The 144,179-nt window shown below is 39.7% G+C and overlaps 1 protein-coding gene and 1 long non-coding RNA gene across 2 annotated transcripts; one reads left to right on the top strand and one right to left on the bottom strand.

The window, feature by feature from the left end:
* Positions 1–43,032: 43,032 nt before the first annotated feature.
* Positions 43,033–84,966, bottom strand: rtn4r (reticulon 4 receptor). Its single transcript, XM_044027190.1, has 2 exons — positions 84,419–84,966; positions 43,033–45,096 (listed from the first exon to the last, which is right to left on the bottom strand). Exons 1-2 carry the CDS (start codon positions 84,438–84,440, stop codon positions 43,715–43,717), a joined length of 1,404 nt encoding a protein of 467 aa, XP_043883125.1. The 5' UTR covers positions 84,441–84,966; the 3' UTR covers positions 43,033–43,714.
* A 13,089-nt stretch (positions 84,967–98,055) lies between these two features.
* Positions 98,056–101,598, top strand: LOC122770081. The gene is made up of 3 exons (XR_006360493.1): positions 98,056–98,104; positions 98,194–98,297; positions 100,233–101,598. It is a non-coding gene; the product is annotated as an uncharacterized LOC122770081 (long non-coding RNA).
* Positions 101,599–144,179: the final 42,581 nt, after the last annotated feature.

The following is a 144,179-nucleotide window of genomic DNA, read 5'->3' as shown; positions in this document are numbered from 1 at the left end:
TGGCACAAATTGATTGTACGTCACAGCTAGTACCTTTAGCATTAGACCCTCTAACATTAGCCCGGACAAGTGGTCAAGATCAGATCTGAGAAGTTAAAGATGAGCATGTGTGTTCACATACAGTGTTTAGGTGCCCTGCATTGTGCCCTTTTCAAACGTTACCGATTTAAATTAGGTCTGATAATACTGCTGCAATAGATTTGGATAAATAGCAATAAAACCGCCAACACCACTTTGGGACCTCCACCCAAAGGTATTTCAATATTAAGACAATCCACGTTTGAATGTTAGACTGTTCATTGCATCAGAATACAAATGTTTATGTGTTTGATATTTGATTCCTTAGATTTGGGAAATATCTCCTACCCTGCCATTTGAAGTGTGCCCCTGAAAACTCTCCTCCGGAGGGGCTCAGTGAGCAAGTATAAGGGTTTTCAATTCCAAACCATAACATACTGTACCAAATCAAAACGTACCATGATGGAAATACAGCATTATACTTTAAAAGGACCAGTGCATAGGATTATGGTTGTCAACTTGCAAATAATGAATGAGTCCTTGATATACAGAGGAACGTCTTCTCCCTATGAGCCCAGCAAGTAGCACCACCATTCTCCAATAGCTGGGAATGGACAAAGATATGTGGTTTATTGTGGCGTATTATGGAAATAAAATTGAGTAATGTGTTGCTAAATCTGCCATACTTAATATGCTTGTGTTTTTGATTGCGGCAACTAATATCCGAATGTAAACTGCACACAGAAAGAGAGTAAAGTGGCACAATTGATTCCTCTCTCCACTGCTGCTTACATAAAAAGGGCAGTTACATCACACAGCTTCAAGCGTAACATAGCTGGTGCATTATGGGAGATATTCTCAGTTCTTTTACACCTTGGACCTGTGAGAAAGGGGAGTCACTTCCTGCAAGACATACTGTCGCCTGTCCCTGGAGGACCAATTATTCTCTATGTTTGCCCTAAAGTTTCACCATGAAACAAATAGAGGGTTTGAATAAAATATCAGCTGAGAGAGAAAATATGGTTCACACCATTGATGGCTTAACAGTTGCATCAGCCTTTAGGCCAATTGATTGTGCAACAGCACTGCTTATTTTAAGCAAATGCAAACGATGGCAGCATTTTGAAAGATGGTAAACAGATGAAAAGACCCTTAGTTTAAAGTTATCCTTTGTTTTCTTATTGGAAACACATCCCACAAAAATATTAAAGCCAATAATGCATGGGCTAGTTTCTCAAAACTGAGACACATGCAGTGGCAAACAAACTCCATTTTTTTTTGTATGTAAAGGCAGGTGTGCATTAGCTAAGAGTGAAATGCGTCGGTAAACCCCTGGAGTCAGAGCTGTCTGGCAAGTGGCAACCTCATAGCCTTGAAGGTCAGCTTCTCAAAGTCGTCTGATACTCCTGACTGCAGCTCTTTTTGCTCATCATCCATTTTGGCAAATGGCAAGACTGAGCTGATCAATCAAGTGCCGTCAAAAGGCCAAACAAGGGAGGGGAAAAGAGCTAAACAGAAGCCCTGATCTGCTGTATTGACTGCTTGGATTACAGAGGATCACCCTCTAGGCTGTCTGTGTGATTTGACCATAACTCCAATAAGTGCTAACTCCAGAAGTCAAAAAAAAAAATGCATCAGTCTTCATACTTGATCGATCTGTCTGAAAAAAATCATGCATCTGTTCTTTATTCTAGCTGCAGAAATTGCCTGGTTTTTGAAAGCTATGTTGTTGAGAAAGCTACTCTGTACACACACAGTGTGTGAAAGTGGTCTGAGGCTTTTTGACCGCGCTATATACCCTCTATATTCCAATAATTTCCTCTCCTCACACAGAGCTGTAGCATAAGCACTTAGTCATGCTTTCAATAATGGCCAATTTGTCACAGCTACATTTTGAAATCAAATCATGTGCATCTACCTGCTAATCTATTTCATCCTTCCACCCAGTGGAGATACAAATATATTGATGCGGTAAACATTTCATATGACTTTGTGTACATACAGAACGTTTTATTCAGACACACATATTGCTTAAAATAAACAGGGCTGTTGCACAATCAATTGGCCTAAAGGCTGATGCAACTGTGAAGCCATCAATGGTGTGAACTATGTGTCTGTGGCAGCAAGGACATTTACTTATGTTTTGTGCATAAAACACTGTTTTAAAGTATTTTTATTTTGTGTTTCTACTCCACATGTTGGAAGGGAATACTGTGCATTTCACTGCATGGTATTTCTTTGATGGCTTTAATACATTTCAGAATAAAGTGGAACTTTAATTAGTCTCCTGCAGACTGCTTTAAGAAGTACTGAGTCTGTAACCACTCATGGCCCCATTTTAATGAGCTTGCCAATGTTATATTTGTATATGCTGTTGTACTCTAGCTTGTGCACACGGATGCACATGTACACACACACACCAACACACACACTCTGCCAACTCGTCTCATTGATCTGAACGTCAATGTAGTACTTTTAAGTTGATAAGCCAAACATATTGACATAAGCTGACTTCAGAGTTGCAAATATTGGTCTTGTTGACCTATCCACAGTCCAGTGATGTTTCTCTAGTGTGGATAGATTATGTTATTCATCCCCAAAGAGGGAATTGTGGCGTGATGTAAAATACATCACGAGAATGACGAGGTAAAGACACAATACAAAAAAACCAAAAAAACAGTATTGTTACAAACAGATCCCAACCCTCCACATGTCTATGGTTAAAAACACATCTATTTGTAATGTAATGTACATTGGCAGTGCACATATACCATTATACATGAAGATAAGAGAAGCTTTAGTTTGATGCTTTTCCACTGGTGGCATAATACTACCAAAAGTCTTCTATGATGAGAAAAGCAGGCAGCTAGGCAACAGCAAAGCAAATGTTTTGCGGACAGAAATGCTACTCAGGCATCAAGGATCGATGTAATCCACAGGGCACCTTTAATGCTTCCTGTCATCACAAGCCAAGTATCAATGGTCTCTACAGAACACCAAAACAAAGTTAAAAATAGATAATAGTAGCATTTAAATGGACACTCATATATGCGCTGATCCAACAATTGCTTTAGTGCTTATGTATAGTTCAGCAAAAATAAATCCACTCCTGCCCTACCATTATTCTTTGTTTTCTCAACTCACTAAAAGGCACTGTAACTGAAATTACAACACTTGATTATAATTTAATAAGAACCTGACTCCATTGTGAACGACTTAACAGTTGATAATGTGTCATAGGATTCCACAGTCAGTGGGCAAAAAATGCTCACATGTCAAAAAAACGTAGCTCCACCATTGGAGTGTCTGTCTTCTGAGGATCTATCAGCTTTTTTTGTGTAAGAGCTTTATGATCAATGCACTCAAGAGTTTTCCATGAAAAAAAAGAAATAGCTGTTTCACAAAATGACATAATGGATCAAAGTACAGTCAACATGTCAGATTGTCTCAAAAAAAAAACACTGCATTCATTCTGGTGACAGTTAATGCATCTCATGGAGCTGACATTTACAGGCAATTGGAGGGCCACAAATGTGTAGGAAAAGAAATGATCAGAAAAAGTGCTGCAGGTTACTACAGGCTGACACATCAAATCAGCTTATTCTCTAGCAGTAATGCATACTGCATATATGTTGAAGATATGATATGGATCTGGTGTTTTTGTTTGGTTGGCAGGTGTATGTAAGGAACAGGAGATGATTGGCCAACTGATGTCCAGACTCAGCAGAAGTCAGTTGGTGGAGTGTTTTCCAGCCTCAGCAGGTTATGATTAGCTGTGATGGAGTGCACCTGCTGCAGAATAAAAAAGATGGTGGCAGAGGGCTCCTCTCATCTCCCTCCTCCCCCAACTGGTCACCTTTTTTCAAGTTCGTTATTGATTTGGTTTATTTGTTTAGAGCTGTAGTGTATTGCCAGTTTGCTTTGGCTATACCTCACAGTTATTTTGTTTTTCATCCACGCTGAAGAGTAGCACTATATTTTGATTTATCATCCTTCATTGCATTCATTGTTATGAAACTATTTTGCATGAATAATTTACTTTAATTTTGAAAACCTTGATACCCCAGTTTGTGGTCGCATAGGACCTGTGGGAAGTGGAGGTTCTTTTGCAAAGACATGCAGATTGGGGTTTGATTATTTAAAGACTGAAATTGAAATTTAATTGAAAACTAAATATCAAGTCAAAATGGAGTTATTTTGTATGCTTTTTTAAAAAGGACTATAGAGAGTCAGTTTCAGTTTCAACCGGTTCAGTTAAAGAGCACTATAGTGTAGTATATGGCAGTATACTTTTAACATCAACTGGGGAAAAAAGCAATTGTAACACATCCCTTTCCCTTGTAAAGTTGTTTGTAGCCCTTTTGAGCAAATACACGAAAGTATTGTACACACATATGTGCATATCCACCAGCTCACCAGCTACATAAAAGCAACATACAGTATGTCATATGCAAAAAAGATAGTTAACATTGTCAACGTACGTATGTTCATTTGTGCTATCATTTCTACATACCGTGCAACTGTATTCCTAAATACTTCGATATTGAGAAGTCATCACAGTCTTGACTCATAAACTGAACAGTTGGTAGGACTACATTATTCATGTACTATCCCTAAGACACGCGCCTCACTGTTTGACTCAAGGCCCTCACCCCTATCACCCCCCCCACCTGTTTTCTGATAATGAGGTTGTGTTGAAGTATCATATTGAACCAAATGTTGGCTATGAATAGGTTGTTTGTGTAATGAAGAACTCCATCCACTGACATGCCATTTTCCTCCATCAACTGAACACTGATACACTAACTGCGCAGCTCTGCGTTTGCTTGGCATTTGCCAAGTTTTGACTCTGCCTCTTCTCGGCAAATGCACAATCAATTTTACTTCCTTGTCTCCCGTTTCTAATACCCAGACTACTGGAGTTCCTTTGCTTGAAACTGTTAGTTTGGTACACTCACCCCTACTTGATGGTTTTTGCCCTATCAGGTGCCGTGAGGATTGAATGTCAACACTGTCGGCAGTTTGTTTCTCTGAGACAGTGAGAGACAGATACATGTCTCCCACTGTCTCTCATTAGACTTATCTCTGTCTCACATCCCCTGATTGCTGCCCTACTTTTGTTCTGTGCCCTGGAATTAATTGAAATTATAGTAATTGCAAACAAATCAATTTCCAAAGACTTAATCATGCATTAAACGGCCTTATTACATCATTTTTTTACTCTTTATCAGATGACTGCAAAAGCCTATTAGAGGCCTTAGTCCTTTTATGATTAATCAAAAGCACTTAAGGGTGAAAGCTTTATATCAGATACATTTGAACAATTTCACACAGATTAGAGTTATTCATTTTGATTGCTACAGTGAAATATCTTATCCATTCACCTCTTAAGATTCTGTCCCTCTTGTCTGTTTCAGTTAAAGCTGTGATAAGCCTACAATAAAGGCATTTTAGAGTGAGGAGTCAGGGTCTGGAAAATCATATTGTACAGTCTGAATAAATACAGCTTCGTCAATCATTGCCTCGCTGGCATGTTGTAAAATGCCTCATTAATGGCTTAATGAATCACAAAAGGTGTTGCCACCTCTGCCGCCTGACTATAGCTATATGTGAATGTCACTTTTATTGATCTGGGCCTGTATGTGTTGATGTATAGCCGCAATTTAATTGCACTCAGTGAAGGTTTTTATAGGTGTTTGCTGGGAAGGACATTTATATAGGGTTGCTTGAGCTCACCTCCAGTCATGTGATTTTGTCATCAGGTTTCCGGGGACAACACTGAATCTCTCCCTTCCCGGTGATTATTTTTAATCACTGGTCAGGGAGGACATTGGGAAAATGAAAGGAGCAATGAATGTTTTATTAATAAATAAATCCTGCAACAATTGCCTCATGGCTGCAAAAGATGATGGAGAGAACAGCCTTAGACCATATATATATGAGACATTTTGGAGTTTAAGACAAAAAGGACTAACATCTTTGCAGCATGATCCCTGCAAATGGTAATGAAGCAAACCAAGGGGTTTACTTATTTCCATTAGTTTTTTCTGTTTCCATGGCTATGGCCTGGGTGACTAAGAACCTTCATAGACATTGGTGGCTTTGATCTAAATTCAGCCAAATCATTGGCTTGTGATTAATGATGGTGAGATGAAGCCTCACGAGGCATTGAACCACTTGAGCCAATTGGTTCGAGAAAGGGTTCATTTCTCGAAGCTTCATGTGCACACGAAACCACCTACTGGCCATGTGTATTATCACAGGCAGCTGTATCTGAACCACATAATGTGTGATGCATAGCATTTGTGTGTCTGTTATGTCTGTTAGAAATGACTATGAATTACACAAATATGTATGACTAAATCATTTCTGTACATATGTGTTTAATACATTTTTTGAATGTGTTCAGTGTGTGTAAATCTTCCCAAAATGGTAATATCATAATATGGCAGGTTGTGCAATGTTTTTTTGAAAATGGCATGGGCGTAATCAGGCAGAGGACAGTGAAAGTGCTTGTGGAACCAGGAAAAGGGCACAGATTATGCTTGTGTAACTTGGACAATGATGAGCCTTGTTGGCTCCATCCTATATCACCTATCTACAAACTATCTCCAAACTTTATAAACGCTATCCAAACTCTAGTATCAAACTCTCCAAACTATCCAAATTCTATCCAAACTCTCTACTGACCGCATCGCTCCTTCAAAAACCCACATTTTGAATGGAGCAGTCACGTGGTACAGCTGGGCAGCGAGGCTTCGGACGTCATCATTTTTGGCTCCTCCCCTAAATGAAGCAAGCCTCGATACGCGCATCGCGGAAACGCCCCCTCCCCTTCTCGGCACACGCTTCGAAGCCTCGATATGGAACGTCACATCACTACTTGTGATCATACTATTTTCCATGCATGCTGTGAGTGAATATGGCCAGAAAACACGCTAACATCGAACCATGAAAGCTGTAAAAAAATTATTGATTTTGATAAATTCCATTCCCCACCAAGAAACAAGGAAGAGACAAGAAGACAGACAGCCTGACAGAGGGGGCAAAGCAAGAGTAACATGCAGCAACTTTTGGTCTCCTGCATGGTTTTGTTTGTCAGGGCGCTTCTGAATCGTGTTGCCCAAGTTTAATTTTTATTTGTATAGATTTTTTGATTCATCTGGCAAGAGTTTACATATGGTTTGGTATGGTACATGTTTTGTGTTTCCCTTAGGAATAGTACCAAAATAACCTGCCCCAACCTTCCCTTGAGGTACCAGAGTAATGGTGCAGTGGAGCTAGAACCATGACAGTTAGCTGATTGGACGACAGTTAAGCGTCACTCCCTTGCACCCGGTGTTTCTCCAATGCCCGCGGTCTATCCTCGCACAAAGCTTGACGTCTTGTTGAGACAAACAGCCACAAACCGAGTATGAAAAAAACGAGCTACTTCTTTGTGTGTTTGTTTGTGTCGTGTTCGATGTTGTTGTTCGTTGTCAGCGCACCGGTACAATGTCACGGTACGTCTTTTCGTGTCACAGACAGACACAGCGCACACCTCGCCTACCAAGTAATAGTACTGTTTTCAGTCAAATGCAAGCTTGAGCAAGGGCTTTACCATTCCAAACGATGCCGTACCACAAAAAACAATATATATAGAGGAAAATCCGAAGGCTTCTGCTCACAATTGCTACAGAATCTCCGGGTTATCCATAAAATAATACCATGCTGTCTTCAGGTACAATAATGCTCTCTACAGAAATAAGACAATTGCTAAAGACTATGTGTTAACAGCCATTAACACACAATTGTTCCTAAGTTTACAAGCCCCTAATTACAGTCACTTTTCAATAATCTGAAAAACACCATATAGTACATCATTGTGAGTGTAGCAGCAGAAAGATTAAGCCCTAAAAAGTAATGGGCAATTTACCCTTTTTTATTGCTTTGTAATTAGTCCAGTGGGGATACATTTTGTGTGCATCAGTTTCAAATGTCTTGATGCGGGCCTCCTTTATGGTCACCTTTTCTTTGGTGAAAGCAAAAGAGAAGCACAACTTGTTGTGGTACATAATAACTTTCACATTAATGAATAACGACAGTAACATTACATTAATAAAGGGTTCTGTGACTGACATAACGCAAAGAACACAAGCATATACATACAGTATATATATATATATACACATATATACATATATATATTTATTTTATTTTATTTTTTTAATCCTTCTATTTTAAGGATTTCAATACAGCATATAGTATAGACTCAGGCTGCAAGTTTCTGAGAACCCCGGGGATAACTAAATGACATTCTGGTTTCTATTATGACTGCATTGGTGTTTCACAAAGTCAAGGTGTCAAATGATGCCAGACAAATTTACAATCTCCTACAGAAGGAAACCAATTACAAACCCCTGGAACCTAAGAGGCAACACAATGACAACAGAGATGCGTCTATATCAGCTTTTGTATACGTTCAACATGGCGACCACCGAAGAGCAGCTGTCCTTCAATTCAGCTATTCCATTTAAAGCAACTTGCTCCATTGAACTCCTCCACCATCACTCTTAAACACAAGTTTGTTGACTAATTGGTCTGATTGGTTGTAAATCCATCCAGTAGCAGACAGAGGCACTTGAATTTTTGTCCATTGGTCATGCCTCTTGAAAGTGGCAGGTGACTCCACCCTTTCCAAACTCCTACTTGATAGTTGATTGAGGTGGAGTCTATGGCCAGGCTAGTGATTCAGACACCTCATGAGCAAACGTCACATCTTGACAACCTCAAAAAATTCACAGATAGCCATTTGGCAGTGTGTCCTGCCTGAGTGAGCCGTTATTTTGCGACTTACGTAATGCTGTCCTTTTGGAGCGTTAACGAGGTAATGTATCTATTGTGCCTCCTCACTCTGCCTCCTTTTTTAAGTTGGCATTTCTTCTATATTGCCACTGATACCTCATTCTAAACTAATGCAAATTTAAATTGCAGCAGCTCATGTTTGGTGAGGTGCCAAATTACCAACCAACAAATCCTTCAGTAATCAGGAATCACTCAGGAAATGTGGCATAAAGTGCACCATGAGAAGTGGGTTTCTTTCAGTTCAGTCCATACAATCATGGTGGCGGGAGATATGCAGGGCACTTAAAATAGATCACAACATTAAATCTAGATTCAAGCATCCTCTCTCCCCTATCTCTGCCCATCTCTTGTTTCCTCCAGGGATGAGTAGGAGGCTGCCTCTGCCATACAGTGAGCTGACTCATAACACACTCTTCTTAATGTTGTTCCATCATTTCATAACATGTTGTGAAACCAGTCCATCACACAAATACTGACCAGCTAATACTTACCTCTTTTCAGGTTTGTGTGGCGTCCAACACAAAGGAAGTGAGAAAGCTACATAACAGATGCATTTAGCTTTTGAAGCTCCTTCTTAGATGAGGTGATTTAGGTCTAAACAAATGGTTCTCAAACTGTGGTACATGTAGCATCTGAAATTCTTATCTACTGTATATACCAGGGTAAGTAAGCTATTCAAATACACATAACTATACCAGTGTCTGAAAGATATGTGAGGAAGAGGATGAATGTTTTTAACGTCACTTTGACAGCTTTCTCAGGTGGTACTTGGTATAAAAAAGTTTGAGAACCTACTTTTTAATCATTCATTTTTGTAATACCCAATGTTTGACCCTGTACCGTCTCCAACTGTCTACCATTTAAAAGTCCAGTGTGTAAAGGTTTGGTGAACTTATTTCCATTTGGCAGAAATGGAATATGATGGGAATTAATTATAATCCACCATGTATTAAATGGACAACCTAAACACCTTATGGTTTTTAAATGATAACTGAAGGCTATCGTATGTTCGACTACATGCTGGAAGGGAAGGGTGAGGTGAGAAATGTTCAGCTGCAACATGCACAGCTTCACAAATAGATGTTGCTAAATCCTACACACTGTACAATTAAAATCTTAGCCCTGCAGAACTGACAAACACTGAACCCAAAGACCGACGGCAGACACAAACCCCCTTAGCACCATTTGCACATATTGTGACTTATTATGACCTTAATGTGATATTAGCCTCCTCTCCTGTGCCTGGCAGTGATCCTCCAAGAAAATTCACAATACACCTACGTATTATGTTATTCCTCATGACTGGGGTCACTGCATGGCTGATATTCAGATATTAGGGCAACATGTTACCTGCACTCTCTAGATTAGTCTGACCTATGTCTTTTCATGTCCAGTCGGTTAATACATCTACTGTAATCGTAAATAGACCGAGGACCTGCATTGACAGAATGGGACCCAAACTGAAGCCGACTGAGTCTATACAACGTGGATTTGAACTCTTCAGATCTCGGGGCATATGGTTCAGACGGACCTGTAAAGAGTTTGTTTTCCTGTCCACCAAGTCACAGCTGCATATGTGTGGGAAGACTATTTATCAAAGGAAAGGACAGATGTTTTTTTCTTGGGTCCCAGAGGGCTAGCAGCATTTCATATATGCTTCTATTACAAATTACAACGTTGCAGTATGGGATAATTTCAGATTAACTATGAAATGTTTTACTGTCATTGTCTATGCTGTATAGACTACATATATATATATATATATATATATATATATATATATATATATATATATATATATATATATATATATATACATATACATATAATTATCATAAAGGGTTATTAAACTGTCATAAATTGTAATAATACAAGAATCAAAATATTGTATGAGTTGTGTCAAAGATGTTTCTCCACAACTGTAAACATCCTTGACCTCATTACATTGCATATGCTTTGTAATTAGCTGATTCGCTACCGTCACAGGTCTAGAGCATACCCCCAATAGAATTTGATGAAAAAGAGAATCACATGGAAAAAAGTCTCTGGTTCTGTTTCTAGCCAGTTTCCAATCAGTGGCAGTAAACATGACTGGTGAGCTACCAAGGTGTTGGAGATGTTCTTTTTTGTCACTGAAATGTGCACGCGTTAGAATCTCAAGTGGCACAGAGGAAATAATTAACACCTTTTGATGAAACATTTAATATTTTGTCTTCATCATCCAATTATTTATACAAGGATAAAATAAAATGGTGCATGGCTCCCCACCAACACTGGTCTCCACTTAATGCCTGTGCTTAGTGGTTTCCTATAGAAATCACTCAGTTGCTTTTTAAATGAATCTATAAAGTGTTAATAAAATGTAATAATCTGAAAAAAAATAAATCCCATAATTTTGCAGGCAGAGCTAAATAAAACAGGGCATTTTTGTCACATCACTTGAGTGTGTTGGAGGAACAATGTGTGAGCTTGGTTGTCACATGTTTTTTTATAGTTTGAGTGTGGAAAATGTGACAACAACATGACTTGTCAATCCCTTGGAGCATATTGCACAAACCCAGAACACTCAATAAAAAAAAATGGTGGTAAGTTGTAAAGTGGTACAGACTTGCACTTGCACCTTTTTTAATCTGTGAACTAAAAGATGTTTCACACAGCAACCTTATAATAGTTTAAATAGTCTAGTCTTGATGACTAGAAAAGTATACATAAACAACTTATATGTATATATATACTTATACAACTTTACATATATATATATATATATATACTCAGCGCTTTCAGAGCTTTAAAAGTGCTGTATAAATTAAATGTATTATTATCATTGTGTTACATGTTATTATTGTGTTACATTACTGCAGTCTGTGTATGAAAGGTGCTATGCAAATAAAGCTTATTATTATTATTGTTATTATTATTGTTATGACCATTCAAACCTGCTTTATGGTTGTGTTATTTAACCATTCACACCCATAAAGCACAGTTTTTTCCCCACTTTTTACACATGTCAGCCAGCAGGAGCAACATGGTCTTTCCCAGGGACTAGACAGTAGAGAAGCCAGGAACTGAACCCTCAACCTCTTTTGTTTGAAAAACAAAAACAATTTCAAGATGAATCAAAGATTCTGTAGTTACATAAGATTAGGCTTCATTGGCCCTTAAGGACAGGAAGCCTTTATAGTATGTGAGATAGACAACATTATTTGCAGGATAACATTTGCATCGTTGTGATGGATGACTTTAATTTGTCAGACATCTCATTTGCTGAAAAAAACCATAACATTTCGGAACTTTCTTCCTAGTTTCAGGAATTTAATAATGAACATTAGAAGGAAAAGGCAGCAAGGGTAGTGGATGGTGAAAGGATGTGTATTTAGTGTTATGAGAGACTGCAGGCAAAGAACTCATTGAGATAAAGTCCTAAATAAAACTATATTAGCTGTAGGCCCAGTTTCTTCAACAGGGAGATCCGGGAGGTTCAGATATAATAGATCAGGTTGGACCTGGATATTGATATAAATTCAACAGCTTTTCCCATCCATCTAAGATTAATGCCAACCTCACTTAATGATTCATGTGACATCAAAGTGTGAATGAACTGCAGAGGTGAACCTTACAGGGACTCCCCACTGGCAGCCTTTTAAATAAATAGTGAAACCTTTTTCCCTACCAAACAGCAGTTTATGATGAAACACTTGCAAAACACATTGAAAGTGTTTGGTTGGGAAAAATGTGGTCCATATATAATATGATCTTTTGGATCATGTGGTTATAAAACAGAGTGCACATTCAGAACACTCTTGAAATGCAGAGATGTTGAAGCATAAGGCGCGGCCACGTCGGTTTTGCCCACTTACAAACCATGTATTTTCAGAAGCTTAAGTTGGCCCAAATCAGATTTGTTGTTGATAAAGTTAAAAAACATGAGATCTTTTTCCAAAGCTGATTCAAATCACATACGGAGGTGGTTTTGCATGCAATTCTGATCAGATTTTTACAGATCCGTTTCAATCTAAACATCTCGGTCGCTCAGATAGGATTTCAAAGTGTCTTCCCCCTGGGATTCCACCAAATGCATCAGGGCATTGGAAGTGAGATCCTCTTAATGTGCCAGCTTCCACCGACTCTGTGTGTGTTGTGTACCGGCGCTGTCAATACACAAGTGTTCTATTTTTTGCCAGCAGACGGAACACAAGGCTTCAGTTCAGCGGAATTCAGCAGTCTGGATGGACTAGACTAGATCTAGACTAGAGTAGAATATCAATATGGACACATGCATTTGGTTTCTGATCAGCCTGAAATATATAATGTGAACAGTCGGGTTATGAAGATCAGATTCTGATCAGATATTCTTACAGGCAGCACTTAGTAATCACATGAGGATAAATGATTCAATTAAAAGTGTGGCCAAAGCATATGCAATTGTTCCCTTCAGTATCACATGGGAACTTTCTGTATGTTGTTTGGTTGGTTGCAGAAACTCAGAATAACATTAACATTTAAGAATTGTTTTTTTTTTCTGGAAAAAACACCATAACATTTTGGCAGGACAATGTAACTTGGGGAAACTATGAAGAATGTGACCATATCCAAATTGGCTCTCTGTAAGACTGGAGTTTAAAAGAAGTGCTTCAATCCAATTAAAAATGTTGGACTGTGTTGGACCTCCCATTCCTCCCAGAGACTTGAGGTTGCCAGGTGTTTTGAGGATCCAATCTTGCACAAACCAGAAGATGGATCAACACAGCTGTACTTATATAGAGATACAGATATACCCTTATCCTACCCTACCACAAGATGAATAAAAGCAGAATTTTCAGGCTGTAATTAAAATTAAAATTGATAAACCTGATTGTACATCTGCTATCATTAAAACTTGTATTTCAGCTTAACATGATTCCTTAATCTCTTATGACATATAATGGTCACTTTGGAAACTTGTTACAGCCAATTTCGTGCACGTTCATACAAATTGTTTACGCACAAACTGGACCGTATACATCCTGTGACATCCTTAATGGAAGTTTCAATCTGTTTTAGAGATGCCCTCTAACACGTAGTGCTTAAGTGAAGGGGGGAACTATGGAGGTCAAACATCTACTAAGAAGATTGTTTGATACTGATATGATGATATAATGTATACGATATAACACAAAGATTGTGATCCTCAGTCTGTGTGAAGAAAGATCTATAGATGATAAACTCACATTCACAGTCTCATGACATTATCATCACTTCCTGTTGTGGCGTAAGAGAGTAAATCAGCTCACAAACGGAGGCACCTTGTAATGCTTATCTCGGTCAAATAATAACGGCAAAAGGGCAGAATTTGCATCGGAAAAAGGATTTTCAGTAACACACTTGTGTTCCTGATTCAGGACAATTTGGTGTGTAGGTATTTATGCAGTGTGTCATCCAACAACCTCATTCTGTCAGAGGGAACCATTTAGCTGGCTTGAATTTCTTTTGAATGCCTCCATCCTCTGTGGTGTGACACCTTTTTTTCCTGTGCTCCTCATTGCACTTGCCCTCCCAGTAGCACATTTGATTAAAAACGCTTTCCAAATTCTGTGAAGCCCTCAGTGGTATAATGTCAAATGGATTTGTCAACCGGAAATCCAATGAAACTGGGACACTTAACTTGACAAAACAAATTTATCATTACTCGTTAAATGCTTTACTACATCTATGAAGCAACTGGTGGCTTCTGTTGGTTAATGTAGAGAAAAAAGAAAAGAAAAACAGAAACATTTTCTTGAAGAGTTTATGTTTATGTTTTTGTAAATCATGGTCCATTTAGAGTCAAAAAGGCCATACATCAGGGTATCTCTTAAAATAAGTCTATGGTGCGATTGACTGTGAATGTCACCACCCCTGCCTCACAAACCTTTATTACACAGCTAAACTGCTTTCACAAATTATGATTTTGAAGGAAATGTGTTTCCCTCACAGATAGGTTTGCTTGGTGGACCTATAATAATAGGGACATAGTTCATAATTGAGGGGTTGGCAGTGTCAAGGAGTGAGGGACAGCAAGGTGTCAACAGTTTGAGATCAGGTTGAGATCAAATACTGTGCCTGTTGCTGTGTGTTCATAAACACATGAACATAAAAAAAAAAAAACATGATCGGATCCTACCCAGGTACCGTTTGTACTTCAATTTAATCTTAATCTAACCAGGAAATGGTTTTGATCACTCTCATTTGCCCATTTCTGCCAAAAGTACCGAAATGCAATTAAAATTATGTCAAAGTAATCCGAAGTGTTTCCGAAAATAGTTATGTGGGAACCTAGTTTTTAAAGAGACTGCACTGATGTCACACACGTCGCGCTCACAGTAAGAGCCGGGTGCCTTCAGGACGGCACCGGACAAGCTGCAAACACAAGGTTTCAAAAGAGAAGTTGACAAACCAGTTGGTGACAGTGTGTCGCGTTCGATATTATTGTCTTGCCTTTATTGTGAAGACAACCCAACACTACACTTCTTTGGACCCCTGACATCAACGCGACCCTGGTTATCTGTATACGAGCAGATGCACTGCAAACATACTTTGCTGAGTAAATGTAACATTGCCTTTTAAAATGTATACATCTGACAACATCAGTGGGTTTTTAATTGTTCCTTTCCTTGACTGTGCAGCATGTATCTTTCTTAATGTTACCAGCAGATGGAGTGTATTAATCATGTGTGATGTGGTTACTTAACAGAGATGTATACTGTGGCAGAGATCTGACATATATCCCAGCAAAGACCTGGTATGACAAAGGTATAACATAAGTTCATTGGTTTGACAAAGATGTGAAACAGGCTCTGATTATCTCCCATGAGCTTTCTTTCTTTAGTGTTGCGTATATTTCCTCACACAAATGCCAGAGGGGGAGAGAGACAGCTTCATCGAAGTGAAAGGTGATCAATGTTGTCAAGTGATGGATTCAAAAACATGCTTTGGCACATTTATGCTCACAGGGGGACATGGCTAATGCCCTGTAGCATATGGACAATTTTTTCTTATAGCATTGATCACTGCCTAATCAGAATAGTTCTCCTTATGGCTGCCATGCTTCTTTCAACCACTTGCAGAGGCGTTACAGGAGAATGATGTTCATCTGCAAAAAGCCCGAGCTTGAGAGTTTAATACGACTTCTGCAAAATCATAAGTCTTGTTTATGTTTTCACTGCCCTTTAATTGACAAATAACCATTGACGAAAGCAAAAGTATACTCTAAATCAATGCATGTCTGATTTTGAATTGCATTTTTATAACAATAATCTCAGCATGGACAATTTACACTCAGCTATCTGCTCACGTCAGCGATTCCCTTTTGCACAAAGCAAGCACGTAAACACACCTACCCATTTTCACATCCTGCTGACATTCACATAATTCTCTTTGTGTGCTCACAGAACTCTGGGTAAAAATGATCAATTAAAAGAGACGCAACCATCACTTACCCCAATTATTGTGTATATTTGTCATTTTTCCTTCAAGAGCAAATGTTGTAAGATCATCAATCACAGATACACAAAATATTCCTTGATTAGATTGTTATACCATTGTGAATATAAATAGATAAATAAAGAGTGCTTATGTATAAGCTGAGCAACTACAACAGTGTTTATTGCCTAATGTTCTTTATTTCATGTAAATCTGTGTAATTCAATAGTTAGCTTAATGTTATACCAATAATTGTGTATATTAGGAAACAGGAAAAAACAAAACTGAAATATAATTTGGGACATGAAGCATTATATTTAATTAATGATTTATAGATAGAAAGCGTGACAAAGATTAAATACTAACTGTTGAAATGCATCAAACATGAAGTGACCCGGTGACAAACACGCGGTTCATTAAATTGCTGCTTTTCCACACGTCACATGATGATGAGATTCCAAAATGCACTGAGAAAAACAAAATTAAAACAAACAACACACAGCTCTGTCTTGGCTGGGAGGCAACTACACTCTTGGGCTAATTCACTTCATTAGCTTGATAGTAAATAAGAGAAATCAAAGTCTTGCATCAGGTCGAGTTGTTGGCTCTGTTGCAGATGAGGTAAGCAGCTTATCTGTCTTGCAATTACAGGGATTTTGTTTTTGCTGGGCCACGTTACTTTGTGCGGTTAATAACCAACTTTCCGGTGCCTCTGGAGGAGAGATTAATACTAATTTATGAAAGTTGCAGAGCAGAAACAACTTTATTTATTTCGTGAAATATTAATGTAATGAGCGCTGATTGTTGATTGAATCAACCCATCTTCTGCCTCCAAACCTCACCACCCGCCCCAAATCAATACTAGTCTCATTCAACAAGTTAAAAACCCTGTTAAAATATTTAGTGTGTCATAAAACAGGTACGTCCTGGCAGCTGCTTGTGTGTTGACTTGCACTCTAATGAATCCCAGGAATACAGCAGAAGGGCAAGGCATTTACCCTGGCTGCAAGGCACCTGCCATCCAACCTGCTAACAGCTTTGTAGCCACACTGAAGCCCCAGTAATGAGCTGACAGGTGCAATGCTTACACTCCAATTGCCACTCAAGTTTGAGGGCCTGACTCTTGGTTTACTCTTTTGACATTAATGATGCCAGCCAAAATGGCTCCTCTTTCCACTGATTGTCACAGTTTCAGGAACCTTCTGATTCTTCAGTTTAGACGTATGAAACCCAAAATACGGTTCCTGCTTTTGTTTTGTTCAGAAGGATGTTTGTTGCTGTGCCTGGCAAGATTTCCAACAGAACAGTTCCCACTAACTGTCACATTTTTGCATTATTTGTTCTACTAATGGAGGCAGATGAGCCACTGTGGCGACTCTAAAAGGGAAAAGCTGAAAGAAGACGTTTGGCGTTCGTACACTTTTCACATTATGACGTGAAATGTAACATGTTTTTACTAAAAAACTACCACGAAACATATTACATCTTTATAATAAACTATTGTGTTTTTACAAACTTGTCACACAATTGCGTGTATTATTCTATGTAAGCACCCTATCTTTTACATTTTTGGTGTAAAGTTTAATATGGGATGTTCTGTTAGAAGGGTGCAAGTGGATCTGGGGGACTTCTAACTGGAATGTTGGTGGTTTGATTCCTATAGTATACATGCTGCATGGGCCACAGTCGCAAATAACTTTGAGTATATATAAATAAATGAGGAACCTTTATACTTTATAAGATCTTTACAAGATTATGATTTATATCTCCCCTTATCTGAGATTCTGCGGGCAACACTTAGTTGTTGTTTTGAGCAGGAGTTTGTTGCCTACAGCTATTACCTTCTTACAGACTTCTGTATTTTATCTGTCTTTATTTACGTTCTGTAAACGGTGTGTGAGGAATGGAAGTTCTGGTCTTGGCATGGATATCTGCTCTCTAATACCGGGGGCTGCAAAATATTGGCTGCTTCCCCCAGAGGCTCATTTGCCATGACATGCTAGTCAATGGACTCTGCACCAGCATCTCCATTGGTGAAGGCAAAGCTTACACACTTACCTTAAACAATGAGCCAACTGTGCAGTCTCCTTATGCCTTTGTAGTGTCTTATCATTGTGCCAAGGGTGCAGTGATTTTTTTTTTCTGACAGAATATTCACACACACACTCAGCACAGTCAACAGCCACTTAACAATTTGCACCATTGCTCCAGACATTAAGCTGAATAACATAACTGCTTTAAAACACTGTCATTATCCATTTTGCCTTTTCAGAGGTTAGCTGTGTCTGTGGTAAACCCACAGGAAGAAATCACCCCGAAAAAGATCCCTTTCTCAAGGCACCTTAGCTGCAGCCACCACTTGTTTGTGTGCCACAAAGTGGTTCTCTGTGGCTGGTGAGTTAGCTAATGCTCCTCATTAGGCAGGTGACCTTTCCGGAAATTGCCATTGCACACTCCTCACCACCCTCTGATTACCTCTGTTACTGTGGCTACAATCAAATACACTACACGTCAGGGAAACAGATTTCATCAGTGCTTCTTTCGGTAGGCTTAGTGGAAAGAAGAGGTAGAGGAATGGCTTGGACGTTATAACGATACGCGTTTCCAAAGAAAAGCTAGTGTTCATGGGTAATGACATGTGGACATTTGAGTTGACCTTACAGAATAGTGAGCGTAAACGTTGCAAGCATATGAAAACTTGTTTTCTGCATTTTATAAGAAAGCATATTCTTGTATTCTTTTCCAATTTAAGGTGATTGTCAAGCCTTGGTGAAGATATTCCCTTGCTAAACATTTCTCTTTTTTTCATCTTGTTTAATGGCTTTAAACAATGGCTATGTTTTTAATGTCAGTTTCAGGTACATTTCATCCAAAACAGGGGGAAGAAAGACATTGGATTTTGTGTGCAGTTAAGCTGTGGACCAAGAAATTGCCTCTGGGTTCTTCTCTAAAAAACGTTGTGCTTCTGGTGTGTGAAAAGTCGTCTGTCCCAAGAGGCTACTAATCTATTAGGTTATCATGTCCCTGCCTTTGTTCACTGCTTTATTTAATTTGAATTGAAAACATATACAGATAACACTAAGTTATCACTAACATCTACATTTATTGCCACCATTACATACATCTTAATGCTGCTGGGGATGCTTGTATCAGTGACCTGCATTTCACTCTGGATTGAAATCAAAACAGAATCTGTGACTGCTGAGAGTAATTCTGGTAGTAAAAGCAGACACTTGTCAATATGTGGAGATATGGGAGTTGCTTGTACTCAGCCTTTGGAGGTGAGACTCTATAAGCAGAATTTTCTTTTTTTTCTTTGCCATTTGAACTTTTTTTAGCTGTTTTTCTTGTATTTCCTTAGATGGGTGACATTTTAGGTTACAGCAAGAAGACCCGGGTTCGCGACCCACCTGTGTCTCCTCCCATAATACAGAAACATGCAGATTTAGGAATTAGGCAAATTGGACACTAAATTGACCGTAGGTGTGCGTGCAAGGGTGAATGGTTGTTTGTCTCTATGTGACCCTGTGATGGATTGGCGACCTCTCCAGGGTGTATTATTGGAAAACAAAGGAGCAGACAATGAGTGATGCAGGATTGAAAAAAACACCACAGGGCAGATTATTCATTGGCAATGGAAATGGTGTTTATCACCTTTTTAGTGTTATTTTAGAGTGAATATTTGTTGTGTGTTCTGAACTGCTGTGTCATGCAGAGAATGAAGGCCGTCATACAATTTAAACTAAGCTTTTCAATTTTTCATGACTAAATACTGCTATTATTTTTCACACATTTTAGTTAAATACATGCATGTGTGATGATAATGCGAGCAACAGTGTCATATAACATTTGAAGTAGTGTAATCTTAGAGCTTTCAGTTGCCTCATCAAATTATCCAGAAAAATGCAAATGCATAAATCAAGGGAGACTTTTTAGTTTCAAACCAAGGAGACTGTGTTGCAGAGTTGCTTGACGACACCCCTTTTGAATGTGGCATGAAATGAGATTTCATAACAATATGCTGAGGGAGATGGTAGCTGCAGTACCTGGCAGCTCTCACAGCTGTCTTCATAATCGCACAAGGCTCCCTGTTCCAGGTGGCATTGCTGGCATCACATACTGAATTCCTGGATGAGCCAAAACCAAAAACACAATGTTAAACTTTCCTGCTGTTATAAGAATGGCCTTTTACCACACAAAACACATATGTTCTCTGTGAATACCCAAAACAAGCGTGGAACTTTGTTATTAGGTAATGATCTGTTATAAAAGCCTCTTAATGGTTTCTAATGGTTTCAACTACACAGAGCAGCAGATCTGTTATTCTGCCTGACATCACTGGGGGTTAACAGAAAAGAGGCTTTCATTAGGCCTCTTCCAGAAGTCACCTGGAGCCGTCAGGATCCTGCTCGTCTATGTGGCAGTAATGAGGATACATCATAAATGCTGAGTGATTCCAAAACTGGGAGAGTGTGTGAGATGGTAACAAACAACCAGCTGGAAATGTAAATGTAAAAGCAGCCAAGATGATATTAAGGTAAATGGAGCATCAGCGCTTTTCTTTAGAAATGGCAAAAAGTAAAAAAAAAAGTGTTGTTATTTAGCTGTATGTGTGTGTGTGTGTGTGTGGTTTTTGAACTTACAAACAGGATATTGACAATCTTAAAATGCATTTCAAGACTTTTGGTCAATGTTGGTCCTGCATGCAGCACAAGCAACATGCATTAAAATGCAATAATTCAAGCATCTTCTACCTGAAATTATAAACTCACTGTAACACATATTAGGAATATATTTGCACTAAAAGAATCACTATATGCTGCAGCCAATGACCTCTGTTAATGACCTTATTTTGCCTTCTATTTATTTTTGTTGTTTATTTATTCAAATGTCCTCTATTAATATGTATCACAACTTACTTTAAACGTATGTATTATTTTGTCTTCTTTGTTGTTGGTGATTTTCCTTCTTTTTTTTTATCTGTCATCACATTTGTTTGGCTATGCTGCCTGGTTGGTTTTACTGTCCCTGAGCTTCCTGCCCAATCTCTGCTTATGCTTTGTTTTATTGCTTTTGCTTTGTTGTGGAAGCACTTTTGTAATCTCTGTTTTAAAATTGCTATATAAATAAAGTTGTTATTATTCCTGCAATGTTTAAAAACCTATATTCAGAATATTTTGATGCCTCTCCGTTTGTATGTGTTATGCATTTGAATTGAAGCAATGAAGCACTTGTATCAATTGAATTTAATCAGTCACCTGTCTTTATGGAGCTGTGTAATAACAAATATTCAAAACATGCAAATTTTGAAGGTAAATGCGCCACAGATTGTCTTCAGCTCTGTTTTTTTTTAACTAATTTCAATGGTTTAAGAAATGCTGAAGAAAAAGTATAGAGTACATTTTGGTTCCTTTTACCTCAATAAGATATTGATAGGAAACATGGGGAGAGGAGGAGGATGACATGCTGGTTTGCCAGCTGGGGGTTGAGCAAGAACCTGCTGCTTAAGATCAAAACAACCACAAAAAAGACACCAATGGAGCAGGAGGTGGTCTTGTTTCCCAAACAACTGTGGAGTGGTGTAATTTGACTTAAATAGCCCCAAGATTTATATTGCATTCTGGGATGCTGGTAGTATTGCTAACATCTCACAATGAATTGAGGTCAAAGAGCAACTACACTCCTTCCTCTTGCCTCTGCCGTAACTGTGCATGACTGTAGTCTTTTGATTCACAACTAAACAAAGAAAACTGAATCATAAGAAAACAAAGGAAAAATGCCTAATTTTATAGCTGACTCTGACCAGAGCACAGTATAGGTGTGAAAATGCTGTTGCATACTGCAATATAGTCTGAAAACAGCAGCTCCCTGTGGGAACTCATCCCCCTTTGACATGTGATTCTATTACAAGAAAGGGTTTGTTGGGTGAATGCCTCGTGAATGACCTTCCAAAGCTGAGGAATTCCTTTACACTCACACACACACACACACACACACAGCTGTACAAGACTGTGCACCAATAACACAATGTTGATTTCTCTCTCTTAAGTAATGAGTTGGAGATTTCCATCCTGATTAGTATGAGTGTTATAAGGGGCTAAATGATGTTTCCTATACGGGAACAACAGCAAAACTTGTGTTCTTGTGGATTTTACAGAACAATGTTAGGCTCTGTGCTTTGGTCAAGAGCCAGTTAAAAGAATAACATAACATACACACATATCCTCGGTGTTAAAATAATGAAAGACACAATAGATAGAAGATGTACGCTAGTCTCGTCATTGTTTCCAGTACTGAATAATGCCTTTCCATTTGTGCCATGCATTGCTAAAAATTCTGTCTTAGTGGCCAAGGGAAAGCAATGCTTATAGAGAAACAATAAAGTATATCCATATATATGCAGACATAGAGACATTTGGTGAAGATATTGACATATTAGTCATCCATAGGGGACACAGATGGTGTTGTTTTTCAATCATATTACACAAACAGGAAAGTATATTGCAAAACACTGACTATCTTAGATCTAACCCACCTGTTCCACCTCTGCCACAAGCAGACATTTGGAGATAATATGGTTATAAATGGGAACGTTGTCACATAATTATCAGGCTTTTCCATCACCCTTTTCCATCCAGCATGTTCAAAATGTGCATAAATATATTCGTATGGAAAAAGAAACACCGTTGGAAGCTTCTGCGATATATATGCTGCAGTAAGTTATTCACAGCGAGAACATAGTACTGTCACATGGTGTTAAAGTTACACACGGATCCACATGGTTTGTTTCTCTCTGTGTAGCGATGTGGTAGATGTAGCTTGGCAATGTGTGATGAAACTCCCGCGGCTCCCCTCATCCCAGCAGTTGAGATGTGCCCGATGCTGTTAATAATGACATTTTGTTCACAAGTGGATTGATCAACAGCTGCAACAGATAATAGACGTGCTTCAGTAAAATGAGGGAGGACGAGAGGAATGGCTTGTGTTGCACAATGCACTCATTGATTCAACATAGATCTGGCAGTATAGCTTAGGAGGAAGATCGTGAAGGCCAGAACAAGAAAGAATTTGCTCATACTGTTCGTATAGTTAGAATATTTTCCAAATACGACACAGTTTATACATGTGAATGTGTTTTATTTTGGTAAAACATTACAGCAAATTGTAATACATTATCAATCAATTTTTTATTTATTTTTTTAAATGAAAGGGACTCAATTGCTCTGTTCATACACTCTCCTCAATGTCTCAGATTATTGCACTGGTATGCAAAATAAATTCTTCAAGAGTGTGCACTCCTCTTCCGGATGAGTCACAGCACCGCAACGTGCGCTGTCCCAATTGTCACATAAATTGCCGGCTCCTTTGAATGTTTCCCATATTCTTCAGATGTGACCAAAATCCTGCAAAACCTACACCATTGTTTTCCATGTCCCTGGACCTGTAACTGTAAACCACCCAGAACCTTGTGTTCATGCCATCTTCATTAACACAAATATTGATATATTAATGTTAATAGCAGTTGATGTTGTCTGTGTCTTTTTTCCCTGTACAAGGGTTTTCCTCACTCGACGTGAAGTCAAAGGATCGTGGTCGATCCTTTGACCTTCGTAGCCTAAATTGCATTTGTAATGTTGGGCTATATGAAAACAAATACTTCACTTGACAAGAAGAAGAAGCCTTTTTTTGTGAACATTTATGACAACAAACACAAAAACAGACTGTGGAGGGTCCATGAAAACGAATAAATTATCACAAAAGTAATACAACTGGTACAACACAACACTATAACTGACTGAAAACATTCACTAACTATACAATATTTATATTATAACTATTATTTCTACAGCTAAAATGTCAGATATGCTTAAACCAGCAGCCAGGCATCAAGAATCAGAAAGAACTGTTTCAATATTTCAAACTGGAGAGGGTGGCATTAACCTCCCGTTGTGCAACCTGCCAGAATTTATTAGGAGAAGAAGAAGGGGAATAACCAAGAGTTGTGTGACATCGACACAGTGCCTGACTTCCGTCTCCTCCAGTTGAGGGAGTCCTCTCCTTCATCAGCTGCATACTCCTGAGGATCCAGACTATGAATTGAGACAAAGATATTAGTGGGTCCTCCTCCAGAGACGGCCATGTTGCACTGCATTTTTTTTTTTTTTACTGTAGCCCCATTAGGACAAACCACTGACAAAACCTCACACCACCTCAATGTTGTCAACAGCAAATGACTACAAGGATCAAAGTGTAAGATAGCTTGTGTTTTTATCATCATCCACAGTGAAAAGTAAATCAATCAGGAAGAACAAGATTAGCGAGCTAGATCTGATTATGAAACCTTACCTGTACCAGCTGTGAGTGCAGTTGTTTCTATGGTTACCACAAATGGAGCTCTGGGTTCTCTTTTTCAATTACTTACATGGGATGTAATGAAAACAGAGTTTAGGTTTAGGCAGCACCGCAAATACTGTTTCTGTGACCAGTTTGTATTTTGCTTGGTAACAGTGATAAACACCTTGTTCATTAGCTTATAACTGATTTCAGAAAGTTTAAAGTTTGTAAAAAAAAAAAAAAAATGTAACTCATGCTTTTTTACACACCAGTACTGGACACACACAAGTTGGGCACAGGAGCAGTGGGCAGCACTTATCTTTGCCCGGGGAGCAATCAGAGTGGGCGCCCCAGCCCTTGACCTGTCCCGGTATTTGTATCGACCAGGTTACAAACCCAGTTCCTTTCCTGTTGGCCATGGGAGGATCAGGGAAAGTTGTTGGCTCCGTTCAGTTTATGTAAGTCAGAACATTTTACATCAACTTAAATGAACCAACAAGGACCTTGGAAGTGAGGGAGCTAAATGAAGCTGGGATTTCCCCACTGCAACTTGTCAAAATGGCTGCTGTGCAAAGAGCCCATACTCACAAAACTTAATTTAATCCTACAATAGCCTCTTGTAGGAAAAAGCAGGACATAAGTAGGCATTATGTAGTCACTGACCTTCTTCACTGACCTTTTTAGAAACCAGATGCCAGAAATTCTCAGCACATAGTGTACTTGTTGGCAATAACATCAACATTGACAGAGTCCCCTTTAACATAGTGCATTTCATGAATATTTGGTGCTGACATTATTCTCTCAAATGCAGCCTCAGAAGTTGGGTTAGCTAAATTGGTGGACTGCATAGTATGAAGAGCAGTTCACCACCCGGCAAATGTGCTTTTAATTAACCCGTCAACTTTTACTTCATGATGAAATAAAGAGACAATGACGCTTGTGATGTTTTATGCACAATTGCATTTTTTTTTTATATTTCCGTCACTGTATGATGTCAGCTGTCAATAATGTCATGATAAAAGGCAGTAAAATGACAGCTGACGGATCCTTACAAACTATTCTATCATTCCTTTTATCAAAACAGGACTCAAGACTTAAGACCATGTTTGTCATGTACGTAGACCGCAATATCAAAAGAAGGTTGAGGTTTTATTAGGCATATTATGTGCGTATTATAATGCAAATCTTTTAATGTAGAAGATTGCTGGTACAATTGTTGCATCTTACTATATTCCCAACATAAGGGAAATGATTTAGGTCAAAATAAGTCAAGTTATGAGTGGAGACTCTTGAGGTTCATCTTATGGCAAATTTACATTTTCCTTGACTGCAAGTCCACTGAGGACGTAAATGTCGCCCTCTATCTATGTCTGTGATGGTACATATGGACCCTATGCACATGTTCCATTCAGCCTAAGAATGTGTGACCACAAGGACCATACATTTTGAATACTACTGGTATGACAATTTAATGTAATGCAAAAGAATGTGGCATTCCGTAGGTATGTACCCGCGGCATGTCAATGTGACTATGTGTTCATTTTTGTATGGAACCGTGGACATGAGATTCTCTGCGGACACAGACGGCAAAAAGTATTGAAAATGATTCTTATCCTCATCCAAATCTACTGGCACGTTTCCACCGTTATTTTGCGATGCCACTAGCGATAGTAGATAGTTTTAGATAGTTTTTAGTAGCGAGCTGAGGCGATACTATGCGTGTCGTCAACAGACTGCCGGCCACTGATTGGTCAGAGTGCCGCCATAGAAAGAGGCACGAGCAAGACGTCCGACGCAAGAATCAAGCCGCACAATTATCCGAATTGTAGATCACTTAAAAAGACTTAAAGCCCACATAGACCGGAAGCTCCAGTGAACGCTGCGTTTGTGTGTGTATCTGCGTCATTACCTCGTTTATGAAACCCTAAAGTTTCACAACAAACAGTTCAGCCACTGCTGAGAAAATAGTGTTGTATTGTTTTCCTGGCCTCTGCCTCTTCCTTAATTTGATGTCGTCATCAAAAATCCTCACCACTCCTCTCACCACCGTAGCGCCTCCTGGTGCGGGCACTAGTCCGGGCACATCCGGTTGCGTACATTCAACCACAGAAGAAGAAGAACTACTCTCGTTGTAGCTGCTGAGATGCAGAGCATCCACCGTGCCAGAGGGGGAGCTGTGTATCTGAGAGCTGGCCTATCTATTACGTTACTTCCAGGTACCTGGCCAGTCACAGGACAATGGGAAAGCTCTCGTTGGCTGGCCAATCACAACACAGTCCACATTCTAGGGGTGTGGTTTTGGACTGAAACAGTGCGGCTGACGAGAGCGTCAGTGAGGAGATATTTTGATCGGCTCGTTTGCAGCGATTAGGAGGTTTTTAATTACGAAAACAAGTTCATATATGTAAGTAGACCTCCATAACTAACATATATGTGTGATACAAGCATTCTATGTCACCTTTAACAATCCTAAAAATGTGGGTTAATCTCCAACAATTATGTCTAAAATCTCAATATTTAACAGAGCAGTCTGGTGAATTTAGCGACAGCACTGTTGATCGGGATTGCGAACTGCGGGCCGCATCACAAACACTGCCACTGTAGACACTGAGACTCATGGGAGTGGGTTCTTGTGTGTGATAAAACTGTTGTTGTTGTTGGATGTGTTTCAGTTTGGTGTTTAGTGTGCATCTTCTGAGTGTGTTGTTGTGCCCTGCTGTGTTCTGGGGATGTTTGTGTTAAACAGAGTGATTTTTGTGTTGTGTCACCATGACTGAGTGTGGTGGGGCGGGTGATGATGTTCATCAAATGCTTATGTCTCAGGTTTTTAATAAAATTACTGATTAGCTCGCTGCTGCATGAATGGTGCGAGAGCCGTTATTAAACTGAAATCTGTCTCGTGAGACTTTCTTACGCTTGAGCTCGCCACAATATGTAACTGCTTCTTATGATTCATAACCTTGAAAACAACTGCTTTACAAGTCACTCCGCCCATGTTGAATAGGTACTATTTTATGGAATTAGATTTGTGTCAGTATTTTCACAATTTTCACCAAGCAAACGACACTTTTTAAGAAGCAAATAAAATATCAATTGAATCATTAAAAAATATTGAATTTTATTGTTTGAAAAGACACTTGTTCTTTGCATTCTCTGATTTGTTTGTGAGATTATGAACGTTAGATACTTACAATTATTTTGTCCGATGTTGACGGGGAACGAGTTCCAGACGGACAGCGACTCCAGGCCTGTGACAATTTCCGGTCCATTGAGCTGTCACTCCAAAAGTCAGTAGCCAATCAGCAGGCAGCTTCCTAAGGCCCGCCCACGAACAAAAAACCATGCCGCAAAGAACAAATCCCGGAGTGCAAGTGTATTATGTATACCAGTGGAATACATTACTTTTGAATGATTAAAAACAGTGTTTGCGTCATGAAAATTGTTGTTTTAAAATACTGACACAATTCTAATTCCATACTATTTTGTAGTGGGAAACCAACCTAAACTGTGCCGTGCTGAGGCGAGCTGGGACCATGGGTGGAAAAGGGGCTTAATAGAATTCCCCTAAAGGCCTCTTGACCTCTGATTTCAACCACCACCAGGACATAATTTAGGGGAATAAAATACACCAAAGATCAATTAAAGGATAGCAACATTAACTGACACTAAGTATCTTGTAAAAAAAATTATTCTCAATGCGTATACTTCACTTGCAAAAATAAATCCACTCATATAACATGTATTGCTGCTAAATCCCTCTGATTTTAAAGAAGCTTATAGTGCCATGGCTTTCTGTGCGTAATAGGTTGAGCTAATATATACAGTACATGCCTCCAAAACAATCACTGTTGTTTATCCCGACCTTTTGAACCTCCTGGATCCGAAAGTTTTTGCAATGAATTCTGATTTTGGCTAAATCCCTATTCAATAAATTGCCTCAACTCTACACAAACATCAACACACAGTCTCTCCCCTTTTTTGTGCCACCAGCTGTTAGATGTGGGTGAAAATAACAGGAAGAACGAGACACGGAGGATTCACAGTTTGATTAATAATATCCCTTTCTTTCCCACCCTGTCTCAGTCTCACTCCCCTTCATTTCCCCTCTCCTTACAAACATTTGCATCTGCACTGCAGTGCTTGCTACCTGGAAGTGAACAGGAACATTTTGATCCAGACTTTACAGGGAGTCTTCAGAAAGTCTTCAGAGTCTACAGGAAGGAGGATTCTATGGTAAAGTTTCTAGCCAGACTCATGAGTTATATTTAGTGTGAGTCTAATTCTGTTTCCTAAATGGTATAGTTAAAAGGAGACGTTTGTATTGCAGGTGTTGATTGAAGTACACTCACTTGGCCAGAGTCACAGCAACACATAAACTTGCATTTTATGGCGCATCTGTCCTTTTTTCAGCCTTAATGAAAGCAAATGGAATATATAATTAAATCAGTCAGATTTAGTACTCAGGTAGTGATTAATTGCTCAAAGCCACAGTTTCTGTTTGGACATCTGCACACTTGTCATTGTGTCTAATTAAAATTATACACCATTGCAAATGCAAATATTCATCCCTGTAGATAGTGGGGGCAGCACACACATGCTTTTCTGGACATGTAGCTGGACTGACTCATTGGACTTGGGGTCCTGTGTGGCACAGACCTAGCCCCAGAGTCAAATCAATGCAGAAACATTTGAGTATGAAATCAGCCACACAGTTAACATGTCATGTTGTTAGCAGAGTAATACAACATGTGTAGTAAAGTTAATAAAGCTGCATAAAGTATTTTTTGCATCAATTTTCCCATGTGGTCAGCTGGGATTTGCACCAGCGCCCCTCGCGACCCTCATGTGGAGGATAAAGCTGCAGAAGATGAGAGAGTGAGCTTTTCATGCGCCTCATGTCCTGGCATCATTCATTGCAGTAAGCACACTGGATATTGTTTGCAACCCCTGCTGAATGTGGTCAGAATGTGGTATAATTGTATAATTTTCTATCATATGACAGAAGTTAACTTTCAATGAGTTTGTTCAGATGGAACTTTCAGCTAACCGTACTCAGATTGAGTATTATTTTGACTCGAGACTTGATTTGCACTATATCCCTGAAGATGACTACTGTATATCCATCTCCTTGTCAGCTACTGAGTCCAAGGCAACCAATCCACAAATCAGATGTCTGTCGCACTCACTAAAACATGCACACAACACACAGCTCTCCATGAATCCCCTGCTTAGGTTAGTTTAACAGGCCTGCACAGTCCCACTGTCACACAAACACCAGACAGTCTTGTTGTTGCATCAATTTGCAACCAATGAATGGATGAACAAGCACGGGGAAGGAGGATCAAGTTAATGAACAGGATTTCTTTTGGTGGTGAAAGACTAGAAATTTCTAGATTAGCACGTCATTCTTCATATACAGTAGGTTTCTTCATTGTAACATCCTGGGGCATATTTCTCATCTGGTTTTTTCTTCACTAATACTCGGGCACGCCAGCAAACTAAAGAAAGACTGCAGCTATAAGAGGAGAGATCCTGGCTGTGAAGTGATACGGTGCATATCAGTCCATACAAACCACTCAGATTACACTTTTCAATCACATATCCACACCAGCAGGGCATTAAGTGGTGGATCTCATTGCAATGACAAAGCATTAAGAGTTCAGTTTTGTGTGATATTCCATCACTGAATTCCCCCAGAGCTGCCCAGAGGTCCTCTCTGCTGCCGAGTTTATCATAACAGCTTGGGAGTAGATGACCTGCCAGATGTTTGTAATCTCCCACCGATAGGCTTGTGACTGGGGTCACAATCAGATAAGAGAACATAGGAGGGGATTAAAAATGTTGACAGTGGGGAAAAGGCTATAGAGTCTGCTATAATCAGTGATAGATGGCAGATGTCCCAGCACAGAATCTGATAAATGTGCCCATTTATGTAAAAAAAACAAACACCTCTTATGTTGATGCAGCTCACACACAAGGTGCAAGCTCATTTCTTTTACTAGTTTGTAAGGCCCCATTGAGAGTGTATGGTTGTGTGGGCAGGTTAATGATATCGGCTTTGGAGTGGATTTTAATCACAAACAGACAAATGAGACAGGTTGGGCTGGAGTTGCTCCAGGAATATACAGTGCCTCGTCCCCCTCCCTTGCTCCTTTATGCACTTCCTCACTCCATTTCTCGCCTGCTCTATTTTTCTTCCTGCTTTCTTCTCCGTCTAAACCAAATAATGAAGAGATTTAGGAGAAGCAGAGCGACCAATAAGAACACAATGGTCCAGATTAAAAGGAATCACTCATATTTACAGGATTGAACAGCAGGACATATTCCCCTCTTGTGAGGCACTATAGGAGGTAATTGGCAGTGGAGGAGCAGAATTGAAAGCCTGTCCTGATGACAAGTAGAAAATAAAATACAATGCCAAGAGGTCTTTGTTTACGTCTTTGGAAAAATGTTAAATGTGGTGATGGCAATAACAGGATTTAAGAGTGCAAAGTACATGTCTGTTCCCTAAAAGAACATCGTCATTTATTCATAGAATTATTCACGGTAAATCAACAGAGGAAAATTCACTGATATTTTGCTGCGATTCTACAGCCCTTTAGTGCTGCAGGAAATTGGAGCTCCTTTTTTCTGAACACCTTAGTACTGAGGCATGCTTCACTCCATTAGAGAGCGAAAGCTAGAGCCATGGAAGTGTAAAGAATTGGACATCAGTCCTCCTAAGCCCCCGAGGTACATCAAGAAATGTTGGCTTGCCCAGCTCCCCCAGTAAAGAGCATGTTCTGCCTGTGAAGATGACTTTGCAGTAGAGCGTATATTAACATCCATGCCTGCATGCCTGGGCCTGTGGTTCATTTTCTTCCAGCAACTTAGAGATTTGAAATGATGGCTGGTTGTTAGGAAAAGACATTCCAGTTTAAAGTAATACACTATTGCATTTATTTCTACTATTCTTTGTTTTATTATTAGTTAATGTTCAGTAATTATACCTGAGTACAGTATATTGTTAATATTGTGTCCAGCAGTGGTGAGCAACACAAAAAATTAACAGAAGAACTGGGTTTAATTCACAATACCACAAATCTTCCTAATTAAAAACTTTGGTTGCTCATTCCTACTCATGGATATGATCAGGTACACACCAATGTGTCTAAAACCATCATCCAGACTATCATCATAGAAACAATAATAACCATGAAGGCTGTAGAATATGAAAACATAGATTTCCATTCTTAAATATTCTGCTCATATAAAGTCTGGAAAAGTCAACATGTATATTATGTGATGAGAAAAAAACCCACTATTCCATTTATATCAATATGTTGACCTGTTGGTTGCGTCAGCTAATACCAATATTATTATATATTTTTTTCATAAATTCATTATCATTCTACATGTATTCCAATTGGCTTGTGTTTGTTTGTCACAGTGGATTAGCTGCTGTGCTGGTGGGGCTTTTCTTTTTCGAGGGTACATGTGGTGTGACTCATGTGGACATTTAGTTTGGAGCAGATGGGACTGTGTGTGCTGTTGGCTTTATGAGGAAGACAACACATCAGCACAGATCACCACATGACCTGGATAGTGTGAAGCACTGTGTATGCCTTTGGTCCTGTTTGGACCTCACACCTTGACATGTGCCTTGGGTGATTAAATCACAGGTGGACAGCTCTAAATATGTCATCTCATACCTAGCGTTGGAATTAGACTAACCACTTGTGACTGAACGTCACATCCCTGCTGTAAATGCAAATAACAACATATGTCATTACTGTTTACAAAGAAAAAAGCATATATGAAGCTAATAGGTTATTTTTAACCAAAAGTCAACGTATTTGTGCATGAAAGATGTAGTTCAGTTTCTGTCAATCAACCTTTGAGATTTGATTTTGAAGAGTTATGCATTTAACTGAGTTGGTTAATGTGTGGTCAAGACAAAATCCATTATGGCTGAGTGTCCTCCACAATTTAGAGTGCCATGTTCGTGTGTGTTTGCATGTCTATTTGTGTGTGTCTGCTCTATAATCATATTAAGTTGGATTATTAGATGGACCCATTTGCACAGTGCTTTCATGAGGTGTATGGCACCAAATCCTATTGGAAATCATCCTAATCTACGGCAAAAGCTCTGTACCTGCAGTTGCGCCATTAGTGGGGATGGTGTGTCCCTAAGTGCTAGCCTGGATATGGACATTTGTGCAGCATTAATTTGGCCCGAATTAGGATTGAAAACAAATTGCCACTCTACATTTCCAAATCCAGGGATGATTCAGAAATAATGAGAGGCTCAGCCCATATGAACGGTTCATAAGATTATCCCCCTACAGCTCAACCCCTTGGTAAGAAAACCCAACACTTTCATAACAGACTAATAACAAAACTAATCATGGACAAAACAAGCCTACACTGGTGTGAGTCAGATAGGGACATCTTTATCTGGCAAAGCTCCTCCTGTTGATGTCAGTCTTAAATATTCCAGTTTCTAATAAATCCGGGCACATTTGGAGATGGTTTTCTAATCGTGTATCAGTGTATCACACATTTCACATCATTTTCAGTGTTCAGATATTGTAATAGCACTGATATAGACTTTGACCTTCTTCGTATCGAGAATGTTTCACTCTCCATCTGAACTTCTTCAAGATGATCCCATAGCAGCATTCCATGCTATGATAGCACTAATGGCAAAACGAGACTCATGATCCTAATCATTTAAAAGAGGATCAGGGAGGACGGTCTTGCTGAAATGACCTTTGGATTGGGCCCAGGGACACAAAAAAAAATAAAAAATAAATACTGTGGCAATTCTGGCAATGGCTGAAGAGGATTCTGAAATTGAAAGTCACCATAGAAGCATTCACAATACAAAAAAGGAGCAGCCAAATGTAATTTAGAGCTGAGCTGAGAGAGGGGCCCAGGAGAAAGTCTGAGTTTGTTAGTTTACATCAATGACAATTTCCCCATGTCACGAGCTTGCTGCCAAAAGGTTCATAATTCTCAATGCATGAACCATGAAATGCACTTATGCTTCAGAGACCCAAAAAAAGAAAGTGACAGCAAGAGGAGGGGAATAAATTGATTCTAAATGACTTATTATGCCAATTTGTAGCAGCAAGTCAATTACATGTGATCAACAGCTTGCTCATAAGAAAACAGCTTCTAGCTGAATTTACACGAATGACAAATATTACTGAAATTGCTGTAAATGTGGGGGTGAAGTCTGAAGCTGCGCTCACACAGAGCGAGGACAATTTCAGATGTAGTGTGTCAGAGATGCAAGTCAAGGACAACCCATGTGCTTGGAATTAAACCTTTGTTTGTGTACTGAAATGGTTTAAACTTGAGTAAATAAAAGGTATTTAAAAAAAGAAATAAAAAAAAGATCATTTCGTAAGATGCTCTCTAGTTGTAAGATCAGCTAGAGGCTGGTCTGTCACACAGCTGTGAACTCGCTATTAAGTTTCTAACAAGCTTCCAGCTAATATCTGTACGGTTATTGGCTCCCTGGGTCAAATAAACAGACGATGTTATAGGTCCAGCCATGTATATCATGTGATAAATAAGATGTGTACTGTCTGAATAGTAAATAAAAGTGGAACTATGCAGGATCTTTTACCTAATTTAACAACTTCACAGTCATTGTGATGGTTCATTTGTTTGTTGTGGGGAAACTGGGGGCTAGCTCCTCTCCCCCTACCATGTGTTAGCAGAAAACCAGGTGCTGGCTGTGACGTCAAGGCAGCGAGAGCATCGCCGTTGCAGACCTGGTGAAAAAGAAGCCGAATAAAACATTGTTGGAGGAAATGCTTTGTCCGAATGGTGAGAACTGAAAGACACCGAAGCATGTGAAACAGATGCCCTCTTGGTGTTTTCTTTATGTCTACTTGCACTTCCTCTACATCGACTTGCTGGTTTGGTTTGGGTGGTTGTCTGTTCTTCCATTGGCATGGACAAGCCTCCACGACTTGGGTTCGCCAGCACTGTTGAAAACAAACACGGAGGATAACGCAGTAGACACAAGAGGGCGCTCCAGAGAGAAAAAGCTAAAAATCTGACCAGACAAAGTTCCGCCTCAATATTAAATGTGCAGGGGAGTCTTTACATTAGCTTTACATGGGTTATCTTTTTATGTAAATCAGCACGAACACGTTTTTAAACATCATTGACGGGCGACGGTAGTTGACTGGCAGAGGGAGTCGTCTTTCAACGAGGGTCGTGGGTATGATTCCCAGCTCCGCTAGTATACTGAATGGGTGAATGGCACTGAATGAGTGAATGGCAGAACTGTAGGAAAGCGCTATATAAATACAGATCATTGACTGATACTAGGACTTCATATTTTTAACTTCATTTATTGTTTTTCTTATTGATTACAGAATACAACTTGTTTTTGTCTCCGTGGTTATTTTGTAGGTACAGTGTTATATACAAGTGATGAACACCTCTCTGAACGGCTGATCCTTTATTGAAAGAGATTTTCCTCCTTTATTCAAAGCAATATTCCAAGCTTGACTGTGCTGGTGGCAATAGGTGAGTAGAAGGGCAAAAGAGGAGAGAGTGACGTAAGTAAATAGAGAGAGAGAGAGAGTGAGAAGGAACTGGGGTGAGATTTGATAGTGAGAGGGCTTGATACTGTCACAGTATTTAGTATGCAGAAGGCACTTTTAGCCCTCTGTCGTAGTCTGGGAGTCCTCTGCAATGAGCAGCCTCAACTTTCTCACATAAGCCTTCGCCTCGAGCCATGAACTCAAATATTTTAGTCACATTCACTGAGGCAAAAAAAAAAAAAAAGCCTTATTATGATCAAAGGTTGGTGTTTCCTCAAGGAAACATAGAGTGTCTGTTAGAATTTGCATTGAGTTGAAGGCGGGTCATTTTCTACAGAGAGACATGCAGAAACAACTGGAGATTTGTTGTTTTTCCCGCTTTGAATCTCTTCCTTTGAAGAAAGTTTAAACAGTGCTACATTTATTGAGTATTAACAATTGTGAATTTTATATATTCCTTGTTGTCATATCAATAAAGCAGTAGGACCATGGTTTAATTAAATTAAACATTTTTAAATTGTATTAGTATGTGCCCTTTGTGTTGTCATTTACAGGTGTTTCACACCGGCATCCTTGTGAATGTTGAAATAGTAAGCCAATAAAATATCCAACTTGTTAATGATTTGTGACTTTTGGACCGTTAAATCCTCTTTTTTTTTACTTTTGTCTTTCATCCAATTTCATCACTCAGACTGTCAGCAGCACATGCATAGAGATAAATCAATATCTTTATGCATATATTGCTGCAGGCAGATAATAAAAAAAATGAGTTAAATTTTTTTTTTATTGATTCTTTTATAAATAAATCTCTGCATGGAAATGATTTGATTGACATTTTATATGCATTTTGTATTTGATATTTTGGAGTTTCTGCTGCTGGGCTGTGCACTCTGGAAATATCTTTACAAGGTTTGAGCTAATAATAATAATTTATTCATAAAGCATTTAAGGTAAAAAAGTCCCTATGAGAAAAACAGATATAAAAGGAGAATAAACAACTGGACTTAAGCAGTGGAAATTAAATGATAAGGAAGAATATAAATGCATTAACAGGATTAGTCATCGTATAAAAGAAACATTTGTAAAAGCATGATGAAAAATGGGTTTATTATTGACCAAGTTCTTTGGGAACCAACAGAAATATCCAGTATTACTGCTTCTTTATAGCTGTTTCACATTTCCTTGACTTTTCCAATTTTTTTTTCCACCTTCAGTAGAGGCAGGCAGTTAACGTAACCTGCCTGACCCCTGCTTAAAAATGATTTCTATTACTCATACACAGCTTTTATGGCACACGAGCAGATTCAAGGTATCACAGGGGCCATTATTTATTCATTATTTAAACACATTTTATTCTACAACGGCTAATGTGACGTCACAATTTTGCCAGATTTCATACAAATCCTGACCCCCACCCTGACACTGAGGCACAAAAAATTAATCTTTTCTTGGGTGTTTGCATGTTGAAAGCGAAATGCACATGAATGTCAGTAGCTGATTACAACATTCTTATGTTTCTTATTCCTCCGGTTTCTTCCATATTCTGCAGTTATTTAGGTTCCTCGCCAACAGGCTAATCCGAGTCGCATCTGGACCCTCACTGCAGATGGAATGTGAATAATTAGCTTCATTTCTCTTAATCAGTGCAACAGGAGGGTAACACTGTCGGTAACACTGAGTGGTGAGGTTTACCATCTGACGACGTACTTCTTGATGTGTGGCAGGGACCCGCAGCTTCTGATCGTCACGTTTCTGTGCACCGTTAAATGGAGCTGTGGCCTTAACATGGCACTGCTGTCAGACCTCACAGTCTTTATCAGAACCCTTAGGGGCCTGTATCGGGGGCCAGGACTGATGGGGTTTTACTCTCCTTGGGCCGCTGACCGAAAGAAAATTAGAACGACCCCTAAGACTTGTTGTGCTGTGTGTTTGTGGAGTGAACTGTGAAAGTATTTGTGACGGCAAGACCAACACTGAATGTCTAGAAATAAGGACATAAGTGGAAACCCATCCCTCCTTTTGGTAAAGAGTGATAAGACAGGACCTGAGGGGAGAGAGAGTTCTGGGGAAGTATAGTTTGAACCTCTACTCCACCAAAAAATAGTGGGAAGTGTTGAAAATAGTTGATTGTTGAGTCTCATTCCAGGCTGACAATACTAACGTTCTGGGATCAAGGCAAAGTCTGATGTCACCTTCTGTGACGTAGCCTAACGTCACTGATTTTCTGAGAGAAGTCACATCATTTTCCAACCTGGGACATCCACGGACGTTACCATTTATTGCCTGGTAAAGGGTTAATTGTCTGACTCTCTTTTCCAGTTTTTTTTCTCGGTCGCTTTGCAGCACAGACAGTTACCGATGCTTGAATAGCGACCTCTTCACTGAGGGGATGAGTAAATAGTAGAACGGGCAATAAGACCCAGGTTGCTGCAGAGGGACTTGGTCCATGGGGGGCTAGCTCTACCTAAAATACAACAACGACGACAACTTTTTTTGGGGGGGGAATTTGTGATTATGACTTTAAAAAAAAAAAAAACTGCACCATAAACTTTTCTTTCTTTTGGCATCCAGGGCAGAGTTTTTGTGGAAATATGTTGACTCAGTTTTTATGGTTGTTTTCTGCTTTGGCCGATAGCCTTGATGCTCCTTCTGCTTTATTGTAAAGTTACAGTTTTAAAGCACCCATATAAACACATTTATAAACACTTGTCATGACATGACACCATTTTATAACCTTGAATAGTTATCATATCCAAACACATTGTATTCACCATCTTGTCAGATGCTCTCAGGTTTTTTTTTTAAATGATGCAAGGTTAACTTATAGCCTCACACTGCATACAGAAACACACACCACAAGCCTCTAACAGTGACAGCAATAAACTCAGAACAGGCTGCATAATAAACCATAATATTAGCAAAATATAAAGGATAGTTTAAAAGTAATCTATAATATATTGAGAGAATAAAGACATAAGAGGAGAGGTAGAGTGGAACCATGAAATCTAATTATTATGTGTGAATGTAGTGGGAAAGTATACTCAGACGTGAGAATGAGATGTGATGTACCTGTGGAGGCGGATCCTTGTTACTTGCCAAATGTTCCTAATGTTATTCATGCTAGGGGGAACTCTAGTTTCCTCTCAGTGTGAGTCTCTGCTTTAAAGTCTCATATCACAGGCTTTGTGTTTGCCACCGCGGAAGTGCTGAATATAGTCAAGCTTATTTTCTGTGCTTACAAAGAAGACACTTTATCATATTTTCATCAGAAAGGTGCCTTTTAAGTAATAAACCCTGATAAGAACTTTTACTGCAAAACAAAATGGTGATTACTCTGAGTGCACCTGATTAGGGTTTTATGTTTGTAAGAGCGTACACTTCTATCAAACAAAACCGCAGCAGTGATGATGACGGTAGGATATAATGTGTCTTACTGAAACAGTGCATCCTTTTGAGAAATTGCATTTTCCACAAAGACCTAAACTTCATTTGGAAAAATGTTGCCTTAAAACTTTTTATTGAAGAAATTCCATCTGCGGGTGCATAAAATCGCACAGCTTGACAGACAGATGTGTGATTCGTGTACGTTTGTAATTCAAATATAATGAAAATTTTCACCGAAAATTGTGTTCCCACCAAATAAACTGGATTGTTTATTTTGAAATGTTTTTATGAGAACACACTTTTTGCAGAATATATCGTTTTGACATATGACCAGTAGTGACCTATGTATTTGAGCCTAACTGTCATACGGATATACAGTAGAATAGAATAGAATAGAATAGAATAGAATAGAATAGAAATAGAAATAGAAATAAAACCTTGAGCAAAGCTGTGAGTGCTCTCAGCTCTCAAATCTTGCTTCAACACTTCCAATCATCACACATACCAATCATAAAAAAACAAGGCGAGAATATGTCACAAAGAGGGGATGATAGTGTCATGTAACAAAGTGAGACCTTGAGAGACTACAAGCAGCAGAACAAGGTTCGAGACAAGTTCCAACACCAATCTGATAATGTAGCTGTGTCCCAACAGTCTGCGTCCTCCTAGTGCCTTATTATTTTAGATTTTATTTCATGTATTTATTATTTTTTCCGTGTTTGATATACAATTCTCCAGGCTCCACCAAGCCTGTTGTCGTGTTGTTGTAATAAAGGTTTTTTTTTAAGGTTGTTGCTCTGCTGCTAGCATGCAACAAATGCTGGGCTATGGAAGGACACACCAGGTGTATCCTTCACACATTTCATGCAGTGTCAATTGGGACAGTCCATGTCTGTGGTGCTGTGATGCATTTTGACAACATCCAGATGATGAATCTGTGTCTCAATCCCGGAGATGGATCCTCCCCGGTGTGGATTTGTCGTCCAGATGTTGGGAAATTGCGCCACCACGCTGCGATGTAGGCTGTCCCAATTGTCACACAGCACCTTCACATGCAGCTGACAAACGCGGCTGATGTTTGGGCCATTTGTGAGGGATACAACGTGGATCCTTAATGACCGAGTAGTTTTGTTCACAACACATCAGTCTTGGAAAATTGGATAATTGTAAATCAAACACAAATGAAAAAGAAGAAATAAATAAATAAAATGAACTATCAAATAATAACAGTAAAAAAATAAGATATAATTATGATATTATTGTCTCCTTATATCATTTTTAAGTGTTTGTATCATTTAAAACTGACAAGTACTTAATAAGTAATTTGAAATCATTTTATTTGGTCCAGCCTTTTTTATAGCGAGTTTCCATAGTGTGTTAAGAGTCGTTTTCTAGATTATTGGATATTGACTCTGACTATTGTCTGTTTCAGATGTACAAAACCTGAATTGTAATTGAAGGACTTGAACTTTCAACCTGTCTCAGAGCCTGTATTTAATTCATATTGTCTCCTTGGTTCAGTGTGATAGGAATCTATACTTTTAATTCAGAGTTTAAATAAGAATCTGTTTTGGGATGTTGCATTCTGAAGAGAAAAGTGTTATTACTGTTCACTTTAGATGTAGTTGTAGAGCAGTGCAAAGTTTCAACATCTGAGCCACATTATTTTAACATATTTTAACATGAATGGGGCTCAGCTTTGGAATGCTTTGCCGGTCAGATATACATGTACTGTATGTGTGAGGGGTCACACGGTGGTATAGTGGTTAGCACTCTCGCCTTGCAGCGAGAAGACCCGGGTTCGAGCCCCGGTTGGAACAAGGGCCTTTCTGCATGGAGTTTGCATGTTTTCCCCGTGTGTGCGTGGGTTCTCTCCGGTTACTCCGGCTTCCTCCCACAGTCCAAAAACATGCAGTGTGGGGATTAGGTAAATTGGACACTCTAAATTGACCATAGGAGTGAGTGTGAGAGTGAATGGTTGTTTGTCTCTAGTTGTGTGTGGCCCTGCGATGGACTGGCGAACTGTCCAGGGTGTACCCCGCCTATCGCCCGATGTAGCTGAGATTGGCACAGCACCCCCCGCGACCCTCTGGTGGAGGATAAAAGCGGTTAGATGATGACTGACTGTATGTGTGAGGTTGGACAGTTACCAGCTTTCTCTCCGCCTGCAGCTGCTTGAGTATCAGCAGTTGGAAGAGGAAAGAGCCTTGTTGATTTTCCCTCTTGATTCCTACCCGAGATCAATATCTCCGCAGGTCCTTTTCATTTCTCTTACTTTCGAGGGTTAATCAACAGACAATGGAAAGTTCTGAGGATATGGTCAACCTGCCGTCTAATCCTTTCATTTGTACAATATAAATTGCAGGCTGTTAACAAGATCTGAGTGTAATTTTCTTCCTGACTGACACTTAATTTGACTTAATTTGGTGTAAAATATAGATTCTTACATCATCCTGACCCATGGAAACACCACAGCAGCATGGAAACAACAAACAAACTATTCCTATCGTAAACAACATTTTGAAAGGTCACATTATTTTGAATCCAATCATTGTAAAACTGCAGTTGTCGTGTCAAAAAACCAAACGGTGGTTAATATGAGGCCTTGTGGGTCTTTTACAGGTCTCAACACCAAGGATGTGATGTGAAGCGTAAGCTTTTGAATAAGGAATGAATGGTGTGTGTGTTGGTAAACATTTAATGTTTGGTTTTTTATGATTTTATCAGTGTTTTCATGAAAACCTTATTTTTTTTTGTGCATTTTTTTCATGACAAAAAAACACAGTTACTATTATTTTTTTATAACATTTTAATCAAACCTTGAAATGAACAGCTGAACACATAATCTGCACCCAACCTAACCAAACAACCTAACCCTGCTCTGAGCTTTGCAGTTTCCAATATCCTTGAAATGCAGCCAGATGCTGCTTCTTCTTTTTTTTCAGGAATAATACACAACTCTGGCCATATATAGGTCACATCTTCAGACTTTACAAAACATATTTTTTGTCTTCTTAGGTGTTGTTTTTAATAAAACGAGAGTAGCGATAACTGTGCAGAAGTCACAAAATAGACCTTTTTTTATTTTTGTTCATAAAAACCTTTTGCTCAGGTGTGTTTGTATAGTTGGTGAAAATGAAAAATATTTTCATCAGTCCATATAGGTTGTTCTGAAAAAAAAAAATAAGACACTGTATATTGCACACAATATAGCCTCTGTCCTCTGTACATACGTTTTAATACAGTAATGCAAAAAAAGCTGCCTAAATTCTCTGTGTTCTGGATTCCCCATCTCTCTGTCCACCCTGTGTAACCAATACACTTGCTGTCCCCGGATTCTTTGCCCCCTTCCTTCTTTTACATAATGGTATGATCATAGTCTGTCCTTGCCCACATGATGTGTCCATCAAAGTAAAGTCCCGCCCCTGCCTGCATGGATTCTCAGCAGAGCTGAGCAGGAGCAGCAGAAGATGCGGCTCTTCCTGTTCACGACAAAGAATCGGCTCTTGGAGCCGGCTCGTTTGCGACCAACACATCACTAAAAGCCAGTGAATATGGGTATCTAGTAATGAAAATCATCACAGTTTAGTGTAAAGTATTGACATTGTACTTGTGTGATGAAGAATCGGTATATCTACTGCCTTTCTCTGACCAAACAAAAGCTAATGCAAACTTCAGATTTCACTATTGGCTATTTAGAACTTGCTTTCATTACTGGTGCACTCTTTTATCACTCTCTTGTCCAATCATCTCAGGGCTTATTGTCCTAGACTCCTCCCCCTTTTAAACAGGATCTGTTAGCACCTTGTTTGGTGTAAGATTTCATGACCAAAGCACGTTCTGCACTGTCTCCCTCACTTAGGGCTCAGCCCACTTCTTTTGGCATGTTTCAATTCAGGCATTGGTTAAAGTTAACTGCAAAAGAGGGGGTTTAGTTAGACTTTAATAATTCATTCAAAAATCATGTGGCAGTAGGAAATGTGTGTCGTATAACTAGGTTTAATGGTATGCTTAATGTTGTTAGGCTGCCTGGGGCATTTCACTCAAAAATCATCATACTGTATGTGCAGACTCAAAACTCAAATGTGCCAATATGCTGCATGAGTGGATGCTGGATGTTGGAGTTGACCTTGTTTTTTTAATTGCATATTATCACATAATCATTTATTTTGTTTGATCCTTCACAAGATGAGGTGAAGGGGTTGCGATTGCTAAAGATAGAGCAGAGGCATATAATATGTATTCCCATGTGTTTTCAGTTAGAACTGCACAGTAATGACAGAGCGGAGAACATCTTCTTAGTACATGTTAATTAGTTGTATAGTTTGGCGTCACTGACTGCTCGGTCAGTGACATTTTAAAATAACCCATAGGATCATCTTCAGTTCATTTCTTTATGAGCTAAACAGTTGTTTCAAATGTAAAATGTGTCCTCTTTGAAAGCATCACACCAAAAAGCGAAAGGAGCTACGAAATAAGAACTTTTATTCATAATATATTCATACTTGTACACAAGTAAAATAAAATGCATATCTATGGTTCCTTTGCAATTTCCATAAACAAACTGTGAGCATTCTTCGTAAATGTGATCGATTCACCCTTTCTGTCATGAAAATACAACCGAAACTGGGGAAGGAAAAACATTTGCTTTTAGAAACATAAAAAACATAACATTACCCAACAAATGCATCACTTTTATTAAATAATGGGAGGAGATCATTTATCTTTATTGAACAGACCCAACATTCTTGTGTGCACCCTGTCTCTGACTTCCTTTTTTTTTATTTATTTTTTATATTTGTCTTTTGTTCAGTCTTCCGGTGTCCTGTCTAAGCGGTAAAAGCTTTTAGGAGGGAAAAGGGGAGGAGTCTCTGAAGTTTAGCTTAGACACAGTACAGTTAAGTACATAGAGAACAAACAAATTTGGGCACCATTTCATTATATACATTGGATCTGTAGTGTTCTGTAAAGGCATCCATTATGTTAAATGTACTGTAATGTCTTCATTATTGTTTGTCCTCACCCGTGTTGGGCCATTCAGACTCTCTGCTTCTCAGTCACTGCCTGTTGTAGATGTCACTGCATCTTCTGTATCATTGTCATGAGCATCAACAATCTTGAGTCCTGTATTCAGAGTGAGATCCGCTGTCCTAAGACATGGCTAGAGATATCCAGATCAAGGGAATGAAGAAAAATTGAAGAGCTTGTAGGGTAGTAGCCTCGCTTTTGTTGCATTGGTTGTCTGATTTAGGCTTTTTGATACACTTCTTTTTCTTTTTATTTGAAGCTGTAGATGATTCCAGGTTGTCTATGAGGCCAGGGTCTACATTATCCAAAGACTCATCCAGGGTGTTGGACAAGGTGCCGAGTGGTCCATCATTCTGCTTGTTCTGGGTCTCATTTTTTGTTCTTCCTGGTTCTTTGAATTTTGTCTTGGACATGTTCTCCTTCTCTTTAAGGCGGTTGTTAGTGATTTGGCGGCTCTTGCCAGACAAGATAGAGGACTTGTCATTATCTCCAAGACAACACCTTGGGATTGTTTCCCCCAGAGGATTTTCAGTTGAATGTAATTTCCCAGACTGTGCCTTCGAGTTGAAGAGTCCGGTCTGGATTTGAGGCATTTCCACGCACCCCTCCAAGTCTTCACTTTTAAGACGTTTTAAGTCCTTACCTGCCAGGAAGTCGGGAACGTTGCACTCCAGCTCAGAGCTTGAACCTTTGAAACGTTTGAACCAGTCCCATAAGGTCCTCGCTCGGCAGTCACAGATCCACTGGTTACCATTTAAACGCAAATATTGGAGGGATACCAGTGGGTCCATGACCTCCCCTGACAAGACGGTAAGATTGTTGAAGAACAAGAACAGGGATTTCAGCTTACCAAGATCACTAAAAGCTCTGGGTTGGACATAGATAACCCGGTTCTCATGTAGTAGTAGCCGGTCCAAATTGAGTAATCCATGAAACATGTTGTCTGTCACTATCTTGATCTTGTTATTGTGCAAGTAGAGATAAGTGAGGTTGGCAAGGTCCAGAAAAGTGTCATCATGCAGGGTTAGAATGTTGTTGTCCTGCAGGTAAAGGTACTGTAAGGAGAACATTCCTCGGAAAACCCCAATGGGGAGCTCTGACAGGCCACACCTGTGCAGATGGAGGGTGTGCAGCTTTGTTAAGCCCCGAAAAGCTGTAGGACTGATGGTGCGTAGATTACTGTTGTCTCCAATGTCCAATTCCTCTAGCTTTTCTAAGCCATAAAAAGCTCCAGCTTCAATGTAGCTGATGTTGTTGGAGTACAGCCACAGAACAGTGAGATTGTGGCAGGAGCTGAAGCTGGTGGACCTCACCACTGTGAGCTTGTTGCTTTGGAGGAATATCCGCTGGCTCCGCACAGGGATCTCAGTAGGGATGGAGAACAGTCCTTGTTGTTGGCAGGCCACAGTGGGCCGAGGCTCGCTGTAGCACACACACTTGGCAGGGCAGCTGTCAGTTTGAGGCACAAGGTTCAGCCACATCACCAGAAACAGGAGTCGCCCTCCTACAGACACAGAAAACAAGGCAATTGATTAGTAAATCATTTTTGTAAATAGTTACAGGTAAACATGTCACATACTGTAAATGTGTGAAACATAAAGCAGATCAACACGGTACTTATTCTGAATGAGAGTATGTGGGCATAGGTATCAAAACATGGAACAAACTGCAGACTGCATCAAATCAGAAAAAAAAATAGAATAAAAACACTTTTAGCTGAAGAACCCTCTAAAGATAACCCCCATCTAAAATTGGGTGGGTGGTTTTTATGTTGAATTAGCTTGCACTAATGGGGCAGACATAACTAATGTTGTTGCAGCATTCTTGAGGCTGGCATTTAGCCTGATGCTGGGAGATAAGCTTTCATAAGAGATTGATGCCTGAGACCAAGGTGGTAAGAGGGCTACAGATGGCCTGCTAGAGTTTCCACTGTGCAGCCTAGACTGAAGCATGTTTGTGAAGTGCAGCATGAAGATGAGCTATACCAGAGGTGTGGTAGCACTCTGTGTGAGGCTTGAAGGATTATTACATGTATTTGCCCAGAAGGCATCCATCTTTAAAATGAATGAATATAGACTTTATTAATCCCCTTAGGGAAATTATTTCTCTGCATTTCACCCATTCTAGAATTAGGAGCAGTGGGCTGCCACACTGAGTAGCACCCAGGGAGCAATGGGGGTTGGGTACCTTGCTCAGGGGTACTCCAGGCCTTTCGACCTGGTGAGGACTGGTCGAAAGTTACAAGCCAAGTTCCCTTTCCACTTGGCAGGCATATTCCACATTTGTTCACATTTCTGCCTATCCTCAGCCATGATTCAGATGAGCTTATTGCACAGCACCACCAAACCATTATAATTGAAATGGCCTGGATCATTACATGTGAATGACATTACTCTGCTGTAGGTACAGCTGGATGAAGAGCATACGTCAGGGCTCACACATCCCTGGACATAGCGATGGAAGAGTCACAGGGATGTGTGGTATCACCATATAAAAGCAGGTACAGCTCCAAATCTCTAAATCCTCTTCAGCTCATGTCCTTACTGAGGGGTTTCCAATCTCTGCTCTCATGCACACGAGTGGGATCCCAGATTCTCATGTAGTGGAATTCTGAAGAAAATGCATGAGTCCTACTAGGCCCTTCCTCCACCATCAAACTCCTCTCATTCCCCTGCAATATGTTTTGGTACAGCTCATCTCTGGACCTTGTTAAACGGTGCACTGGTGTGGCCTGACAGCAGCCCTCTGCTGCACTTTCCCTCCGGTCTCCCTGCTCAGCCGTCAGACCGCCACCGAAAAGCTGTCAAGATTTTCCACTCTCTCTGCATCACAGCATTTTTCCCTCAGCACTGCCTAACAATAGCAATATTTTATCGCACAGCACTCTTGCGTCTCGCTTCTGCCATCTTCATTCTTTTCACCCTTCTGCTGTCTACTCATTAACAGGCTATTTCCACCGATGCATTGCATGTCAAAGCCCGGTTTGCTCAGCTCTCAGCATAATATGTCTTGTCTGTGTTAGCATCTGCTGAATGACACATTACGCCCTGCAGTGTCATCAACTCTATCCCAATTATTATTTTTTTTCTCCTCGCTAACAGCTTCTTCACATCTGTAGCACACTGATTGCATTAGCATACAATATGTGTCATACATCAATCTGGGACCAATCTGGAACTATTACATTTTTGTTCACACATTAATAACGCTTCTGAGTAACCTCTGCATGGCTTCACACAGGTTTCCCCCTTCTACTCTAGAGATTTGCATTGTATCTACAGTATACACAGCTGATGCATGAGTTGTGTTCACACTTTTAATTAACAACCTGGAGTGCTGATCTTTGCACTTGTATTTTCATGACCATGTGGTTGTCTTGGCTTCAGATCTACAGCATAGGCAAGATTACACCAAAAGCAACTCTTTTTCAGCTCTTCTAATATTTGCTGTTGAGTTGTTGAGAAAAACTTTTGACATCTTAAAATACAAGAGGGTTGTGGAGGAAACAAATCTGTTTCTTATCGTCTCCTACCAGCTTCGGTTTCATCGCTTATTCTTCCTCTATCTGCTTTAAAAGAACATGGCTCTGAGCACTGCAATCCCCTCTCACTTATATTATTGTACAATAGCAACCATCACTGTGTTTAAGAGTTGACAAGCCTCTTTGTTTTCCTCCTGACTGACACTGTGGCTCCTTCACTTCTCGGTAAAGAACACCGTTTAATTCTCCCCTCTCTCCTCCTTGTAAAGACAAATTTACATTGAGAGGCAAATACAAAAATATGGCAATGGGGGTTAGAGGGATGCAGTATATATAAACAATATATATTGTGATGCATCCTCCTTCCCTGAGTAATTAAATTGACTGTTATAGATATAGCAGAGGATCTTGGCCTCTCTGTGTCCCATATAAGTGAGAGCGTGATTTTAACTCACAAAGCTTCGGGCATGGCAATCTGTAAGACTTGTACTGAAACCTGTTAACGGCCTACTTACTTTAATTTATATGGATTTGAAAAAAATCCAAAAAGTTTAGTCCAATTGTCAAAAAAAACAAAAATGAAATACTGAGTTGGTCCATACCACTCCTTTATTTGCAACTAAATGTCCTAAGCCATTTAGTTGCAAATACAGGAGTGGTATGAGTGGGTGCCGACAGGTTTCAAGTTTATCTGTATGCAAGACGCAGATGGAGGCGGATCTTAGGGGCATAATGGACCAATCAAATCACACAAGCGGTCAGGCTGAGGTAAACCTGCTCTGTGCTGGGCACTGAGAGCAGAGCAGTTCACCGCCGACAACTTCACTGCCAAACTATAAATATGTCACATCTTGATACATGAACCACATTTGAAAATTCTAGCTGACACAATTTCTCACCTCAAATGATCTTAAAAATGTGTTCTGCGACACAGAAAAAGTTTTAATTCTAGTTTTCACTTCAATTGTGTGTTTTCTCCATAGACATAAAGATATAAATACGTAGACACCTCATGATCGCAAGTATATGCCTGCCCTTTTTGGCAGTTTTGTTTCCTTTCTACGTGACCAAATCACTTTCTTTTTTCCGTAAATAAACAACATGCCTTTAAACCCTTCCCCATGCTCTGAAACCCACATTGAACCTAGAGGTCATGTTGGGACAGGAACAGTCAAAAGACCTCCAATTCATCATGTTGGCTTTACTTTGAGGGGCTGGGGGATTGGACAAGGACAGCTAACATGACAGTCTCGTCCCCTTGGTCCACGGTGGAAGTGATGTCTCTGTCACAGATGAATCACAGTGGTTTTCCAAAGGGACTTCCTGCCCCCTTTTCTGAAATCATGCATTATTGTGTTGCTCACAGGCAGACCTGCATTTAAAATAGCAATGATCCCTCTCTGTAAGGTCATGCATCTTGTGCGAATACATCTATGCATGCATTGATATTTTTTTTATATATATTATGTTGAAATCAAGAACATAGGAAAACTACTGAATGTAACAGTTACATGAAGCCATATATTTGCACAACCTATGCAGCTGAGGTTGAATTATTGCAGTTTACAGCTTTTTATTTTTTTAAATACACTTTTAACTGGTATTTGACACCTAAATTGGTATTTGCTGTGTATCTTTCCTGGACAGGCTGGTGAATGGGACTCCACCTTTCTTTGAACCATTTAGGCCTATTATTCTGCAGTTTTTGTCTATGTTGAATTTGTTTTCTCTCTCAAGCCTATCATCTATTCTGCTTCCGTCTGCTTGCCCATCTGGTGCATAATACCAGCAATTAAATCTAAGTTCAGGCCCACTGTTTGTGTGATTATAATTGGTACATTACTAATAACCCTGGCAATTTTTTCACCAAGGCGTTTTTCACAGTTGGGTGCCGTAAGTCAGATATTTCTTCAGAGAAATCCGTCCACTGTCTGACAGACAGACTAGCAATCAAACCACAAAGTGAATGTCGGGCAAAATGGGTTGTGACTCATCGAGTTTGTTCAGTTTGTCCTGTGTGTAACAAATACTTACATGTACATGCTATAATCACTACATCTACTTCCACTTATGGAGTGTTTGAAAGGTGAGATTTGGTTACAGTGCCATGGTTTGAACCTCATTTGGAGTAAGTGAATTGCAGAGGAATTGGACGGTTGGGTTTATTCAAATTGAAAAGGTTGTGGTCAAAATGCAGCGTTGACCTTTTTATGATGGCACTGACAGTATAGTTTTCAAAAGAGGATTTTTTTTCTTTCTTTCATTCTGTCTGATTTAATTTCCTCATCATGAATATTATAACATTTACCTTTTGACATAAATGAATAAAGTTAAGGTTTAAGTCACTCAATAATCATCGAGTTTAAGGTTTTTTTTTCAACCCACTTGCCAGAGTAAGGCACAGACACACACAAGAGGCACAATTTGCCTGTTTACCCTTTACAACATTTATGTACCAGATGCAACGGTGTTAAAAAAAAGATGTCCACATCAGATCAAACAGGTTATTTAGGACATGATGGGACTGGCAAGTCCCTCAGCTAACCATGGAGTGGGCATCCGTGACGACTTGAGCATGTCGATGAGGACACAATTGGAACATGAACGGGTGGGGGGACAGATGAGGTTGTGTTTCACACACATCTGACACAGCACTTGCCCAAGCAGATGGCTCATGAATAAGTGTAGGAACCAGCAGTTGGCTGGCAGAAGGAAAACAGCCTGTGTGGAAAAAGACCATCTATATAAATCCACATGTGAACACACACGGGAGTCCAATGACAAAAATGGAATCAATGCCAATTCACAAACTGAAAATATGTGCCTACACATAATGGTGGCATTGGCACATAGGTTGTCATTTGTCACGACAGAAAAGTAACATCCCTAACAACAGCCTGTGAGGCTTTTTTGTGACGTTTATAATCAGATGGCTGTCTGATCGAATCCTTGTTAAAGTGGAGAACAACTGGATATGAAAGTGGATGTGAAGAGTCCTCCATTTCAACAATACAACATGTAACTAACAAACTACAGTCCTTTTTATGCCACTTTTGAGGGCAACTTCATCACATTTCCTGGTCAACTCATCTGTACTCCACTCTGACAACTATATAATTTACATGCAGACACTGTCATCATCTTAAAGAACATTGTGTTAACCTCAACACACTGCAACATGTTGTGCTCCCATTGCGTCTCCAGTAATATAATCTAACATTGAAATTCCTCCTGCACAATGGATACTTTTACCTGTGAAACTAATAAGATTTGGGTTGCATAATTCAAAGTGATAATGGCACTTTATCTAAAGATTACAATGGTGAATTATTCCCATGTAAAGTTCTATGACATTTAGAAGCAGAGGCCACACCAGTCCAAAACAGAGCTAACATTGACGTGAAGTGTTCCTTTAAGTAAAGGACAGACCGTTCTTTTTCTGGTGAGAGAATGTGCTGGGAGCATTCCACTGGCCGTCAGTAAATGTCGTTGTTGTCAATGGTTTATTTTGTTTTAGTTGAATCTAAAATAGCTGGGATGCAGTTACATGTGCTTAAATTCCACCACAGTGGATTCATTATTGCTTGATGGCAGCGTGCCAATGGATTAGAGTGCAAAATGGCACATATTTCACAATTGTACAGTTGGCAGCAAACCAAGTCACCCTCAGTGCTGCTACGGCTCGTGAAATATTCCAGGGGAGGCATCAGGAGTCAAGAATACACCTAGGGTTTTGCAGAGGGTACAAAATCCAGCTTTGTGCCCACCTCCACGTGTCACATGGCCTATATCCACATGTAAATCCATGAATAATTCAAGAGGCTGCAATAACGCAGGCATCCACCACACACTTGTGTGTGTAGGGCAGATGTATTTATCCAGCCACGGAGGACCTACTTCTGATTTTGTGAAGTGTTTTTTTTTTTTTTTATGAATACATTTTTCTACAATGTGTGTAAAATTTCTTCCTATCCACACATGGCCGGAGAGAAGCTCAGCTGTAAATACCATTTTAGGAGGCATCCTTTATTTGTTGAGGCAATAAAAATGGTACATTTTCAAGGATTTCATGAAAAGCATGAAAACAAAACAAAACTGTTGTTAAGTGTGTAAGGAAACACCCCCTTAATTTACAAGCTAACATCATTCATTATTCTCAGCACAGAACAATCGACTACTGCCAATTTGGAACATGGGATTGGCATAACAAATGTTTTAATTATATTATTTTCAATAATTATTCATCTGTTTATTTATTTCGGGGAGGGAGGGGGGATCTGTTGGCAGAGAATGAATTGAGGTAATTAGAAAAACTCTATTCCCACAACCTTCTGATGATAAACTAATTTGCAAAATGTGATTGACAGAAAACATCATTTTGACCATACCACAATTGCTGTTTCATATAATGAGGATATGTTGATATTTTATGTATTTGGTGGCAAATATTTTATTGCTGAGAATTAGAACACATACTTACATATATGTGGTCTTGCTAAATAATATACACATTTTGTGACTGTTCCACTTAGGCTCACACTGCTCTTAGATAAGGTAAGGGGAAGACTGTGATCTAGTTTAAAGACGGTAAGCATTAAAAGCTGCAGTAGATGGATTGATTGTTGAGTCTCATCCCCAGGTCATTAACATTGTAACATCTCAGCAAATGACACACGTGTTCCATGTAAGAAAAATGATGTGAAGCCACAGAGAAAGCTGTTGTTGCCAATGGTGGAATAATGACCTTTCTTTTTTCACCCTGTGATTGGTCGATTTCTCCCATCGCAGGCTGGATTTCTCCAAAGGCTGCAGAGCCTAGAGGATTGGTAGAAGTCTAGATCTCTCTCAGATCACCGGATTTACATTGCTAAAGGGTTATAAAGTAATTATTGGTCAATAATATTTAGCCAGTGTAAACTAAAGCAGAATTGGTGTGTGGGTATTTAATTTAGTTGGAGAGTAGAATTGAAGGGAATGCTAAAAGGATTTTTAAACACCTTTGCTGCTTTGCTCTTGACATGGAGGCTCAACTTAACCTTGCAAAGCCTTTGTGCCCAGGATAGAAGCAACTAAAAGCACACACATTAGTCATTCCAAGGTTATGCTTAGGTGAATCCACCGTACAGCAAAGAGTATTCTGAGGAGGGAAATGTTCTCATTCCAATGAAATTACAGTGAGTAATACAGTGTAAATCCACTGCCTGGCGGTGAGAGGACAGAGTACTTCACAAGAGAAACCATTATTGACAACCTTTTCTTTCATAATGTGTCGTCTAACCTTCATCAGTCTTCTCCAATATCACAATATCACACTCTACTGGAGTGGCCAGCTGACTATGCACGCTGGCAGCCAGTGTGACATCTGCAATCACCTCAGACCAAAAGAACAGACGAAGACCAGGCAAGCACACACGCACACACACACACACACCTGCTCGCAATGTCCACATGTAGAGTTGGCCATGCATGATTTTGACATTTTAAATGTAAAAATAAAAACAAAAAAAGGATGGCTTTTGAATATGAGTTTATGAAGGGTTACAGCATGGAAACCAAATCCAGTCTGCACTTTCTGTTACTTATTTAGAAAGATAGAAAGACATTTTTGACAGGTGACAGTTCACTTCAACAGCACTTTTAGGCAACAAATAGCCTATTTTGTTTTTACTCTTATATTATTCATAGCTGAATTCATGTACCATATATACTTAAATATACTTCGACGGCTGCTGACAGTATATTGTGGTTTATAAAACATTAAGGGTGATATCCAAAATATCTGTAATATTCCAACAAAAAATAGTGTGTTACCTGAACAAAATATGACAAAATAACTCTTCCATTAAGATAACCAGGGTTGGAGGGTTGTCAAGAACATGTCATACATAATATGTCGACAGAGCGCTAAACTGCTCTCTCTTGTGCTGGCCACAAAGAATCTGAGCCATGCTGTGACATTTGGAGAGGATCATGTGAGGATGTGAGGTTATAAAAGAAGTGGGCGTCTCTTTTGAACGATAGGTAGCAGCAAGATTACTGTTGACTGGAATAAGGAGGGCTGCAGTTTGTAGTGACGGTCCGGCTTATTGTTGTGTGGGTGGTATTTACATTGTCTGTCTCATCACCTCAGAGTGTCAGCATGTTTAATCTCTGAACTCATACTGTATTTAGATCACATTCAGTAACTTGTGAGATGGCCGTTACTTACATATTATCTCAAACAATGACTGGTTTTCTGGTCCCTGAGCACATCAGAGCACACTCATCAGAAACATACAGTGGAAGGGAGACAGAGACACAATATGCTCTGTGAGAAATCACCAGAGGACGACAAAGACATCCCTGGACTAGCAGAGAATGAAAAGTACAAAATAAACAAGTGAATTAGGTAGATGGTTGTGCATGTTTTAACTACTTCTGGCCAGCTTTCTTGTAGATCCATCTTTTTTGGATATGTCAGCAGCCCTCGAGGCACATTGACCTAAAAAAAAGACCAACCTACATGTACCCCTTCCTTTCATCTTTTTGAGTCAGTCCCAGCAAGCAAATGAATTAGAGCCAATAACAGGAGGCCTACTTCTGCTGCTCTGCTTTGTAACAAGACTTGTGTCTTCAGATCTATTTTACTCCCATCACGTTGGATTGTTACAGGACTCCATTTCCCTCAAAACGTGTTGTCAGGGGGACTCGTTAGGATTTGGTACAGAGCAACTGAAACTCAGGAACATATATGTGGAGGCAGCAGGGCTCTCTTCATGAGCATGTGTAGGTGGATTTTTGACATTACAGAGGTATAGGATCTCATATCTTACCCTGCCTCCGCATATATCTGATTCATTTTCCATCCTAGACCTTTCACTTAAACCTATGGCATGTGAAAACCTCAGCTTTATACAGAATTTAGCTACCCTCTCTTTACTCAGACATTATTTATTGCATATTTGAAAGCCATGAGGAGAACAGAGACCTTCAAAACGCCTTGAAGGTCTCTGTTTTTGCTCTATTTGAAAGAGAAATTACACCATCATATCATTCACCAGGAGATCAGACGGTGGGATCTCTGTAAGCACTGCAGTTTTTAGAAATGTGTGTATCTCCCATTTAGATTATTCCATTTATTTCAATGGTTAAGTAGGAGCGAGTGGGATAATGGACCCAAGCAGCAGATTTTTTTTAGAGGACATCCTCACATTCTCCCCTTGTCATGCCTAAAAAAGGAGAGGAGCAGCTGTGGACTGGTTGTTTAATAAGCTCACTTTAGAGAGGATCTTAGAGTGAGTGCTCCTTCCTTTGGAAGAATGAAAGGAGAATGACTTGTGCATTATTTACCATCTGCCTCAGTTCTGCAGCACCCTGTGCAGACAAAGTGGGCTACTGCAGGAAAATGGATTTTTCTGCAGAGGAGCTTCGATTAGAAGGATAGAAGGAGATAAACACAGAAAACCGAAAAGGAAGGGATGAATACAGAGAGAGAGAGACGTCCCCACCCAGCCAAGCCCGGAATCACCAGAATTTCTTTGCACCAGCCTTTATGCTATCTGCTCCTCTTCATCACAGATGGTCTGATAAGGGCAATTCTTTACATCAGAGGCCTCCATGGATCAGTCACCTCTGTTACTGGAAAGGCTGGGCACTGGCCCAAAGCTTAGTTCATGCTGGGAAGTCATCATTCCAGCTCTGTCCAGGTGAGGCCAAATATGAGGCTATAAGTGCTGTGCCAGGCTGCCCCCAATATGCCCCCAACCCCTTAAACTCCTCCTCACGCCTGCTTGGGCTGAATCCAAGGAGATAGGAGAAGAGCTGGAGACATATGAACACCAGTTTCACAACATTTCATGGCAAAGCGGGCATCAGATAAAGACTGGAGTAAAGATCCAGTAGTGGCAAGTTGTCACAGCAGCACTGCATTATCTGAGCAATGTGTTGGTTGGGGTATCTCCCAGCAACCTTTACTTCGGAGCCACAAGATGAGAATAAGGGATAAACATGTCAGCATATGGCAGCCACCTGAGTCTTTTCCCCCGACTTTGCCAACAACCAAGTGTGTGTCCATGCAAAGTTGTGCACCGTTGACTGTGTGTATGATTATTGTTGTCATAGCCCCCGAATGAATGTAGCACAGTAAGTGATGCGCTGGCATAATTTGCATGTCACTATACAGTGGGACGATCCAAATGACAAAACTTCCTGCTTTGCTGCCTGGGTAATGAGTCATTCCAGCCCTGGAGAAAAACAATCTGGTATTTTTAAACTGCATCCTTCAGCTATTCCCTTCTCCCTGGAGCTCCAGCTTGTAAGCTCTTGCTGGATTGTAACATGAATGCCGTTTCTAGTGCTTGTGCTAATGGGGCAGATATGTCTGAATAATACAAAAGCATTACAGTGCTTTTAATAGTGCTCTTGCTACTTCCATGCCCTGCTGATTAAGAGTTAATGCCCTGCGCATTGCAACCAAATGCACCATGTGTGCCAGTTAAAACAAATAACCAAAACACTGGTTTGGGATGTAACATTCAAATGCAGAAAAGAGGAACGGTATTAGTTTTACTTAAGTTCGAGAAAGCATTCTTCCCTTTAGGAGCCTTAGTTTCAGTGGCTAAACAGAGCTGGACAAGACAGTATTGATTCATTGTGCAAAAAAAATAAAAGTAGAAGTAGAAGATCCTGATTTAAATAAATATAAATCAGTGAAATAGTTCTTCAACCTAACTAAAAGTCACAGTGTATTTTGTCCTGGGGTTAAACCCATTTAAACGGAAAATATACTGTATCTAAAAGTGAAGGTAATGGATGCAACACATCAACGACCTATACTGACCTATGCTTTATTCATTCTACCCTATAGCCTCTTAGATGAAATGTTTTCTTTTTTCCATCCCCTCACATGAAGAGAAAAAAACATTAATCACTGATTGAAACACTAGCATATTTGTAGCCATGTGTTTAAATCCTCACACCACACAATGACAGCGATAGTTAATCTGTAACAGTGAATGATGCTTTTAATTTGCGCGTGCATTAGCCTACATGAATCGTACTCTACAAAGTAAGTGGTAACAATGGTCGTTTCTGAAGGAAATACGTAATACAATAAAAGTACTATCATTAACTTCATCAACAATATATTAAAGCTTGGGTTTGTAAGTCTAGAAAGTCTAGCAATAGCAGGCTGCACTTGCAGACAAAATGCAGCTGATGCACACTAACCCTAACCCTCGGCCTCTTTTCAGAGCTCTGTCCTCGGAACACTGAAAGTTGTTGTCTGTCGTCAAACTGGGAATCTTGGCTCCAATTTCTCTGTCATTTTTACGGTGACTTGCTTGTTAACTTGTGGCGATCGTCTCTGCTTTTGCAGTGAATGGCCTTCTAGCTTGTTTTGAAGACTCTGTCACACTGTGTGAGAGCACAGGTAGACAGATCAGCGAGTGACGGGCAGGTATGTCAGCCAGTCATTCACTCTTTTTTCCTTCTTTTAGACAACTGTTTTTATTGACCACGATCAGATAATTTCCGAAATTCCGTCAATTCAAGTCAGCGTTAACAACATATCACATCTTCAGCATTTTAAGCACCAGTCATAAATAACCATCAAGTTTTTACATGTAATCCTCTTGTCTTTGTAACATCTTTTCATTACTTGTGGACATAAATGACATGGTTTGCACATGTGCCTCTTGACTTTAAACACTGTGTTTACATAATGTAGATGCCGAGAAAGCATCAGACAACACTGCACTGAATGAACCAATTTTCTCTTGATCCTCCCTCATAAGAAAACACCTCAAGTCCTCTCTCTTGAGTCTGCACTCTGCTTTCACACACTATTATTGTGCTGCATCACCTGAGCAGCCATCACCTGACAGCAGGGACTTCAATCACTCTGCTGAGCTTGTAACTTCATCTCCACCAGCACGCAGCCACCCACCACTCTCATGCTAAATTAACAGAGCAAACTGATGTGAGCACTCTTTAGAGCTTTCTCATAGACCCCATAATGGGCGAGGGTTTAATGCTATGCATGATTTGAAACTGGATAACCAAAGATAGTATTTTTCCCTTCTCCTGAAGGAAAAATCAGTTCATTCACAGGTCATAAGATAACATGTGCTTGGTTATACACACGTGTTTTTCAAAGCGGAAAAAATACCTCAGAGACAGATAATACAGAAAGCTATGAGAGCCACTGTACCTGCATGTAGCTTGACGGTTACCAGTGCATTTCTGCAGGGCATCTAGAAATAGTAGCTGTGCAACAACTGCAGTGGTTAACAATAGATAATGTTTGCTCTTCCACTTCTGTTGGCTATATCTATGGTAAACCGCCTCTGGTAAAGTAGAGTAAACAAGAAAATGGAGGTTCTCTGTCTGCTCTAAGCAACAAACCACTCTCCCACACAATATAGGTACGCGCGTTTCTATAGCCAAGAAAAAAAAGTAAGACAAAAGGCTTATGCCTCAATGAATAGGACACAGACCAGGAAAGAACAACGGTGATCTACAGTGTCTATATTAACTTGTGTATGAAGATAAAGGTACAGTAGGCAGGATGTTTTGATCAATAATTATATAACAATGATGACCTGTCACTGTAATCTAAATCAAGTGATATTGTTCACAGCTTCACAAACACATTTGAGCAATTACAAGACAGTAAGAAAGAGACTGCATGCTCTTACTGGCTGTTCCACTACACCTCTGCATACAGGTCCCAGCATCGGCAACATCTTTCTATGCTGAAACAAAACCTAATAGAGGCATGTACCATTCCGACAGTGAAACAATATGTACACAATAAAATACATTTTAGTATTAGCAGAGTTTCCGAGATGGAGTGATTGATTCAGGTCAGGAGAGAAGCTCAGAAGAAACAACAATCGTCTATTTCCCCGCCATCTTCAGCTTTAACTAACAGCACCCTCGAATGGGCTAATATTGATACTGTATCTGCAAAGCTCCGTCTGAGCTTTTGAAAACAAAGCACTGTAACACTGTAGCACGGTGCATCCACACTTCATCACGAACATGACATGCCATTTATGAATAATGGCGTTATCAGCTGGCCTAAGATAAGGGCTCAATTAGCTGTGCGAGCAAGGACCTTGACGCTGTCTCTAGTGACTAATCCCAAGGCTTTTGTTATGATCAGCACGTGCGGACTTTTAATTGCAGCTCAAGATATTGGCCCAAAACACAACGGATTCATTTGCGATCAAAAAATGCACTTCTGCTGTGCTTTGCACAATTTATGTGGTGTGCCATTGTGGCCCCAGTGTTTGCGTGGGTAAAATCAACGACAGCATGCCAAGCATGTAGCTGTAATATGCCTGCACCAACTACTGAAGCGGGCCATAGTTTACAGTACAACGAATACACAACATAAACTGTATATTCCTTGCAACAGCAGCAACGTCAAGAAAGGTTTTCTCTAAACAGAACTTTCAACCAGATGTGGATCTCAGACTACATGGTACAAAGTGGTCCCCAACAAAGCTCTTAATATTTTACCATTTGTCCGCTGAAAATAGTCAAGGACAAGCGTTTCAATCTTTAATTAGGTGTGAATACTGTAAGCGAGGCACAATAAGGATTCAGCTGAGTTCTGTTTATTGTCAGACTCAAGGTTGAAATGATTGAAAAGCAGACACAAACATAAGACAAGAGAAAAACAAAAAAAATATACAAAATAGATGATAAAATACAATACAGGTTTCCACATGCATCACTGATATCATATAACACTAAACCTGATTTTTTTTTTTGTCATGAATTTTGCATTTGAAAGCTTTGAAAGTACTCACTCCTGCTTCACAGAACAGGTTACTTGCACTGCTGCACCAGTGTTTCTTCAGCAATATCCATAGACAATCATTATTTTTGCATGCTGGCTTTTTTTTAAATTAGTCAACAACAGTGGCAGTATAAAGGAGAGTGCAGTATGCCTTAAAAAGTCTGATTTAAACTCGGTTAGAGCTCAAAAGAAATGTTCTTGCCTCCATTTTAGCACAGGCATATAATATATAAAGCTGCCACAGCGGACATATTTTTTTCCACTCTTGTTGTTATCTTTGTATTATTCTGTATTATTCAGATCGTATGAGAACTCTATAGGACATGTATGAGATTCTACCAGAGTAGGGGAGATTTCCTGTGGTAGTTTCTGCAGTCAAACCCATCCTACATGATGCGGCACTTTGTAGCACTCACCCTCTGCAGGGAGAAACGTAGCGCACCATCTGTTCCCTGAGCCCCGACAACAAACAACAGACAGACAAACGCAGCAGATAGACCAACGGATCCAAGCGGGTACCACTCCTGCACCAGCAAGGAATTGTGGGAAACAGAGAGGCAGCGACACAGATGCACAGATGAAAGACGCCATCAGCTGCTAGGACTTGATCCAGAGGCCTGAGCTGACACCGCACCCCCACTAATGATGCAAATTGAGGCAGAAACTGCAAAGGAGCAACTGTTTAATAAGGCAGGCTTGATAGCAAGGAAGGATAAAGGGAGATGATGGACTAGGTCAAGAGACAAAGGAGAGACAGAAAGAAAGAGAATGTAGCCACCATAGGAGTGATCTTCAACATGGGGGAAAATACAAAGAGATTAAGGCTAGTGTGTCTGAAGAGACAGCCTGCAACAGTGACTTGACAAGGTATGAAGGGGACACTGGGAGAAAGATAGAAAGAGGGAAGACAATGTGGGGATGCAATTGATTATTACTCTAAGGTACAATACCTTTACTTAATCTGAATGCTAAATAGCTCTAATTAATGTTATTTTTGGAGTCAAATGAATGTGGGTCACATGCAAGTATGTGATATGTACAGTCCATCACACACATGTGCCACTGTAAACATATACACACAAAATACAGTGGTTAAGGATGAAAGAGAACAGAGATGTAATTGGCAAAATATGCTATGGATTTGGGAGAAAGGCCTAAGCTTGCCCCCTAGTGTTCACCACAGTGATGATGATGGCATAAGATCAACAGAGTGTTAATAACTCTCGGTCTAAACAACACGTTATGTCTGATTTTACACCAGTCTTTTTTTTTTTTTAATCACAATAATAATATTATTCTTGTTTTCACCACACAGTTTTATTCTGTAAGCAAGTGTCATCATGGTGATGAAGATGATGATGATGGTGGTTTTCAGCCTTTTACGCTATGGTTTTATCAAAGTCTTGCACATTTCGACTTAATACACAACACAAGCTTCATTATGAACAATGTGAGAGACAGACGTGTGGGATTAATGATTAATAAGAGTGATTTCACAGTTAACACAGATGGACAGACAGTCGGACAGACAGTGAGGCTTGTTGAGTAAATACAAACAAATCCAAAACCCAAGACAGGAGATGCTCAAAGGTGTTGTAGTAGACGATAAACAAACAACCCATATGGTCATTGAGGCTGGACATCTCTCGTGAGCAAATCCTTTCTGCAGTGACCTTCATCTATTTTTATTAACATTCTCCAGCTACCCATGAAATATCTGTCTGTGTGTGTTGCCCTTGTGTCCATGCAGGACCCCAGAGACGTGCTCAAAACAGTGTTTGTCTCTTGCATCCATTTGTTTTGCGATAAGCTCAAGAGTTTGACAGCTCAAATCCCAGTAGTCAATACCATAATGGCCGAGTCACAGCAAAGTGACAGAAGCAGCTTAGCTATCTGCTTAACGTGGATATCACTTGTGCTTTTCTAATATCTGTGAACAGTGTCAATAGTCCTTATTGAGATAAATTCCGATGAACAACATCTTGTCAGGACAGGATTTATTCCCCTCTGATGTAATTGTATTTGAAGACAATAGGACAAAAACCCTGATCAATACGCTACCTGTAAACACAATGGGTCACTTGAAACAGCAAGACCAGCTATCCTGAATGGATTTTCTTTGTACAGAAGGATCGACTAAATTATGTAGAGATTTAGTTTTCACGACTCTAAAACAAACAATAAAATATGAAGAAAATAATCTCGAGAAATGTATCAACACAGCATTTTGTCTGCTATGGATCAGTGTAGAAAAGTAAGGAATAATAATAATAACAATTCATCATTTCTGTTAATATTATTTCATATTTTAATAGTTCATATTTCAAACTACTATTTAATCCTTCGTTAAGGCCCTGGTATACATCCCAACGCACGCCGTGCACATGCGTCATGTGCAGCCCAGATTTTGGAACTGCGTGCAAAGAGCATGTTGAGTGCACATGGACAGCCCATGCTCTTCTGCTTTGGTAGAATGCGTCCTATTCCCTGCGTTCACATTTGTACCGCCACCCGATGGTGAAGTGGGATACTACGGTAGCCTGACGCACGAGTATACCACGGGTTTATCTTCAAAACTAAAATAACAAAAAAAGGCTTGATATTTTTGACCAAATGTCCAAAATTAAAGAGTGTAAGAGTGGATGGTTGTTTGTCTCTATACGGGGCCTGTGATGGACTGGTAACCTATCCAGGGTGTACCGCACCTTTTGGCCTGTGTCATGTGGAAGATAAAGCCATAGAGGAGGGATGGATGTTCAAAACTCAAAGATCCAGTTCATCAACTGATATCAAATTAATAAGGAAATGAACAATCAATCCTCACGTCATTTACTTCAATAACCTTTTCAGCACTAAATAATGTTAGATCTGTTTATTCTTTTAGATCTATCTTTATTCACTCTTCATCATTATTAAAACTTCTTTTTAAATCAACATGTTGGGTCCTGTCTCACCTTCATGGTACGTGTGTTATGGTGTTAACCTTTTTTTTTTTTGTTTGGGAAATGTTATAAATGAAATCCTGACAGCCCACAACTCTGTCAGAAGACTGTCAAACACAACCAGGGTAACAGCATAAAACCAAAAAAAAAAACTTGCTGTTGTTTATAGTGTTATTGAAGGTCATGTTTTAAGCAATCCAATAGCCTTGAAATGTATTTTTTAATTATCAGGCTTGTCTTTTGTCTTGTCTTCCCATTAAGATTTAACAAGCCGCTGATTTTTGGACCTATTATCAAACCATGTCTTCTTCCTTCCGTGGAAGGAAATTGCTTTTAGCATGACTTCTTTACACAGTGCAATAGGAGAGAGAGTCGGGGGAGAAAAGTATGTTTCTGAAGCATCCCACTCTTTTTTTTTTCCTACAGTATTTGCGTCTCTTTTTCCACTCTACACAGACCTGTACATGAGGGTTATGACCTAATGTCTCAACACCAGATTAGTTTGACCAAAGGATCCTATATGAACAAGACAAGTACATGTCTTTAATAAATGAAGTAAATTGGGGTCCCCCTCTCTTGCAAAGGCTGCCATCTGATACGGCCGGCAGAGCTCAGGAGGGAAAATGCACAGCTATCACTTTATTGCAAGGCAATTGAAGCTTTGTGGATTTTTTTTTTACTACCCAAATGTAGTAAATGTTTTGTTTTTGCAATACTATAATTACCATACATAAAAATAATTATTTCTCAGTCACTTTTATTGGAAAACATCCAGAGCATACATGAAACAATTATGCAGTTTTAAAGCCCTACTCTTGAACAATTACATGATATAAACACACCTACGTACATATATGTATATATTCGTGTGTGTGTATTTTTGTGCGTAGGCAAAGAGATTAGTGTCTCTGAGAATCCTGCAGGATTGATGTTGACTGTAACCTGACCAGCCAGACATCACTGGCAGCACATAGGAGCCAAAAAGACTTAACATCAAAAGGCAAACATCAATGCTGAATGCTGTCACCTTGGCTAATTCCATTATTCAAACTCCAGTATTTCCTGTTCTGCCAATAGTACTTGGCACAGACTAGTAACACTGTGCTGATTTCTTCCCTCTCTGCGAGACTTATATCTGACCAGGAAAACTTATCGAATCAGACCTCACACTTGAATCGACAGTTTGAAGATCACGGCTCATGTCAACGTTTTAAGCCTATTCCCTAATTCCAATTCCCTTATACGTTCCCGTGAGCAGCGGGACTAGACACACTCCCCAAAATGCAGTCAATAAAGTATCTGTTCATCAGGAGAGGTTGACAGCCTGAGAGATGAGACCCAATCAATCATGTGGACTCCAATAGCCACTCTGTAGCTCGGATAAAATAAGGGGCTGCACACTAACAGCTCCTTAAAAAGGCACCAAAAGATTTAACTGGAGACATTTTTCCATACCTCTTATTTGGTGGTCAAGAGGCCATCTCACTCTAATTGTTGGGGTGTTTCTTTGCTGTGTTGATTGAGAGCCAAACACTTTCTGAATGCCATATTTGACGTTTTCTGAGACGATTTGTCTTTCATTTAAATTAAGAAAGAAATTAAGAGAAAAGAAATGACTCAAGTTCATTCCCAGCTGACATAGGAGGGGAACACCATGGACAGTTCTCCAGTCCATTGCAGGGCTACACAGAAAAAAAACCAAAAAAAAAAAACATTCTCACTCACACCTATGTCAATTTAGAGAGTCCAATTAAGCTCTGCATGTTTTTGGACTGTGGGATGAAACCGACACACACACACACACACACAGGGAGAACATGCAACCTCCATGCAGAAAGGCACAGTGCTTACCTACTCTAGACCAACCATGTGTCCCTCACCCTCAAGTTGTCACTTCTAATTTCTGCCATAACAAACAGCAGAAATCCAAAGCGAGCTGTTTGATGAACGCAAACCGGTTGTGGCACCTGGCTCCCTGGGGCAACTTCAGAGTAACTACCACCACCATCAGCATCTGTTGTGTTCTGGCAGATGTTGAGTATGGATGTCACCCACAATACAAACATGTGGCTGTAAGCTACTTAAAGGCATGTTGCCTTTACATTACTGGGTTTTTATGCATTTTGTTGGTGGTGAGACTGAGCTTGGACAGAGGTCCCATGATGACTTCTCACCTACTTCCCTGTTCAGACACGTACCTTTCAAACACCATTTGGCATTTTGCATTAGGTCAAGTCAAATCTTTCCACAGTACACATTCACAATTCACAAATGTTGTCCCTATGTTTTGTGCCACATGTCCTCCAACTTATACCAAGCTGATGGATTCTAAGATGAACCAAAGTTTACGAAGTAAATGGAATACTGCTGAATACAAGAATCTACAAAATGAAAACTCTTAAGCTGTGCTCCACTAATTAGGTTAGTTTGTCAGCCTGTGGAAAATAAAAAATACTGTCCATGGTGGCTCTGAAGGTAGTGCTTCAAAGTCTGAAACAGCAAATAACATAATTAGTCATATGCCATTTTGTTCATCCACAACAATAATAACATTTGATGGAGGATTTTCTGCTTTTTCTTGTCCTGGCTGTTATTGGAAATTGAATGCTTGATTGTTGAGAAAACAATGTGTGAGCCGCGGCTAGGGCTGAGGTCTGTTTGCAAATAAAGATACACTTTTACTGGAAAATGTGTCAACACAACAGAATTAGGCAAGTTGTCCCTGTGGTGTGGTTGTTGTAACCCCAAGAAATGTATATAATAAAGTAGTGAATATACACATTTTAGATCACTTTTACTCGTTGACAGTGTTGTTGACAGGATTGATCAGAAATGATGATGAGTAACTGTAGAATGTCCTTGAGTCATGAACACCATTAGTTGCACAGTGTGATTGGAGTCATCATCTCCATGTAGACGTTGTAGACAACTGCAACACCAAAACCTGCAGCACTCTGATTATCTTCATCTAATTCATCCATTGTCAAAATGAAGAAAGAGTCCCACAGATATGGATACACATATACAAAGCCAGCTGGTGGTCTGTGGTTACATGGAGACGAATGAAACCTTTCACTGAGCCATAAATTGAAAACACTGTGTGATGCATTACGCTTTGTCGAGCTACGAATATCCAAAGTGTCGAATGAGGGAGTATAAATCAAGCTTAAGTGTGGTGGTGCCTCACAGCAAAAAGGCTCTTGCATGTTCTTTCCATGTCTGTGTGAATTTTCTCTTGGCTTTCGGTAAATTGAAGACTGTCACTTGCACAAAGGTCTGAATGTGAGTGTGAGCGGTTGTTTGTCTCTGTATTGGCCCTGTGATTGGCTGGTGACCTGTTCAGGCTTTTCTCTGCCTCTCGCCCGATGTCAGGTGGAATTGGCTCCAGCTACCCAAAGACCATCAAAGCACTACAAAGGCATGTATAATTGATGGGTGGATTTGGACTTTTTCCTTAAAGGCCACATAGACCGGAAGCTCCAATTAACGCTGCGTTTGTGTGTGTATCTGCGTCATTACCTCGTTTATGAAACCCTACAGTTTCAGAACATACAGTTCAGCCACTGCTGAGAAAATAGTGTTGTATTGTTTTCCTGGGCTCTGCGAAGCGGATTGGCACTTCCTTAATTTGATGTCGTCATCAGAAATCCTCACCACTCCTCTCACCACCGTAGCGCCTCCTGGTGCGGGCACTAGTCCGAGCACATCCGGTCGCGTACATTCAACCGCAAGAGAAGAAGAACTACTCTCGTTGTAGCTGCTGAGATGCAGAGCATCCACCGTGCCAGAGGGGGAGCTGTGTATCTGAGAGCTGGCCTATCTATTACGTCACTTCCAGGTACCTGGCCAATCACAGGACAGTGGGAAAGCTCTTGTTTTGCTGGCCAATCACAACACAGTCCACATTCTGGGGGTGTGGTTTTGGTCTGAAACAGCGCGGCTGACGAGAGCGTCAGTGAGGAGATATTTTGATCGGCTCGTTTGCAGCGATTAGGAGGTTTTTAATCATGAAAACAAGTTCATATATGTAAGTAGACCTCCATAACTAACATATATGTGTGATACAAGCATTCGATGTCACCTTTAATGTGACTGACGGACAATGAGTCACGCGTGATTCCCTCCTCCATAATGACACAATTCCAGCATCAGCCACTTTCATTTGTTTTGATCACCTTGTGTCAGACATATCAAATAACCCATCCATTACATTGTAGTTACCATCACAAATATAGCATGGAATTCATTTGTCTTCGAATGACCAGTTAGGTTAAGTTAATTAGCATTCCAACACACTGTTTCTGATATATGGTGTATCTTATTCTTAAGCCATCAAATAATAAATACATGATGTTTGCAGCCTGTCCATTTACTCACAGTTTGCAACAGCTGAAGCAGGGACAATAGCCATAAGTTAGTGAGCGAGTCGCTGAAAATGGCAAAGTGCAGCCACTTATGGACTTAAAGACCCGAGCTTTAATAGCTACACTGCACCATATACCTAATGTACACGGACATCTAAACATTGTACACATCTCGTTCAGGTTGGCACCAGGGTGAAGGGAGTTGTATATGAATCAGTATGGGAAGCAGGAGAGCAGAGAACAGTATCAGTATGCATGCCGCCCTTCTCCTTTGCTGTCTTCTTCAGTTCCCAGTGTTCTCTGCCACAGTGTGATCTTCTATGCCATCACCAGCCCTGCAACATGGTCTTCCCGAAATCCTTTATTCCCTGTTTTATTTTAAACATGCCATGACAGGGGCATTGATGTTGGAGAGGGAAATAAGCAGCTGAAATCCTATTCTGAGAAGCTAAGCAAACAGCTATACACTCAAATCTCTAACATAATGGTGTCGGATGGGATGGCAGTGGGATGTATACTACACGTCTTCTAATACAAACACACCAAAGAAACGTTCAAAGGAATGGTAGGCTGTTGAAATATAAATGTGGGGAGTGGGGGTAAGACAGGAAGGTTTCGTCTTGCAGTCACATGTATGTTTCTGTTGTTTGGTGGCCGTCACACCAGAATTTAGATTTTCTATTTCCCTGCTGATTTGATAAGACCATGCTGACTTACATGGACTTTATTTGGTATTCAATGCAAGTTGCACTTGTCTTGACTTGTTTAATTTCTCTCTCTCTCTCTCACACTTTCTTTGTAAAGCAAGCCAAGCAGGGAACAGCTGTAAGTCTGGGGTTTGTGTTGATGGCATAGAAAATCAAAGCAGTTTCTCTGAGTGTCTATGGCGTGTACCCATGAATCACCTGGGAAACCAGCAAACTCATAGCATCTCGCCCTAGATAATATTGAAATTCATTGCGATTAGATCGTGATCAGGTTTACTACCTGTTGGCATCACCAAAATAGTAATAACAGTGCAGCTCTAAGTTCCCCATTTACTGAAACTAAAATGTTATGCACACCTAATTTTATTCTGATGTAAACCCAACAGTTTCATGATCGCTTCATTGACCTTGTCAAAACAAAATATTGAAAAATGTGTAATGGGATGCATTTTAATTTGATGTTTTTGTATGTCTTTAGGAAAGATCATTCATGTAATTGTACTTGCACAATCACAACGCATGAATATAAATATATAGAGCCCAAAACACTAAGTATCATCATTTACAACAGGGGTGTCAAACATGTGGCCCGGGGGCCAGAACCGGCCTGCCAGAGGGTCCAATCGGCCCACAGGATGAATTTGTTAAAATTTCACACTAATCTAAACGTAATGTCAAATGCTCCAGATACCCGTGACTAAATGTTTGTGCCTTTATAGATCCAGTGTGCTGTGTAAATAGTACATTTAGGCATGATATTGTTGAAATTGCACTTATATTTCTCAAGAAATTTCATGTTTTGTAAAATTATCCTTCAGTAAATGTAAAACAAAGGAGAAAAAACAAAGGAGTTCTTGTTGTTCATAGGTTATTATGCTATTATTTTACTATTTTTACTGGTCCGGCCCCCTTGAGATCAAATTGTGCTGTATGTGGCCCCTGAACAAAAATGAGTTTGACACCCCTGATCTACAATCTCAATACGTGTCTTTATTAATTAAGCATGAAATACTAATTAATAATAATAATTGAGAGTTGCATATGCAAAATGGGGCGCAAGAGGGCTGAGGCTGCACGATGGATAGAGTGAATTCATTCTATTTTTGGTTTGGAATGAGTTAAGAAGATATTCTCAAAAGCCTGGCATTGCAAGTAATCATTAATACCGACGTAATATTCACAGATTTGAATTTCGATCAATAACATTTAAATGGTTTTTGAAACATGTGCGAGACATATTTTGAGTCATAGTGACAAGCGAGAGGCTTATATTTATTTTGTGGCCACGAATAATTCTTTGATCTGCAAAAAGTAATATTTAAATTAGAGGGTTTTTAGTTCCTGCGTGTCATATCTGGGGCTCTGTACATGGCTGTTTCAAAAGTGCCTCTGATACGTTAGGTTCATTCCAGTTATACAGTTCTTTAATTTGGGCTGGCATCCTTGAAATTAATCCCTTGAAAAAAAGAATATAAAAGGGGAACGGGGCTTTGTTACTATCTCTTTGAAGATGGAATCAATCTACCTTTTTACCATTCTTCCCCCCTCCTCTGGCATCTGGTATTCAGCACAGTGGATGAAGGATAACTGCAGACTCAGCTTAGCCTAACTTACGTGAAGGAAGAGGTGAAAGCCCACCTCTTTCATCTTGTTCCTTGTGGCAGAAACAAGGCTTAGTTTTGTCTTTTAGTAATCTTCATCTGGACACTGAATATTAATATATGTAAAGCTAAATTGCCACTATGGTTAGTAAGAATGGTAATGGGTGTGTAGAGGAAGAGAAAACACCTTTCTACTCCCAGGCTGCAGGCTGTTGTCAAACACTTTCTGAAATAATGGCAACAGGCAGAGTAATAGGGGCGATGTGCGTGCATTTGTAGTCATTACGCAAGTCCTTTATGCATTTAACCTTCAGAATCCTCCAATAGAAGTCCTAAAGATTCAAATGTTATGAAGTCGATACAGCATGGTACATGGTGGTGTAAAACTAAGTTAGTCGCATGCCAATTTTATGTAAATTCTGGTGATGTAACCAATAATTATTCCCGACAGGCTCTGCATTGTTTCACAAAATAATATGATCTAAACTATGATGGACTTTAGCTGGTAATGGATTTTTTTTCACATTACTGTGTCGAAAGTGATCAGTGTCAGCGCAATGTGCCTAATAAAGGGGGTATTTAGACAAAGTAATATTTGGGTGGATTAAAACGTTGCGCACATTTTTTGGAATAAATCTGTTTACTTTTGCAGCTGGTCTCTCCCTTGCTTTACATTGCTAAGCAGGCACTCTAATTAGCGTCTTACATAATGTATAGTCAGTCAGTCATCATCTAACCGCTTTATCCTCCACCAGAGGGTCGCGGGGGGTGCTGTGCCAATCTCAGCTACATCGGGCGATAGGCGGGGTACACCCTGGACAGTTCGCCAGTCCATCGCAGGGCCACACACAACTAGAGACAAACAACCATTCACTCTTACACTCACTCCTATGGTCAATTTAGAGTGTCCAATTTACCTAATCCCCACATTGCATGTTTTTGGACTGTGGGAGGAAGCCGGAGAACCCGGAGAGAACCCACGCACACACGGGGAGAACATGCAAACTCCATGCAGAAAGGCCCTTGTTCCAACCAGGGCTCGAACCCGGGTCTTCTCGCTGCAAGGCGAGAGTGTGAACCACTACACCACCGTGTGACCCCCATAATGTATAGTTCATTCATTTATTCAGTCTCGACCATCAAAGGGTCTGGGGGAGGTGGCCCTCATCCAGTTTACAATGCACAAGAGGCAAGTCCACCCTGGACATGTCACCAGCCTATCACAAGAACAACGTACAGAGACAGACAACACACTTGAATTCACACAGTTGATTCAGAGTCTCCTGGTGCTTCACCGTGATCTGCATGCGACATTTAGATTGTGGCAGGAATCTGGAGTACCTGGAGGAAAAAACCAGGTGGAACGCACAAACTCCACAGAAAGGCCTTGGTCAAACCAGGATTCAAACCAGAAGTGTGGTGCCAACCACTACACACAGTTGTGATGCCCATTTGAAGTGCAAATGTTAAAAAAAAAAAAAACATGAATGAAAGCAGGAGTTTAAAAGATGACTCATGAGTTCTAATCTAATACTTCTGTGAGCTCTTGTGCACCACTTAGTTTCGTTGCTGATGTCTTTTTCCTTCTATGGATCCTCGAGGAGCGCTATTGAACTAATAAAGTGTAAGACGCAAACTGAGTTTTGATAACACTCATATCAAGAGTCTGCACCCAAACCCTCTATCTTCTCTCTCTCCCCTTTCCGGCGGCCCAACATGTCGTGCTGTGCCTTTAATACCCAGTTAATTAGTCTCATCTTGACCTGCCGGTGAAATGAGCCTTGCTGCCATCGCCGCTCATGTTTCTGTTATCAACGCAAAAATGCATTAGCATGCCCCCCCTATTAATGGCTTTAATTAGTCGTAAACGTAGCTGATTCTCCCGTTAAGTGGATGAGGATTCAATACTGTAATACAGTCCCAATATGCAAAACTACTATTCTCTCATTGAGAAGGAGGTGCACGGGGGGATCGTTTGCACAGCAATGGGAGGGGGTGTGCTGCATAAATCCATTCAATAATAAAGTGGGTATCACATACTCCAGAACTATATCATGCTGTACTCACACACTGCTCAGATATGAAAAGAACATAATTAGAGCACAGCCAGTGCTGTACTGACAGAGTAACCTTTTTAGAGGAGTTGATTCGATGAAAGAAAGTTTCCACTGAAGCGGTGGGAACTCCAACAGAGTCTATTGTCAGTGGATGGAAAGGAAGCCATTTTCCTGTCATCGTAAACACGTCTGTGGGATGAGTGGAAAGAAATACAGAAAAAAAAGGCTACAATATGCTTGTTTCCTCAAATACTAAAAGATGTCTGGAATGATAATGTCAAGAAAAAGACATTATTGTTATTTTAGCTTCAGTTGACAGGTTCTGCCTTACAAATGCTTCCCCAATAATAAAAAGCCTGCAGATGCAGTAAATGTGGCTTTTTTTGAAGAACATAATCTTAAGTCAAGGTCACTTAATGATATCGGCTTCCATTTATCTTCAATAAAATTTCCAGTCTCCAGTCACTCCGTTTGCTGACTAATGCTTAGCCGCAGCGGTACAGTGCTCTTACACTGGAGGCTGTTTATGGTTTCTAATGCATGATGCTATAGCTTTTGAAATAACGGGTCTCTATTAGGACATTCTGTAAGGATAGACTCCATTGACAGGAAACACTGTGATACCACAAGTGACCTCTTACACAGTCTGAATGTTTATGTCTCATCAGTTTTTAATGGATCAGAACTGCTATATTAAATTTAGCTTACCTGGAGGATGTGCTCATAAATGGAAAATACAGAAGTGAAGCACAGGAATCCCAGAGAACTGAGAGGATCTATAAAAACTGCTCATGTCAGCTGTACTGTAACAGGGACTCGAGCAAAATTCAGGTTATGGGGTGAAAACACAGATTATCAGCTCCATGGAGAAAATGAATTAAATTGAGATAGGAACTTTTTCAAGGACAAAGATAAATAGAGAGATAAATAAAACCGCTTGTGTTGCTTACTTTAGAAAGTGATGAATACTCAACCTCTGAATTGTGAAGAAAACTTCAGAATAAGAAAACTGAATGTCATTGGTCACCCTGAGTAACCTGAGGAACTCTGGACAGCGCCGCTTTTTTTTTTCTTGCAGAACAGAAACCTGCAGGTTGTGTGGCTGTAGTTAAAGCAGCCACCCACAGAGAACTATGTTCATGATAAGCTTCCAGGCCCCATCTAATCTGCATGCTGAAGGCTCCTTGAGCAACACACCAAGCACCAAGTCACCAAGTACATTTACATTACTTCATTATTGTGTCCGTCCAACTAAAACCAGCCTCCAACCAACATCTTAGTCAGACTGAAATTGTGCTAAATCAATTTTCTCAGTCAGACTAAGAGATAATGTGACTTAGAGTCTAATTACAATTAGTCAGACTGAAGCTGACTGGGTGCTCTGCACGTGTTCCACATAGCCACCAGCTAAACCTATTACTAACATGTTGAAAGGGGGCATATCTCCACATAGTCTCCACAATGGAGAGTGACTTGAGTCAATAAATCAATTTCTCATGCTCATACACAACGAGGGTAGTTAAATTAAACTACCCACCTACTCGTGATAGAAATGTGCTGCATTTGGGAGGACCGTATAAATGTGTTTGTGAAAAGGTGAATGCGTTATATGAATTAACTTTTGCCCTTCTATTCAATGTATTTATAGTCGGTGTAGACATTGGCACTGCCACCTCATCCCAGAAGCTCTTGCTTTGACTCCTGCCTGGATTCAATAGATGGATGGATGGACAATTATGTTACTCATTTTTGTGATCTTGTCTGAGATAAAGTGTTCTCTTGTTACTTCTGCTGGTTCCCAGAATAGCTCTCGTATAGCATAGGGACGTTAGAGGCACATCCTGACCTCTTTACTCAGTATTTATACATGTTGATTGCACTGTAGTGCAGCTGATTTATACTGTTTTGAATAAATATATCATTTAAATTATTGTGACAGGAGTTTTCAAAATAGTTGACGATTCCTGGTAAAAAAAAAAAAAAAAAAAGGTTATTTTTAAATCATTATTCTCAATTTCAATCGAAAAACGTACTTAAAACGATTACTGTGTGATATTTGTGCACACCTGTGGGAACTGTCACTCCGGCAGTTTGCCCCGCCCCCTCCTCTGCCGGCCTGCCGGCCCTGATTACACACACCTGCTGACAATTAAGCCATGTGAACCTTAAAAACTCCCTGTTTCCTTGTTTCAGTGCCAGTGTGTTTTCGCCCAGGCCTGATCACCAGAGCTCCACAGCCACAGAAGCCACATGCTTTCGAATCCTCTTAGTGAGCGATGTTTTCTTCGTAAGTTTTCTTATCCTAGCCTTTCTGCTGATACTTTAGTTAAGATTTATAGTAGTCATGGTGAGATGAAGCCTCATGAGGCATTGAGCCAATTGGTTCGAGAAAGGGTTAATTTCTCGAAGCTTCATGTGCACACGAAACCACCTACTGGCCAAGTGTATAATCACAGGCAGCTGTATCTGAACCACATAATGTGTGATGAATTGAATTTTTGTGTCTGTTAGAAATGACTATGAATTACAAAAAATGTATGACGAAATAATTTCTGTACATATGTGTTTAATACATTTTTTGAATGTGTTCTGTGTGTGTAAATCTTCCCAAAATGGTAATATCATAATATGACAGGTTGTGCAATGTTTTTCTGGAAATGGCATGGGTGTAATCAGGCAGAGGACAGTGAAAGTGCTTGTGGAACTAGGAAAAGGGCACAGATTATGCTTGTGTAACTTGGACAATGATGAGCCTCGCTGGCTCCATCCTATATCACCTATCCTACTCTCCTCACTCTCCTAAATCTCTCTCTCTCTCCCTAAACTCTCCAAACTATCCAAACTCTATCCAAACTCTCAACTGACCGCAACTCTCCTTCAAAAACCCACATTTTGAATGGAGCCTGAGGGAGCCTGAGGGGTCTATATAGCTCGCGCTAAATCTGAACCACTTCACGAAGCAATCACATGGTACAGCCGGGCAACGAGGCTTCGGACGTCATCATTTTTGGCTCCTCCCCTAAATGAAGCAAGCCTCGATACGCGCATCGCGGATACGCCCCCTCCCCTACTCGGCACACGATTCGAAGCCTCGAAACGGAACGTCACATCACTTATTACAGCGCTTTTTGTTTTCCTCCTTGGGAGAGATTTCGGTTTGTACATTTTCACAGCCATTTTAGGAACTCCAATCACTAGGATTGTGACTTACGTTTTATTAGTTAGACTGAGTAGATCCAATCATTTAGATTGCATTTTGTTTTTGACCTTGTTAGTTAGTTAGTTAAAGATCGCCAATCAATAGGATTGTGCTTAGAGCCTTGTTTTCCTCTGTTTGGAGAGTTTTCTGTTTAAGTTTTACATGATAACCATAGTCTGAGTTTGTTTCCTCTTCGCAGTGATTTTTTTGTTCCGCGTTTATAGTTCCGCAACGTTTCTTTTGAAGAGCGTTGCGCTCTCCATTGGTTATAGTTTTTCATAGCCGCGCTTTGTTTTCCCTCAGTAAAGAGATTCTGCCTTGTGTTTTGTTTATAAAGACAATTAAAAGGCCTCTGCGTCTGAGTCCTCTCTGATCCGTCTTGTCAGGAACAAAGACGTTCCATTCAGATGTGTATAGATCAAGACAATAATTCAACTAAAATTATATTTTGACACACATTGTGCCTCCTGTGAAAATTGCAAGTAGGCTATATCGCAATTTTGATTAATTGTTCAGCCCTACTGTATACTCAATGGTTGCTGATGAAGCATTTGTTTGAAGAGAACGTTTGCATAACGACATTTGATACTGTGTCCAATAAACTGCTAAAATGTGAGTAAAAAATCAAGCATTTTATTGAAACGAGCATGATACTACATATTATTATTATTATTATTATTATTGTTATTATTATTAATCGACAGTCTCATAAATGCCTTTATTGCTACACTGGGCTACTGACATTTGATCTAAACACAGGTATTGACTATAAGGAAGAGATTTCTGTGCTTCAACTTGTCAAACTCCTGGGTCTGATTTTTTTTTTTCCCTAGGAGTGAAGAGATTTGCCCTAATTTCATCATTCTGCCAGAAAAGACAACAATAACTCAGGTGTGTCAGAAGGAAAGGGTACACCAGTGTTATGGCTGTTCCTCCAGAGTTGACTCTGGAAGATGGTGAAGTAATGTGAACTCATTACATCTGGAAATCTGGTGCACATCTTAAACCACGTGTGGGTCCGTATGTGTTGAGGATCCCACTGAAGTGTGTGCGTGTATAAGCAAACAAAAAAAGAATGTGCTTTTTCTTTCCTGTCTCATATTTCTCCACAGTGTAATGTGCCGCCTATTCATGTGATGCCTTTTAAAGACATGGTGGGAATCACTTCACAGTCAGGAATGAAACTCAATATGCTAATGCCTTCCAAGGGAGCGACGGATGGGGAGAAAACATAACCCGTCAATTACCTGCGGCAAAATCCACTGAAAGATTTATTGAAATCCATGAGAAATTTCCACCTGACAAAAAAGCTTAAACATGCAATAGATCAAAACACAAGCCACCATGTGTATGACTAATTACAAAATCATGTCAGAGAAATTAACCTCCTCAGACTTAATGAAATCATGTTCAGTTACAATATGTCTAAAGAATTGGCGGGATGTCTTTAATTACTTGTTGAAAGTCCCAGGTGGAAATTGCAAGCTTTAATTCACAGAGAGGAAAAACTAATTTTCCAAACAAGTGGAGCACCATCAGAACTTTTGATGACAGGACCAACACAGGTGAAAACAGCTTGAAAAGACAAAACAAAATGCATGCATCTGAAAGAGATCACTGCAAACACCAATCCAGTGGCTGGGACCATTTTATTCACATGGGTGTCCACTGGCAGAGGACCCAAAGTCACAAAGCACAGCAGGGCCATCAGAATTGGAATCAGTCTATTCCATTTATCACACAGACATCATCAAGACCCCTCAGCCTAATTTGTTTACAGCTCGGAGATGGAGTGCTGGCAGTGCTCATCTCCCTCACTGGAATAATTGCTGTGATGATAGGCTTTGCTGGGAACACGTACAGGCATGTGAAAACAAGCAACATTTCTGATTAGAGGTTTGGGAACCCGAGCCAAGGTGATCTGTCTGTAGCTGCAACACATCCCAACCATAATCTTTTTTGCTAATCAGATGTTCATGCTCTCCAATTCTGAATGTCAGGGATTTGATGGATGTCTTTGTACTTGACGCTGTGTCAAGATACAACACTGCATAATCAAAATTTTCTGATATAACCATTGGCAATACGTTCTTAATGGATTTCCATTCGGAGATATTTCGATACGAGACTGTCAATATGGGCCCCATAAGGGTTATATGACAATAACTTGTCACATTATGTGTCCCAAGTGGGTTTGTCCACGGTCTCTATGGTCGAGGACATTCTGGCAGAGCTAATTTCTATGGACCCACCTCCAGACACTACAGAATAATCAACATCTATGCCATACAGATGTTTTTGCCACATTTTCTCACCATTAGACCATTAGAAAACCAACATTTGTAAACCGTTCACTCTCCCACACCACAGTCCATAGAGGAACATCAAAATGAAGGATTTTAAACACTGAAGTCTCAAGAAATCGTTGAGAGTGCATTTCTTATCCAAACCCAGCCAATTTGAGCAGCTCACACAATGGCGGTGCCCTTAGTACAATCATTTTGTACAATAACTTTGTTTGTGTTCAACTGGCTGACCACGTTGGCTATTGACAAAGTCAAACAACTAAATTCAATTAAAAAAGCCTTTTTCAGAGTCTGTTTTTAAGCTAAATTCTTATGACATTCAGTCAATTCAATTTGTCTAACATCCCCCACAACATGGTGGTAAAATGAATGAAAACTAAATAACAGAGGGAAGGAGTTTCTAAGCATCAGAGACCAAAGAAGTCACCCTGGGAATGAAAACATTTCTGGTTCACTGGAATACAGAGCTATGTGGATATAAGGTATTATACAAAAGTGATATTTTGGGTACTGCTACAGTCTTGGATGGAATTCTGGTTTCCTTTGACATAAATCCATGGGTGACATATGGTTTGGGTGTCCATGTGAACCTCGTCAGAGAAGGAAAATCCATTTCCACTATTCTCCTGCTATAGCCACACTGAATCCCCCTCTATCATCATCCCTTGATACTCCTACCCCTCCTCATTGCGTCCACTGAGCCAGCAGATTACAGATATCATTATAATGGACATCCTGGCAGGCTAGCTGTGATCCCATTTAATTTGCCATGGACTGATATCTACATAAGATAATCAGCGTTTTATACCTGAGAGTAAAGACAGAGAGATGAGTGACGCGGTGAATGTGGATAAGACATTACATTACAATTAGAGAGAAAAGAGTGACCATCATACTACGAAGGGAGAGAAAGCAAGAGTTTGTGTGTAGTCAGAAAGAAGATGGAGGGACAAAAAGAATGAAATGCACTTGTCAAAGTGACGGCGAGCCAACATCTCTGAGCATAGATGTTGAACTCCGCTTGAAAACACTTTCATTCACACAGTGTATTTTTGAGGGCAGGCCTGCCCAATTATATGTAGATAAAAGGTGTTGTTCTGTTAAAGTGTACATTGCAGGGTAGTTCACCCCGTGTGCAATTCAAGACATTGATCCGTGATTTAAATAGTTTGTGGATTTCTTGTATAAAGTCAGTCATATTATCACCTATAGATTGAGTTTTCACATCAACAGCATTTATTCCTCCCCAATCCAAGGAGTGATGGCCTACTTCCTTTGCACATATTTCAGCTGAACTCTTTATAATAGACGCATTGCTGTTTAGGCCGTACTGCAATGTGACTGGATGAAAGTGCTACTCAACACAGTTTCTGAGAGGCTTAGTGTTCTACCTTAATCTTTAATAGGAGTAGACCATAATGAAAAATTCAGGATTCTAGCTGTCTGCCTGTACAAGCTGTACTACTGAAAATTTTCAGATACACTGCATAAAACTCTAATCTAATAAATAATATTGATTTAAACTCCTCTCAAAAATAACAATTTTACTTTGTTTAGCCCATCCCAGCTGCCAGATAAGTCACATGGGTCCACTTGATGTTTACACATGCATCTGCCTGGAATAATAATTAGTTTGAACTAATTTTCCCCCCAAGAAACCTTTAATTATTTTTGTTGAAAACATATATTTCTCCTTATAAATCTGTTTGTGAGCATAGACTACGTATAAATCATGGACATAGTCTAACATAGCCGCTGGATTGTGAGTCTCAAAAAACATGTGCGTAATGGACACGCTGTAAACTTGATTTCATGTGCGCACACATTAATCTTCCCATTGCGAGATGGATAGATACAAAAAGCAATTCAGCATTCTATGTATGGCTTGTCAAGCTATTCTCCTTGAGTATAAGCCACCCTCTGTCATTAAATAGGCTCCTTACCCCATTATCCCAAGGTGCCTTTTTTACTTTTACCCCACACTTTAAAACTACATTTTGAGAGCTCGCTTAAATGTGCAGAATCTAAATTCAGGAAGTTGTGTTTGTCCTTTAAAACCCCCACATAAGCAGCTATTTGGACAGATCAAAGAGTCTTTCTGAAGTGACACTTCAGAGCTTTACCACTGGTGAAGCTAAATAATGAGAATAATAGGACCCAATCAATGTTACACTAAATAAAGGTGTCTCCCTTGGCTTGAGAGTCTCAACAATGTGTTGCCAGGGTTTGACATCAAAACATCCAGCTCCCATCTGTCGAGTCCACAAAGTAATCAGGCTCACAAAGGATGATCAGAAAAATGGTGGGAATCCATTTTGCATCACTAACGCTAATGAGATCAACATGGCTAAAAATACTGTTTAGCTTGTATTATTATTTATTTAATTATGCATCAATCCCTGGTGGAAAAAAAAGAAAACAAAAAAGGAAAGGTTCTTCCTCAGGATATCCACCTTCTGAAAAATGTAGTGTGACAGCTCCAATGTCAAAAGCACAGCCTCCAAAACCAAATGATGGCAGACTATCTATCTATCTATCTATCTATCGCCATTTTAAGAGTTGAACTCTGCGCCATTATTTATGATGAACGCAGTGGGAGATTATCAGGGTCGTTTTTTTGTGTTTATCTGTTATCTGCCACCTCCTCCTAACAACGTGATCAATGACACATTCATGCTCGCGTCTTGGATCAGTCAGCCACTTTATCTGTCTGAGTGGTACTGCAGCTGCCAAGAAGAAGAGGAGCGGCGCTGACTTATAAGGACGACAATGACTCCATTCATGTGTCTAATTTAGGAGTGGCTTCTTCTCTGTCTAATTAATAATTTACTTGGCCATGAGTTACCCTCCCCTTTGTGGTATAATCATCGTCGTCCATGCAGCGCGGTGCACCTGCACTGCAAAAAGGGGAGTTCCAAGGACTAAACAAGAATGAATGTGAAAGATGACAATGTGTAGTTGTGGAGTGAGTTATGTGACAGAATGTTCCAGTTTGTGCACACTAGGAGAAGCATACTGCTCTAAAATGTTATTGCCATGTTAAAGGAATCCACAATGTATATTCACTCCCCTGGGGGAGTGGTTGTGTCACTTACAGGCTCAGCTGGATTGGTTTATGTATCACAATTCCAATGTAAACACAGTTCTAATGCACCGGTTGGTCATAAGCACAATGGAGGTGTGTGTGTGTCATATACTATATGTGGAAGCACCAAGAGTATAATATGTGCAATTGGATTTTTGTCAAAAATGTTAAAATAAATCCCACAAATTGAGACTCCACCCACACATAACATGATAATGGTTCATCCAGCCCCTTTTCCACAACCTTGTCTGAGTTTTCAGTTTCATATTTCCTCCTCATCGTTTGCTCTGTATAAACAAATAGAATTCATCTTTTTCATCCACTTAGCTCTTCTGTCTTGCCGATTAGCAGTGAAGGGCCGGGAGACTGGGATGATCTACAGCGGATGGTTCCAAGGATATCCGACGCCAGCGTGCCTATGTGTGTGTCAGTGGGAGTCTGTGTGTGTGTGTGTGAATGTACGTGCGCCGTATAAACGAATGCAGTGCTAGTTGTAGGGCACAGCCAATTAAAAGAAGCCCCTGAAGGAGCATGCTCATCAGGATGCAGTGAAAACAGCAGATCCACTCTCAGATAGCCTGCTGCAGCTTGTGTCACTGTAACAGAGGCGTCAATACCATGAACCCTGCTCTCGGCTTGTGGTACAAAATACTAACGTTTTCATCCTTTTCAGTTAGAGCCTTCATGTAGCTCAAGACATTAACAGATATTTATGAAATCCAATATGTTTATCAGTGACACAAATGATGCCTTAATCCTTTCATTAAACCTAACATATTTGAACAATAACCTGTGATTAAGATTTTCAAATGATCATGTTAACCTCAGAATCAAGTCCACAAATGATGTCACAAGCCACTTATAAAGTGGACTGATTGTTATTTATGAATTACAGTGTAATCACATGAGCATCCATGCATTACATTTGACTTCTAGCAATTACATGTTCTATTTGAACTACCAGTTATGATACTGTCTGTTGCTAGAAAGGTTTGATTGTAAAACTGGATGAATGGGTGAACATTTATTCATGCATTGGCTACCGCTTCATCCTCCACATGAGATGAGCATTTAATTGGATGGCAATTGTGAGAGTAAGCGAACATATTTTGTTGTTAAGAAGTAGAACATGCAGTGTTGGGCAAATAACACAAAGACAAGTGGAAGCAAGTATGAATGTCTGCTGCACTGGACTGCATTGAGGCTTTAATCATTGTTCACTGATGCCAGTGGCAAACTCATTAGACAATGTTGATGTGTAGCCGCAAGGGAATCACCAAGTCAGAACAATTTACCTCTTCTCATGATACTCTTTCTATACTTTTAGCATAAAAGTGTGTTGTAGACATGCAACCACATTGTTATAAATGATCAAGTGGTTAGTGGTTCAAAAAAATACAGGGCATGTATTGCTTTTAGATTATAAAACGCAATTTAGTCTGTGCTCAAGCTTAATTAATTACCAGTCCAATTTAAGGGTGGTGGCCTTGAGTAACCCCTGTGGGTGTGATGAAGTTCACCAAGTATAGGAGAAAAATAGAACCGTGGAATATAAATGTCCCTCGAGAGTGGGAGTGAACATTACCAGCATGTTACAGCAGCCAGCCTCAGTCACGTACATTCCACCGGGAGAAAGTTATAAAAGTCAGCGAGTGTCCAGATGAGATGCAGCACACTGTGTGGAGAACATGTCTTAATTCAACCTTCTTTTGAATGCTGGACCTCCTTACAGTCCGCACGGCTCGGGCCATTAACCAAATACAATTCAGATACCACTGCACTCGAGTCTCAGCAATCCACACATTTTCGAGTAATCCTACAGCTTTAATGTCACAAGAACAGGGGCGGTCCACTATCTGATACCTAAACCATCATCTAGCACGGACAGATGCACATTTGTGACAGATGGCCCGAGAGGCAATCTCTTCATCTCTGAACTACTCTTTTTTGAGGTTGCTTTGCAGTGTAGGCATCTGTTACCAGAGCTTGACTGGCAACCTTTCCACTGAAGGGATGTGTATGCAAAGCTGCTCAGCCAATGAAGACTCCCTCTCCCTCTCAACTGCCATGTGTTTTTGGTCAACATCTCCTGTTCTGGGCTAGATTTTCCCAAGGTTGGATATGCAGAAATCTATAGTTCTCTGTTAGGCTGAGAGGTCGATATGTAATAATTATAATATATCATAATTCATTTAAGTGGGTATTTTTTTTAATACTGGGTTGACAAAATTGATTCTTGACATCGATTGACACAATGTAATATTTCTTGTTTGACATGGTGCGCTGTATTTGATTTAGATAAATAAATGTTACTTGTGGGGTCATTGACATGTTTCTTTCCGCCATGTTATTAATTCTACTGTATAACATTTAACAATAAATAAATGAATTACCCGAGCTCTCATCATCCCACCATCATAATCAAATAATGATTTAATCCAAATGTTTTGTTTGTTTGCTTATTTGTTGTTTTTAAACAGATGTCTTGACTCAAAACATTAGCAGAATGTATTGCTTTATCTGCTCTCCTTGGAGCTACATGGGACTCTGGCACAGCTAATGAGCCTTATTATTCTTCATAGCTAAATGTCTTGCTCATATTTCTTGGGAAAGTTGGAGACAGGGAGTGTCCTGAAATGCAGGCAAAAAAACAAGAAATGAAAGCCAGAAATCGGTGAATCAGATGTATTGCTTAACAATGTTCCCAGCATCGGGTTGTTATTATGGAAATGAAAAATGTCCACATACTTTCTCTTGAATACCCCAAGAGAAGAGTTGTGGTTTTATCGGTCTCATTGCTGACCAAAGCCAATTAAGAGGAAACAAACCTCAACTAGAGCCGAGAAAAGAACACAAATCCTCATTGAGTCAGCGTGAACAGCTGCCAATTCATTCCCTCCTATTTTTCTGCGGCTTCCACGCAGCTGATATACAGCACACTGACTGGAAGACACACAGTGTCCAGGCAGACAAAGGGCAGGCATGATAGGTTGCATAACCTTCACACTCGGGAATTTTCCTTGCACCCTTTCTCCCTTCCCTGACCGTCTTTCCTTCCACTGCCTCTCTCGTCCTCAGACCTCCCCACATATACCCACAGAACACTACACCCACACACATATTATGCCTCACAGCCTGCACTCAGTGCAGTCACATTTACTGTACACTCATACAAACACAAAGATGGATCAATTTACCGCTCCCTTCAGGGATGATATGTCTCATTATAACGTTGACTTTGATTCCACCATATTCTGCATTAAAATCAACAATTCATATTCTCTAATTGCATGCCTTTTATTTCTTTATGACGTGACATGTTCTAAAATTCGTCTTGAAAACAAAGATGCTGCATCTTGTGGCCCATTTTGAAAACAAATGGGGCAGTTTTTTTTGGGCAAAACAATAACAAGGTTAATACGCTAAAAAAAAAATGTCCTCATTAAGTCGAGGTTTACAACTTCCAGAGAGAGAAAGCTTTCAGTTACACCATTATGGAAATCCATTCATTTGGGCTTTATTGGCTTTGCTTGGCAGTAGACAGGGAGCAAAGACGCCCCTGAGCAAATGCTTCCCCACAGAGGCATTCAATCATATGTTGACTGGGTGAAAAACAGTGTAAATTAAAGTCCCACCTCACTCTGACTCTTTAAACACAAGACACAGCAGGCTATATTTTCTCCCACCAAATCAGAAGCCTGAAAGTTGGATCCCAGTTATAATTGCAACAGGAAAAAAATAAAAAATATTCAGACATACTGTAGGTGTGTGTGTCAGCAGCTTGGTGCTAAATCACGCCAGTGGATGGATGAAGAAAAACCTGCTTGTATGGTCTGTGGGACCCAGAGCCTTTCTATGCCAATGAAGTGGAGTGTGTATTTGAATTTGCATCACCCTGTGACATATCAAAGAGAATGTATGAGCAGATATGCCTCTTTGCAATTCCTATCTCGGAAAATCAAAGTTACTCAGTAGGCCCGTAATCTGTGGCTTTCTCGACATAATCCCTCAGTTTAAGCAAAGTAACGAACAGCACGGGGAAGAAACAGTGTGTACTGCATGTTGCATAAGAACTCTTCATGTGGTATAGTCATTTTGTCATGTTTCTTGTTTATTAAACACCAACCTACGTCCTTAGAGGGACCAACGCTGAGTCTTAAGGTCATCTCTGGGGTCCTAGTTAAGGTCAAGGGTCTAGAGTTAGGTTTAGCCAGTAAAGACAGACAGTGTCCTCATATAAGAATAGCCGTGCACATGTGTGTGTTCTGGCAGAGTGTGTGCAGGGGTGGGGCAGGGTGGAGATGATGATGATGATGATGATGATGGGGCTTTTCCGCTAACTAGTGATGGAACAAATTGAACGTTGCACACATGCATCTCATCTCCATGATGATGGTTTTTCAAACATCCTTCGCCATGTCAGTGTTATTCTCTCTGTGCTGCATTGAACACATTAACAGGGACCGGCACCATCAGGCCTACAGGAACACATGCAGACACTGACATGATGCCAGGTGCTTCTTCCTCCACCCTGCCCCCAATTCATACGCACCCGTTTGTGGCCATTTACAGTGGAGTGAGACACCATTTTTAGCCTCTTTTTTTTTGTTTTTAGAAAATCAAGACCAAGTCGAGTCCGTGAAAGCTTCAAAGCTCCACATTCACTCACTTAAGCAGCATCCTGAGTTGGATGAAGCCACACTAACATCAGTTATGAGCTGAGGAGTTTCAGAACAAGGCGGTGGGTTGTTATTGGGCCGCCAAGCGAACCATCTGCAGACTTCTCCTGAAGCGCAGCCCACAGCGTCCTGAAGGGCTGGAGCGGATGCGCGGATTAAGTTCTGATACCACGCTGATCATATTGACCACCACGGACCGCTCTGTCACGCGCCTTCGCGCGCGCTGGCGCACTAACACACACACACACACGCACACACACAAGGGGCAAGAACAAAATCTTCCCGAAATTACAACCCAGACCTCAGAACCATTGAGTCAAGGTCATTTACAGTGGCAGTTACCAAAAGTGACATGCTAGTTGTTGTTAGTGTGCTCTAACGCACAGGAGAAACTTGTTACTGTGCAGATTAGATGTGTTCTGCGCACATTGTCAGTCATTGTACCAGGATAAGCAAAGCCCGGAGGAGCCAGCAGAGCAACTCCAATTAGGACACGTGATTTAGCTTTGGCTGTGTCCGATCTCCACAAAGCAGAGACGCTGCCCGATGTGGATGTCATCGGTGAGATAATCCGTCAGATTAAAGTGAAAACTTTAGTTAATGAGCAGCCTACTCACCATCAATAATAACGGTCTTCATGATTTGGATGCGGGTGAAATCCAGACGGTGTAAAATCCAAGTCGAGTGTATCCCAGCGCGCGCGGAGACAGATTAGATATCCGCTGTTTGTGGCAATTTATGGGTGACTGCAAATCCAGTGAAAGGTGGGAGACGGAGAGCCTGAAACACCCCGGCACCCTTCAAACTTTAGGCTTCCCGAGTGGGGAGCCACGTCTCTGGCTGCACCAGAGCTCAGTCATTTGGACGAAAGGTTTGAAAAATAGTCACCAATAAACATCCAAATTTGGATTTGAAGACTCAACGCGACCAGCCGACACCTCCCCAACACACAGGACGCGCAAACGGCTCCGTTGAAGAGCTCAGAGTGTTAAATCAGAGGAGGAGAATCAGCGACACAGGAGGAGAACCACGGTCTGATCCATCTTTAGATACCGCAGAGCATATCCAGTTGGATAAGTTGTCCCGTTGTACATTATCCCAAGTGTACACAGGGAAAAGTGTGCAGCGGATGCGCACTGGTGCGCGTTAGTGAGCGTTTACCACAGGGAGGTGATAAGGGAGGGAGGGGCAGCGAGGTGCGTGAGGTGGAAAAACAGAGAGGCGGAGAGAGAGAGAGAGAGAGAGAGTGGGGGGGAGATAATTCAAAGATGAATGTTTTATGGGTCTGTGTCACGCTGCAAAAAAAAAAGACAAAGAAATGCCTAATCCAAGTGGATTTTGGATGAATATCAGTCAAGGAAAAGAAAAGATGATTGTTTTAAAAACTAAATGCACTCTGCACTCATGCTTGAAAGTGCTTTGTGAATAAAAAAATAATAATTATATACATTCGTATGCGGTGTTGTCTGTCTGGTTTTACGACGCCCACGGTTGTTTGCAGAAAACCCCTCCGATAAAAAGAAATATTTATCGGGAAAAATGCTCCATATGACATAACTGATGGACTCTGAAGTGAAACTGAGACTTAATGATTTATTCACACAGACATTTCTTCCAGCGCAGAGCTGCACTCTATGAATGTTTTATGTGCACGAGGAGGTGGGTTTGATGTGGTGGGTGGGAGGTTTGACGTGAGGCGAATCTATTTGGATCGGACACGACCAGACACGCATACGCAAACGAATCCCGCCCCAAAAGGCAAGCGAAGAGCCGGGCAGGCCTGCTGGTGGGATTCGCGCTTCCTCTTTGGGATCAGCAATTTGGCTGATCCCATGTTCAAGGCGGAGTATGTTAAAGACCAACAGAAACAAACACACAGGGTTGTGCAGCTTTTCTTCATTGACTTCCATTCATCTGGACTGCCTATACCAAGCCTTATCCCTAACCTTAACTATAACAAGTTCATGCTCAGAAATAATGTCTGCTGCCCCATTAGGACCAGGTTTTAGTCTCCACGAGGACCACGGGTCCTGACAAGTCAGTATTTATGCCAGAAAAGATCCTAAAGAAGTAACAAATAACCTGATATTAAAATATTAAATGCATTATCCTAACCATCTATCTCCTCAAAACGATTATGGTTATTATTAGTAGTAGTACTATTAGTAGTAGTATTGAATGTCAGTACCTGTATGCACTGAATGTTCTTGCACACAATCCACTATTCACTTAAAAACAAACAAACAAACAACTCAACCGAAAAGACTCCGAACACGCTCTGACGACGCCGATTGGGCCGAGGAGCAGTTCGCCGTTGCTGCGGTCCGCTGTAATGCAGGTAAAGCTGAAACGCTTTGATTGGGTTCTCAGCAGCTTGATTTTATCTCTAGGTCCCACGCGCCCCCTACCGGTGAGGATGTTTTTCATTTTCAGAACCGTCCATGCAGGATGATTCCCCTTGCTCGCCTCAAGAGACAGTAAGAAATCACACTCCATGTGCCTCTAATCGCCTGCAGATACAGGATTGAACTCACAATGGAGAATAAGCTGTACTTTCTATAAGAGATTATGGAATATTTCCATATCCTGTACATCCATAATGAAGTATAGGAGTGTTTTCAAATCATACAATAAATCATTCCCTTGCAACAGAAGCCGCTTTCAGCAGTACATTGTGTATTTTTGAGGAACACGGGCACAGAACCAAAATGCTTGTGTTAATTACAATATGGTATAATGAGACAGGGAAAAAAAGACAAGAGATTATCAGAGGGAGCAGGTAAACATATGGTGAACCACAGTCAGGTGGGTGGTGTCGCTGAATGAATCGGAGGAATGTCCAGTCAGTTAATCCCAAGCTTACAACTACCATGAATACAAAATCACATAATCAGAATATGTCAGCGAGCCACTCGGCTTCTGCTCACAGCAGACATCGGCGGAGCCAGATGGCCAGTAGAGACAGGGTCCAAAGCTGCCGCAGCAACCCACTGGGACTGAGGTCACCTCGTGAGAGAGAGGGAAATGCTGTCACCTTTCAGAGTTATCTGTCTCCCGTGCTTTATTCGAATCCCAACACATGTATTTGTGAGGACTGTGACGGGAAGAGCAACGGTTTTGTATTGATGAAAAAAAAAGAAGTATTAATGACGAGCAGGGTGCAGTGTACTTGACTGTTATACCTCCTCCAGCTCATTATGCAACATGCCTACTCACTCCTGAAGCCTCCACTCATTCCATTATAGTATATCACAATGATATGCACCGGCAAGTGAAAAGGACATAGGTAAATTGTCATGGGAACTTGGAGGCCGGAGGCCTTGCACGACGAGCGACTGTAAATTAACTAAGGGCGGATCATTGCTATGCAATTGAAAAAAAGAGAAGATTGGGAATCTTTAATTCATGACAGTAATGAAATGAGTCAAGCTGTTGCTTCTCGATAGCTCCCTGGGCTAAGGCTCGACTATTCTTTTCATCACAAGTCTGAAGCATTAAGAGGACAATGAGGGCATGAATGACTTCCTGTAAGTTGGATGTCCTAATAGCACTGAAGCTACTGTAAGTGCGCTGTTAATTACAGAATATTTATGACGGAAACGTAATTACAGATGGAAGACTATGAGGTTGGAGATTTACGCTGTGTGCTGTGTGTTAACGTTTATTATTGCTGTTATTAATATTATAAATGAGAATATCCACCCATATAATATTGCGCTGATAGCTGCAATAGGGAGGTAGAGAGCAAGGGCTCAATAGGTTCAGATGAAGGATGCAGTGTACAAATATTGTTGTCACATTGTAACAGGTGAAATAATATGCCAAGAATAACATAAATTACCCAAATATGAGCATTATAGCTGATCCAGTGTGTATAATTTAGTGGATCTACACTATCACTGACCACATTATTTATAATGAAGTTTTTGAAAATGTATTTATGTTACCTTAGAATGAAATGTATGATTACCTTGAGAGAGAATCGTCTTACACGGAGCCCTCCATGTTGAACTTTGTACAGCACAGAATGGGAAATCAAATACTCACTATGAAGGATTATCTATTTTGTTTCCATACAACCTGAATGCCACTGTGGTTTCTGAATGAACGCAGGTGAAGAATGGTTATTTACTGGTCACAATATGTAACTCCACCCCTTGGTGCCACTAAATCCTACACACTGGTCCTTTAATTGGTGCCGCTGCTGTCATTACATCAAAGTGTTGAGTCACACTGTCGTCTGACAGCACTTTAATACATTAGCCGTTTTCTACCCATCTCTCTTCTTTCCAATTTTCTCCTGTCACCCCAACCATTTAAGGCAGATTTTTTTTTAATATTATATTGTATTTAATTAAAACTAAAATTCACAGTAATGAAAAAGTAATTGTAATTTATTTAGGCACTTTAAATGAGAGTTGTGTCTCTTTCACACAAACAAACGCAATAAAACAAACATAACAAATACACACACAAATAAAACTGACAACAGATATATGGTAATTGAAAGCAGATCCACCATCTGCCTTTTCTTCTCCTTCTCTCAGGTCAGGAAGTATAAATAAGAAGAAGAGAAAATGCAAATCTTCCTGGGAGAGAGGAACCCTGCTGGCTGAGTTCCATGTGTGCAACAATATAATATGATGGGTAAAGCCAGTTAAGAGCAATGATGCTATTTTTTTTAACACTGATCGTTGGGATAAGAGTTATTTTTATTGGTTTTGTAATGTGGCACATAACAAAGAAATTGGTGGATTGTTCCTGTAGGTAACATTAAACAAGCATGCACACTAATGTGCGTGCGCACAAACACAAAACCAATATTTAAAAGGCATCACAATATAGCAAAGCAACAAAACACATTCAGTCGAAAAGTCTTGAAAGGAGTAAGCCCTGGTGCAATGTTCTTTTGGCACTTTTTTGTTGTTGTTTTTCTCCACATTAAAAGCCAATTGTAGAAAGTATTAGCATTAAAAAAAAGTATTAAAGTGGTTTCATTGCCTTTTCCCACAAATGGGGTTGTTTTATTAGTTGGAAGTGACCATAATGGACAGTTTGATCCAGTGGTCTAATATCCCTCTGTGCCTTAATGTAATTTTAAACGTCTGCATATGCTTGTTTGTATGATTTTATTTTATTTTTTGTGCAGAGATACAACTATTGATGTCACTAACCATCTTTATTGACTCTCCGCAAAAAATACAACATGTTTAACAGCTTATTTATAGAATTACCAGTCATGCATGATCAAATCTTGTCTTGAGCAGAGCTGTTAGAAAGAGCATAGGATTCAGGGAGCTTTACACATTCAGTTTTTAATGTCTACTACCACACAAAATATTCACATATCTGAAAGTAAATCCAAACTAAAATGTATACATTAAGCCATGTACACAAGTCTCTACTGTACACACAATACAGTACACACTATGTATGCTGTGTGTGTATTATTGCTTCCCTAGTGTCTTATTATAAAGGGTTATGTTGTATAAATTTGCCAACATGCACTGATAATCTGTTCTTTAAAAATAGTCTTAAAATTGCACTACACCAGGCTGTGGTAAGGCAGATGCTGGCACCAACAGGGAAATTACTTGCAATCAGCTTTTTTACAATCGGCCACAACTACTACTGCTGCTGTTTGCTGCTGCTGTTCGCTGCCGCAGCTACTGCCTATTTTTTTTTATTTTTGTGTCTAAGGGTTTAAGTGATAAGAGAATATGGGTAATTGGCCGATGGTAAGACTGATAAGGCTCACCATTTGCCATCGAGGAGCAGAATCACATGTGATAGAGACTTATTCCCTCACACAGGCCTCTACGTTCTGCCTCATGCATGCCTTACTTCATTCATACATTAATTTTTTTTTTCATTTTTTTATTAGTGTTTTCTTGCTTATCTCCACCCCTCTCCCCCCCCTTTTCTTTTTCAAAACATCTTACGGGACGTAGATAACGCTCCATTTTCTCCCAGCTCTTGCTCATTAGGTCTATGAGTCAGATATTAATTCTGGCCCGGGTGAAACCCCTGCCACCATTAAGATCTGGTGACAGCTCATTTTCCGTGGTAGAAGACAATAGCAATGATGGAATTGTTTCATTTATTTATTTATTTATGTTCCACGCTGCAACCTCATTAACTCATAGGAATAAAGACAATATAGAGTTGTTTGCATTAAGCTGTAATTATGCTGATTCATTCACTTTCTCTTTCTTTTTGTCTTTTTTTTCTCCCTCTCTCTCTCTTTCGCTCCCTCACTCACTCACTCTCTCCTTTTCATTTCCCATTTTAATTAGATTCACCTCTTTCCAAACTATGACAATATGGACTTTTGACTCGTGAATCAAGCTCTCGCATATCCATCACCTCCTATGTGGATAATCGTGTGCAAGAGGAGGGGGAAAAGGGAGGGAAAAGAAAGGTAGAGGGTGATGGAGGTCTACAGGCAAACATGCCATATGTCTTCCCCAGCTGTATATTACCAGGCTTGACAAGGGTACATGCCTTGTGTGGGTCAGAAAGGACATACTGTATGTGAAAATTTACAATGCGCCTTGGCTTGCTGTCCTTGATTCCCTCTTTTCAAGAAACAGCCAGAAAGAGAACAAAAAACATAAAGATAGTGACAGGGGAAGGGGGCTCTGTGCATCCGTGAATTTGATTTGCTCTTATCTATAGGGTGACAGAGGCATATGTCATCCAAAGTTCCTTTTCAGTGCTCAAAAGATACAGAATCATAAATAAGGATGCAGGACAAATTGACCAACTTAATTAGTGAACATCATCTTGAGTATTCATTATCAAGTCTACCTACATCGTATGGTTGCTTTTTTTGTTTGCGTGGCAGTAAAAAAATATCTATAACAAGGCCTAACTTCATTCATAACAACAACAATAAAATAATATGGTGCCCCACTGTGCAACACACCAGTTACTGGTTATCAGCACTTTTGGTGTGTGATGTTTTTGTTTTTTTTTTCTGTTCATTTTTCGCAGATCCAACGGAACACACCTTTGAGTGCCAACTCCAAAAAGACAGACATCAATAAATCAATTTGAAATTTAAAACAATACATTTCCAGTGATATAATATAATAATTCACAATTCACAGACTTTTTCTGGGCCTGTGTGGCTCTTACAGTAAGCAAGTCATAACTTAATAAGAACTATCTGTGTTGCTGAAATAAACGATTTGGAATTGAGGAAAACCTGCCTACGTTTTTATTACATTAAAAACAGCAGCTCCCTGAGGGCGTAGTATAATTTACGCTGTTTGTGAAAGTGCTGGAAGGTTGAAATAACACACATATAATTTTGCCTTGCCTTGAGGGTAAAGATATGGCATTTTTCTTGATATTTCCTGGGTAAGGGGAGGACATGGGGGCATTAAAATAGGCCTGCATCAAAGGCCCATACTTTGTAGTACATTTTGAGTATACAGTGTGTTTGCACTGGAAAAGTGACAAAATGCAGTTTACACAAACCAAATTATATGAATACGATTACGACTGATTTTTAAATCTGCTGTATGTACACTATTCCCCACACAATGCAATGCAATAAAGACGTGTAAGAGCAGATCAGCGTTGGGGAAACATTTGAATTAGTTGATCATTGTAAATATTCAGTTATTTATTATTTATATCGAAACAACAGATTAACATTTTGCGGTGTTACAGTACGTGCTTTTTCCGATCGCACACCATTCATGAAGGCGCCTTTGGGTTTAGTGTCTTTCTCAAAGATGTTTTGTCACATGGATGGGAGGAGCTGGGGATCACATGACCAAACTTCTGGTTAGAGGATGACCCACTCTGTCACCAGATTCACGGCAGCGAGAGGTTGTAGGTGCAAAAAGGAAAAGAACAAAAACGTATCGCATTCATATACTGTTTTTAAGTTTCTGCATTTTGAGAGGTTGTCTTGCTATCGTTTTGCAAGATTTGTTTATTTTTATTTAGTAGACAATATTATTGAATTCTAAAGTTGGGTTACCTTGAACATCCCCTCCTTTTTTGCTGTGCCTGGCGGTAATGTAGAGAAGCTAAACACACGAACAAATTGTCCCGACTTGCCCTGAACAAAGCATCTAATCAGAACAAAAAAGTCAAAAGAGGCCATATTGTGCTCGCTGGGAATCTAGGTCAATGTAAATCAAAGCCCCATCTGAAACACTATTTTGTCTTTCAGTTCCTTATTCCTTAAGTCGCTCTGATTCCAGATTTATTTGGGAGTCTAATACCATCGCCACTGTAGATAAAGCCGATTACATACAGCCTCTGAAATGGTATTAGGTCATTTGCCTCACTTCATTAAAGATAATCTTCCACCTGCAACCTCACCTCAACCACTACCTCACCTGACTTGGTCATTCTCCCTCGATCTTAGAACCTAAAACATGACAGTATAGCTGAGTGGGACATAGTAGTTCACACAACAAGAAAAAGTTGTCATTCAAAACCAGTGGTTGCAGTCACCACATACTAAAAATAATACTAAAAAGTAAGCCACAGTTCCAACCGACCACATTTTCAACAAGTCTAAGCTTTAGCACCAAATTCCAGGCTGTTGGAGGCTGCTGTTATTCACAGGCTGAGTCGGGGCAGATCTCAGTGTAATTTTGAATTAGATTGGATTACGAGCTTAGTCCATTTTCCCTTCATGTGTTCCTATTGTATTAGTCTCGCAAAACTGTCTCACGGATTGAAAAGTGTTTCACATGGGAATTATAGTGTTAAGTCATTTGTTTTGAGTAAATATGACATGGTGTATACCACAAAAGAGTTATCACTTGATGTTCTTTCTTTTCAGTCGAGTTCAATATTAACATTCAAATGCATTTCCTGGCCTCAGTTACTGAGTTTATGATGTGAAATCATATAATGAGATATTCTTAACCCCTAGATGGTATCATAGTCCAACATCAAAAATGTGTGATATGCAAAGCAATTAAGCCAGATTGATATAGTCTCATGATATGGCAGTGTTCACATTCCGCTGTTGGATTTTGTCATGTGTGACTGTATTATCTTTCTTCCATGCTTAAATATAAAATATAAGCATCACTATCACAGCCCCATGGCCACTAGAATAATGACCCCTTACAAAATGATTAAATACAAAAAAGAGCATGAAAGGCTGGCATTCAACTACTAATTTCCTTCTGAATACTTCTCTGCCGGCTAAAGACAAACTGTAAACAGTACTCTGCAAAGCAGTGATTTTGATTTACAGATCTGACCCTTCTAAAAAGAGGGTTCAAAATACAGAACAGTGCTGAACAGGAAGTGAAAGAGAAATCTAGGTGACCCCAAGCCTGGAAGGATGCATCTGCTAGCTTTTTAAAAATGATGGGGAATCACAAGGGCCTTAGTCTGAATATTTGATTTCTCTTGAAAACATTAAATATAAACCTAAGTTTGTTCACACACTGCCGATCAACTCGACATGGCTCTCTGGGTTTCTCAGTATAGTAGGTTTCTTTTTTTTTTTGTTTGTTTTGTCTTTGTGACATCCCTGTGGTGCACACAGAGTCATGACTTAGTCATGACTTAGCAGGCAAGGCGAAAATGCACACTCGACAGCTTCATACAGTTGCACACAGTTGCTGAAAACAACAAGGAGCACCCATGAACATTTTGAGAGGTGGATTCTACTGCTAAAAATAAACCTGGAGGACTTCACGTTTGTATTTGTATCACGATATTTCAAAAACTGTACGCTGGTTTTGGTCATTCTGGTTGTGCCAGCCTGTGGAGACCACGTCATTTAAACTGCATGTGCCTCGTAAACAGGGAAAACAAGCAGTAACCGTGGTAACACTTACATGGACAGGGTAACGAACTTAGCTCAGCTTACTTTAACTGCATGAGGCTTATGTCGGGTTTGGAGAAAAGATAATGTGGTGTGCCCACTGTGTCACGAAACAACTGAACAGCACTACCAACATCTCCTCCCGGCTGGCCGCCCAGGATATCTATATGCTCTGCTTCTTTTACTCTCTACATGACATGTTTACCTGCAGGCAACCAAAGCATCAAACGTGACGGTTTAACCTAGAAATGGAAATCAGAAGGCTTCCAATCCAAATATCTGATCTCTCGCCTTAAGATTCTGCATATTCCAAAGCACAATCTGTGTTATGGCTCAATTGGTTTCACAATTTTAGACAAAAACTGTTGAAGAAAAGCATAAACTTAAAAATGATTTGGTGAATTAAATCTGGATATCTGATCTAAACCCAAATTGTCTAGCGTTAACCCCTCAACACTGAGCATATCGCAGGCGACATATTTGTGTAAGTTCATTTTTGAATTACCATAATTACACAATGGTTTGTGCTATTGGAAAAATTCCAACAGTTTCTGAAGGCTGAGAAGTGGTTATTACGGTAATTTCAGTCACAGGAATCCGGCAAATCAGGGTCTTTGTCACCACAGAGGTGAGAGTGGGAAAAACACCTGTACATACACTTGTTTTTGGACATTGAAACAAAGACTATTACAAATTGGGAGTGATTTCATAAGAAGGAAAATAGTATAACTCAGTAAAAGACACAGCTGTTGGATTAATACATTTAGTGTATTCATTTATTTTTTTTATCAGAATATATTCATTGCAATGACAGGTTTTCTTTGGCATCAAAGTGTGACTGCCATTCTCACTTTGTCCCTCTGCAAGTGTTTGGCCCTAGGCATTTGGCGATATCCACTAAAGGTCAGTGGGAGCCCTACAGGCTTATAAAGACAGACCAATTAACGCATCCACACTTGGAAACCTGCATTATTTATCCAGGATCCCTCCTTAGGATAAGAATGAGGCAGGGAGGATGTTGGAAGAGATGAAGGAGATCAATGGAAATGTGGAGTTTAATTACCGCAAGCAGGCAATCTTCACAGGACTAAATCCTCAGCAAAAGGCTGGTGGAAACTGGCAACACCCAGAGCTTCACCCTTCACAGTGGATTTGTGATTAACTGAACTTAGATCAGGGCCAAAGCAGTCCTGTTGACAGGGCTGACACGCTTTATGATGAGTAATGACAGAAGTGTTTTCATCAAGAGCCCTTAATTAGCTGAAAGGAGTAGAGCATTTGCTTGGAGTTCGAAAAACATCCTTTCTTGACAGGATGTAACTGAATGCCCTGTGTAGATAACGTCCCAGTCATGATGCACTTACGGTGTCACTGAAAACAAACGCGTTCGCCCAGCGGAGGGATAAACACAGTTTCACGCCAAGTACAGGAAACGCGATTAAGTCCCCATATCTACACGTCAAGTGATAAACATCATTAGATGGAAACTGCTCCATCTAATTTGTTGTGATGTGCCTGTGATGTCATGATTGGATGTGCTCCTCTAAATGAGAGTGAGGCATTTCCAGCTGGTAGGAAAATCACTTTGATTAATCGCGCTATGCTGTTGACTGCAGTTAAGCTGCGATAATGAAACGGGTTATTTCAGGCTCGATTCACCACAGCCAGACACACAGATGCACAGTTCAACGCACCTGTATGTAAAATGATGTAACACCGATGCTCTGGTGGCAACCTTTTGCACAAGAACACATCACGTATTGACTATTCATAGCATGTTATGGTTGTCTTTTCATGTGTTGTTTTGGTACATTTACATGTAATACAGCAGGTGCAATTGTTACATTCATATTCAGGCAAGCCGTACATTTTTCATACTATACATAAAAGTACTTTTTGAACACATCGAGGAAGCACATTTCCATGTAGTCAACAACAATATAAGCTTTTGCGATCTGTCTCCATGATGTCAAGAGATTTCCGCAGGTAGCAGCATCTTCATCATTTGGAGAAAAACTCTCATTGTCAATCAAATTTCATGAGGCAACAACTTATTTAAATTCTGGTCTTCTGTGGGAGAACTCAATTAAATATAACAACTCTGAATATGTGACAGACTTTTCCAAATTAAAATCCTGAAAAGACACTGCAGGTCAAGTATGCTCCTTTGCTAAAATTAAATTAACCTTTATAAATTAGTTTCTGAATTGTTGAAATGATGCTCACATAATGAAAAAATAAAATTGTTGAACCTGTTTGCAGTTGCACATTGGATCAAAAAAAAGTCTGCCTTTTCACTTTATAAAGGCAGCTTTTTAAAGCCTCACACTGATGTATATTGATGTACAATAACTGGACCTTGAATGTAGGAAATGCTGCAAAAGTCAAACTGCTCTCCCTCACATATGTGTTCTAAGTCCATAAGGAATCTCACTAGACTCCATAAAAACAGACAGACTCACCCTTAACCTAAGGCAGAACATGAAACTGAGGATATAGGCTGGAGGGCAGGTTGTCTTTGACCACTGCCCACAGTTATTGACTGCCCATAACACAGGCAGTGGTCAATACATTCAGACCCAATTAAAGGCTTATTCCTGAGCACAGTGAGGACCACTGAAGGTAAGGAATGGCGAGCAGGCCCTAATTTATGATATTAAAGTTTCATACTCTCTAAAATTAAAGTAACACATTTTCTTGGCGTACACATTGCTCAGAAATGAGATTCGCAAGACTTTATGCATCAGGAACTTCAATGTAAGGGACTGAGATAACACTATTACTGGTTCTAGCTGATTTAAATAGTTTTGGGAGCCCTTTCAAATCACAACAAACACCACCAGAGATATTTAATTGTGTTCATGGACACATTTCGTACAAATGACATTCATGCTTGATTTGTCTACGTTAATGTGCAGATTTGTTCATTTCCACATTAAGTTAAAGCAGCAAAATGTCAGACAAATAGTACAGACCATGAAAGCCGACATGTAACATAATATGTGCATTAAATTATTTTAGAGCCCAGGAGGAGAAGCGCTTTCTCTGGATGTAAAATCAGAGAGACACCTATACAGCTGGATTCTTTTAACTACTTTCTGCCACTGGGCAGGTTATTTCATGCTGTGCAACGCAAGGTCAGATGGGGGGCAGAGGTTATTGTTGCAAAAGAAATGTAATTTAAGACTTAATGCAATGCATACATTAAGTTATTTATGCATATGAATGATGCTCTATGTGCCTTAAAGTCCCCCCTGGGGATAAATAAAGTGAATTTGAATACATTGTGGTTAAATTATGTTCAGTTTCCACATAGCAAAACCTAAATGAAGCGACATCAACTAAAGCTGTTACCAAGACAATACAAATTAAACACTTTACCCGTAACCTTGCAGAGGGTGACAGACTATAATGCGCCATGCATCGAGGTGATTAATGTTGCTCCTGGTGAAATTTCCCAGTTCTTGTTGTTGGGTGAAACCATTCAGTTCAGGGGACGGGGGGTTGTGTTTATTGTATATCGTGAAGTTGAGATAGACAGGAAGGATACAACTATATTTAAATTTGGGGTGGCAAAATAATTGTTTCCAGTGGCAGCTGCCACCGATTGCCACCCTGTGGATCTGCCCATGGACACAACCATGATGAAATTAGTGTATAAAAGTACAAAATACAATGTCTAATGCACTAAAGTGACTTTAGCTCAAGTAGGCATATTATGTTATTGATCATGTTCAGTTGTTCACTCCCTGACTCTTTGAGTTTAAATGTTAATGGAGCCTTTAAACAATTAAAACATAACTAGTCCCAGTAATTCTGTGTGGTTTGGTCAGGGCTGACGTGTGTTAAGTCTGAGGTAATTGCTTTGACCAAAAATATACATCCAGTACACAATGCACATTAGTGTGGCTTATTCACTGAAATGAAGTGGCTACTGTGTTTTTTAGACCAAGCAAGTGGGTGTTAGTCATTAGTCACTGCTGGGGTTGCTGCTGAATTGCTGTTAATGTGTGAGTGGGTAGGGGATGTATATTATTAGGTTATTGAGCTGATTCTCACATCCTAAGTTAATACAGTAGAACAGTTTGGCTGACAGCTGCATTTTGTGACATCATGAAATTTCTCTGGCACTTATGTTGATTATTTTATTAGCCTACTTAGAATTTACTGCTGTTGTGTTGTTGCAGGTTCTCGTCATAGACCTGTAACCCTGGTGAAAAAACAGGTTAACTAACATGTCCTTTGATGAAGAAAGTTAATAATTATTAATAATTATTTCATTAGTTTCGTTTTTTATTTTATTCGCCAAATGCTGAAAATTCCCAGGTGCACATGAAGGCAGCATCTCCCGTAATGCAGCAGCTAACCAAACAGGTAGCAAAACGTCATTCCACAGCCAATTAGATGGCGAGTCGCGGGAAATCTTACTTCCTCGTTTGTCTCTGCCGTCGCATCATGAGTGCACGTACGCGAGGAGTGAAACATTGAGGTACAGTTTTCTTCATAAAATGTGGATACAATTTAATTTAGCTAAACCAACTGTGTTCATAGTCTTATTCTGTGTTTGGTCCGACCCAGGAAGGGTAAGAGTTCTGTAACATAATTACGACGACGAAGCTTCTCCACTTTGTTGAGAGTGCAGACCGGGTCCCTGACATCGCTCGGTAGTGGAGCATCACTCGGTGAGATATGTTCGGCTATTAATCACTGATGCTGCGGTTTGGTATTCATTTCTTTGTAACATGTTGTGTGTTTATTTAAATCGTTTACCCACCTTGTATGTGCATTAGCACATTAAACAGCACATTTATTAGCTGACTGTCATTTTATTTGAAGTTAATGCCTGTGTGTGCAGGTAGCCATTTTAGACTTAAAGAAGCACAAGGCTTATTTTTGACTCAAGCCACAAAGCTATTTCTTTTGTCAGTGATGTATAATTAAAGGTATATGTTTTATATGTCTAGAGAGCATCCTCAGAGTAAGATGGTGTATTTTATTTTGGAAAAATGTGAATTTATTGATGTGTGGAATTATTATTGGTTTACACCATTAATTATTTTATTACAAAACAATTTGTTATTTGTTAAAGGAGACATTATTCCCTATTTCCCCAAGTTAAAATAGTTCCCTGGTGTCCTAATTAACATGTCAGTGACATGCTTTGGTCAAAATACCATAAGGATGAAGCACCATAGCAGTTCAATAGCCCTGCCAAAACCGCCTGTTTCAAAACGCTCGGTTTTGTGCATAGTCTCTTTATATGCAAATGAGACACAGGCAAACACACGCCCACTTCTTCCAGGGGGTTACTGATTTGTACTTTTTACTGTGCTCACTCGCTCAGCTCCTGTTCCCTCCGCTCCATCCCTCACCCTCCCTCCACTAGTTCTCTGACAATATCAACATGGCAGCGTGCGCGGAAAACAGCGAGAGTGCTGTCACAGAAAGAGACGTCCGACACAAGGATCAAGCCGAACAGTGCCGAACTGTAAATCAGTTAAAACACTTAGGGACAGCACCACTGGTCGCCAGTTGTGAGCTGCATAAACTGCCGCTTTATGCGACTGTATCAGACTGAGTCTGTGCTCCGGTCATAGAGGACGTACTGAACAAATATTTTTAATTAGGACGTGTCAGAATGGTCAGTTATGAGCTCTGTGTGACCTTTTCTTAAAAATGTGTGTGTTTGTACGTCGATGAAATTCGTCCCCTGACTAAATGCGGCGACCGCTGGCCGCAGTCTGATGTGAAGTGGTGCGAACACACGTTTGCTGACTTTATCCGGCACATTAGCTTCATATATAAAATCCTCTGTAAAACACTGTGCTCCACTGTGCAGCCACCAACAGCACACTTGTCCCTCCGCGTTGACATAATACCGCTCTTCCTCCCTCGCCTGCACTCTCGCATTTTATAGGGACAAGGTGGAGCTAAGGTGGAGCTAAGGTGGAGCTAAGGTGGAGCTAAGGTGGAGCTCTCGAAGTAAAATTACTGGTGGAGTGGTAACATTCGCTGTGAAATGCGCATGCTGCCGTCATAAGCGCAGGGAATTCAACATTTTGTGTTTTATCGCCTATACTTACATTAAGGGGGACCACGAAAACATGACTGAGTATTCTTTTTCCACACTTTGGCGACTTGTAGGGCCTCCAGAGTCCCAAATATAAGTATTGAAATGGTTAAAAAGTTGATTTTGCATAATATGTCCCCTTTAAAAATCATGGTGCTTCCATGATAAGTGAAACACAGAATACACTCAATGTTGTTTTCACTAAATGTGAGGTTTATTGGTTTAGTGTGTAATATGTGAAATGTTTATGTTGTCTTCCTTGATACTGGTTAAGCTGAAACAGTTTAATACTGATTTTTGGTTTATTTTATTGCATTAGAATGTGCTAGGAATATATTAGAATCAAATAATTCTACAGTAATTTAATTTGAGAATTTTGAAGTTGAACTACTAGAGAGAACTTTTCATAGTAACTGCATTTAGCAGTAATTGATGTTATAATATGGTAAAATGTTGTACAACAAAAGAGAAATTTGAGATGAATACAGAAGGGAGATAGTCATATGATAAATGAGAACAAAGACTAAAAGCCTGTTTTTAAATACAGGTCAGGAGTGAAAAGATTCCTGTGGATGATTCCAACGACTTCCAGCAAATCCCAGTAGATGGCGAGCTACCCAGTTTGAATTCAGGAAACAGGATCTACACTTTCTCGGAAATAGCAGACAAACAGTCTGCTTGTGGTAGGATTGTGCCAGTCACCTGTGGCACCAACTCAAACACACATTAGAAAGAGTGCACTCCAACGATCCGACATGTGGATTCCCGACCTTTGAACTCAGACAGATCAGAACTCCTCTGATCGTAAATAACTTAACATTTTAATTTCTCTAAAGGGCCCAGTTTTTTTATTTTCTATGCAAATGTTTATTTCTTTGTATGTTGCATAGTGTTATGTTGCAAACTAAAATGCAAAGTGCAGTTAATTTAAACCTGTGGTGTTGCTGTGGTCATTGCACTCTAATCCTTGCTCCTTACGAACCGAGGGAAGCGTGTACTTTCCAGGAGTGGGTTACAGATCTTTGTCAGAATTTAAATTCATAAACCAGCAATATTCACTGAAGACGTAACGCTGTCACCATGCATTTTGATTGTTATGCATCACATGCATTGTGTTGTCACAATGCACATGCAAGTCGATGGCAATTCAAACTATTACGCTGATGGAAAGAATTCCTAAATAGGGAACATTTGGCATGGGACACAGCTGTAACATAGGCACAGTTACATCACTGGCATTTGGGGCTTATCTGTAGTTTCATTCTTGTCATTATTCTTATTGGTTATGATAAAGCTGTGTTCATGTAAGTCAAACCTAAACTGACAATAAAAACATGAGATCACCTGATGGCTAAAGCTAAACTTTTCTGGTGGTTACTCGTAGCTTGTGAACCCTCAAAATACACTTGATATGGCAACCCTGTCTTGTAAAACTTACAGTCCTTACAAAACTAAACTGCGTTCTCAATTTAGCTTTATATGGAACACAGTGATGTGTGACGTAGAGGATGGTTTGTAAAAACAAAAACTACACTATTCCTAGTTCCAGTTATTTGCAGTGTTATGAGTAAATTCCACATGGAGAGGGAGGTTTTTGAGACCACATGCTGTCTCTTTCCTAACCCTTACTAGGTGCCTTAGGTGCATAAACAATACCATATTCATTACCAGGAAATGTGAATTATCATCACTCTCATTTGTGTTTAAAGTGCCACAAGCAGTACACCATCCCAATGTGTTGCATGTCTACAGAAATGTAAATAATTAACACAATACTGTTTCATAAAGCAGCAAAAAACATGTTCCCCACAATATGTATGCAAGTATCCAGTTTAGTTGTGTGGGAGCCTACGTTTTAGTAAAAACTGGACATGTCAATTAGTCGTGCATCATTACAGCAGTACAGGAAATAATATTATCCATACACAGTAAGTCATGAGACCCCTGGGAACGCTAGGGAAACCAAGATTTATCTTGACTTGGCTGTAAATAACTTTTTACACAAGAATTTTTTTAACAAATTATATTTCTTAAGTACAACAACTGGCTTTTAGTCTGCAACAGATAAGCACCAAATATTAAAGCAAATTGCTATTGTTATTGTTTTTATTATTATTATTGTTATTGTTGTTATTATTATTATTATTATTATTATTACTATTATCAATGCATTATTACGACCAGCTTGAACAAGTGCCCTAAACATAATGATAAACCCGGATTGAATCAAATTGAAGTTTATATTTTGCTGCGCCTTCACAGTTCTCTGTTTACAAAGTGTCTGCAATGAAGAAATGTCTAAATGAAATCAGGTCTCTTAGAAAATCACCTTTGAGACCAGAGTGCAGCGCTACAGCTCTGCCTGAACTCTCAGCTCAGTTATAACTTTAACAACGGCTCCTTGCCTCTCTCCTTTATTACTTCCCTAAGTGTTGTCTCCGTGTAAGTAATACACATAAATTTCACATGAGACCTACACATGAGAAAACTGTAGCAAAAATGCAACATCCTGTTCAAAGTGCTCCTGTCCATCACATGCTATCATAAAATCATGAAATCCCTTCATAGTTCAAGAAACAGTTAAGGGCTCAGATATCTGTTATATGGTTCTTTTGCTCTTGTACTCTTATATTTTTCCAACTCCAGCCATAGGGACTACACTCCAACCTGGGCTGTTTTTTTTTTTTCTTTTTTTCCATTCTTTTTTTTTTGTTTTGGCTTGTGGGTGTCTTTGTTTATTTTGAGGTGTGGAATATTTTTGACACCCTTGGGTTTTTTTTTTATCTCTTCTGCATAAAATACTTTCTATTTTATCTTCTTATTCTGTGCTGATGAATAAAAGTTCAATCCTCAACATACCAGCAAGCTGCAAATAAGTTGACTCAGACTATAAAACATGGTTGTTATTTCTTGAAAGTTGGAAAATAAGTTTCCTTCCTCATGAAAAGCAAACATTGGCCACATACTGTATTTACATACTCTGACCATGTGTCCATCCCTTATCCAATTCAAGGGCAGGTCTTGGTGAAACAGTCTCGGGTGTTGAATCAAAAATTGAAAAGCTCAACTCCAGTATTGCTTGAAAGTATAGTGTGTACTTTTGGTGGACATGTTGCTGTAGCAATTGTAACATGATAAATACAAATGTTATATTATTTCTAGTCATTTTTAGATTTCTCTTGAACTTGTTGGGCCTGATTCTGGCAGTTTGAGTTGCTGACCATTACACATGTTTTTCTGTAAAGAATGCACACATTACAAATACATTTGGTAAGAACTGACCTTACAATTTAATTTAGTCTCTATATTGCTGTGTAACAAGTTGTTGGTATTGCTTAATACATATATTTTAAAAATGGTATGGACAGCAATTAAAAGCGAACTGTAAAAAAATGTACAGTTAAAGGTATGGGGTGTAACGTACACCCAAGTCCTGAACAATTTTTTTTTTTTTTAAATGAAATGAAAACAAAATAAGTTTTGTTAGTAGTAAGAAAGTAAGAATTATTTCGTAATAATTCTTACTTTCTTACTACTAACAAAACTTATATGTGAAGGTTCTCAAATAAATAAAAACTCAGCATAATAATTAAAGATCAATTATAGTGCAGCATGTAGAAAATACTGTTTTCATTTTCAACTTCACATTCAGTTAGTCTAACATGAGCTTGTACTAACGTTCACTCTGTTTTCGAGGCACATATCTTAATGTGTTAAATATGAAAGGGAAGCCATAACAGAGGGAATGTATCCAAATTCTTAATAAAGACCGCTTAAATGCCAGGGGTTTCTGCATTTGCACATACACTCCTGCTAAACAAAATTAGAGAAGCCACAATCACCTACACACATATGCGTCACCAGCAAAAGTAAAGGGAAGTGTAGTATGATTCACTGTAGCTGCTACAATTTGACCAAAATGTTGCAAATTTTAAAACTCATGTTTCCATAATTTAACTGACTTATCATGGTTTTGTGCTGCCATAACGTACCTAAGGTGGAGGGGGACACAGAGACATGCTACTAGCTAGGCTGACAAATGTGTGTTTTCCATCTGTGTGATGCACTTAGGCTAAATGTCTGATAAGATTATTGTATTACCGCCTTTAGTGTTGTAAGTGTGCTAGGAGGGGTTTGTTCTGCGTATGTGTGTGTGTTAAGAGAGAGAGTTGGGGGACTGAGCAGCGTTAGCGTTAGCCAAGACAATGGAGGCACTAACGTGAAATGTTCTACGGCACAGAACCTATCTGGATAAATGTCCAGACTTCTCCTGATCAAGCTGAGTGCCCATATGTTCATCGCTAACTTGTTAAAGTAACAGTGTTGGCCTGAAGCAGCTTCTGTCCTGGAGAAAATATCTCCCTGTGCTTTGAAAACCACAGAATATAATCTACGCAGAAAAAGCTAACGGCGGGAGTGAGTCCCTACCTTCTGCACCAACAGACTTTGACAGAGACACACACAGATCTCTCCTCAGGATTGGGACTTTGCCAAGACCAGGCTGTGGAGACATGAAGAACAGGTGTAAAGTAAAAAAAATGGGAGCTAGGAAAACAAACTATCAGACAGTAAAAAGCAGGTACATTATCTGATGAAAGCTGAAAGTGTGGCACATCAACAATAGTTCAACAATCGGGCGTGGTGTTGCTATTGGAAGAGTTCTTGGTGAAGGCTTGATGACAGGCAGGTGTTTTGATTCTTGATGATAGGCAGGTGGCGAAAGAAGGCACGAATATGAGAGGACAGACTTGACACGATCACATCCTAACCGCTGCATACACACAAACAGATACGACAACAACAGAACACACTCACAAACGGGTATGAGTATTAAGAACCTGTTTCGTAATTGGTACTGGTTTCTCATTGGTCAGTGCAGAAGTATCAATCAGTACATCGTGCAATTTGCTAGCATTTTCTACTGCTTAGCCAACTCCTAATGATGACACAGCTGTCATTTTGTAACGTATGTAAAAAAAAAAATAAATAAATAAAGGAGACGAGAGTAGGATAACACAAGTAACCCCACTTGTTATGATTAAATGTGTTTCTTCTTAGTCAAGACACTGTTGGCAACACTTTCAGGAACTTGTAATTCAAGTATTCCAGAGTCAGTCAAGCTATAGAAGCCAGTCCAAACCATTAACTATTACTAAATGAGAAAAGACTTGGGGCTAAAACAGGTGATGTCATACAGGTGGTGGCGATGGTGGCTCAGTAGTAGCTCGAGTTGTCTTAAGGTTGTGAATTTGATTCCTGCTTCTGCTTCTGTCCTTGGGCAAGATGCTTTGACTGGTAAAGACTAGAAAAGTGTTATATAAGACCAAGGGCAAAGGTTTGCGTATGCAACATGTCCCCACCAGTATGTGGAGAAAGCCAGACTGTCACTACTAATATTAGAGACAGGGCAATGTGTGCGCATACGCAAATTCTGTGAGTAGAGCAAGAGTGAGCAAGCGGATTTTAAGAGCTTCAGTGAACGCATCGCAGCCGAGCTGAAATACCACTGCGAGTCACAGAGGAGACGCGAGTGTCCCCTGCAGTCTTGTAACCAAACCTACGCCCTTGTATAAAGACCATGTACCATTTCACCAAGTTTACGATTTACAGACCTTCAATGTGGACTCCATTGTTTTAACATTGTCTCTGGCCTCTGGTGGTGAGTACACTCTTCATCACAGGTCTCCACCACTCCTCTGGACTGGAGTATTGATCAGTATCAGTATTGTTAAATGGTGATGCATTGTATTGATATCACATAAGAATTATAACTTTGTGATATTTGCCTACTTTGCACTTCCTGTCTTTTACAATTTACTGTAAATGGTCTGTGTTTATATTTTAACAGTTTATAGTCTTGACAGCCACTCCTGTCTTCACCCATCACTTAGTAAATGGGTATCACACATTGACATAATGCATCAGGGGCAATTCTGGGTTCTGTCTTGCCCAAGTAATGGGTCACATTTTTCAGCTGAATATTGAAAATAGCATCTTTTGGTATTTCACTAATATTTCACTCGTACTTTTGACATATTTTAGTCATGGGTTTAAAAAAGCAAAGAAAAAGCCATTTTAATGTTAATCAAACTGTTTCCCCCCCTGTAGGGATGTAACGATTACCGGTATGACGATAAACCGCGGTAAAATTCCCGACGGTTAGTACTACCGTTTCAAATTTTAATTATCGTTAAAACCGTGATTGATTACCGAAAAACTCAGTGATACTGCTCATTTCCTGAAGAAGCAGCGGCACCTGAACGGCACTCGCTCAGAAGCGGGCGCACACTGTCCTGTGACAACACGGCTGAAGCCACCTGCGCTCCAGAGATTTCCCCCCCAGTAAAAAAACAAGATCAGAAGTCTGGGCATATTTTGCATTTTTAAATGATGTTGTCGGTAAAATAATTGAAGACAAAAAAAAAACTCCGCGAAGGGGGGTAACACTTCCGTGACCACCACCCACAACGTTTCAGCGAGTGTAAAGTAAGTCAACAAAAACGGGATTTCGGAATAGTGGGAAATGTCATGGTTTGTCTGTAAAACGTTCCTATTTTCTCAATAAAGGAAACCTAAGTTAAGTGTTACCTAACGTTACTCCTGTAAAAATACACGTTATCGGGCGCTATCAGCGAAAGCGAGTAGTGTGTGCAGACGACACGTACCGTAGCAGAGCAAAATATGTTTGTTTCTGTGTTTTTTATTTTATTTTCATGCTGTGTACGACCACTGCTACTTAATTATTATCCGACAGAGTGAGGACCTGTGTGTGTGTGCGCGCGCGCGTGTCAGTCAGTCAGATGATAATGAATAATAATAATAATAATAATCATCATATAATATAAAATATATTTTTTAAAATAAAACTTTGTTAAAAGATTTCAGTGTGTGTGTTCAGTACTTTTTGAACACATCTAACAATACCGTGATAATATTGATAACCGTGATAATTTTGGTCACAATAACCGTGATATGAAATTTTCATATCGTTACATCTCTACCCCCCTGACTCGATTTTGGAGGGGAGCTGTCACTGCATCCTAGAATTAGCACCAAGAAGACTGTAATTGAGTTAAAGAAATTCATATAGTCTGTGATAATGGCCACAGTCAGACTAGTTTTCAGCACAGTGGGGATGAGTCTGAGCATGTAATATTAAATGGGTCATGATTTCATCTTTCTTCATGGTCCAAAACACAGCATCAGCACATGTAATACTATGAAAAGTTAATGTATTTTAAAGGAGAAAAATACTACTGACATGGCAAAAACACATATTAGTGCATGTTATAATGCTTCTTGGACACATGTGAGTCAGAAAACATGATTAGTGATCATATATCTATCCCCAGCCACCTGTGTTCTCATCCATCTCCTCTTGCTGCTGTATTCTAATATCCAATTTGTCCACGGCTCCTGTCTCTGTCGCTCCCGTCTTGTCAGTGAAAGGTCACTCTGGCCCTCCAAGCAGAGTGCACACTTTCTCCAGGGAAATTAATGGAGCCTTCTACTTGCTGCCTCTCTCTCTTTCTTTGTAATTTGCTGGCATTGACTTGGAGGATGCCTTCAAAAGGCAAACGTTAACTTAGCATGTTGGGGGACTGGAAACAAAAGTGTCTTATTGCTTATAAATCTGGAAATCGGAGGGTGTTTCATAGATTCTCTGCCTTTTATTGCCCAAGACTGGACAGTAAAATGATGTTTGTGTGTGTAAGTGTAATACTACGTGTGTGCGTAGTAGTATGGAGAGGGTCCATGCAGTACAATTAAATCGAATCGAAAGCAATAATTTTGCTATGATGCCAATGCATGGTAGCTGTTGCGACAGCCACCTACACGCTTTCTAACGTTACGTTATTGATGATATTCTCCTCCTCCCAGACAATCACCAGGGATACATGGACAGACGAGGGAAATATGTCTTCATTCTCCTGTCAAGAAGGTTTATGGGCAGTTGATGTTGAAACGCCCAGCACTGCCTCCAGAATGGATGATCTGAAAACTGGTGCAGAGTTGTGGGAGTTTGTGGTTAAAGCAGCCCAGCGGTCTCATAGGCATAAATCTGCAGCATTATGTTAATTAAAATGTGATAGATCAGGGCACAAAATGTCAAGGTGACATTTAAATCTAAAATCATTGGTAACTACACTTGTATATATCAGGAAATGACTGCATGGGAATGAAAAGAAGTTGTACATCTTGCTGTACACAGCTTGACAAGAAAGAGCTGTTTATATTTGAGAAAACTGCCTTCTTCTTTAGTGTTTTAATCTCTGGCTTTTCAGCAAATTTCTAACTGCTGTTATCCATTATACCTGAGCTAAATATGGCCTTGACTGTCCAATTGTTGCAGCAGAGGTCTCACCAGGCTCAATAAATCACATATGCAGATTCTAATAGAGGCCCACAGTCCATTTATAAGCTCCTCTGGCAGAGGGAAAGGGTGAAGGATGGTGTCTCTGACTTGTTTTCAGACCCAAAAGAGAGATTTTTACTCTATTGAATAAAACTAGTCAACATGGCATTGCTTGTGAAGAGCTGGGATTCTGCCAACAGTAAAGGTTTGAAAAATGGTTGATTCACACTCTCAGAGAGACTCATTGTTCCTATGCATTGCTAAAGGGAAAGGCAGTGTCACTGTTTGCGGAGTTAATACCTGAAGAGAGTTTTGAGAATCGTGTGAGACAAAAGCACGGGTGTGGTGTTGTGGAACTCACGCTTACAACCCTGTTGTTACTAAAACAGGTCAATCGTTTGTTCATATGAAGATGTTTCTGAGGGTGTTTATACACACCCAAGTGCAGGGACTCCTGCAATTTTGTCAGTCTCCCAACCCAACAATGGACATTGGACGTGATGTTTCCTGTGTTGCTGTAAACTGGCCTGCTGAAACCAGCTGTGCTGTCAGTTTGTCCTGATCATGTAATGTAATGAAAGAATATTAATTTAATGTCAGGCTACTGACATTAAAAATAAACACCTCTGACTAAAAACAACTTCATTATTTAATAATATAAATCAAATCTAAACTTATAATTCTTTTATTCTGAAGTGTTATGAAGTATATGTGAAAACACAATACTAAAACATGTTTGATACTATTTATTTCTTAGTTTAGTGTTTACAGCTGTTGGTTGAGTTATAATATACTAGTAAAGTATTCACTAGTATATTTCTTTATTTCATTCTTTATTTCAGAAAGTAAATGTTTTAAAAACAATCCTACATTAGAAATGATAGGAGTCATTTCCAGGCTTGATAAATACTGCCTCACATTTGCCATGTGGCCTCAGTTTTTTGGAGTGGTGCTATTTTTCCACACGTAAACATGTGACAGCAATTTGAGAAGCTCTGGGCTTCAATGGCTCATTGATGCGATCAATACTTGTGATGTGTGTTAGTCTGCAGCAAATAACTAAGTGGATGGAAGGAGACTCTCTCTTTCTTGCTCTCTCTCTGTCTCTCTCTGTCTCTATGGCTGCAGGCAAGATATGATAGATTGGAGGCCAAACCACAGGCCTTCTCGGGTCTCTGCTTGGTGCCTAGGGCATCCACAGTTGAAAGTCCACAGTGCAAAGACACTTGAAGTAGACACAACGTGCTGGATGAGTGAGAGGCTATCTAATGTTTGAGACACAATCCACCGAGATATCGAGTTGGGATGGTGAGGAGGACTGGAGGGGTGAGATAATGATAGAGTAACAGATATGGGAGCAAGTTCTTGTGTCTGTAGACGCTGAAAAAGAGGGTGCACTATCGCTTCATAAAAGTGTATGTGTGACAAACACTGCTGTGGAGATGACGCAATATGCAGGTATACAGTACACCCAAAACACAAGATGAAATCTGAAAAGGATTTCCATAAATCCACGTTAATAAATGTACCTTGTTATCTGTCTGTGTACAAAAGGTCTAAAGTGAAATATGTCTGTTAATGTCTGCTACCATATATTTTAAGGGAAAGTTATAGCCCTGTCTTCAATCTGCTCTTCATGCATTTATATTCAAGACAGGAGTTGATCTACCGAAAAACCAACTGTTAGCATTAAACTGAGCAACCCTTTCTTCAGCTGAACTAAAACCTTCGCAAAGGCAATTCATTCAACAACACAATCTCACCAACCAATTCCTCCTATTAAAATTATGATGTAATTCAGAATTTATGAAACTTTTGGCAGCAAGTTATTGGCATGGGGCGTGGTTAGAGGATTTCCAACAGTCTTGTCTTTGGCATCTCCTGTACACAGCCAATCGTAGAATTTAAATGGGGTAATTGCTGTGGAATATTGAAATTGCATGGGACTCCCCACTCAGTTTGGGGCAATAGCTTGCTTTGTTGACATCTCTCGTTTTCATCGACCCTGTTTACCTTTTTACCGGCCATCTCTTTGCGCCTGTCAATCAGAGCACACTGTACGCCTGTTCCAGGACCGTATAGCACATTGTGTACATGTGTAATCAACAAAACATCTAAGCAACGTCATCCCAATCCCCCGCTGAACTAAGCAGATAAGTCTGAGCATATCCACTGCAAGACTGCACCACAGGACAAACATTGTTTTTACATAACATGTACAGTACATTTGAAGAGAACATGGAGCCTTTGGGATTACCATTTGCTGTACTGTGATTATATGGCAGAGAATTCTGCTGAAGTGTCCCACTTCTGAGGTTAGGGATTAGGGATTTGTAAATGGGAAAATGTGAGTGAAGCCCGTTGGTCAGATGTGACAGTGGGCTCTGTAGAAAGCTGTGTATTTCACTGCCCTACCCTAGTGCGGATCTGCTCCTAGGGGGATTTAATACATGAACCTTGCCATTCCATCCTGTCACTTTGCACTAACCAGCATGCATGCACAGACAACATGCAGAGGTTGTGTGTCGTGCACCACTTCGTTTTAACTCCTTTCCTAGTGAAACATACTTAATGGTAATCTTGTTTTTTTTGTAATCTGCCTCTCTGCAGGTTTTGGAAGTTGCAACCAGTTTTTACCAATAAGTTCCTACAATCCATTTGACTTTTTGCAGTTTGAAAGATGTAATTGACACGTCCTAAATATGCTCATTGCCCTTCATACTGTATTTATCTCCTACATGCCAGCCTCTCACAGTTTGCCTGTATCATGTCAGTATTTGTATCATACACTGCCTGAAATCCACTAAGCTCATAATCTAACTTGCAGAAGCAAATCCTATTGAAGTCATACCATTGTGAGAGACACCGGCGAATAGACAGTGACAAGTGACCTCTATGTACTGTGTTTTGGTAGACACGAGGCATCAGTGATCAATAGGAGTCTAATCGTGTGCACAGTGTCTGTTTGTTATTGACTGTGCAATGGAAAAAAGGCTGCTCTTGACCTCTTTTTGGTGCACTGCGGTGCATTTTGATAGCTAAAATTGAAAGTTTATATTTGGGTGCAGAATGTTGAGCCAAACCTCTGAAACATTTTCAAGTCAATGCTTATATCAGCATGTTCCCCGTATATTGTTTAGCACAAGGGAGCAGAACACAGCATTTGTCACTGAGGTGTCACTGGCAGATAACAAGCCATGCCAGCTGATATTCCCCAAATTTCAAAGTCTGTGTTGGTTCAAACTTGTTCTGTACTTGTCATCCTCAAAACTACTCTAATCTCTTTCAATAAAATTGCTTGACCTGTCTCGAGAAGGTGACATTTTTCTGATTCTTTTGCTGAGGTAAGCAAAAGTATGGGCCATTCACAGGGCATGGACATTTGTTATTCTTTTTTTGTCCATAATATAATTTAGTTGAAAAGAAAAGGTGCACTGGCGATCAATAGCAGGTCAGCCAATGATGGATGGTGGCACAATTACTAATTTCACTGTGAGACAAATAACTCCACATTGAGCCCTCAGAGCTGAGAAATGGTGAGAGAAAATGGCAGACCTAGCTACAAGGGGAGCCTCGACTCCCCACTCCACTTCCCGATTCACATGACCATTCATCTCCATTGCTTCAACACGCGTGGCTTTCACTCTCCCTTTCTGACGTATAACAGTGACTTTTTCTGGGTAATCACATGTATGTTGCACTGATTTTACCCTAGCTTATGCTTCTTTAACTTCAGTGGCCACTGGAAATCAGGTCAGCTGAATGTGAATCGATCTTCACCATGCTATGTGGTTAGGATGATACAATGAGCTACCTGTATTGTGTGGCAACCCAACACAACTATTGATCCTGGATAGGAAACCTATAATCCATTCCAGGTCATTGCACTCCTTATAAATTCAAATGTTTCTATTAAACTGTTCAATAAAATAAAAAGTCCCATAAGAGGAAAGGGTGACATGTATAAAAACAATAGATGATCTTCATTTGTCTTCAGATCAGATCAATAGATGCAGAAAAGCAGGAGAGATAGGATGAGGCACAGGATAGGTCATGAGAGAGAGTGAGAGATGATGGGATGTGTCCAACTTTCAGTGTCTCTCAACGCTCAGATGAACTCATTAGAAGTTAATTAATCACAGGTATTGATCTGTTGTCACTCTTCCCCCATACAAGGCTCCACTAGATTCCAGGGCTCGGGTTCTGCTCAGCCGGCTGAAATGCAGAGGGTTCTCTCGATGCCCTAACTCCCTGCCTTCTTGACTGGCCTGTGGTGTTCATGCTGGCGCCATACGGCGGGTCAGGGTGTAGCATTAGATGGCAGATCTATGTCTGGGATGTGGGACAACAAATAGGGCAGAAGTTGCTTCGAGAGAGATGTTAGTTTAAGTGTTAATGCAATAGTAATTTTTTTGCATTTATTAACAAAAATATAATATAATATAAATGAAAAAATAACAATTTTCTGGAACAAATCAAACCAAAACTGAGATATCCACCATTTATTATAATTATAATCTTTTTTAAATCAGTAAGTTGCAGCTGTTTAGCCTCAGCTAAAGATTTTAAGCTGAACTGAGTCGACAGAACACAAATCACAACATAATTCAGATAATCATTATCATTAGCTAAATTCTCAAGTGTGGCATAACACTTGACCGAAGATTCAGCTTCTCCTTACAATGAAAGGGCAGGCATTGCATGCATAATCTTATGATCACTTGAATAAATTATGAGAAAAAAAGTGGTAGTTCTATATTATGATGAAATGAGAGGACAGAAGAGATAAAGGTAGGGTGGGAGATCATTTTCTGGAGCATATTTTATTGTATTGCTTAAAACCCTCTTCACACCCTGATTATAACCAATTAATGATTGCATTGTCACAAAATGAAAAAAAAAAGTCTGTAAAAACCCAATCCAATCATATTGAACAGCCCGAATGACATAATTAGATCGAGATGCATCGATCAAACTGCCATCTGCCCCCCCTCCCCCTTATACGCGTACCACTAACAGCGCATGCTCAGAAGACAATGCCAGAGCTTATGCTAGCTTGCTAAACGTTCAATGAGACACAAGACAGTTGTTATGTATGTTATGGCAGAAAAGGTGCCAACAACAGGTGTTGGTCGCAAATGAAAGAGGTTTTTTGGGAAAGCTACTGCCAAGAAAAAAGGCTGATGCAGAACCATCCGGAGTGAACATCGGTGCTGCGTTTGAATGGTGGCGACAACTGAAAGCCCAGAACGGGCTGCAAAGTGATGACATTGTGATGCCGTGTCTAGTGAACAGATAGGTTAACTTTATGTCTTTGTGATCTTTTGAGAGTATTTGTTGTTTTTTTGCATCGCTTTCAACAAGTATCGAAAAAAGGTTAGGATCACCGAGAAGTACCGAAAGTTACAGATGCTGTGCAATGCTCGTGAATCCGTGTTCATTGCACGTTCCTGTGCTCTGGAAGCGTAGCTTCGGAGGGAAGTCTGAAGAAAGGGCGCTTGGACTCTTTAATTGAAAATGTAGCCTGCTTGTTTTTCCAGGATCTACAACCCTACCATTATGGTCTTTCCATAATTTCCCCATTCTGTGCCTATTGACAGAGTTGTTTACAGAACATTTATGAGGATCCACATTGGTTTGACAACACTGTACCTGATCCCAGATTAAATTCTAAAATTGTCCTATCTGGAGCAAGTGCAGATCCAAATTTATGGCTGTATGCAGACATCATGCATCTTAATGAACATGGGCAGATGACAATCTAAATACCTTAGTGCTCACGGCTCTGTGCCACAGGTGCATACTGTAACTCCTTATATGGATATCCTGGGGGTGTATGTTTATAGGTTACATATTCAGGCTTTAAAAATTGTGTTTTTTTTGTCTTCTTAAGTGTTGTTGAGTCAAAGTTATGATTCATTTTATATCACATTTTTCGTAGTGATATAAAGTAGCAATATCTGTGCAGAAGTCACAAAATAGGCCGTTGTTTTCATAAAACAAGTGAACTTATTTCTAAAATTCACAAATTTCAAGGTCTGCTGGAGGGCCTATCTGATTGGCCCTCCAGCAGACCTTGACATTTCATTGTGCAGTTTCAGTTGTTTGACAATTTCCTTTCCTTTTCTTTTAAAGATTGTTTTCACTTTTTGCTTAGGTGTGTTTATTTAGTGGGTGAAAATGAAAGACATTTTTCATCAGATTGCCTAGCTTTTGCTGCAAAGTTTTGTTTTGTTTTCCTCATGCAAATTTGGCTGGAGGTTTGTTTTACACTACATGCACTAGTAATTCACGTAAACACAACCAATGATTACTGGCCTGGGGCTACACCGAGAGCTAACTATCCCATTTCAACAAGTGCATCGGAAGTTATGCATGTGGAAGATGTGCACACTGCTCGAATATGGTTAATAGATTGCATTAACTGTCTCTCAACACACATTGTTTATGTCTTAAAATGCCCTTGTGGCCTGATATATGTGGGTCAGACAAAAGACAATCTTAAACTGAGAATTGCTGAACATAAGGCTTCCTTCTAAAATTACAATATAGATTAACTCATTGCCAGACATTATGTAGAGAAGAATAATGGGTCATCAACCTCCATTAGATTTATTGGTATTGAAAAAGTGCTGCGAAATCCTGCAGGGGGGAACCTGATTATACATTTGTTAAAAAGGGAAGCTTTCTGGATTCACAATTTAAACACTATTGAACCTAATGGACTGAATAAACCCCATGATCATGTTTATTTTCATTACGATAACGTATTCAATAAATGTAACAATTTATTCTCACATAATGTTTTGAGGCAACACTCTCACTACATCTACTGACTACTTGCATCAATCCAATACTCTTAAATTGATCATGACTTGATGACTCTGACTCTATCAATGTGTTGTTCACTGATGAATAAATCATAACATATACAATACAATATGTAAGTAAAGTCATATCAGCTTTGCAGGGGATTTCTTTCTGTGTTGGTCATAGGTGTGAATGAATCTGTTTGCCATACACATCTTACTAGCTGAGATGGGAAAACAAATTCAGTCACATCATCTTTGAGTAGTCTGGATTTTTGAATAATTTTGTGTGTTTCAGTGGTCTTCCTTCTTCACCAGATCCAATCAAACACCTAAGGGATGTGGTATAATAGGAGATTTTGCTGCACCAATGTGAGAAATAATGTGTCTGGTAAGGCAATAAACCTTTTATCACTTCTAATGCTTTTACACATGCACTGCAGCCCTGAATTTATGAGGAGTTTACCCATAGGAGCTGCGTGTGTGAATTCAAATGACTGTATCAGTCGGACTGGACATTAAATGCACGTAAGCCTATGTAATGTCTGATGGCTTTTGTGTCTGAATAGACCAGATCATTGTCTGGAGAAGCCACAGTAAGCAAATACTGGTATACTGCAAAGTATTAAGCATAGAATACACAATGAATACACACATCACAGGGTAAAGAAGAACAAGGCAATATCCAGGTCAGCTCTAGGTATATTGAATTGAGTAGTGACTGAGGCAATTATAACATAGTCACATTATATTTTATGATGCTTAAGTTTTGAATTATTGAGCGTTGTGTGCATGCTGTGTGCAAATTATTTATATATTGTTTCCTGTAGTGTAGCAACAGAAACATTTAAAATTGGGTATGCTTCCTCAATCTGTTTAAATGTGGTCCAAAGGTTCTATTTATCCCTGCCTTTTTCTCTCATGGATGTCCAAAAGGAACCACTGTTGATTTCTTGACCTACAGGGATATTTGATCAGTGGTATTCAAAAGAGACTCATGCTATTGCACTGGTCCTGCATGTTGGAGGGATGTTTGTCCTGATGAAACATTTCATGTTTTCACCAAAAGAAACTTATGATACATATGATCGTATGGAATTAGGACTCGACCCTTCAAATTGTTCTCTCTTAAAGTAAAATGGGAATTGCTTAAGGACTTTAGGAGTGTTTTATCACCACTTTTGCAACGTAAAACCTCAGTGGCACTCGAAACTTGGGACATGAATGAATTACATTTGATTCATTATATTAGATATATTAGATTCCTGAATCTACATTACTACAAAATTATTTTTTTATTTTTTTATTTTTTTATTTTATTAGTTGATATTTAGGCATGTGCAGAAACATGGTTTTGGCGAGACCGTGTTTATCTATTATCTTGTGTCATACCCACTTGTTCAAATTTTTTTTTTGCCCAGCGTTGTGGCAATATGAGCATTGTGCTATGGCTAGAGGTTTAAGGAAAGCTCAATAACAAATTGAGGCCGAAGTGCCTCGTGATGACTACATTGCTTGTGTGTTTACCATCATTATCTCAAAGAGCACATTCCTGCAGATTTCTTCTTGTAGACATACTGAGTAAAAAGACTGACCCCGTGTTGTACTAAAGTGCGTAATCCTCACCTCTTATGTTGGACTTCTCAAGGAAGAACGCTGACCATGAAGAAAAAAAATCCCTCGTGAATCATTTAAAAGAAAAAAAAAATGGAAATACCAGTACAATCTATTACTGTCACAGGGCAACAATAACAAATGCACTTACAATTTGTGGATTTTCATTGTTGAAGCACTGATTTGTTTGTGTGTGTGCATGGAGTGAGTTTCTAAAGGTGGAAATTGCTTTTGTCCGCAGTCTAACCCTCTTCCTGGTTCAATTTGCCTGAAGGATTTGTCATCTCCAAACCCCACTGTACTGAACCTGACAGCAGATGACAGATACACAAACTCCGAACCATGAATCTATTCAACAGCGGGATTAACCGCTCAGCAGTCTCTTGTCTTGGGAGGCTGCATTGGGCCGGTGAGGGTCATTGTTCCTTTATGCCTATAAGCCTGCCTCTGCCACTTCATTCATTTTGCATTCCTGCTAAAAGTGATGCACATGTTATTTTTTAACTGACATTCTGTTGCACAGGATAAAACTTGGTCTACATCTCAGGAGAGTGCAGAATGAATGTGGCTGGAAATAGAACTGTCTGTGTGCCGGCTGCCCTCGGTGCAAGAGCCCATATAGTGCTGACTGTTGCCATCTTTATTATTTCGCTCTTCATGCCACAAATAAGAACAAGCCTCTGATATTTGGAGACAGGAGAATGAATAATTAATCTATCATTTGGTCTGGTTTGTTTGGTTATGCAACACAAAAAAGGCACTAAGGCAAAACATCACTATTTTATACATTACATATTTTCAATATTAAACTAAAATATTAAGAGGATGTTAAAATGTGATGTTCCACCTCTTCAAATATTATATTTTCATGTGTGATACATACAGGTGGAAATATCACAGAAAGTTTCATCCTGAACTTGTCTAACTTCTTTCATTATGTGAAGATCATCCTTGTTGTGTGTCATGGCTTACGTCGGCTTATTATATCAACAACCTGAGCTAATATTTACAGTAGACCACCTTACCTTTTACATTCCAGATGCTCTGTTTATGGTTCTTGAGTCAGAAATCACTTCTTGTGGGTTTTCTCCAGGCACTCTGGCCTCTTCCCATCATCCACAGCTACAGATGGGGTGAGGAGGAGAGTCTGAATTGACCATAGGTTATTTTTATTACAACTTTATTATTGAAACTAAATTGGGAAATGAGACATGTCAATCATATCAGACATGCAGATAAATGATGTTAGTGTTCCGAGTATCCAAATTATTCTTTTGGCTAGACCCATGATCTGCTAATTTTTATATGCAGCTGATGCCTGATTCTGTCTGCCATTGCTTTACTACATGTCTAATAGTGACCCATAATCCCCGCCACAGAGCAGGAAGTAATTGCTTCACATGTTGTTACTGCTGTCAAATGTTTTCTTTAAAAATAGTTTCAACAATGAGAGTTCCAGATACAGTATTTTTTTTTCAGTAGTGGGCATAGAAACTACTACAAGGCTAAATTATTATTATTTTGTGATATTAGCATTGACAGTCACATCAAACACTTATGGGGAAGACAAAGAAAAAAAAAAAAAGCTGACATTATCTTCCCCACTGACACTCACTTCACTTCCCTCTTCTCTATTACACTGTCAAGCTACAGCTTCTTCTCCTTTTTTTTTATTCCCATTTGGTTTGATGATTCCCATCACTGAGTCAAGCTTCTAGATCGCCTTGCTTATATTACACACATTTATAATCTTGTGTGGTTTTAAACAGCTCAAGATAATTTCACTAAAGTCCACGAACCCAGGCTCCATTAACCCTTTTCACCATTTAACGTGAGCCATTAAATCTGCGCTCATACCTTGTACTAGGTCTTCAAACCCATTACCCCCTGTGTCTGCTCACACTTGACTGATTAATTTTCTTCTGTCTTCATGAAAGTCGGGTTGCTCATTCCCAGGTATCCAGGGGTGAGTGTCCTTGAGGCGCTGCCATTTCCCTGGGTCTAAATGGCCAATTAGCTGAGACCTTGGGAACCACAGTGAGGTAACAATTAGTAATTAGCCATTGACATTTTGGCTGCTGTTGCAATGTAATAGTAGCCTGATATTCAGACTGAATGGTCATTTCATTAAATCTCTGGTGATTCAGAGGTCTGAATCCTGGCGAATACAATAGTTGAGGTGTGGCTGATGTAATGGATCAGTGACTTTTTTCATCAAACATGTTAAATCTTCATCTTTCACTGACACCTCATTGAACATATTTCAACTTCCAAGATAATTCAAGCTATAAAATTAAATCTGTTTTGACATAACAGGAGATTAAACTCATATATCCTTCAAGCTGTGTTTTTGACAACCAAGGTCTTCATCTCTCTTTTTTTCTATTATTGTTTTTACAAATCATCTCTGCGATCCAACCTCATGCATGCGTGAGCACACGAAGCATTTAGAACAAGAAGCCCTTGCGATTATTAAGTATAATGTAAATTTAACATTCTGCATCTCGTCAGATCTACAGCACAATTCACACGAAGAAAAAGTGGGGAAATAAAAAGGCCTTTATTTCTGGATGAAAATTGTTTCAGGCCCGAGATGAATTATTTGTGCCAGTAACATTTTTATGCTGACGTCATCTTAATTAATCATGAGCTTATAAAAAAGTAACTGCTGTAATTTTGACAAATAATATAAGAAACAATTTCACAAATATCCAAATATGTCTAATTTACCTGTTAGTGGGAAAGAAGTCACTAGGTAAAATGCCATTTATAGTTTTCACTGTGAGTTTTCCACCTCACTGTCACATCAGGGTTGCATCCACACAGTCTAAACTATGTCTCCCTGCACAGTTGTCAGATTGACACCCAGGCACGGCAGAAAGCCCACAACCACAGAGAAACAGAGTTTTCATTCTTATACGTTACTTTTCATTCGAGATATTTTTGTCACTCCTCATGGAAGACAGAAACCCATAAGCAAAAGGAATTTAGACAAATTTGGTAATCTGGTCTGCAGTTATAAAATTAAAAAAAAGAATTTGAGGGGGTGCAGGATATGCTACCTTTCACATAACATGGCAAATATAGTAATCTTGGTTGTTGTGAATTAACCACTTTATCTCATGTGCACGACCATAGCATGTGCTTAAATTCCCAGGGCTTTTATCTTGGGTTAGTCCGGTGGGTGTTGCTGTTTAGTGACCATTGTGTCTTTTTTCTGGTTTCTTCATGATGTAATCAATGAAGTTGAGGCCACTACCTCACTGTCCCCTAAAACCCACCTTCCCCATGCAGCAAGTCTGTCTTCATTGCCTCCTTGGAACACCCTCGTGGAACAGAAAGACTCTTGATTTGCTGATTAATTCAGTTCTGACACACAATTTTGTAAAATACAATTTAAAAAAATGTCTTTTAATGCAACTCCCTCATTCAAGCTGAAAAATGCAGACAGGTGTTAAAGTATAGTTGCACAAAGAAAACGTGTGTTTTGTGGTACTCTGTTTAATACACAGAATATATTTGGGGCAAATACAATGATAATAAGCTAAAGGACATTTTTCCCACTAGATTTAGTGTTTTAATAATTGCAGGCTGAAGCAAAGTGCTAACCTGTGCTTGCTCTCCCGGGGCTAACAGAAGGCAGACTAAAGAAGGGGAATGAAATTTCAGGCTTGTCTTCTGGGGTTGCGTGTGAACTCAATGTCCAGCCAGTGAGTCAGGAGCCATGACAAGCAGTGCAGCAGTCTAAATCTACCTTTCAGCAAAATGTCAATAGCCTCAAACTGACCTACATTCTCAGACACGGACAAACAATGGCAGAGAGAATGTAGTGGAATTAAGCAAGCAGTGCAACGTCATCAGGACACCCCGACTGTGGGCATGCTCACATTTCTCCCAGTGAATTCTTTTTCATGCATTTCCTGTCTCAAAAAAATACCTCTTTTGTTTTCCCTCTCCTATGAGCAGAGTACAAATATTTCAAGGCTTCCAAAATTAATTTTTCATGAGCTCCTTGGCCTTCAGGGGGAATTGCAATGGTGGTAGTATTCATTTTAGTAGTACAAAAATGTTCAAAATATTTTGGAAGCCTCAGGGTAGAAGCTAAATTGCACATGAAGGAGCAAGTAATGTGAATGATGGCTAAAAAAAAACACTTTTGGGTTTTTGTGACCATAGTCCAAATCTGAAAATTGATAATGAGACACTGAGATTTGCATGGAAAAATCAAACCTCTCTCACGTCAATTAATGTCAGTTTTTTGAGTTTTAAGTGTGACAAACATTTTTAAAAATGTCTGTGAACAGTTACCAGCAGGACTCTAACAGGTTTTTAATCCTCTGTGCTGGTGTCAGCCATGGTTAGAGGGAAGAGAAGTTTTAGGGTCGTCAGTCCATTAAACCGTTATTGCTGTGTGACTGTGTTATCTTAAGAACACATTGAGAGAATCCTGTCAAATTTAATAATACTAACTTGTGCTCCAAATGGTGAAGCCAAAAGTCAAGGTCAAGGTCTTCGTAAAGCACATATCTTCTGAATCTAAAGAAAGACTGTATTTATTTAAACTGTAAACCACAATAATCAATAACTACCACATACAAAACAAATCAAACTCTTAAATCACAACATTTTTACTTCTATATTCTTTGTTCCACTATGGGGACAACATAGATTGGTTAGGTTACTCTGGGAATTCTGTTGTGTTAAGGTATACCAGTGAAGAAGGTGAAAGAAAAAACAAGTGGCTTTAATCTGATCTCAGAATTAAAGAAAACATACTTGGCCTATTGGATTTTCACAAAACCTTGAAGAGTATGGGCCAAAGTAGAACTCATTGCATTTTTGGTTCATACACTGATAAGGAGGCAGATACAGGAGTTGGCCATAGGGCCTGATTTAATCTAAGGCTACAGTTGGGCATTAGTGATGGTTTTCTGGTGTTTTTCTGTGAGCAGCATAAGGAAACATCTGTGGATGAATTTTAGTGGTGATATATATATAGAGTGGCCTTAGCAGAGGCTTGCACTACAGTTTTTTTCCATGATGGTGGGAAATCAAGATTTGCATTATATGACACAAAGAGCATATCACAGTATCCCTTAAGATCAATGTGTCATTGATAATTTCAGTAAGCAACTCCTCTAAAGGTGATTTTTCTTCCCAAAAATATAATGTGTTGATATTTTTGAAAGTACAGCAGATTTAGATAATGTCAGGTGCTCTTCTGTGTGAGAGAAGACACGGTGTGGCGAATGAGTAACCGGGGAGGAGAAGGATAAAGTGTAGGAGATGCATTCAAAATGCCAACAGCTACACTCTCATCTGTAAAACACCCAGCTGACATTTACCTGACAGCAGGGCAGTGGACGAGTGCAGAGGCTTCTACTCCCTTCAAATCTCCATCCCCCGTGTATCCCTCCTCCTGCTTGTCCTCTTTGTCTTTCCTTTTTTGTCTGCACTAATTGCCTCCACCTTCATCCTCCTCTGCCTGCCCTAAACTCCCCACCCACCTCTATGCCACTACTACTGATCAGCCTCATTCAAGTAGGGGGTTGCTGTCTTGTGCTAGACATGTACCTGATAAATGAAGATCCAGAATCCAGCTACATGGAGCCCTGGAGCTCATGTGTGGCTAAATCACATCCATTGATTGTGTAGTTTCAACTCACTGACAAAAGGCCATGGTCACTCATCTTGTTAAAAGCTGATTATCAGGATGTTTGTATCTTGTTACACCCGTAAAGATTTTTCTTGCTTCCCTTTCTCTCCCATTTTAACACATTAGCTGTTTTTCTTTGGCCTAATTTGCTGAATGGATAATCCTCCACATTGGGTTTTTGTCTCCAATGGAACTATGGATTTTAATGCTGTTTTGTGTTGGGGTGCTACTGAAGGAACTGACGGTGTGTGAGAGGGATGTGCTGATTCATTACATAGCTTCTTTGATTATTTGGCTGGAAAGGAGCGTTGAATGTGCTTGTTTTTTTGTTGCAGCAAAGAGATAATTTATTCTGATCCAAGTGGCTGTCATACAAGAGCACTCTGAGTCCATGAGATGAGGTAATCACACCATCCTCAACTGATTATTCTATAGTAGTGGTCCATGTAGATTGAATACACCTGTTATCTAAAATGATAAACATATTGTGTTTGCATATCATACACTAATTACACTTCAATTTATCGGAGCACTAGATATTATGTTGTGTTTCCTACATGTGAAAGAGTGTATCTTTAAAATGATTTATAAGAAAATTAGAAGTGATGACACTGCTCTGTCTCTGTCATCTGCACTTCTAAGATGAGATGGAAACGCATGGGGTAATGTGGGTGCACGCATATTGAGGAGTAGAGCTTTGATGACAAATCACTGCCAAATCCTGTTTACCTCAGTGGGCTCTTTTACCGAGCTCTCGATGCAGATAAATGGCAAGTGAATCATGGAGGAAATGGAGCAACATGTCAATCCGATTACAGATTTGTAATTTGCTGCTCTGTGTAATTGCAACATGTGCAGGTTAATCCGTCCTTTTCTGATCTTACCCTCGCATAATACTGAGAGCAGTTAAAGCTGCTCCCAGTGAAATACATTATTTGAAATATTATGTCTTCAAACTGCAGTGTGTAACATAAGTGTGTACCATAAACACATACCTGTTACATTTGAAACACTGTCACATGAGTTCACACTATGGGTTAAGCTTCACATTAGTCTCTCTGTGATTCTCAGGATAGTGGCATTTTCACCCTTCAGCATTCTCACGCTGCACACAGGAAGTGATTCCCTTTAGGTCTAGATTGATGGAGGCAACAGCAACTGCAAACTGGTCAAATATGACAGAAAACACATAGAAGACCCCTCGAAAAGTTTAAGAAGTAAGTTATCTTAAGTTGTCATTTTGGTCAATCCAGTGAGCCACTCACTGTTGTATTTTCAAGGCAGAGCTTCTGATATCTGATTTGATGGCAGTTGTGAGGATGTGTATGAGGTTCTGGACTTCCTTAGGACAGGTGATTTGAAGTGGGTCACTCAAAAGACTGGACTGAGTTCAGCATTTATTTATACATTTTACTGGAGCAACCCCCTGCAACCCGTGGCATGCAACAAAGCAGAGTTAATTTGTATAGGCATTTTATAAAGAATATATTCCTGTTAATGAGTTTCCACCTACTGCCTTCCCCCTGTATCTGGTCTCCGATCAGGAGCAGGCTGAAAATGACATTGGAGTCAGCAGTGCATCAGCAAGTCTCTGTGATAGCATCATTGACGAGTTCACACATAGCAATTGGCAAGTGAAGATAACACTAGGAAGCTTTGTTGGAGAGTTTCAAAACTATTCTGGCACTGGAATGTTGTGTTAAAACCCATGAAGTGTGAACTTGGCTTTTTGAAGCATGGAGTAGTCTAAAGGCAAGTAGTGCACACAACTGTGTGTGTGTGTGTGTGTGTGTGCTGTTGTGGGGGTAGGGGTGTAATGACAGATAGGCACCAAATGCCAACCTTTCATTGGCACACGGCCCATTCACCGAGCTGAGCTCTTTGCCCAAGTAAAGTGCTCTACACAGACAAATGACAAATGAATCACAGACAAAATAGAGAACCAGCATGCTGAAGCAGTTCCATTGTTGTCAAGTGGAAGTGCCTGTTTTGTCTAGATATGACAAATGAAGGTTGATCCCTGGTTTTAAATACATAAATAAAACCTCAATGGATCTCTCCCTCTGTGTAACTTAAGTGCATGCCAATAGACATAATATTCAAACCATTACTTAACCACAAGCCTTTATTCTGCTTAATCCAAACTTCATCAATTTAGAGTCTCTAAATTGAAGTCGATTTTATTTAAAACATAATCATTTCACAAGGGGTCATCCACCATGATCTATATTTAACTGTTTGCTTTTGGTTTGCTGTTGCTTTTATATACTCTTCAAAACAGATTTGAACTTAGATTTTGTTAAATTACAAATTGCTGAGGATGCCATTGGACAAAATCATCTCATGGGGTATCTTATGATTTAGCATACGCGAGAACAATAAAACAAATCAGGCCACAACAACTCAATGAGATTACGTGCCTGATGATGTGTTTTCCATTTAGTGTCTTGGGAAATTAATTCCTCTTTGGAGGAAATGTGTGAATTAATGCCTCCAACTCATGGCATATGGAAATGGGAGTCCATCATCTCAAGAGTTACATGAGCCAAAGAGACAACTCTTAGATTTTGTTTCACAGATGCAAGTGCTGCACCTTTGTTAAATGTGATCCTGTGGAAAGGTACATTCTGAGCTTTTACAGAAAATCAGTGTGTCCCTTCCACTTTATAGCAAGGACAACGTGTGGCTATACTGTATATTTAAAAAAATAAATAAATACAAATATAATTATAAATATCAACAGACAAGACCAAAGAGTCAGTCACTTGTTATTTACAGAAACAACCCCAACTGCTGCCTACTCATTTGAACACCTGACCCTCAAACTGTCTGGCCCAACTACATTGCACTTCCATCATCTGCACCGTCCCAAGTCAAACTCCTCTGTTCTCACAGACCTCTCTGAATGTTTAATGTTATTTAATTTTAGAAAACACAAACATTTATTCCCTCACAACCATGGTCACATCCTGGATCTGGTCAGTTCCACTGGTCTCACAGTGGTCTAGCGTCAAACTCACCATATCTAACCACCTGGCATTTATCATGGACACTGAGATCCCCATCCCAAAAGAGGAATGTATCATATTCTTCTGAAATTTCAAATCCCTCTCACCCACAATTGTTTAATCCTCCATCATCAAATTGTCTACCTCATCGCCCCTCTGACAATTTTTCTGATCTGGTCAGTGACTATAACAACATACTCTCTGTCTGTTTCAATCAGCTGGCAGCGGTCAGAACTTACAATAACCCCCTTAACTTCGCCAAATTAAAGCCTGCAAGCACCGGTTTGAAGGGCTTCATTAGAAAACTAACACAGACTACCTATTACTCACACCTCATTTAGACTTAATTTATTTGGGCTCATACAACACTTGCTTCTCCACAGTAAACAAAAAACTGAAACACAACAATGTCGACCTTTTCTTCACTACTGACAAATGCAAAGCTTTGCTCTCATGCTTTCAGCAACATTACCTCCACTGTCTTCCCTGCCCCTCCATTCCTCAGTTTCGAGACATCTCACAATCCTCATCCTCCTTGACCTCACTGCAGCTTTTGGCACAATCAACCACGGTGTTCTCTCCCAATTTGAAACCTCCCTCAATATAGCTGGCACTGCCCTTTTCTGGTCAAGGTCCTATCATTCAAATAGAAAATAATTAATTCACATCAGTAAATGCAAGAATAGTGTCCCCCAGGGTTCAGTGTCTGTTCCTCTTCTGTTCATTTTGTATGTCACCCTCTTCAGTAACATCATTAACTGTCATGGCCTTCACTTTGACTGCTATGCCTTCAACATCTAGATGTACTTTTCTGCATAATCCATCACCACAGTAACCCATTCCACTCTAACCAACTGCATATTACATCTTGGATGCACGCCAACTTTTTTCCAACTCAACTAAATCTGATATTACAATAATTGGGTCCAAATCCCTGACCAAATAAGTCACACTTCTGCCTCACTTTTGATAACACTATTCGGTCTCCCTCCTCACAAATCTGCAACCTAGGCATCACCATTTTCTACCATCCAAAATGATCCAGAAACGTTTAACACATAAGTCTGCGTCCCGTCTCCACACCCACACAAGCTCGTTGAGATCACATTCCTGAAGAAATCTCCATTTGCATTGCATCCAGTTGGAAGATCTTCCATCTCATACACAAAGCCCTCCATAATCTGCCCACTCACTCAGTTCACTGACCTGTCCCGAAAACCATGCTTGCAACTTGCAACCGCTGTTTATCTGACTCAAACCTCAAATCTCCACCACACTGGAAGTGGCCAGAGGTTTTTCAACAGCTGCAACTCTGTCCCTGCATCCATCAGAGATTTAATTATTAGTATTGTATTATTATTATTTCAGGCACAATATCCTGAATCAGGTTTCAGGCATTCTTTTCTACAGAAACACTTCTGAAAAATGGTTCACATAATCCCGATGACAGTTTAGGTTACTCACAGTGATGCTGAGCTTGGGAGGTTGGAGGTGTGCCATTTTTGACAAAGATTAACACTGAGTCCAGAAGTAGTGCACTAACAGCATTAAATTACTCTGACAGCATAGAAGACTGTCATTTGTGTTTACACTTCCCTCTTAGACACCACACACACACACATTTGTGTGACTATATCAACTGGATTCAAACTAAGTAAAAGCCACTTCATCCACTGATCTCTGTATGCTAAAACAACAGGTGGTAGAAACTTAGTTTTAGGTTGAGGGTGACAAACTGAAACAATAACTATGTGGAAGAGGATCGATGAGCTGTGTTTATTATTCTTGGAAGAGAGAGTCAGTACTTTACATGCACAGTTTAGTTGTTTAGTCTGACTAACCTAGGTGAGCGGATACCCTGCCGCGTAGGAGTATACATGAGGAGGAGAGAATTGATTTATTAAGCTAAGGTAGTGAGTAATAGTCCCTCGGTTTGCCATCAGATATGCTTGATATAGAAATTAAGTGTTTAGGGAAGACTTTTGAGAAAGGGGAGTAAGGATTGAAGCAATTTACCCCAAATGAGTATGGAACTAGGATTAACTGAAATGGCTTCCTTAATGGAGTGACACAAAGAGGGTTTGAGGTTGTTTGCAGCTTTTGCTAAGCCCATGAGTTGTTCACTGTGGTTGTCAGTTTTGAACACTCACAGGGGTTTTGCAAATCACCTCCTGTTGTGCTTAAACACACTGAGACGTATTGAATATGGCTCACAGCCTCACAAACCTGAGTGAATTAAGCCACTGTGTCGTTTGTAGGGTTTTTAGAAAAGCTGCGGCAGACTTCTGTGCCTGGTAGTAGGTGAGTGCTGAACCTAAGCCAAGTGAATCACCATTTAAATATGCCCCATACAATAGAAAGACAACATTAAAGTCACTTGAATGTAAATGCATTGCTGAAATTAAGTGGGAAAGTATAACCTGAATGTTACTTTTAGTTTGACTATATTAGGGGAAGAGTGGAAAAAGCTCTATGTAAAATTGGAAGTGTTGCAATTTAACCCCAGTGAACTTTTTTTTTATCTTTAAGTAACAATTTCAAAATCATTCTGATGTGTCACTGACTTGTGATTAAGATAATGCTGCTCCTTTTATTCCCACTCTCCCACTGAAACCCTGTCTTTAGGAAGTTTAGCGAGCAGGTATGACTCAGGCTGCCAGAATCAGGCTCAGTGAGTTATTCCTTCCATTGTGGTGTGTTTGTTACAGTGACAGCGCACAATACAAATGTTACATAGCGCTGCTTTAAATTAACTGTCTCTTGATCAAAAAAATAACACATTAATCCTTGCAGTGATTTTTTGCAATTAGGCACATTATTTTCACAATCATACTCAAGGCTGTAATAATTGCTGTCTAAATGTAAAATCACACAATTCATTTAAGTAACACAAAACAATATTAATGGGCCACACGGTTGGTGTGGTGGTTAGCACTCTTGCTTTTGCAGCAGGAAGAGGTTGGAACAAGGGCCTTTCTGCATGGAGTTTGCATGTTCTCCCCATGTGTGCATGGGTTTTGCCTCTATGTGGCCCTGCGATGGACTGACAAACTGTCCAGGGTGTACCCTGCCGCCCTTTGTCAGCTGAGATTGACACAGCACCCCTGTAACCCTCATGTGGAGGATAAAGCGGTAGAAAATGGATAATAATAATTGCATAATAAACCCAGATAGCATTGCTTTGTAGCATCTTTAAGTGGGAACCACAATATTCTAAGCAAAAATATAGAGCCATTTAGACCAATACTGTACATATGTAGAAGATAATGACTGTAACGTTGTAGTTGTACAGTTTTTAATAGTTACTAGGGTAAATAAAGTACTAGAGACTAGAGACCAAGACTTGAGTAAAAGTACAAGTATCAAAAAGTGAGTTCAGTAGAAGTTGAAGTATTCATGATTCATTTGTCAATACGAAAGTATTCAACATGTTTTGTACTTAAGTATTGCAAGTAGTTTATTTTGAAGTAATAATCTCAAGTACTGACCGTAAAAGTAGAAGTATTGTAGTTATTAAGTGATTACCGCAGCATGTCATGAACTGTGGGTACTAGCTAGCGCTCAAAAGAAAGAAATACTCCAGTAAATTAGAGATATAGCATTTTAGTACTTAAGTACAGTAGTGAAGTAGTTCTACTTTGTTACTATGCATTTCTGTAGGTTTGTGATCATGACACAACCATTATCCAGTTGAATATCATTTTCTTTCTACAATAGTTTGTTTGTTTTTGATTATGCTGAATGTTTCTTTGCAGTGACTGTAGTGTCTATGATCCTCATTGATGATTTATTATATATAACTGTTCGAAACCACAGGAAGAAAACAAAATGCTAGTGCTGACAGCACTATTTATTAGATATTAATGTCCATTACGGTATATCCACTTGGACAAATATTTTTTTTTTTTCTTTTGTTTATGTTGGTTGATAGCTGTGCCACATCACAAACATATTGCACCTTACACTAATTGCATAAGGCCTGGCACAAACAGAAAAAAAAGAAAATGCCTGTCAGGTTTGGGTCAGGCAAAGGATTTTGCCCAAGCCAAACGCTTGTATCCATATATCAACAGTAACATCAGCCACAGAGCATATCTCATATATCACTTTGATGTCAATATCACTGCACTGATATGCTTCAAAGCATGTCATCTTTCACAAAACTATATCTCCCATCAATCTTTGCAGCTTTGAAGTTACACCACCTGCCCTGTGTGTTCACTGATAGCATCAAATAGAGCTTCTGTTGCTGTGGAATTTTGTTTTCACCAGCTGTCATGTTTTCCTTGAACCTTGTCTTCTGCGACTTCTGAGCCATGACTGGAACCGTGGCCTACAGTAAATGTAGCCTATAACAAGTCACAGGAAGTACAATATGGGATGCACAACATGCTAAGGTTGCAACCTGCCATATGGTACACGTTTCAGATAACTACACACACTACACACACATACTGTTCCACTCTACTCAATACGACTTGGTTAGTCTAAGAGGTTGGTCACTTCTCAAAGGAGTCAGAGTGTTAATGCTTGCATTTTATTCAGCACGGTTAATGACAGTCTTCCGATATTGTTTACGCCAAAACCTCAAGCATGGTTTACTGAGTCACCACTGAAACAAGGCCACCATTAACATTACTTACATCTGCGATCTGCCTGCTGGGTCTTTTGAGCTCGACTGAGAGAACATTTAAACTTAAATATCAAAGTTAGTTAATTCCAAGGGCAGTCAGAAAACAATTCCATGCTAAGAGAAGCTATTACTTTATACGCTGACTTGCTGCTGCAACCCTGTCCTCAGTGAGAAGAGCATGTCTAAACACAGTCTTGTAAGTAGCAAGATGAATGGGTAAGGTAAGGCGTCTTGCAAAGCATTTATGGCTCCAATTGTGTACAGCTCAGAGGGAAAAATGGTTAAGAACAATCCATCTTACAAAGCAGCCATGGCTTTAATTGCGTACAGCTTGGAGAGGACACATCGTGTTCAGTTGTGCAAGCTGGCTGACTAGCTGAGGTAAGAAGCGCTAATCGTCTTACCTCAGCTTGTCGCACAGAGGCAGAGCAGATGTCCAAATGGCCTCAGAGCTGAATTAGAGACATTATTTTTTATCTTGGCAAGAATACCTTTTGCCTAATTAGTAGTATTCAAAACACTTGAACAACATCTTTGGCATCTACAAAGTATATTAAATTAACAGAAATGTGGCAAAGGTATGCCATTAATTACCACATGTATCTGCTATTGATTAAATATAATAAAATCATGCTATCCTACCCAACATAATATAGTAATGACTTAGTCATGTGTCTAGAGCTGAAACGATTAATTGATTTATGAAAGTAATCGTTAGTTGCAGCTCTGTGTCCACTTCCTTCTTGAACTTACCTAAAGGCAACTATCTTTCCAGAGAGTATTGAACTAAAAGGTGCAATATTGATGGTAATAGTGAGATTTAATTCAGTGTACAAGTGACAATCAAACAAACATATGTATTACATTGCATTCTGGGAAGGACAATTGTTGGACTCCAGGAAGAAAATGTTGGATTCCGCTTATTTTGTTTTGGATATCTTTCTGTGTGTTGCTTTAACATCAGAATAATGTCACTAGAAAGAAGCCTGTGATACTGAGGGCGGGTTGACATCAAAGTCTGGCATTTGTTTTAAAAAATAATGTTTCTTCTGCCAGCTTCCTTGTCAAAACTATGGAACATGTCCAACACAGCTCTTTTGAGAACACATCAGGAGAAAATCCAGATATTCTATGATCTAAACATCACACGCAGACAATCTCCCACTGCATTGCACTGATATTATGTATAGATCATGTTGTGATGTCACAAAGAGAGAGGAGGTGGACATCTGTGAAGTAAACACCTGTGTGGATGGACTGTTGGTATGAAGAGGCGTCAATGCCATGTCCTAATAACGATGGCTGGGCAAATTATTAGGTTGTGTGTTTCCTGGCTGGAGCAGTTGCATAACATAAGCAGGTGGTGGTCCCCAGCCGTGAGCATAAGGATTAGGAACTCACCCAACAGAGATATGGGTTAATTAGAATTCTTTTGGTGAGTCCGGTGAATTACACAACAAGATCCAGAGAGATGAAAGTATAGTGTGTAAAATGCACTGAACCATTGAACTAAAATCCCCCATGCCCCATTATTACTGTTTCATTATACGGTATATATTTTTTAAATGCTTACACAGTGGTAAATTAAGACAGAAATAATTTGTGACATTCACTTTGGGACAATTTTATATGTATTTCCATTTAATCTTTTACATGTATGCCTTCCTGCCTGGAAATGTGGTCTGCATGTCAAGATTAAGTTTATGCACAACAAAAACAAAAAAGCTGGAAAAAATACCTGGATCCAGATTGAAAGTCAGGTGGTTCCAAACACAGTTTTAGTACGGTTGAAGCCTCTTCTCGTGGTTGTTGTCTCCTGTCTATTTAGGTCAGGTGGAACAAATACAATTTCCAAAACATTGCCTTATAATGCATGTTTTTTTCCCCCTTGGAGCTGACAGAAAAGTGGGTAAAATCTGAGAAGAAAAATGGGTCATGGTGTTGTATTTAGGACTGAAAAGGTGAAAATGATTGTTTTGATCTATCTGTGTGTTTTTGGAAGAACTGGGAATAGAAATATCCCATGATGCACACACAGTATTTTACCTTGGATGAATATATAGAGTCAGACCATTTTCATTGTTTACCTATTATGTCCTTAAGGTTTGCTTGCCTCTCGCTAAGCAGCTGATTTCCTTCCACAAAGATGCAGTCTTCTTGTTGGCCTCCATACCATCTTTTGATTCACAGCATACAGTGATGTCTCTCACACATTCTCTGCTTTTTTTTCTGTTTCTCTCTCTGATATTTATCCTCCTGAGCCTGTCTTGGAGGAGGCTTGGCTGCTGTCAGCCAGGCAGCTGTGTGGTGTTGGTCTTGTGCCACCACAGACATGCTTCTGCTAACCTGCTATCTATTTGTTCAGAGGAATTATTGGATGCAATCTCTTCAGGGATCTCTGGCCTCAGAGTCGACAGAGGGGGCCCATATCAGAAATTGCACACACACATAGAGTAGATAGACAGAGAGGGAAAAACTGATAGTCCATCACTGATGCTTGGAATGATCATCGCATCTGATTGCCCATCACTGACCACTGCACTGTATCACGGGACAGGGATCAGGGTTACAAATGTAGGCTTTGGAGGTAGCTCTCACATGTGCCATTGTACTTACTCCTTGGCTGCTTTCATTTTTTTAATATCTGTGCTTGTGGGAAACCACAGAAATGATTCAATCCATTCTGCCACGCAGTGTGCAATGCACATTAATGCAATTCATTTTCCATTTTTCCCAAATGCTTTTAGTCACGGTACAATGGGGAAATTGGTTTCCCTTACAGCTGAATCATTGACTATATGTGTGCAACTACAGCATGGTGCAACATAACATCATTTTTGCAAACATAAGTGGATGAAAAAAGTAGAACTGACCCATATATGTAGCTAAATGAGAAAAATGAAAGCGGTACTCAGATGCTAAATATGCTTTGATGAGGCTATTGGCTTATAAATTGCCTCACTGCCTTTCCTCCAGCTTAACTTCGATGGCTGTTTTGAAGCCCTGCCATGTTCGTTTGTCATGTTCTGCGTATGGACAATCTGTAATGGTTAGTATGACAAGCTCAGTGGGTGGGGGGAATCTAATTTTCTCCTGTCTGTTCACCTTGACAATCACAGTCAATGGGCTCAGCACACAAGCATGTTATTTGCTTCACGCACACTGTGAGCCATGTAAGCATAGCTTGTTCATCTACTAGTAGGCAAGGAGCTGAGAGGATACAGGCTAATATCTGACAGCAGCTCTTAAAGAAATTACATCACTTGGTGGCTATCGGCAGGGAAATTTGATTTTTGACAAAAGACAGTTTTATTCTCGGGAGTGATGCACATTTTTTTCCACCTGGCATGTTGGGAAGTGAAGCTGCATTTTAGATGCAGGGCAGAGGATAGAAAACACAGCTCCAGCAAATTAACTGCTATCCCATTCAATCCGGAAACGATACCACTCTCAATGCATGACTTTGTTCCTTGTATAAACTCCCAAAAACCTCAAACTGAGGTGCCTGAATTTTCTTTACCCCAATTGAGAGTTCACAGGAAGTAATTACGTTGTATTCTTGTGGAAAAGAAACAACCATCTATATCCATAGAGCTAGAGAGAAATGGTGAGACGGAGTGCTCGGCACTGTCTAATCATTATTGATGGAGATTCACTTTCACTTAGCAACCGGACGGCTGGCTAAGTGCTGATGCTCGGAAAGGAGAGGACTGCATTTGAACCGCCATTGGCTAGTTTTCACGGCCAACTGAGCCAATCAAGGTGACGGTGTGAAAGCCTGCTGTCAGGTCCCACCGTAAACCTCTGTGGGGTTTTGGTTGGGAATTTGGTCCAATTCCACAGCAAGTCAAACACTCCACACTTCAAAGCAGTGCTATGAGTAAAGTGTCAAGATTAAACTCTCTGTGTTTAACCACTTCGGGCTGGCACGTTTTTAAGTTCATTCTAAGGCACTTAATTTCCAAGTTCTATATATTTTCTCAGAAAAGCCGACATGTACTGACAGAGCATGTGCATAAATCATGTGGATGTTTTTACACTGATGAATTCTCCTGCTCGTTATGTTTCACGGTTCACAGGACTCTAGTGTACTGTATACTCATGAATATTCATGTCTCATGCTATATTTGATCTTTTTAATCCTGTTGACTAAATGTTTGATGCCCTAAAATCCACCCCTTCTCTCCTCTTGTTACTCCCAAACAGTCTTATTGTTCATATGCAATTACTCATTACTGTCCACTATGTTTGAATATGTTTATGCTCTCAACATCCTAAAGACTGGTGATATGAACACATATTTCATTGTCATACTTCAAATGAGCATCAGCTGTGAGTTGTCCATTGAGGTGAGAGACCCACCCGCAGGCGACGAGAACCGAAACTTTTTACTGCACGCAACATACTGTACAGCACTGAACCAAGCGTGCTGCATGCAGAACTCTTCCTTCCACTCAATAAAACATTCAGCCCAAAGTCAGCATGTTTGAAGTGAGAGACACAGAAAAAGGAAAACATGTCTTCATGTCCATGTCTTGTTTCATGTCTGTGGCGGCCAAGGCGCATAGTTGTAAAGGCATAAAAAGCATCTTAGTGTTGCGTAAGCATATCAACTGTCTGTCATACCATGTCATGTCACTGATGCTTCTGTTATAGTTATTTGCTAATAAATAAAAAGAAATAACAGCACGTAACAGCACTCTCGGATTATGTTTCATAAGGAACATATCATCTCCCAGATAGTGATGTTGTTCACAAATATTTGAGGCTTACTTCTTTCCCAGAGGTGGAGGGCACATTGCTTGTGTGCGATAAAGGGAATCAGACGTCCACCATGGTGTGTGTTCAGACATCCAGTGTGAACTGATCTATTCTTCAAAAAACACTAAAAGCAACAATTATATAATTTTGTTTCAGAATTATTATTTTTTATATAACTTAATTTTTTATTTGTATTGTTTTTGGTTTTCCGCATATTCTCTGTTTATTATGATTTTATTTTTCACTCATACCTTCTAACCTTCTAACCATTCTAACCAGGTGGCAAGCATAGCTGTCACATGAAGGCAGAGGGATCATCAGTCACAGATTATGTGACTCCATTGAGACATGGCAAATGTATTAACACAAAAGCCCAAGGTTGCATGGAGGTATCCTCCACCCCCTCTGTCTTTGGAGTACAGACAGATCTGCACTTTATTGCTAAAGAAATATAGATGTGAAAAGTTTGCATTTTGCTGCTTTACAAAGAAATGTCACCATCTTCATTTAATGGAATCCAGTGGTGACTCTTGCTTAAGGCAAACATGTCCAAATATCCACAGAAACATTTCATATCACTGCAGCATTACCCACACTCCCACCTCTCTTTTTCATCCATGTCATCAGATTATTATAAACCACTTTTTCACATATTTTGATATGAGGCTAAATGTCTTGCGGAATCACAGCACTCAAAGTGGAATAATGATGATACATTTGAGGACAATGATGACTGGAATACACTAGGCTTTCAAATTTAAGGGAAGTGAATCATAATAGGGGTTGAGTTGTTTCCCACTCACACCTTCAAGAATCATTAATTACAGACGGCAAGTCTACAGACATTTCTCACAATTGTGCAGTACTACAGCCCATCTCCTGCTTTTGCCCACCATCTGAAGCATGACCTGCTACCAGCACGTCTGAGTCACAGGTACTGACAATCTCAATTTACTTCCCCTATCCTTGTAAGCTTGCTGTTTTCAGTACGTTGCCAAATTAAGGACCTAACGGTAATACTTCTGGTGTAGAATAACGATGAGGCGGCTCTTATCAGGAGAACGAAGCATGTTTATAATGAGATCATAAACATATGCTTGTGCTAGTGCAGCGGCTACCCATCAGCTTAATTGGATGAAGTGGAACCTCAGCTCTCGCTGGTCCTCTCCAGAGGAGGAGGGGTGTGCTGAGGAGGAAAGTGTGACGGTGTATTCTGACATAAGTGAGACGTGAGCCTGCGAAGCAGTGTTTAACACCAGAAACGCACCACTAGCATGCAAAAATGACCCTGTGATTTGCACACGTACTGTATGTGTAAGTGCTAGGATTTTGCACAAGACACAAATGTAGATCTTCAGGTATGTGTGCACCTGCGTGGACACAATTGAGTGTAAACAAACCCATTGTGCATTGTACCTTTGTGAATGAATGAATGAATGAATGCATGCACCCCCCCAGCCATATGGGAGCAAGATTATAATGAATTGGACCAACATTCAACAAAGTATGATTTATGCATATATTTTAGCATAATCAGTCTTGCTGCGGATGAGTTTGGTCCAGAGGGGAGACGAATAAGCAGGGGTTAAATTGCACTAACCTATGTCCGCTCAGGAAGTAACGGGAAAAAGTTGGCAGCCCGACGTAATGTAAATGCCATTAATCAAAACACATGTGGAGATATGCATGAAGACTGGCACTCAGACTTGCAAACACTAAATGTCCAGCTCTCTACTTAACAGCCTGCATTAGTATCCATGAATGAGACCAAATGCAGAGGCTGAAAACATGTCCATAGTGACTGTCTCACCTAATCAACATCTCACACTGGCATGTATTATGCTGGAGAGACATGATATGAATTTTAAATCAGGAAACTCCACACATTTGGAGAATCTCTGTCCAGGATATTAATTGGGACCAAGGTGCCAAAAAACCTGGAAATGAAATTAGAAATGTACTTTCAGCCTGACAAATTAAAAAGTAGAAGTTATGCTCTCAATGGGTGGAACCTTTGAATCTTTATTGTTCCTTTCTCTGGCAAGCTATGCACTCATTTAGTGTGTTTGGCATCCATAAAGTCCTTGTCCTCATTGAACCCGTAGAGCCTAAGTAATCACATGTGGCGTGATGTGATACAGTATGTATAGTACAGCATTGGCAGATTATGCATGTTAGCATGTCATACTTCCTCTGCGAAGGCACTAAAGAGACGCGAGCACAGCTGCACAGCACTAATATGGTAATCGCTTCCAGCCACCCGGAACACTCAAACACTCCACCACCTGCCATTATTGACAGAGATGTGATGAGCCTGCAAGCATCTAAAGTGTTAACTGAACCAAAAGGTTTTGAATTGCATGTAACATTCCATCAGTTTAATCTGACGTTGCATTCCTTTATTAATAAGCCAGATTAGAAATATATTAAATTTGGGCGGATATGTTTAACAATTACAATTAATGGATAATTATTTATCAAAAATGCTGAGTCAAAGAAATGTGTTTGTGTGTCGGATGTAAGAGGATTTGCCTTCCCAAAAGGGAAAAGAATACATCAAAAATAAAGTCTGTGTAATTAGAATATCATTGATTTTTTTTCTTCCATTTTTTTATATAAAATATTAAATTGCTAAATGAGCCTCTGAAGTAGTCAGTGTGTTTAATATGGCTTAATATTTGGTGAGCTGTAGATGTAAGGAACCATGAAGCGTTGCCCTTGTTACTTTTCTGATACACATGTGTGACTATACTTTCGCCTCATCCATCCGTCCATTTTCTACCGTTTTATCCTCCACATGAGGGTCGCGGTGGCCAATCTCAGCTGACACAGGGTCACATAGAGACAAACAGCCATTCCGTCTCGCACTCACACCTACGGTCTATTTAGAGCACAGGTGCCAAGCTGGCGGCCCACTCAATTACATGCAGCCCATCACTTAATATCATGTTATAATGAAAACATAGCCCGCGACCTCCTCAGAATGTAATACTAACTATATTGGCCAGCAATATTTTCACAGTTGTTAAATGTCTTGACATACAGTAAGCTTATTTAGTGTTTTAATTACAGTAGTCCATGTTGTTATTTACTTCATTTCATGTTGACTAACATTTCATAGTTTTTCATCATAATAGATTTATTTTCTGTCATATACATGTTTTTATCGTGAAGTATGCATCATTCCACATCAAAACAAAGACCTTCACTTTGAAATATATCTTTAATGCGATATCATGATGGAATGTTGCGTTATACTTTTAAGATTATATTGCTTATTCGCTACCCTACAGCTGTTTTTGCCACTTTTTTTCCTCCAGACCGGCCCCCTCTTGACCAGACTAAGTCCAGTCCAATTTACCTAATCCCCATATTGCATGTTTTTGGACTAGGAGGAAGCTGGAGAACCTGGAGAAAACCCATGCACACACGGGAAAAACATGCAAACTATAGGTTTCTTATATTTTGATAAAACCTTAGTTTTGGCCATATTATTGTATTTTCTAATATTAACTTGTTTAAAATTTTATTTTGTCTTTACAAATTCAACAGGGATTTTTTTTTTTCATGCAACAAAATGTCAATAAGAGCGCTATGTTCCCTGTCCACAGAGAGTTCTATTCGTACTAAAATCAGCGTCTGCATGCATGCGTACCTGATCCTACATTCTACTGTATTTCCCTCAGACATGGATGGATGACAACATTTACGTGAATATTACGTGACACGCCATACATTCAAAGGTTTTTCGGATATTTATCTCTCCCTGGGCGCACATTTATTCATTTGTCCATTTATTTGCGCAGCTTTGAGGTGCAATTTGAGGAGTGCAACATGTGAATCCCAACACTGTGCTTTATGTGCCCACTCATGTCTTCTCAGTGTGAAGTCGTTGGCGTGTGGGGAGGATGTCACGCTTCCTGTATCGGTTCACAGCTAAATATATTTGGTACAGAAAATAAACAGCACATAAGCGAATAAAGAAGGAAGTGTTCTGAACGTATACTCCGGGAATTAACATTCAGTAAAAATGTGGAAGATCACGTGTTTTTAAAGTACACACATTTTCAATAAATAAAAGTCAGTGTCTCTGGCCGGTCAGATGTTTAACAGCTGCAGATCAACCATTTAATTTGTCATTCGGATATTTGATGGGCCAGCCATTCGTGTTATTGGGAGGCAGGGCACTGTGTGTTAAACCAGTACTAAATTGCTGCTCTTGGGCTTCTCCTGCTGTTGCCTGGATCATTTGAGTGTCACGTGTGGTTGTTCTGATTCTCATTCAACAGAGGGACAGATAGAGATGGATTGTGGGGGTTTGTTTGAGAAAGGAGAGAGCGAGTAAAAGAGAAGGAAGAGGAATTATACACCAATCAGTCACAAAATTAAACCCAGTGACTGGTTTAAATGTTGCGGCTAATCATACCGAGGGTTTATTCAGTACATAAACTAAATTAAGGAAGCAGAAGTATAATAAGACCAAAATGATTAAAGGAATGAAATCAAAGAATGAACACAGGGTGAGGATTTGATAGAGCTGGACACACTAATGCAGATCAGATGGAGTGCAGATGTGTGTGGGTGTGGGTATTATGTTCTAATGTGGCCATTAGATAGATTTAATCACACGTTGCTGTGTCAATTAAAACTTTTCATGAAGATATATTTAAAAGCAAAAGTGTGTGAAGTGTGGTTAGTGAAGTGGTGAGTGAACCAAGTGTGTCGGGGCAGGGGGTTCAAAGTCCCTTGAAACATCTTATAGAAAAGAAAACCCGTCTTTACACAAGTCTTCAATTAAAGTTGGTCACAGGACCAAAACCCCGCATAATGAAAATGCCACCAGTGTCTCACGAACAGGCCGCAACAGAATACTGTAAGAACATGGAAGTAATGATGGAAATTAGCCCCCAGCTACCCTGTAGGCAGGAACATCAGACACTGCATCTCCTCTATTTCTGCCATTTCTTTTCTCTACTGAGACTAGAAAAGGGCAGAATGGTGTCGGGAGGAAAGCAGTTAGATGCCTCTGTTGAATCAACACTGATTGACTGACTCATATGTGGGTGATTGCTTGGATGGTTAATTCATGGGGAAATTGAATAATTGATTTGAGGAGTAATTAGTTCATACATTTATTAATGCCGTGATTTTCCTGCCCCCTGAATATGATGGAGAAATATTTACAAGCCTTTCCGGTGTTTACTTACACACGGAAGAATGATGTTCAAAATGCTGTACTGTGCTTGTGATTGTGGTCTATAAAACAAGAAAGCATGTCTTTGCATGCTGTCAGTAGCAACATTACAATCCGACAAACTTTTTTTTTATTTTTTTATTTAACTACAGCTAGCAAAATGATGATGCGCGACTTTTCAGAATTTAAGCTGCTATTTTTACGCTAAACTTTACCAGTATGTGGCCTGGTAGTGGGCCAGCTGTGCTGTATACAGACAGTTTGAGCCTGAGGTTGGTAAGGAGTTAGTAGGCAGCGGAAGTGTCATCGGACAACAAGATGGAGATTAATCTCTGGACTTCCACTGAAAAGACCCACACACATCTGTACCATCTGCTTTGTGGCTCAACCCCCACCACTTGCCCTCTCACACAAACACATCCACCCTTATCCCTCACTCAGCCTCCTCTTTTGCCCAGGCTTGCATGTTCGCACACTCCTGATTCTCAAATGCCAGTGATGTTGTCAAACATTTAAATGTCAGGCCATCTTCTACCGATACCAGCTGCATCCTGCATGTGGAGTAAATAATAGGAACACTGATAGGCCATAACCTAAACACACACTCTCTCATGCAAGCACAGTATCTGATGTCCTGAGAGGGTTAATCCCTTCCTCAGCTCTGATTATTTTTTCAGCGGGTTCTACTTCACTGACGTTGAGGCAACAGATGACCTTTTAATCTGTGTCATTTTTTTGTCATGTTTTCCAACACGCCACAGCTCAGTTAAGCATTTTATACTTGTGACCTGTTCTTCAGAGCTGACATGAATTGTCCAGGATTTCACTGAATGCAAGGACTCAGTTTTTTAGTTATTGAAGTACATTTTTCTGTATTCAATGTTGTAATTTCCCAGCGCATCATCACCTGCATCAGCTATGAAGAAGAAATACAGTGTTCCCTGTACAGTGTGCACTAGCTTTTAGTAATAGTCAGAACTCAAAAATATGATTTATGTTATATTGCATATGTGTATATATATATATACATATATATATATAAAGGAGTAGTGATAATTGTGCAGAAGTGACAAAAAAGACATATTTTATTTTTGTTCATTAATAACAAGCCAGGCACACTTTGAACTTTGAACTATGTAGTTAGTTGGCTTTTTAATCAGAATGCCTATATATATGTTGCATATTTGTATAGCCTCTCTACGATTAATATAGTAATGGAAAAGAAGCAGCCCAAATGCTCTGTGTTCTAAGACTTAATACAAACATGTGCACCATTAAATAAAACAAATATGCGTCTCTGAATTAAATAAGCCAAAATAAAATTGGAAATACCTAATGTTTAATATGTATAGTTTATCCAAAGATTCAAAAATTCTAAATCATACTCTATGACAAAATGTTTTATATAAGGGAAAATTAAAACTGATGCACTTCTCACAAACAGTTATCCATACATGTACACAAGGGTTATTGGTGTAGCCATATTTATTTTTGTATTAATGTGACTATTGTTTATATTGTTAGGGTAGCCGAGCCATTTCACTTTCTGGCCGTGGACATACAGAGCTCATTTCTCCGTCTGTTGCCTCTGTAAACAGCAGGTGCATCACTTTTCAACACCTGTGATAGTGTGATAGTCCCTGATTCAGCACTGCACCATTTCACCATGGACAAAAAGCGCTCAAATCAATGTCACGCATTCTTCCTCCGAGTGACAACCTGCCACCTACATCACCCACAATCCAAATCAACTACTGACATTTTGGACAGAGAGTCCGAGTGTGTTGTGCTAGTAGCAAGTATTGTAGCCTGAAGGCGCTGGTCTCAAACTGCGGTAAGGGTTGGGCCACAGAAATTGTAAGCTCCCTTAATCTTCCGTTCTTGTGTAGCAATCACATTTTGCTTGCACATTGCTTGATTAGAAAAGAAATCAATTTCTGCTTTACAATTTGCTGGTGTTACATCACAATTGTGACATCACCTATTGCATCACAATGACCCATTGTTTCACCATAATTACCCATTATGACACATTGTGACATCATGCAACCTACTGCAGCCGACCTTCAGTGATTGTTCATTAAAGGGTCAGTGTATATTAATTTGAATTAGTGGCATCTAATGGTGAGACTTCCGAGTGCAACAAACAAAGGACTCCTTGCCTCACCCCTCCCTCCCCTGAGCATGCTGGGGAAACGTGGTGGCGTTCGAACAGAAACGTTTATGTGAGTGAAACCATTTACCATCATCTGTGTAGTAAACTCGTGCGTAAAACAAAGCATAAGTCATCACTCACACGACATCACGAGGAAGCTGATGCCTTTAAGTGATATCTCCATAGGCATCAGCTTTACTCAGCTCCAGTTTGGTGTAGTGGTCAACAATGGTACTGCAGCAAAACCACAGACTCCCTGTCACTGGAATAAAGTGCTTCTCATTCTGTTGCGTTATTTCAACCGTGGAACATTTCAAATATTTCCCACAACTATTCCTGGAGCACGGAAGAGTGTGACTGTATCTGAATATGGGACTCGCCAGTGTCCTCAGGGATTGAGTCACTGATTCATGTGTGATGGGGCAAATAACAATAAATCAGGAGAAACACTGCCCCTACATTGGCAGATTTCATTGGAAAAAACCATCCAGTCCTCATGCTAGATCAAACAACATTTGGTTTAAGGTTGAGTACATGATGTGACTTGATTCACTGGTCAAGGATTCACGTTCCAAATTTGAGATTCTGGCTTCTCACTGGGTAAAAATGGAACAGGCTTATATGGGGCCAGGTGATACTTGAGTACAGAAATGTTGAAATGCATGCCTGTGGTTTGGTTCATACGTCATGCTGACTCAAACTGGAGGTGTGCATGTTTCACCAGAAATAGGCAGATGATGAAAGTTACATTCTAACAGACCTCTGCTGACAGGTGGACGTGGGAAATCTGAGCGTTTACATGTTTTTGCTCTGTATAGCTGTGGTTTTCTTTATCTTTACTTGTAATAGATGTTAATGTTGTGGCAGATTGATGTATAAGAATTAGCAAGTGATGAATGCAAAGTCAATTTTAATTATTAATAAAGGAAGGAATTATGCATATTAGAGTGTGGAGCGTGTGCAGCTGGTAATGACAGGGATGGACTTGTTTCCACAAGGTGTTAAATGATGATAATAGTGTGACAAGTGTGTGTGTGTATACCTTTAGGTGTGATAGAGTTAAGGGAGGAAAATTGTAAAACAAGTATAGGTGAGCGCAGTGTGTGTGTGTGTGTTTTATTAGTATGCGAAAGAGAGAAGGAGCGAGACAGGGGGAACCTTCCTGAACTAGTCAGGCAGAGAGATTTCTAAAGCTCCCTCTAAAATCAACTCAAGGTCATCTCAGGTTGTTAGAGCTGAGACTGTTATCTGCATCAACTACTGCCTCGCCAATATCTGCTCTGCCTTCTGTTTTGTACATATATATATATATATATATATATATGTACAGTATATATATATGTATGTATGTATGTATATATGTATGTATATGTATGTATATCTATATATATGTACAGTATATACATATATATGTATGTATATATATATGTATGTATATATATATATATATATATATATATATATATATATATATATATACATGTGCATACATATAGATTTTTAATCAGTGCTGTCCTCCGCAGTGATTAAACAACTAAAAGGAAGCATGAATTGGGATGATGGGTTAGAGCCAGATTAATTTATGTGTGAGCGTCCCTGTCAGTGAATATTTCTGGGGTTAGGATTATGTGTGGAGAAGAAAAAAAAGATGTGCAGATACAGACAGATGCAACTCAGTGTTCATGATTTACATTTAGAAATAGCCGCATCTCATTGCTGCTTCTCACTGTAGCTGTGCCAGCTGCAGGAGAAATTCCTCGCGCCGGTTCTTTTTCAAGCAGAACTAAGGAACAGTACTTAAATACATCCTATTCAAAAGCATCTATATGGCAATGTCAAATAAACTGAGATAATGACTACTGTGGCGTCCTTCTCTTTGCCTTTTTGGTTTCATTTTCCATTTTCAAGACCCAAGAAAATATTATTTATACATTTTTTTTTTCTTGTTTGCTTTTAAAAGGAGAGGGCCAGCAAATGAGAAAGTATCCCCAGGAGCATGTGTTTCCACAATGACGTTACAGAACCCCCGTGATTAAAATTCATCCATTAGACTCCTTGAATTATAGTATAAGGCGGTCTAAAAAAAAATGTCCTCAGCAACACGTCAGGATGTAAAAAAACAATATGTTTAACAGCTCATTATGCTGTGTTTGAAAGCGCATGAAAAGCATTAGTCGTGTTCCTCTGTCGGGCTCATGTGGGCTGGTGGATCTCATTATTCTCTGGACCGCTTGCAACAAGATAATCAGACCTACGACTCTTAAAGATGACATTATTCAAAACCCACCATTTTCCCTCTGTCGACATT

Source organism: Solea senegalensis, linkage group LG5 (genome assembly GCF_019176455.1).
Source record: "Solea senegalensis isolate Sse05_10M linkage group LG5, IFAPA_SoseM_1, whole genome shotgun sequence".
NCBI classification, from domain to species: Eukaryota; Metazoa; Chordata; class Actinopteri; order Pleuronectiformes; family Soleidae; genus Solea; species Solea senegalensis.
Note: the sequence above shows the minus strand (reverse complement) of the source record. Positions and strands in the feature narration are given on the sequence as shown.

What these genes read in the sequence shown, in the direction of transcription:
- rtn4r (XM_044027190.1), bottom strand. Translation starts at nt 84,440, where the DNA reads ATGAAGACCGTTATTATTGATG. An exon ending in GAAGACCGTTATTATTGATG is followed by an intron (nt 45,097 to 84,418) that starts GTGAGTAGGCTG and finishes CTGTGTCTGTAG; the next exon opens with GAGGGCGACTCCTGTTTCTG.